This window comes from Mustela nivalis (assembly GCF_964662115.1).
Source record: "Mustela nivalis genome assembly, chromosome: 2".
In the NCBI taxonomy this organism is placed as follows: domain Eukaryota; kingdom Metazoa; phylum Chordata; class Mammalia; order Carnivora; family Mustelidae; genus Mustela; species Mustela nivalis.
In genome coordinates this window covers 177409825-177551382 of record NC_139021.1, presented here as the reverse complement: position 1 = coordinate 177551382, position 141558 = coordinate 177409825, and the positions used below count along the sequence as shown (strand labels likewise).

Below are 141558 nucleotides of genomic sequence, written 5' to 3'. Positions count from 1 at the left end.
GCTGATGGATCGGCTGGAGTCAGTGATTTAATGTCTTCTCCCTCTTATGTCACCTTGGCATTATCAGGGTTCCTCCTGGCTCTGATTTTGTGGCCATGGGTCAAGGGGAAGGGGTTCCCTAGCTTTCGGTCTACTCCACTGCCTCACTAGGCTAAGCACCCTTGCCCTCCCCAGGACCCAACAGGGATTCTGCCTCTGCAAGCCCGGCTGGCCGGGGAGGGACACTATAGTCTGGCCTAGACCTCTGGTTCTGTGCTCCCCCCATCCTGGGCCCCCAGTACACACCTGCATCTTAGCTACCGCCACCTTTCTGCTTTCTCAGCTTGACCAGTGGTCTGATGGACTAGTCACAGCCATGCTATGGCTTCCGGTTTCGTGGAGCCTCTATATTTTAAATGGCACAGCCCAAGGGACAAGGTGGATCTCAAAATAAGGATATTTCTGCATGATGGGTAGGTGGGTTGGGTGGCCTTCTTGTTCAGAGGATTCTTTATGCTTGCCCTCAGACTCACCCTGCGCCACCCGCAGCAGGGCCCTGTCTTCTAGCATCAGCACGGTGGGTGCCTCCCCAATGCTTGTCTGACAAAGGCGCAGGTGAGACACAGCCATGATGATGAGGCTTCGTGCCGGCACTTGCCTACGACTGCTTGTCCTGTACGTGCAGAGATTTGCGTCCATTTGGTTCTGTTTCCACAACAAACACCTGCATGATATTGGGCCTACAATTTGCACCCCCCAGATCCTTCTCGAATAAGTGAATGCAGCAGAGTCCCCTAGCCAGGAATGGCCATTCTCTCCAGGAGGCTGGGTGCTGGACTGAATGGATTCTTAGGGTTCCCTACAGTTCTGGGGATCTATCCCGTGTAGGTTTTTCCCTACAATCAGCAAGAGGCCTCTTCTAGCTGCCAGCAAACCTGACTTCATAATTGCGCGCCATGTTTGGATGCTTTCGGATCCTTGTTCCGTTTACTCCTCACAATCACCTATGAAGCAGGCAGAACTAACCATGTTAAGCCATTCTATAGAGGGGAAACTGAGGCTTGGGGACGTTCAGGGTCTTGCCCAAGGTCACACAAACAGTGAGTGAGCCCAGAAGCCAAGTCCGCAGCCTTCTGCCGGTCTTCCTGTGTTGGGGGCATCTGTGAGCATTGAGGTCATGACTGATGAGGGAGGGTCTTGAGAGGGTCTTACCAACCAAAGCCAGGAAGACCTTTCCACCCAAAGAAGACAAAGATCCTTTGAGATTTACGTGCGTGGCCTCTGGGGCCTTGGAGTTGTTCACTTTCTTAGTGAAGTAAAAATCACACAACATAAAAATAATTGTTCAAAAATGCACACTTTTGTGGCATTTGGTATATTCACAGTGCCCAAGGCTTCGCAGCCACGAATGGGCTGTCTGTCGCTATGGACTTGCCTGTTCTGGGCACACTCAGTGAACCCAGAGGAAACTGTAGAGAGAGCTCGGGGGACAGGGGGGACAGCCCAGGGGAAAGGAGTCAGCAGACCACGCGCTGCGAACCCTGCCTCGCGGTCACTGGCAGCCTCGCGGAGAACTTTCCTTGCTGGGTTGCGTGTCCCACTCCATGCACATGAGGTGTAGGCCCCAGTCTCCTCCTGCCTTGCACACACCAAGCTCCAATCTGCTCCTTTCTGTTACTAGCTGCTCCAGGCCTAGTGTCCACCTTGGGGTTCCCAGCTTGTTTTTCCCTCCACCTGCCACAGGGAACTTTGGGATGTTCATTAGAACCTTCCCCAGGTTCCGACCTCCAAACTCCAGTGGGAGCCACCTGTGGGGCCAGAGGTTCATGAATGAGGACTCATGGGGCAATTACATGAGTTCATTACACACATTTTCTGGCTTCTAAATTTTCAGCAACTCGCTGTGAACACGGTGATCATCAGCATTATTATAATTGAGTACAGCGGAAAAAGCAGTACAAAAATGTGGCTGCTTGGCCCGGCTGCTGGCCGAATTCCCCATTTCCCTGCACGTCTGAGCTGGGAACCGTGGACCGGTCTTCCAGGGAGCTGAGCATCACCGCCTGTGGCTATCAGGAACCAGCGTTCCCTGCCACCTGCCACCCCGTACACAAAGAGAAGCTGGACTCAGCATCCAGGGTGTAGTCCATATTTAACAGGATCCAACGCAGAGACAGCACTTCCTCCTCACCGCTCTCCCCACATCCTGTTTCCAAGTGGCTTTGAGGATAGAGCCAGCTTCGCAAAGGATACCACACAACGATACCAGCAATCAGGAGCTGATTGCTACCTTGGATGCTTTGGCTGAATTGCAACAAGTTTCATAAATGAGCGTTTCTTGAACTTTCGTGTGCTTACCGACCCCCTGCGACCTGCCCAAAACATCAGCAGCGGGCTAGAGCCTGAGATTCTGCATTTCTAACAGTCTCCCATGGGAGCTGGCCTGCTGGTCCCTGGACCACCCCCGGGGGAGAAGGGTCTACACGCTTCATGCCCTTGCCTGGGCTGCGTGTGTGAGGCTCAGCTGTCACGGGAGCTTTTGGAAACCCCCTAACAGGGCTTGTCTGTGGCTCGTGAGCTATGACAGTGGTATTCCTGAATGACATCAGGAGAGGGAGTCCGACAGCTGTGACCAGCCGGGATGCAGGAGGAGCCGTGGTCTGTCATGTTAATGGCCCGTGACCTGGAGCAGAACTGTGGTCTATTCCGTCTGCTGGTTTGAACCTCCAGGCATCTCTCTTGTCCATGGCCACTGCTCAGCTGCAGGGGTGCTCAGTCCGTGGGCCTGGGGCTGGGGTGGGGGGGGCGCCAGGGGGCACATGGGAAGGGCGGGGGTTCGGGCCTCTTCCCCTGCCATGGTTTCTGGTCTCAGTCAAATGTCAACTGTTAGTGTGATTCTGGGTGTCACCTTCTTGCCACATGGGCTGCACCAGGCTGCAGAGGCAGGGATGGGGACTAACTCGCCTCCTGGGGTCACCCAGGCCAGACCCTGAACCACCTGGTCCCCCAGCTACTCCAGCATCTGCTGGAGAAGCGGTCACATTGCCGAGACCGTGGAGTACACAAAGGCATCTGGAAGATTCCACAACCAGAAAAGAATGCCCACTCTAATCCTGAGAGGATGCAGGACATGAGCACCCCACTTCCCGCCGGGCTCCCGTGCCCACTCGGGCTCCCTGTCACTCCACCCCTTGGTACAATCCGTGACCACCAGGCCTTGGGACAGTGTTTTTCTCATAATGTATGGGGCAAGGGTTTCCTCCAGGAAATGGGGTAGAGAGCCAGAAATCATACCTTTCGTTCTTTCCTTTTCTATCTAGGGGAATGAGAATGTTCTTGGAAAAGGAGACCAGTGTGCACCCCCTTTGGGTGCCATAAATTTCAGACACACCTTGCAGGGAGCAATGGGACTGAGCCTCGGCTGGGCAAGTGGGCGGGAAAGAACAGTTTGAAGCAACTTTATTTTCGTTTTTTTTTTTAAGATTTTATTTATTTATTTGACAGACAGAGATCACAAGTAGGCAGAGAGGCAGGCAGAGAGAGAGGAAGAAGCAGGCTCCCCGCTGAGCAGAGAGCCCGATGCAAGGCTCGATCCCAGGACCCTGAGATCATGACCCGAGCCGAAGGCAGAGGCTTTAACCCACTGAGCCACCCAGGTGCCCCTTGAAGCAACTTTAAATGCTCCTCTTCTTCAGATCAGGGCAGAGAGGCCAAGGGATGCTTGGGCAGCTGGGAATGTGGGGATGGGGGAGGGGCAGAGCAGACCTGCTAGGACGTGGTGCTGGTCCCATAGGTGCCTCCTGGTTGGTGGGAAATAGAAAAGGAGACACCAGGGTGCCTGGGTGGCTCAGTCGGTTAAGTGTCCACTCTTGATTTTAGCTCATGTCACGATCCCAGGGTCCTGGGATGGAGCCCCAGGTTGGGGTTCCCTGCTCGGCGGGGAGCCTGCTTCTCCCTCTCCCTCTGTTGCTCCCCCAGCTTGTGCTCTTTCTCAAAAAAAAAAAAAAAAAAAAAGGCAGGCAGCAGAGGGAGAAAATGAGGGGTTTCTTCTCAGAGCAACTGGGGGAAAGGTGGAAAGTGAGAGAAGTCTAGAATAGAAAAAACTATTTGTCACCCAGAATCTGCCTTGGAGTAAGTGCTTCACAGGCCCCTCCACTCCGTTAATCCTCAAAGGATCATGCCAGGGAGATGTTTTTATGCCCATCTTACAGATGCAAAAACCAAGGCTCCTTTAAAGGAGGTTGTCATTTACTGTCACCGTGTGGCCCCCAAAGGGTGGAGCCCCAGGCCTGGATCTGGAAGCAGCTGGCCCAGTGCTCCAGGTGATTCCGAGGCCTCTGTAGCCACAGCCATGTGTCTGGGCTGGGGTGGTGGTCGCCGTTCTTCAGAAGGGACACTTTGCATCTAAAAACTGAGACATAGCATCTACGAAAGCTCAGTGGAGAAAAACAGTGCAAGAGAACCTTCTAGAAGTATTCTGTGGATTCTCCAGGCAAAAAAACTTCTGAGCTTGGACCAAGTGCTGGAAGAACTTGACAATTGCATGGAATTAGCGTCTTGAGAGCATGTGTGTTACCTTCTCGTTGACAGCAGGTGGTGAGTCAAGCTCCCACTGGTTTCCAGCAGAATCAAAACAAGCTGACAGTTTTGTATTTGCTCATGTCTCCATACGGTAAGGCCTTTGTCTTTAAAAGATTTTACTGATTTAGGGCTTCCTGAGATGCCTGTCGTGATCTGTTTCTGTGCAGAACCTGAGTGGGTGCATCAGTACTGAATCAGTGGTGGATGTTTATTGAGTGTTTACTACATGCCAGATATTTAAAAACGCACTTTACAAGTAAGTATTGCCTCCTGAGACCTCACTGCAAGCCTGGATGCAGGTACTGTTAGATGAGGACATTGAGGCCCAGGGAGGTTCGGTGACTTTCCCTTGATCACACAGCCAGAGAATTCTGGAACAAAGATAGGAGACCAGACGTGTTTGTTTGTCTTAAAAAACTGTTTACTTTGGGAAATTTCAAAGTAGAGAGAATTGCATAATGAACTGCCATGTTTCTATCACCTACTTTCAACTTTGATCAACATTCTGCCATCTTGGTTGTTTTTTCTTTTCTTTCCCACATTTGCTGCTACTTTCTGCAATATTTTAATCCCGGATATCATATCATTTCACCTATAAATACCTTAGTGAGTTTATGTCACAGATTAGGACTTTCCCTTTTTCATATAGCCATAATAGCATAATTACTCCCCACATTATTCCTTCCTGTCATCTAACACCTGGTCCGTGATCAGTTCTCCCTGATCATGCCCAACATGTCTTTTTGCAGCTAGTATGTTTGAATCAAGATGCAACCACCCAACATCGCACTTGGGTGATATTTTTCATCTCTTTAGAACAGTTTCCCACTCTTCTCCAGGCCATTTCTGGGTAGAATGGTCTAGATTTTGCTGTTTCTGTCGTGGTGGTGTCATTCAACCTGTTCCGTGGGAGTTAGAATGAGGGGTAGGATTCCATTCAGGCTTAATTCCCTGGAAAGAACCCTTCATGGGTCTCGGTCTTCCTCCCTCATAGGTAGGCTGTCTGGGGACCCCCTTTTTAAGGATGTGAATTGTTCTGTGGATTCAGGTGGTGTCAGCCTGGTCACTTCACGACCCTGCTCCCCGTCGGTCTTTGCAGCCATCATGAGCACCGTCGAGGTCCCCCCGGGACAGCAAAATGGAGATGTGTCTCCTCCTGCCATCCTGATCCGTATCCATTAGCTGAGCTGCTTCTCTGAAGTTTGCCCACGTCGACCACCTGCTAACTCGCGCAGTTGGACTTGAGAGTTTGTGTTCCGAAACTGGGCTTCTTGAACCTTCATGTGCGCCCAGATCAACTGAGAGTCTTGTTAAGTTGCGGATTCTGGCTCACTAGGACAGGGATGGGACCCGAGATTCTGCATTTTTAATAAGCTCCCAAGTGAATGGACGCCCGGTGCTGCTCAGTGAATCACATTTAAGGAGCAAGGCCAATCAATCATCAGTTTTTGCCCCCCAGTTAAATTTTTCTGGCTGCTTCTTTTCTCTACAGAATTATACTTGGCTTACACAGGGACAAGCTATTCCAATGCTAAACTCTGGCTTCACAACTACCCAAGGCTAGTGGTTTTTACAAGAAGGTTTTTGCAAGAAGCTACCGGCATTGAAGATTGGATCTTCTTGTAGGATTGCCACTCCTCTACCTCCCACAGCGACCCCACCAACACTGACAATTGCAGCCACATCTAAAGGATGTTTCAATTATGGGGGTCTCCGTGAGGTCCCTGAGTCATCAGACAAGTTTTGTGTAGTACATTCTGCTTAAGAAGGTAGGGAGGGGGAGGGCCCGTTTGACTCTTGGTCTTGGCTCAGGTCATGGTCCTCAGGGTCGAGAGATGGAGCTCCGAGTCAGGCTTCATGCAGGGCGTGGAGTCTGCTTGAGATTCTCTCCCCTCCCTCTGACTCTCCCCACTCGAGTGCGTGTGTGTATGTGCGCGCGCATGCACTTGCGCGCTCTCTCTCTCTCTCTAAAATGAAAAAAAGGAAGGGAGGCTGGAATTTCTTGCTGAAGACGGTAGAAGGATATTCATCCTCTAATTCTCAACAAAATGAATTAGTAAATAATGACAATAAAAATAAAACCCCAAAAAGCAGAGAGAGAAAAACAAATAGAAAGAAAGAAAAGAAAAAAGCCCTACCAAAAACAAACAAATGAACAAACAAACAAACCAAAAACCCACAAGTAGTAACCAAGCAAGGAATTACCTTTGTCTGGGAAATTCATGACCTTGGAAAGAAACAGTAAATCCCAATGTAGGGCAGCTCCCGAGTCCTAACCTCACTCTCCAAGAAAAGAAAGAATGTTGGTGAAATTCAGCACTTTTACTAATACTCTTCCATTTAGAGAGAAACAGGATCTCTAGCAGAGAATGCAAGAGGAGGCAGCACTGTGAAAAGATCCGTTGAATGTGCAAGGCCCGAAATGTCCTCTTAAAACCTCAGCCAAGGTTTGCCAGTGTTCAGGAAGCCAAAGCCTGTAGAAGTGAGATGCAGCCTTGGCTGGATGAAGTGGCCCTTGATTCATGACATCTAGTGACAGCCCCAAAGAGAGCAGTGCCCAGGCTTCCACGAGAAGGCTGCTGGCCCAGCTCCCTACCCCATGACCTGCTCCTTCCCCATCTCCTTTCCCCAGATTATAAAAGAATGGAGAGCTAGTAAAATCCCCACCAAGCTGTGACCTACAAGACAATGAACTCTCAATAATGCGAAGATCAAGGAAAATTCTTCTACTGTTTTTTTCTTCTTCATTGTCGTCTTCTTCCTTTTTAAAAAATATTTAATTATTTATTTTAGAAACAGAGAAGGGCTCCCGGGTAGCTCAGTGGGTTGGGGCCTCTGCTTTCAGCTCAGGTCATGATCCCAGGGTCCTGGGATCGAGCCCCACATTGGGCTCTCTGCCTGTCAGGGAGCCTGCTTCCTCCTCTCTCTCTCTCTCTCTCTGACTGACTCTCTGCCTACTTGTGATCTCTGTCAAATAAATGGAGAAAATCTTAAAAAAAAAAAATAGAGAGAGAGTGCACACGCTGGGAAGGGGCAGGGGAGAGAGAGAGAGAGGGGCAGCAGACTCCTCACTGAGTGGGGAGCCTGAGGCAAGGGGGGGCTCGATCCCACAATCCTGAGACCATGACCTGAGCTGAAACCAAGAGTCCAACATTCAACCCACTAAGCCACCCAGGTTTCCCTAAAAATTCCTCCACTATTTTAGAGCAAATAGGTGCATAAATGGGCGCCCTCATTCAACTTGAATAAGAAAGACCCGGGATGACAACCCCACAAATACGTCATAGCAACGACAACGTAGGAAAGACAGAGAACCCAGCTGGCAAAAAACCAAATGGACGAGGAGCGGGCCACAGATGAACACGTATTCCAGGAACTACCTGTGGACATGCTGGGTAACAGAATCACTTAGTAATACTGTGAATCCAGTAACACAAGACCTCAAAGGCTAAATGATATAAAATAATTAAATGTGATTTTAAAAGATCTCAGAACAAAAGAAACACACCGAGAAGTTTTTTAAAAAAGAAAAAAAAAAAAAGCCGTATTGATGATATCGCTAATACACTGGAATTCAGGAATAATAGAGATGCTACTGAAAAATCGGATTATGGACAAGGAAGACTTGCTGGAATTGTTCCTGGTATATACTCAGGAAGAGGCAAAGACGAGAGCAGGCTAGAACACCTGCAAGCCACAGAGGACAAAGAGGGCCCGACGTGGTCACGAGCGCTCAGAGTGAGGGACCCGACAAGTGAAAGAGAAGATAGAGAAATTCTCGGAAAGAAAGTACAAACCGTAGAACAAAAGGGCATCGGGAAGAAAATAGCACGCACACACTGACGTTCAGCTGTATCCTGGTGAAGATATTGAACTTGGAGGGTACACAAAGGCTTCTCAGACATTCACAAGAAGCCAACGAGGGGAAAAAGTCAGGTTTCACAGACTCAGTAAGAGAAGACAATAAAGCAATGTCTTGAGTGTTCGGAAGGAAGGAAAGCCAAATCCAAAAATATTAAACCGATGCAAGCTGTCACTCAAGCCAAAGAGCAGCATGGAGACACCCGAGCAGAGCCCGTGCAGGACCTCCAGCTCCTGCCTGCTCCTCTGCAAGGAGCCCCTCCAGCCGAAAACACGAATTCAAGTAAAGAACTTGGAAGTGTCGTGCATGCAACACAAACTAGGAGGGGGCTGGAAATGACTCCAAATTCGTGGTCTCTTTTTTTTTAAGAATAAAAAATCAAGGGGCGCCTGAGTGGCTCAGTTGGTTAAGTGTCTGCCTTCGGCTCAGGTCATATTAATATATCACAATCAGATCATTTAATATCCTATATTATATATAGCATTATAATATATAATATAGCATAAATAGCATCTTAAATATATTATATTAATATATCATAGATCATATATCATACATTACATATGATATATATATAGCAGTATTATATATGTAATACTATAAAATTATTTCTTATCCTTCTGTCTATCCTTACAGAACTTTAGAATGATGTTCACCAAATATTAATGCTGTGATTTCTGGGTGGTTTGATGTGTATCTTTGAAACTTTTATGTTGACTAAACTCTTTCTATAAAGCACACGTGTGACAATTTTCAATGAAATACAGGTATTTAAAAAAAAACTTGTATGAATGCTCTAGTTAATTGGAAATTGGGGAATTATTCCCTTTCTCTTATTTATTTTGCTGCTCATTCATTGTTAACGATGCTGAATGTTTTCCCATATCTTTGTTAGCTCAGGAAGACATTAATCCTCATTGAAATGTTCAATGTTAGATAATATTCCACTTATACGCCTGGATATATAAATGTGTTCTTTCGACTTTTGCAATCTCTAACACATTTCTTCTTTACTGTACATATTATTCCTGGCCTTGTTTATGTTCATGTCTTAATTATTAAAATAATATCTTTTTCTTCATAAAAATACATGATCATTGCAGAAAAATCAAATAATATAAATACAGAGACGGGAGAAGTCACACAATCCCACCTATTCAGAAACAACATCCATTAACACCTTGGAGTACAGATTTCCAGATGCTTTTCTGTATAAATACCAGTTGGGATTTTTTTTTTTAAACAAAAACATCACAATTCCACACTGTTTTGCAATATGCTTTTCTTCACTTAATTTACTGTGAGCATCTTTCCATATCATTAAACTGTCCTGTTTTATTATTTGGCTCCTTATTTTTGGTTAATTCACTCTTGGCTCTTTCGATGGTTTCCTGCCTTTTGCTATTTTAATCCACAACTGCATGGAGGTGTTTTATAAATAGATTTTTGTGCACACCCATGTATCTTTCCATGTACAGTTGCTGGGACAAAAACTAGACACATTTTTAAAAGATGTTTGACATATGTCAAAAACTGTCATCCAGGAAGGCTGACCAAATTTCAGTCCCAAGGGAAGTACACGGGTGCTTTTGTCCCGACAACTTGCTAAAAGGGCATCCTGTTGGTTTCTTAAACTTCCTTACAGGTGAAAAATTGTGCCTGAAAGTTGCTTTAACATGAAATACTTTGATTAGGGGGAAGGTTGATTTTTTAAAATTCTTATCTGTCATTTCTTTTTCTTCTCGAAGAAATGCATCTTCATGTTTTCTGTCATTGGACAAAAATGGGCATCTATTTCTTCTTGTTTTGGAATAGTTGCTTATGTCATAAGGACGTAAGTAACCCTTTATTATATATTTTATAACTCTTTTTCATGGTTTGACATTTAATTTTTATTCTGATCTTTGTGCTGAAGTTTTGTTTATTTCTGTCGCAAAGTTATCAAAATTCTCCTTAACAACACTAGAGGAGCGTATAGCGTAACATACAGAGTTTCCATTTAGCCTCAACGAGAGAAGAAATGCTCAAGCCCTTGACCTTGCAAATGGATTCTCCAGCGCTGCTCTTTCTCCCCAGGTTTCTTTTCCTTCTCCCCTCCACCAAATATTTTATTTATTTATTTGAGAGAGAGAGAGCACAAGCAGGGGGAGAGGGGGAGGGAGAAGCAGACTCCTTACTGTGCTGAGAGCCCAACGTGGGGCTCGATCCCAGGACCCTGGCATCATGAACCTGAGCCAAAGGCAGACGCTTAACCGCCATCCAGGCGTCCCTCTGCTGAGGGTTCCGATCACCCTAGTTCTACCGCAGTTGGCTTTCATTTGTCCCCAGGATGTTGGTGACCTGCCACAGTCCATTTCTCTTTTCTGGGGCACCTGCTACTCACCAGGTCGTGGATGAGAAGATGTGTTTGACAAGGCCGGTGCCTGCACTTTAAGCCGGGCTGGTGGAGCTGCCCCAGGCACCGAAGCAGTCCCCCTGCTTAGCCAGCCCTTCCCCCGGGGGGGGGGGCGGAGGGGGCCTGCTGACATTGCTACATGCAGGGTGTGGAGGTTTGGGCCCCAAGGGGATGTGGTTCTGGGCTGGACCCCCTTCCTGGGACCCTGGAAGGGGGCAGGGCGAGGCTCCTCCAGTCTTGGGGAACATGGGGCGTCCGTAGACAGCCTGGCCACTGACAGGTCTGGGGAAACAGGGTTGTGGGGAGCAAAGTCAGGGTCTGGAAACCAGGGGTGGTCAGAGTGCAGCAGCTGCGAGAAAGGGGCTCTGAAGACCTCAATACCCACAGGCTTTAACGTTTCTTGACTTATGAGCCCCGTGCCCTAGGCTTCAGGCAATCTCCCCGGCTCCCATACATATTCCCCCACCTACTGTGTGGCACGCTTTGCTCTGGGCTAGGTGTTATCTGCCTCCTGGATTGTACCTCCCTGAGGTCCTGTGTCTGCACCCCCTCGAGCGCCCAATACAGAGCTTGGCCGGCACAAGTCTCCCTGCAGAATGGATACCTCATGGGGATGGGTGACCGGCCATGCACCGATTCAGCTGTCAAAACAGAAAGCTTCTCCTCCTCCTCCTCATGATGGAAGCGTTGGTGGCGGTGATACTTAATGAAGCATTTGTTTCCCCAAAGTTGGCGGCAGGCATCGTGCACCAAAGAAATAGGGTTTTCCCAGCCATTCACTTTTGTCTCAAAGACGAGTTTTGCTGTAAACAAGGTTTCTTTGTTACAAAGTATGAAAAACGGATCCAAAGTCGCATTTCTCTGTGGGCTTCCTGAGGACCGAGCTCCAGTCGGGCGCTCACCGCAGGACTTCCTGATCGGTTTCCACAGGAGCAGCCAAGGCCATGGACACAAGGGATGCAACCGTCCGAAGACATGGGAAGCGGGAAAGCCTGTGTCCTGCTCGAGTGGACGCCTGGGGGACACTTTACTCCAAGGATCCAGCCTACAACGTCACAGGGGGAAGGTGGCCCCAAAACCACAGAAGCCAAGCCAAGACCCTGAGAAGAAGCACCATCCAAAAGAAGCACCATGCAAAAGGAAGTGGTGGGACCATCAGAGAGACAACGGCAGAAGATAGCGAGGCTTCTGCTCCTTGCCCGTGGCCTGTTTCCAGCTTTGGGAAGGGAATGGTTGAACAGGAACCTGAACTATTCATTTTCTCGCACATAAGCTCTGCTCGCCCTTCTCGCCAGCTCTGACCTAGAAGTGTGGGGTGTCAGAATATATTCACACCCCAACTCAGACAACCGCGGGGTTCTGAGTCGCTGCACAGGCGTGGTGGGGGGCGGGCTTCCACCCTGCAGGTGCCCGCCCCCCAGCTTCCCTCTCTGGGGTCCCCCAGCAGCAACATCCTAAACAAAAACCCACTGGTGAAGGTTCTGGCTGGTGCAGGAGAAGAAAGGCAGACGGGTGGGTTTGCTGAGAGCCCAGAGCCATAAACCCAAGGTCCCCTCCACCGCCAGAAAGAACAGAGGAGTGCTTGTTATTCTTTAAAATGTGTCTTTCTAAGCATCTGGCAAAGGCACCACATATAAATAAAGTACGTTCCGGCGAAGGGAGGGTTTGAGTGATACAGCTGACGGTTCACCTTCTGTCTCGCGTGTTTGACTTGAACCACAGTGGGAAGGGTGAGTGTGTACTTGACATTTCTTCTTGAGCGTCTAATGTGTTGCCAACCTGTCTCCAGAATGGGACGCTCGTGGAAACCTCTGTGTGTCCACCAGCAACAACGCAGCTTCTGAGTTGCCCAGCGTGGAACCACTTTCGGCAAAAACCCTCAGAGATCCCAATTTTATTTCTTTGTTCCCAACCACACGGGGGTGTAGATTCCCAGCATCCTATTTGAGTTAGGTTACTTTGTCGCTGTGTTTCCACGGGCAGGTCGCTTGGCCTCTCTGTGCCCTAGTTTTAACATTTGCACAGAGCAGAGTGTCAGATTTAACATTTGTGCGAGCCATCTTTAGGCGACAGTTCAGCAAACGGTGGCCCCTGGGTCAAATCTAGCTTTTGTATGGCTGGAGAGATAAAAAAGGTTTTTACATCTTTAGATCATTGAAAAACATCAAAAGGAGAATATTTTGTGCAATGCCACAATTACATGAAATTCACACCATGCTAAGTGAAATAAACCAGAAAGGAAAGGATAAAATACTGATACTGCTTATATGAGGTAAGTTCAAGTTCACAGGGACAGAAAGTAGAATGGTGGGTGCTGGGGGAGGGGAAGAGGGTTGGGGAGAGGAATGGGGAGTTAGTGTTTGGTTTGTACGGAGTTTCAGTTTGGGAAGACGAAAAAGTTCCAGAGATGGGTGGTGGCGGTGTGGTCACTGCCCACTGACCCGTACACTCCAAAATGGTTAACGTGGTCAATTTATGTTACGTGTGCTTTATTACAATAAAACAATGACGTGGGGGGGCGCCTGGGTGGCTCAGTGGGTTAAGCCACTGCCTTCAGCTCAGGTCATGATCTCAGGGTCCTGGGATCGAGTCCTGCATCGGGCTCTCTGCTCAGCAGGGAGCCTGCTTCCCTCTCTCTCTCTGCCTGCCTCTCCAACTACTTGTGATTTCTCTCTGTCAGATGAATAAATAAAATCTTAAAAAAAAATAAAACAATAAAACAATGACGTGGGGCACCTGGGTGGCTCAGTTGCTGAGCGTCTGCCTTTGGCTCAGGTCATGACCCCAGGGTTCTGGGATCGAGCCCTGCATCGGGCTCCCTGCTTGGCGGGAGGCCTGCTTTTCCTTCTCCCATTCCCCCTGCTTGTGCTCCCTCGCTGACTCTGTCTCTCTCTGTCAAATAAGTAAATTTTTAAAAAAAGAAAAGAAAAGAAAAACAATGACGTGAAATTCAAATTTCAGCTTCCATAGGTCAAGTCTGATGGGAATACTGCGCAGCCAGTCACTCACAGATCATTGAAGGCTCCTCGCATTACAACTGTAGACTCCAGTAGTCACAACAGAGACCGTATGGCCCACAAAGCCAACATCATTTCTATCTGGCGTTTTGCAGAGAAGGTTTGCTGAGCCCTCGAGTCGTAAAACACTCCGCTCTTTGCCAGGGGGCACAAGCTGCCATCACAGCACTGAGGCAGACACTGGGACCCCCACGTATTCAGGTGTCTCTGAATTCAAGGCATCCCTCGTGGAGGTGGGGTGGTGGGACAGAAAGACATGGTAACGTGGGGGGCAGTCGTCAAGCTCTGCCACCAGCTATCTGGGTGACTGTGGACAGGTCCTATCCCTCTCTGGGCCACAGTGTACTGAGAGGTGTGGGGGTGCATGCGGACCCCGGAGGGGCAGGTGTATATCTACGACCAGTCAGAGCCTCTTCTGAGCTGCGGGATGTTTGGACTAGGAATGGTACCGCCCCGTGCCTCAGTTACCCCCTCTTCACTGGATTAAAGAGGAAAGTGTGTAGTTTGGGATGGGGAAAAAGTTCTGGACACAGGTGCTGGTGACGGTTGCACAACAATGTGAATGAACTTCATGCCTGTGAACCGCCCACTTAGAACACCTAAGACGATATACTTTATTTGATGGACATTTCATCACGACAATATAAAAAGAGTGGATCGCGCGCAGGGGTTAGCCTTGCACCTGGCATGCAGCAAGCACTTAATAAAGACAAACCATCTATGCGATGAAGGTTTGAAACCAGATGATGGTGAAGAATGATGGTAACACTTGGGATCGGAGGGGTGTGTGCTCTTCGGATCCCAAATTTATTGCCCTCCCGTTAGTTCCTGAAAGCAGACTCTACCTGCTTGGGCCTTCTCCCATGGGGCTTTTGCTCAGTGTCCAGCAGGGACAACTGGGCAGCCGTTAGGATTTTCCTCCCCATTGAAGGGAGCCACCCCCTTAAGGAACATGCTTGCGTTCTTCCTACTCCACGATACCCAGGGGGACAAAACATGACTTCTACCTCCCACGGTCCCACCTGTGCTTCCTTGATGAGACCCAGCAAGTGACTGGCCCTCAGTGGCCCCCATTATGAGCTGAGAACGGGGAATTACCTCGCTTGCTTGCTTCTCGTAAGAAAGCAAATAGTTCTCTTCCGAGATGATTAAGAACATTCCTGCTGCGTAATTAAGTGTCCTAAAACCCACTATGCCAATGCCGTGACTTACTAGTTTTAGCAGGCTTTACCAGCCTCTGCATTGGGTTTCCAAAATAATCGAGTTAGAGTTAAATTAACAAGGAGTGATCAGTTCATTGCTTTGAGAGGCTTGTACCATCACATGGAACGGTCATTTCTAATAGGGCTGGAACAGGCGGGGAGGGCAGGAGAGTTAAATTAAGACTTTTCTTCGAGGTAAAGCTTTATCTCTGGTTTTTAAAACCATCACAGAGAAACGTTCGAGGAGAGAGCCAGCTGAAGCCCAGCAGCCTCTCTGCGTCTTTACCCAGGAAGCCCACATGCCTGGAAGCGGACCCACGAGAAAGGCAGGGGCGGAGCCGAGCGCTTCTCAATTTCAGCAGGCGTGCTACAAATCACAACCTGTGCTTTTGCAAAACGGCAGCTCAAACTTCAGTCTTGAGGTTTGCCACAGTCTGTGACCATCCGTTTAAACAGTCAGGTTGTAACTTAATTCTGTAGATCAGCGTTCCTCAAAAGGAGACGTTTTTAGCTGGGGGGCTCTGCCCAGCCTTTTCCTGGCAGCCTCGCTTGGAAGCCGCGTGTGCCTTTCTGCCTCCTCAGATCTTTAAGGACAAAACTGAATGCTGAGAAACTTTAGTGGATTTAAAAGAAACCCAGTCCCTATGTAGACTCCTGACAGGACCCAGGGCATGCTGGAGATTAAAAACTGTGATGATCACACTGTGTTTGGGCTGTGGGAGGGCGGGTAGAGCGGAACGGGATAGTTTTTTAACCAGGAAAGGCATGTGTAAGTCATAGATCTGAAAGAATTTCTGTAAATGCATTTTTACAAGCAGCATGCTAAATGCACTCGTTTTGGGGGGAAACTTGATGGTAAAGGATTCTCTCCAGATGGTCTTTCTCTCTCTCTCTCTTCATTCTTTTTTCTAAGATTCTATCCATTTATCTTAGAGAGAGATAGAGGAAGTGGGAGGGGAGGGGCTGGGGGAGAAAGACAAGCAGACTCCCCACTAAGTGTGAGCCCAATGAAGTCCCTATCCCAGGACCCTGGGATCATGACCTGAGCCGAATGCAGAGGCTTAACCGACTGAGCCACCCAGGTGCCCCCAGATGGTATTTCCGTTGTTTTTGTTTTGTTTTGTTTTAAGATTTTGTTTATTTATTTGACAGACAGAGATCACAAGTAGGCAGAGAGGCAGTCAGAGGGAGAGGGGGAAGCAGGCTCCCTGCTGAGCAGAGAGCCTGATTCGGGGCTCGATCCCAGGACCCTGGGTTCATGACCTGAGCCGAAGGCAGAGGCTTAACCCACCGAGTCACCCAGGCTTCGCAACAGTGTTGTGCTGACTTGCCCACAATTGCCAGGGGAGGGCAGAGAACTGGGACGATGGGTAGACACGGGGAGGAGGATGTGGGCTAAGAAGAGTCAGGCAGGGTTTGGTGCCATGATTATAGTAGCAGCTTGTAAATGTGTAACAGCTGCTTCCCCGAGAGGGGAAAAAAGCGCCCCGATTTATAGCATTTGCCTATGTCTGTGGTGGAAACACTCCCACCATGGCCATGCTCAAGCTGTCCACGTGACCTCTCCAGACATGCCCTCGGCGGAGGAGCACACCGCGGCTCCCGAGAACCCGAGGAGCCAGCTCCATCCCACCTATGGGATAAAGATGATTCTCCAGGATTCAGGAGAGAGATGGCCGTGGGCGCGAGGGAAGGAGCCCTGGCCGAGGAACGTCCCTGGCTGAGACCTAGGCTCAGTCATTTGGGGGTGGGGAGCTGGCACCTGACACTTTTCACTAGAGACAGGACGTGTCGGCAGGGATGCTTGGGGCCCTTCCTGAGAATTTTCATGTCTTGACAGGGGAAATTTGGACCCCGGTCTGTTTGTATTGCATTGTTGGCCATGATACTGACACGGAGAGCAATGACATTCAGCAACCTCTGTGAGAGGCAGCAAGACCACCCTGGGCCAGGCATAGCCTCTCCCTCTGCAGAGCTCAGACTCCAGAAAGAGATATGTAACATTCCAACGATGCCATGATACGGACAGGTAAGGCAGCAAGGTGAAGGAACAGTGACTTCTGACCAAATGTCTGCATCGTACACCTACGATCACAACCAATCCGTGAGCTCAGAAACACACACACCAAACGAAGATGTGAGATGTTCCTGGAACTGCAGCTGACATCAACATGCCAACTCCCCCTTGAGCTCTTAGGAGCCATGTGCTGACATCCCATACTTCAGTGGAAGAGTCTGGGACGCTGCCTGAGCTTACTGCTGTGTGGCCTTAGGCAAGTTTCTTAACTTCTCTGAGGTTCATGGTCAAGCGTTGCAGAGTGGGACCTTGGGTCACAGGGATGGAGACCAGAGTGGCACTCCGTAGTGCTCCTGTTCTTGAGGGCAAGGAGCTTACACCCGCAGCATGACTCTGAACCCGCATTCTGCTAATGGGCAATGTGGCTTCAGGTTACTCTTTACCTCCGCAGGAATCACTAATTTATGTGTTGAATAAATAGGTTGGATCTTATTATCTCTAAGGATCTCTTTACAAAACAGGGACAAGGGGGTGACCACGTGCGTTCACTTACCCGGAACAGTCCTGATTGACACTTGCTGTTCCAGCATAATTATGAAAGTGCCCTATTTGCTACCCAGTGTCCCTGTTTGGCCCGTAGCATATACGGTCACCTTCTACAGCTGACATTTTTCAAGCACTTACTACTTGTCAGATGATGTGCTCTATAAATTTGATTTCATTTAATGATTTCACTTTCATCTCATCATTTAAATGTATGGATTCACAAGCCTGGAGGGTGTAAGGTCATCCAGACTGACAAACATCACTGAGACACGGACCTGGATCCTTCAGTCTCAAGCCAACGTTTCAGTCCCTTCCAGACACCAAGCTTCACTGCCTCAATGTTGTTCAGTCACTCAACAAATATTTATAGAGTGCCTGTTATTCTATTCTAGTCCTGTGGTTCAGAAGAGGGTTCCAGAAATGAGCTCAAAAGGCTGTGCATGTGAAGTTGGTTATTGCTAATAAGGAAAAGCATCATTAATTAGCCTGTGCCTACGGCACACGCTGCGGGCTTTCACGCACATGTGGTGCATACATGCGGTACATCTAGGCTTCAGGGAATCTTGCAGTAAAAAGAGATTTGCCTTTTTCAACTTGATGCTTTGAGGAGGCCAAACTAATGTGAAACATTAGCTTAAGTAATGCTCCAATTAAGTAGGTGTGTTTGGTGCAAGGCGTGTTTCTGCTTGATAATTGTTCTTTATCGTACACAGATGTGGGTCAGATTCCCAGAGATGCCCAACCCTGACGCCAGAGAAAATCGGGGAGACCCATCGGGGGCTTAAAGAGACAGTAGAGCCTTTTCGAGTAGGACTGGTTTTGCGTGATATTTTTGCAAGGCTTCTCTGTGACTCCCAGTTGCTGTCTTTTTCTCTGACCACCGCAGATGCGTTCATCCGGCGCTAAACCATACAACCGCACGCCCAGGCTGACTCTCAGCTGCTTCCTTCACATCGCCAACTAGGATCCCCATCGGTCTGCTTCAAGGCTGGGTAAACTCCAGGCTTCTAGATCTGACTTCTCATCATACGAATGTCCGTTTCCTCTGGTCGCACCATACACTGCAAGGAAAGCAGGGCTGCCCTGTTAGTATGGTCCACAGGCGGGCCTCCAGGGCCAGGAGGTTCAGTGCTTGCTAGCAAGGTCGCTGGGGCTCGAGTGTCATCCCGCCCAACCTGCTGCTCTGTCTGCAGCACCCAGGGCGCCTGAGGACCGCGTACAGCCCTCAGAGACTCGGTAATGAAAAGACGCAGGTCCAAGCAGAGTGAAATGGCTGGGTGCTGAGATGTGTGTTGGGGGCGGGGGGCTGCTATGGGCAAGCCACTCGGCCAGGGTCTGCAGCGTGTCCCGTGGTCTGTAGTCCTTGGACCAGCAGCATCGGTGTCATCTGGAAGCAGGTGCGACAGGCAGCGTCTCAAGCCCCAGCCCAGAACTACGGTATGAGACTGCATATTTTGGTAGGATCCACAGGTGGTGCTTCGTGGGCAAACTGAAGTTGGAGACCCTCTTTAGACAGTGGCTGCCCACCTGCAGGAGGGTGGGCTCCAGACCACAAGGACGAGACCCCTCGGGCACTCTTGACCTCCAGCCTTTATTTCCTTGTTCCCTCTTAGTGTGATCTGTAATTGTCTTGTTTATTTATTTACTGGGCTATTGTCTGTCCCTTCCAGAATATAAGTTTTATTGAGGGGGGCAGCAAAGACCTCGTCTTATTCCATGCTGAATTCCTGGTGCCTCAGCCAGAGCTCTGCACAAGGCAGGTGTGCAAAAATACATTAGAAGGTTGGTTGGTTGGTTGGTTCGTTGGATGAGAATGAATAGATATGGGGGGGTAAGGAAGGAGAGAGGTGCGTTGGCAGACAAGTGGCCGTCCTTTTCTCAAATCTCCTAACGGCCCCTCTTGTTGCTTGTGAACTGTTTGTCCCTCTTTGTCACAAAGCTGCCCTTAGTAGAAATGGGTGACATTTATAGATTGACTCTAAGAGATACAGAGTTGTCAGTGGGATCCTTTAATGACCTAGCACAGGGGTTGTCCCGTTTATTTTAGCAGGGAAACTCCTTCGAACGTGAAGTCTGATTGCAGAAACCAGACTTAGATGACGTACATAGCCAGCAGCAAAGGGATTCCAGATCCGGGGACCCTGGCATGTCCAGCCGAGGCCTCCCAGGTGCCCTGCACGGGGGCGGGCCTGGGCGCCTCCTCACTTCCATCGCTCTTGTTCTGGCCCTGACCACCTTCAGAATGAACACAGAGCGCCCCTGTTTCTCCTCTTCCACGACGGGGCTTGGTGGTCAGCAGAGTGGTGGACAGCGGAAGGTGCTGCTCAGCCCAGGACAATGGGGGCCGCGGCCGGGACCTCCCTGGAGCCACAACCTTCCCAGGCCTGCACAGCGTGGGCCTTTCCCCTGCTAGACAGGTAACAGCACACAGGTGCCCAGACAGCAGTGTGGTTGGTGACCAGCCTCTGGCCCCAGGGGAAGCTCCTCACCCCCCCCCCTCGCTGCCCGTTGCTCCCCTGTTGGTCAGTGGAAGAGCATGGCTCACCAGCCCTTTCCAACCATGTTTGCAGAGAGAAAAACAAAGCCAGAGAAGGGCAGTGTCTGCATCTGGCCTTCAGTGACCAAGCTGTGATGAGAACTACCGTCCCTGGGACAGTCCCAGTCCGTCCCCCGCTCCCCAGGCTGGGCCTGTCTTTTGGAAAGAAAGAAGGAAAGGAAGGAAGGAAGGAAGAAAGGGAAGAGGAGGAGGAAGGAAGGGGAGGGAAAGCCGGAGGGAGGAAAGCAGGGAATTCTGGGAGCAGACGGCTTGTGTTCCCACCTCCCTGCCCCGGCCCTAAATTCAGGGCCCAAATGTGACGCGATCTGGAGGTGGGGTTTTGGAAGGGAGTTAGGTCATGAGGGTGGAGTCTTTGTGAAGGGGATTCACGCCCATTGAGGCCCGAGAGCTCCCTTCTGCCTCCACCCCTTGAGGACCCAGCTGGAAGATGGTCATTCAGGAACCAGAAGGCGAGCTCTCCCCAGACCTCCAATCTTCCAGCACCTTGATCTTGGCCTTCCCAGCCTCTGGATCCGTGAGAAATCACTATTTGATGTTTAAGGACCCGGTCTAGGTGTCTGTGTTGTAGCAGCCCCAACAGACTCAGACACTGAGTCACCAGAATGATGGGCTGCAGGGCTGAGTGGTGGGGGAGGGGCTGTTCGTCTCCATGGTCAAGTGTCCATTTCCTGGTGTGAACTTCAGACCAGTCTCTGTACGGTATTTGGTGGCCGGGTCATGGCATCACATGCAGGACTCTGCCCGTCGAAACTCGGCAGCAGACACCATTAATTCTCAAATCATTGGTTCATAATGTATTACTTTTTCAAACAGGACCTGGGCTGAGAGCTGCAGAACCCAATCTGTGCGGGCTCTGAACGGAGACGCAGGACCGACGACATGATTCGCATTCGCAGTGAGAAGTGGTTCTACCGCGTTCTTCCGACTTGTGATGACTTATGGAACACCTGGGCTCCCACCTGACCGCAAGCTCCAGGACGACGGGCTCGAGCCGCCCAGCTACTCAGTAAACGGTGACTGAATGACTGAATGTACAAATTAGAGTCATAGAAGTTGTCTGGAGTTTCTTGTTATTCATTGTGTGGCTGTCCATGCGTTTTATCAAATGTTCCAATTACCTCCCAGATACGTCTTGATGTGGAGACCAAACATTTTTTTTTGTTGTTTCATTTTGCTGGATTTTAAATTGGTTTTGGGAACACCTCCAAAAGTAGGAGAATGTGCTGAGACAGCTGACCGGCGACACCATTAGTCACTGCGGAGAGCGAGGACACAGGCGTGCAATGACTGTCCCCACACCCCTGGGCTGCAGTCCGCAGCTCTGTCTTTACGCTCTCTGGAATTGCCTTGTGGATGAGAAATCGCTTTCTGGAAACCTAGTGTGGTTTCCGCATTACGGTTTGGGAGTCCTTTAAATCTATTTCTGCTACCCACACCCGTCCCCCACCGCTTTTCCCAGGAAAGGATTGGATTGGCCTTCTAGGTGTGGGGTGGGGGGGTCCTCGAGGGCCCAATTCAGAGATCACCGCCAAGCTATAGTAGTATCTGTAGTCTGTGTGTGTGAAATCAGGCAGGGATAAGAGTAAGGAGGTTAAAAAAAACCCCAAGACAAACAAGTGTGTGTCTCTTTCCCGACTGTTCTCGATGTGGATTTAAGTGTTCTGCCATGAATTCAGCCCCCAGCTTAAGCTTCAGCAGATTTAGATCCCAGCACGGTCACGTAGAAAACAGCTCCTGGAAAGTGTGTTTGAAGCTTGGGATGGAAAAGTGCGGAGCGTTGGGTGTCTTGTGGTCACCGGCAGACTCAAGTGGGCCAAGTGGACATTTAGGGTCAGTGAGAGCTCCCCGTTTGCATCAGGAATGTCCAAACCAGGGAAGAAGTGGCGAGTCCAGGACAGTGTGGCTTCAAAGCCAAGCCATGCTCCCGGCCATCTCTCGCCCATAGAGGGAAAGGTGGAAAGTTTCCTTGTTTCCATGATTCGTGTCTCCAGCCACACGTCTCCCTGCCGCTTCAATGTCAAGCTGGGACCGCTGTGTGACCGATCCTTCTGCCCGGGCTGCTGTGAGTCCTTAGCCACCAGTGGGGTCTTTAGCACCACAAAGGGGAGCGTCATCCTCCATCCTCCAAGAGTGGTCTCCTGCGGTGGATTAAAGATGGCCGCGAATTTTCTGCTGCTCCTCCTTCCTCCAAGGGCCCCTTCCCACGCCCCTTGGATTTGGGCTGGCCTGACTGGCTTGGATGAAAGGGATGGGAGGGAGCCTCTGGGGCTGGGGTCTCCCAGGTCTGCAGCTTCTGCTCGGAACCCAGCGCTACCCCCGCGAGAAGCTCAAGCCCTGCGGAGGGACTGTAAAGAGGGAAACTGAGGCTCTCTGTTGACGGCCCACCGGAGCTCCCAGATGACAGCTTGCACACATCGCTGACCGTGCGAGTGGTTGAGAGAGTGGGTATTCCTGCCCAGCGAAGCTTCCAGATGAGCGTGCCCCTGGTGACTCCACTGCAGAGCCAAAGACCCCCAGCTGAGCCCAGCCAACCCACACGACTGTGGGGAGAGCGACCGGCTGCTGAGGCAGTCAAACATGCCTCCGAATCATGATAAAAAGGAGGTCCTGGCTCAAGAGCCCCAGGTGGCCTCTCACCTGGCTTCCTTGACCTTGGCAGGTGCTCTGGGCTGAGCCGAGGCTGTGAGCGGCAGGTGCTGAGGATGACCTCCTCGGCTGCTGGAAGAGTCGACTGGCTTGTGGCGAGGGCCTGACTGGATTGCACCTGGAGATGTTCCAGAAGGATCTGCAGCTTGGACTCTCCCTCCCCCACAACCTAACAGGGAGCATTTCCTCTGAGCGGAACTTCCACACGCAGGCCCCTAGGAGGGATCCATAAACTAGGGTTATTAACCAGCTGAGAGGCCAGGAGCTCCGGACCCAGGGCTTTGACGCTAGGAAGATTCAAACATCACCACATTTGTTTATTTTGTTTTACGTTTCTGAGCGAATGTATATTTCTTCATGTTTAGAGATTGGCAGCCCTGGAAAATGAAGTTTATTTATCCACCAGATACACATCATATAAACAGCTGCAAACGGCTTCCCCCTACTCCCCCCGCGGCTGTGGCTCTTGGCTCTGACCTGTGGGACCGCTCTGTGACGGAAAGGTGGTTTCATTTTCTGGCATGCTCTGCCCTTGGCCTGGCCTTGGGGTGGTGCCTGTGGGCAGTGGAGACCCTGCATTCTGGGACCCAGGTAGTGGGGACACTAAGTCTTGGCTGCAGGAGGGGGTGGCTTTCAGAATCCTATCTGGTTGCCTCCAATCATTCCCGGTTTGTGCTTACTTGTTCATTCAACAAACCGATAGCCCTCTTTCCCGAGCCCTGTGCTAGCCCCTGGTAATGCAGGGATGATCAGCCCAGCACCGCCCCTCCCGGGGGGGACCCTTACCCTGAAGGTGAGAGCCTCGAGAAGCAGTGTCTTGGGGGAAACGGTGACTTCCCTCTGGGGCGTCTTTCAACCCCAACGGAGCCTACCCGCCTCTTCTATTTCCCCAGCGGCTACAGCTGTCCCTCGTCCTCCCTGCCCTCTTCCCATCTGTGCTGGGGGATGGGGGGGTGAACTTAAGGACGTTTCCGGAAATGAGGAGAGGTCAGGATGCTAAAGTGTTTGGAAGTCATTCTAGAGGACGCCCGCGGAGGCCCTCGCTCTCCATGAAACTCTGCTTGTGGGACTGCTCTGGCTTTGCACGTGTCCCCATTTATTAAACGTGGAGGCGCTCAGCTTCGGCGTGAGATCCCAGGGCTGCTGATGGGATCCATCAAACCTTTCCTTCACTGCCTGTCGAAGGCGGATGGACGGAAGAAACGCACAAGGGCGGTGGTCAGCCAATACCCAGAGTCTTGTATGTAATGCACATCCCCAAGAATGATGGCTCCTGGAAGGCTCACTTGGCAAGAGTGTTTGGATGTTATTGTTTTTCTTTCTAGGAAGAGCGGTTCACATTTACAAGATGGATGATTATTGGGCCAGGCGCGGCAGAGGGTGCAATTTCTTGCCTGAAAATTACTCGTCTTCTGAACCTTTCAGCCACTGAGTCAGCCCCTTGCTTTGTCTTTGCTTCTTCCTGGCGGGGCTGGGTTCTTCCTATCTGCATTTCCTAACAGGAAGGCTCTTTTTTCCCGGCCAGCTGGGCAGCAGGATTTCCAGGGTGGTACCGCTTCTCCGTTCTCACTCTTTAATCAGTTCAACCTGCCAGTGGGCGCAGCACCTGAGATCTGGCCTTCCAGAGCAGGTGGGACTTGAAGAGTGGCCAAGACGTGCGTTTGGACAGCCCGGGGGTGGAGGGGGGCTCGCAGGCAAAGGGGCAGCCTGAGTTAAGGGCTCTAGGGAAAGCTGAACCTGTGCTGAGACAGGGACAGTCAGGAAGGCAGGACAGAAGGAGGCGCCATTTCTCAGGCTCTTGCCACGCGTGCACCAGCTGGCCCAATGCATGCCCGCCGGGACCCAGACCGCATGACCGTAGAGTTGCCCGGTGCCTCCCCCATTGGTTAAGCACCAGCCAGAGGTCTGGTCCCCATGCTAGGAGCTTTTCTGCCATTACCTTGTGTTTTGGGTTGAATTTTGTCCTTTTGAAGTCCTAACCCCATGATCTATGAATGCGACCTTGTCTGGAAATAGGATCTCTGCCGATGGAATCAAGTTAAGACGAGGTCGTCATGGCGCGTCCCCCTTCAGTGGACTGGTGTCCTCGGAAGAAGAGGAAAATTGGGACCCAGACCTGCAGGGAGAAGGCTGACTCCAGACAGAGGCAGAGCGGCAAGACGGGGACTCGGTGACAGCCAGCCACCGCCAGGAGCAGGAGAAGAGAGGGAGAAGTCTCCCCTAAGAGGGAGCATGGCCCCGCTGACCCCTTGATTTGGGCCTTCTAGACACCAGGACTGTGAGACGAGTCACCTGGCCTGTGGCACTTGATTCCACTAGCCCTAGGAAACCAGTACGCCGGGTGTTACCCTACACCGTTGTCACCCCACTTGTGGTTGGCAAATAATGGCCCCTGTCCCTCGATGTCCATTCTCTACTCTCCAGAAGCTGGTGAAAGGACTTGCACTTGTTGAAACAGGGAGCATACCTGGGTGGACCCGACCTGATCACCTGAGCCCCTGAAAGCAGAGTCGTCCAGCTGGAGCAGAAGAGGTGCCTCAGGGGGGGAAGGCACAGAGACTCGGAGGGCGATGGGGGCTGGAATGAAGCTGCCGGCTCTGAACATGAAGGCCAGGCGCTGAGGGAGGCTCCGGCTGCCGGGCAGGCCAGGAAACAGCAACTGAGTTCTGCAGCCATGAGCAACTGCCTTCTGCCAACAACCAGAACACGCCCGGAACAGGTTCTTCCCCTGGAGTCTCCAGGAAGGAACACAGCTCCGCCGATGCCTTGATTTTGACGGAGTCCCCCCCGACCTCTGGCCTTACAGAACTGTGATCTGAGAAATATGTGTTGTTTCAAGCCACTAAGTTTATGGTTACGTGTTCTGGCAGCCCTAGGACACCCATGCACCATGTATAAACCGGATGGAGCAGAGAGAGGTTAGCCACCTTGCCCAAGTTCAGATGAAGGCTCGGTGGAGAAGTAGGCACGGGGACCCAGCTCTGACTGAAACCAATGTCCACGACTTACCTGTTGGAAGCTGAAGACATTTGAGGCAAAAGTGAATGACGGGTAAAGTGAGGCAGAGAACATCATTGATGTGACATATGGGGGCCGGCAGGGGGTAAGGGTGGGTAGACAGGGGGACTGGTGATCCCCACGCTGATAGGGGGTTGGTACCCACCAGACATGGCTGACACGGACAGGGTCAGGAGAAGGTGCTGGGAACCCCACAGGCTCGAGCAGAGAGCCAGCCCTGACCACCAGAACCAGGTAGAGTGGCAGAGGCTGGTGCTGGCAGGCAGCCAGAAAAATGGGCCAAGTGTGTGAGGGCACATTTGTAGCAGGAGGGTGGTCTGGCTCCATCCCGGACCAAAGTTCTATTTTCCCCATAAACTAACTCCCCATAAGCTAGCTAAGACCAGGTAAGAAACCACAGTGGTGGAAGGCTGTCATCCCGAGATTTGTGGCCACGTCCTCTGGGACCCACACGACCCACAGGAAGGCGGGACCCAGGATGGCCCGTGAAGCACCGTTCTGTGGTGACATGGTCACTGGGTTCTAAGAAATGGATGGTGACCAGGATTTCTCCTGAGGACGGGTGCCAGAGGCTGGCTGCTGAGGACCTGCCAACAGTGGTGAAACTGGCTGGTCCCTTAAATGTCTGGGATCTCACAGAGATTGTCCACTGTGGCAAGACTCTGCCCTGGGGAACTGAACACAGCCACACATTTCGTACTCACATTTGATGACCAAACAAATAGCATCCTCACGTCCCAGTCAACAACCAGATGCTACTTCATTCAAGAGAAAATATGGCGGGTGCCCGGCTGGCTTAGTCAGGAGGGCGTGTGACTTGTAATCTCAGGGTTGTGAGTTTGGGCTCCACGTTGGGTGTAGAGATTACTTAAAAATAAAACCTTAAAAAAGATACCTTTAATTAAAAAAAAAAAAGAGGAAACAGGACATTCTATAGGATTACTATCATTAACACCAAATATACAAATAGCTCTGTCAATTCATAAATGAATCACTTTGAAATAGGCCCACGTCTGCCATACGGTGGCCCCAGAAACCAAGCCCAGGGAAAGCATTACAGAGTTTCTGATCAGGGCTGACCCCCTTCTATTTAATGGAGACTTTTCCAGTGTGAGCCCAGGATGGAAGGAAAAGGCAGGTAATGCCCAGTGCTCTCTGGGAAGAATGCCCACTCCCTTGGACTTGTCCCAACCAGTCACTCAAAAGTTAGTGGCTTTTCCCCAGTATTGGGTTGCCATAGAAAATATAGAACCCAAAGTTCAATCTGAGTTTCAGAAAAACAATAATGTTTTTAAAAGATTTTTTAAATTTTATTTATTTATTTGACTGAGATCACAAGTAGGCAGAGAGGCAGGCAGGGGTGGGGGGGATGGGAGAGCAGGCTCCCTGCTGAGCCTAAGACCCCGAGATCATGACCCAAGCTAAAGGCAGAGACCCAACCCACTGAGCCACCAGCACCCTGAAAAACAATAATTTTTAACGTAAGTATGTCCCATGCAGTATTTGCTCATACAATATTGGGGAATGCTTCTACTAAAAAAAACATTTTTAAAAAAGTGTTTATCTGAAATTCTAATTTAACTGGGTATCCTGCATTTTTATTATTTGGTCCCCCAAACTAGCAGTGTTCTGAAGTGGTATCTTGTCTTATTTGGAGGAGACAAGGTGAACAAATGTCTTGGTTCCCATTTTGAAGCACACAGAGGACTTTTTTTTTTTTTTAAACAAAGGAAATGTCCTTGTCCCCAGAGGATGGGAGAAAACAATGCTTCAGGCGGACCCATGCAGAAGGTGCCCATCACCATGACAAGCTACCTCTGGAATGAACCTGCGTGATTTCGGGAAGACCTTTAGAAGAAAGTGAGCGAATGCTCTGCCCTCAACAGCTCTAGCTTCTGCAGGAATCAAGGCTTTTAGAGGTGAGTCTGCAATATGGTTACACCCAAAATTCACAACCTATGAATAAGGACACAGAGTCAGAAAAGCCAAGAAACTTGCCCAGAGTCACACAGCACAGATAAACAGGGGGAAGTAAGGCCAGGGTTAGGACAGGGCTACAAAGAAGGTTCTGCATGCTTCTAGTCTGGAAACCGGAGTCTCAGCTAACACACACCGACTGGTTGCCACGAACTGAGCACCCCCCTGAAACCTCCCATTCAATCCACACAAACTCAGGTAAGCACGTTAAGCAGGTTTATTACTCCAATGTACAGAGAAACATGTGGTCAGAGGGGCAGACATGAGGCCCTTTGGCAGCCAAACTGGCATACAGATCCCATGTTCCTAGCCACTTCCGGAGAGCAGATGATAAGACCTGTAGACTCACAGGCCAACCCAACAAAGGAGTTAATGTCTAAAAATTGAGACAATTAGGGGCTCCTGGGTGGTTCAGTTGGTTCAGTGGCTGCCTTTTGCTCAGGTCATGATGCTAGGGTCCTGGGACAGAGCCCTGCATTGGGCTCCCAGCTCAGTGGGGAGCCTGCTTCTCTCTCTCCCTCTGCCTCTCCTGCCAGCTTGTGCTCTCAATATCTCTCAAAAAAATAAATATCTTAAAAAAAACAGAGACAGTTACCGTAATCTGGATCGGAAGGCCGTCTCCTCCGGAAGGATTGGAAGAATGGGCTCCATTGGCCTACATTCCCAGTCTTGGGCTGCCCTGCCACTCTGGACCCTCCCCCACCGGGCCCACACCCCCTGCTCACCTATACAGGCAGCATAAGTGAAAAGCACACACTCAGAGATCAGGCTCCCTCCCTCAAGACCCTGTGACCTTGGGCATGCTCTCAGAGTATCCGCTGCCCAGTATCCGCTGTTATGACTGGGGTCATAACAGAATCCACTTCACAGGGCCCTCGTAATCAATACGTGATGATTCATGGAAGGCTCTGCTCACAGTTGTTTGGAATGTAATAGGAATCCAGTAAGTGTCCGCCACCTCGCACCCACTCTGTCCAGAGAGAGCAGTTGCCATGATTCTTGCCAATGGGGACCCACCAAGGCTCTGAGTGACCTGATGGTGGAGGAGGAGGATGGTGGTCCCCTCCTCTGGGCAGAGTGGCTGGCAAGCTGCCCAAGGATCCTGAGTGACCATCCAGATGGAGCCTGGACAGCTTCAATGAAACTGGAGAAAAGACCGAAAAAGATGGGGTACGTGGCTTTCAAAAGACAGCCCAGATCTAGGCTTGGGATGGCCTCCGTGAGAGGAGAGCCGGCAACCCCCGGCCTGGAGGCGGCCGGCCCGGGTGGAGACTGGGGCCTTAAGCTCAAACAGGAGGCCGGTAGTTGAAGCCGGTAAAGGCAGCTCTCTGGATTGAGGATCCAGGGGAGGAGTTGCCGCCCCAAGCTGTGGACAGAGAGGAAGCCGGAGAGAGCTTCAGGCCAGGCCAGGCCAGGCCCCGGGTGGAGACGGGGCAGGATCCCCCCGCCAGCCACGCTTCGGCAAGCTCCAGGATTCCTGCCGCAGACACGCCTCGGCCTTGATCGCTCATCACCTGCAGAGCCCGAACGAGTTCGGGGTGAGGCCTGGTGCAGACGGATCGCCCCTCCTCCGCGCTGGGCCTCCAACCCGCCTCGCGCCCCCAGTCCCCCAGCCCCCTGCCCCCGGCGCCGCCCGCCCCCGCATCCATCCTGCGCCTCTCCGGACGCGCGCTGCCACACGGGGGCGCTGGCACCCGCCGCGCGTACCTGCGCAGGGCCGGAGAACAAAGGGAGCCCTGGGGACCTTGGCCTCCTTCACCTGGAGCCACCTGCGCCCCAGGCTGCGGGCCCGAGCGCCACGCCGGCATCTGGCCCCTGGGAAGGAGTTAAGTTTTGCTCAACGCTGCTCTTAGAAATCTGTTAAAGAAATCGCTCCTCCCTTGATGGCCTTTCTCCCCAGCTTGGGGACAAAATATAAGAGCTCTGGGACTCGAAAAGGGTTACTGGGTTTGTGGTTTTACGATGCGTCCTGCTCTGTATTCTCCGTCTCCTTCCCGGAGTTAACCAGGATCCTGGCAGCATCATTTTTCTCCCATTTGGTTTATTAAAGTGAACTTCTTTTCACGGTTGGACGAAGTAGACACACACTCTGGGGAAGTGTGTAACAACCTCAACAGAAATCAAGGGGAAGCAGGGAGGAACGCCTGGTGGAAACCGGGTCATCGCAACGAAGGGAAACGTGCACCGCCGGCTTCCGCAGGCCTTGCCCTGATGCGGCTTGTATTCTCTAACTTCGAAACATACCTCATCCACTAGGTGCAAAACCCCGTGCTAATGTACCCGGATGCCTTAAATGGGAAACCCCAAAAGAGGCTAAGTTACAATCACCATCAATCAAGTATCTATTGAGGGCCCGTGAGCACAAAGGGCCTGTAGCAAACTGCCAGAGTCTGGCCAGGCAGCGCGCCCGGCCCTCCAACTGCGAGGCGGAGGAGGCAGCTGAGCTTTCTGGGTGTTCTAATGTAGTAGTCCCCGATTAACCCCTCTCCCCCCAAACTGATGCCCACGGTCAGATTCAATGGGGTGTTTTCGAAGTGCATTGCCCTCTTGGTTCAACCAGCCTTTCTCCCTCTGGGTTCCTGGCTCTGAACGCACAGCTCTGAGTTCCTGGGGACTTGAGAGAGGAGGAGTCCTCCCAAAGAGAATCAGAACCCACAGAAAACCCCTGTGGGGGCTCCTTCGAGTGGTCCCCAGAATCAGGACGTGATGCTAAAGACACCATATCACTTGGGTTCAGTCACCAGTAAGATTGCAGTTGTCCCACAAAGACCTTTCCTGGGAATCCCCAGGACTCTTGCCCAGCCGAGGAGTCAAGTCCCCACCCCTAAAGTCCTCTGGTAGCAGGACACCAGCGAGAATCCATGGGAGTTGGAGTGGGGGAGGCAGAAGCAGTTCCTGGGGACTCTCCTGGCTAAGGAGACCTCAGAGGAAAAGAGGAAGACAGGGTACTCTCCAATGTTCCTGTAATCCCAGCAACACTCAATTTGGTGGCCAGAGCCATTAGTGGCTGTTGAGCTTGTGAAATGTGGTTGACACTCCTGAAGGGCTGATGTGTAAGTTTTATTTAGTTTTAATTAACTTAACTTGAAATCCTCACACTGGCTAGTGGCTACCATATCAGACAGTGCAGGTAGAGCTCTAAGCAGGGACGGTGGGCAGGGGCAGCAATGGGACATCATGGTGAATCTCTTTCTAACTGCCCCACCCTGGCGAAAAGCACCTGCATATTTTCCTTCCAGTCTGCTGGGAGCCCATTGCTGTGGGGGTTGAGGGCAGGCCAAGGGTGTTGGGAAGGCGCGGAGCCTTGCAGTCAAGGACTGACATGCCAGAAATTGTTCCTAAGCAGCAATGGGCCAGGGATTAGAGGATTTTCCTGGTAGATACCATTACCAGTAGGCAGGGGTCAACAGCAGGGTTCCTAGACTGTGGTTTTAAAATACTTTAAAGGGTATGCTGATTTCCCCTAACGTGGTTGGGTCAATGACAATTTTTAGTGTCTCTGGAGGCAGCAAATGTTCAGCGATTGGAAAAGCTGGAGATCTTAGACAAATTTATTTTTTGAGGGGAGGCATTATGCAAGAGAAGCAAGGCCAAGTGGGGGGAGGGGTGGGACATGTTCAATGACTGTCCCAGAATCATATGGTTCTTGGCAAAACTGGGTTAAAAACCCAGGCCTTGGATGTCTTGGCCTGATGCTGTTCTACTGCACAACATGGCAGGTCAGATACACCTTGTGACTTTGGGCAGTGCAGACATTACATGTGGCTGGTTTGGCCAACCATCGAACTGACCAATCAATTTTCTTTCACAGATGGACAGGTGCCTGGTAGGATGCAGCCCTGGTAGTGGTGTGGGGGGGGTGGTTAGTGTTGAGCCCAAAGTAAAATTTCCCCAATTATTCCCCCTCCCGCTACTTTTACAGCAATTTTTGCTTGTCTTGAACCAGGATGCTGTCAAGGTTCCTGAACTGCCCATTCATCACCGTTGAGTAACAGACCTAGTTACCCAGTTTTAAATAGCAAGTGTGTGGCAGATTGTTAAGCCTTAATTCCTCAAACGCAATTCTTCAGAATTTTCCATTTCTATTTGTTTCATATTATTGTCGAGAAGAGTCATTTTTATGAACCTCAAACCTTCAAAACCTCCTCTGTTTTGAAGACTGCGAATTCAGCTCGTGAACTGCAGGTGTGTGAAAGAGGTCTAACAGTCTTAGGTACCTGAACTTGAAGGTTTCTTGGAAATGTTAACAGCAACAATGCTTCTTGGAGCACTTGAAGAAGTCAGATGAACCTATGATGTGTGGGTAACTGTTCTCTTGAAATATTAACACTTGGGAAGGCAATGAATTCTACTCACATATTTCAGCTCTGCCCTGAGTTGGACCACCTAGAAGCCATCATGTGGCACGGAGAGATGAAAATGGTTGACTTGCTATAGTGGCTGTGGGAAGGAATCGCAACCCCATCAGGAGACAAGACTTTTGGTTTCCCTCCCCTGAACCAGTGGTGTGACCCTGAGGCCACCACTTCCCCTCTCTGAGCTCCACTTGCCTCCCTTGTCAAATGTGGAGTGTCAACATGATGTTTTAACACATACTTCCTCGCCTCCGGGTCTGGTCTCCTTAGGAAGACCTATGCATGTCACTGAAGCCAGTTGGAGATCCGAGATACCATAAGAGCAGAACGTAGTGGTAATTTTAATTCAGGTGCTTCTCATGTTTATACAAAAATTCTTTCTTGGGGCCGAATTTTTCACCAGTGTTAAAACAGCTTCTGTCTGACCTTCCTCCTGCCTCTCTTGCCACCCCTAGGTGGGGAGCCGTGGGTACCAATAAGCATGAAGTTGCCTTCCATTCGGATAATCATTTGTATGACAGGCAGACATGCTGTGCACGCGGCATTCCGTCTCAGGTGGGCTTTGGGTAGGCGTCACCAGGTCCTTCAACTGGGGCAGAGGGTGGGCATGGGGAATTCAGAAGTCACGGCTACAGACTCTGTGAAAACCAGGCTTTAGGCATATCCGGGTGGGGCCAGTGGGTTCTAGGCTCTTCATTGAAACACTTGAATCCTTTCAATAGACCCAGGGTTAGGAATATTAAGAACAGCTAATAATGATTATAGGAGACACATTGCATTTCCAGAGCCATGAGGAGTATCTGAATAAAAACTGGTTTTGTCACACTTTCATTCATTTCGTCTTGTTAGTGACCCTATTAAAAAACTCCAAGATAGGTACCACGATTGTCCTCATTTTGCCTGAGAAAATGGAAAACTCCGAGGAGTAATGTGCCCAAGGTCACACAGCCATTGAGTGAAGACAGCGGCACCTTGCCTTTTGGAACCAAAGTGCCTTGCCTCAAAGCGAGGTAGGAATTCTGGAAGGACTGTGTCTCCAGGGACTCTTGGCTTTGAGATTCTGTTCTAAGTTTAGAATCATCGCTAATGTTCGATGTGTGGTGCTGGGATTTATAATATCGCTTCAGTGAAATGTGGTAAGTTCCCTGAAGATGGGACCGAGCTGTGAGGGGTCAGGCCCCTCCCCTCATCCCGGGAGTTAACTAGGCTAACCACAGTCCTTGAACTAGTCTATATATTCACCTCTCAAACGCTTCCTTCATGCTCCGGATATTATTGAGATGTAGCCTAAAGAATAAAATTCATACTTTCCCAGTGAGCTCAGGACATTAGAAGGGCTCATTAGCACTTAATGCCAGTGGCCTTTATTCATCTAAGTTTTCTATAGGGTGAAGGAACAACCACGCATTAAAAAACAAATTATTTAAAAAAAAATTCTGAATCTTTAGAGGAGAATGGCCCGTGGCTGCAAGGGCTCCCACCCCTCCGACCGACCGACCATCCCCCCCGCCCCCTGCTCCCCTCCCATAACCGATGGGCTAGCGACACAATTTGTTTCTTGAAAGTCATGGGGCTTCGGAGTTCTGGTGTCCTCATTTTTCTTCCTTCCATTGATGTATCATTACTAGAGTGAAAGAAAGAAGGGCGTCTCGAGGGCTTTTGAAGAAAAAAAAAAAGGTGGCTACTCAAGACATTTTGTAAAGGGGGGAAAATTGTGAAGAAAAGGGACGCCAGTGGGGGGCGGAGGGGTGGTGAATGTGGCCTTGTCTGGCCTTCTTTCAGCAGAAACCTGGTGCTGGCGTTGTAGTTCAGTGCAAACTGTCACCTTTAGTTCTTGCTGGCTTTTCTGCCCTTGGCCCTGAACCTCAACAGATTGGGGCTTATTTACCTATTCACACTCGGCCGGGGAAGCTCATTAATAGGGTTATTAGCAACACCATTCACGGGAGGCCATTGACAAAAGGGGTTCCAGCCACTTGAAGAGGGAAGAGAAAAAAAACTGTCCAGAGATTATTTTCTCATTCAGAAGCCTCACTGGTGTGAAAGCTTTCCTAGACCCTCTGAGATCACTTGAAGCCTAAATATGATGACAGAATTTGTTTTTGTTTAAAAAAAAAAAAAAAATGCCAAACATGCTTTTGCTTCTCTCAAAACTGAAGAAGGTTGCTGCTGTGGGCCTGTGGGCCTTGCTCCCTTAAAAACGGGAAAACTCTTAAGGGAATAAGGGTCTTGTGACGGATGGGTGTCTTTTCATCCCTAGAAAGAATAAATTCTGCAAATTGCATTTGGACATGAAAGTAGGTGTTCTGATTTGTCATTTTCAGCGGAAGTCTGCCTTTTTATTCAGTGTGTGTAAAGCTATTGATGATTGGGGTTAGGGACGATGGCTTCCTGCACCAGCAATTTATGTGAGAACGTGTTCACAGCATTTTGAATGGCTGACGGATATGTTGCAGGACAGGAAGGGAATCCGTCCTGAGACACTTGAGTTTCCCATTGGTGGGGAATATAAAGATGTTAAGTGCCAGGGCCTGAGCTGGCAGACATTCAGCCCCGTCTCTTTTTTGTGACCCCAGGTCTGACAACTTGAATAAGGTATTGGTATGTTCAGAACCATCCGGGTATATGAGCGGATCGGGCTGTGTGGCTGTGTGAGCAGACTGGTAAGATGTCAGTTCATGAAAAGACCTCTGGACCGATCCAGGTGAAAAGACTTGACCAAAAACATACGCCAGCACTTGGACCGATAATTTTGGTTGAGAATCTATTCTTTTTGCTGTCAGATTTCCAAAATAGAATTTCACAGCCATTTGCCTGAAGCATGTCAATGGATTTGATACTTCCAGCATGTAAGTCATTTCATGAAAGTTTTCTGTGATGTATCGTGAAGAAAAATTATTTTCTCATGATGCGTGGCACCTTCAAAAAAATTTTTTTTTTGTAAATGTTATTGAAGTGTGCTACGTCGGTGACCCAGGAGCAACTGCATTTCTCAGTGCTGGAAAAGTCGATTTTCCAGGTCAGTTTTGTACTCACTACTCCATCTATCTTCAGGCCTCAGAAGCATTCTGAAGCACTTTGGGGTTTAATGACCTTTTCTAAAGAAAAATAATTAAGGTTTTTATCTATATTGTCTTGGACTTAAGCACAAAAGCTTAGGAGCTGGATGAGTGGGGAGGAGAGAAAGTGTATTAAAAAATAAATTACCCCATTGCCACAGCCTCCCGAGAAAGGTAAATGGAAAACATGAACTTAAACCAGGTGCAGCCTGGCATTTAGTTGAAGAATCTGATTTTGCGGTTGAAGAATCTGAGATTCAGGAGGAGGAACTGCTTTGCTCAAGGCCACACAGCTATTTATAGCAGAGTCGTCTTTAGAATCTTTCTAATTTCTTTGGATTACTCCAGATATATATTACTAAACAACACTTTTTATTATTTTTTTTTTTCCCCTTTGTCGTTGCTGTTTTTGACTTTCTTGAGGGGAGGCCGGATTCAAAGTCAGGCTGTGCCCATAAGCGGCTGTGTGGCCCTGGGCCAATGACTTAACCTCTCTGCTCCTGTTTCCTTACCAGAAAGTGGGAATAGGACTTTCTGCGGGGCGTTGGGGCCAGGAAAAAAATAACCTGCTCAGCGTGTCCTGCCCAGAGGAGGACCTCCAGAGATGCTGGTTTCTTCCCTCACCGCGGCTGTTTTGCAGGACAGAGAAGTGCAATGTCCTGCAGACCTTCTCATCCACAAGTTTCAGTTGCATTAACCCCCACCCCCCCACCGCCCCGCCGCCCCCACCGCGCAGCCGGCAGGCAGGTCGTCATTTGTTTTCTGCCTTGAACTGAAACAACCAACGCGATCAGCCGGCGCGCCGTCGGTCTGGGTCCCCGGGGAAGGAGGGGGCGGTGGCGCGGGGCGAGGCCGTCGCCGCACCTCTCGCGGCCGGCGGTGGCCGCGGTCTCGGGCGGCTCGCGGGCGTCGGGAGCCGCGCCGAGTCGGGGCGGCCGGGCGCGCGGCGCTGATTGGCAGAGCGGGCGCCGCCGTCCAGGAAACGGCTCGGGTTTCAGCGGGGGCGTGACCCGCGGGGAGGGGGCGGCGGCGGCGGCGGCGGCGGCGGCGGCGGAGAGCGCAGCCGAGAGCCGAGCGGGCGGGCGGCGGGTGCGGAGCGGGCGAGCGAGCGAGCGCGGCCGCCACAAAGCTCGGGCGCCGCGGGGTCTGCGCGCGGCGTAGCTGGCCCGGCGCGGCGACTGCTTCCCGGGCTGGCGGGGCCCGGGCGCCCCGAGGCCGCGGCTTTCCAGGGCGCCCCGAGCGTTCGCAAGTTGCGAGCAAAGTTTGGGGGAGGAGACGCCGAGCCTGAGTCCTTTCTTCCTCTCGCTCCCCAAACCCGAGGGCAGCCGGCGGGCGTCATGCCCGCGCTCCTCCGCAGCCTGGGCTGCGCCTGAAGCCTCGGAGCCTGGGCGCAGGCAGGACCCGAGGACCGCTCGGTTTCGGAGTTTCCCCCGAGTTCGTCGCTTGCTGCATCCCGACTCGCGCCGGGCGCGGGGACAGACCGGCGGCCGAGGAGCGTTGCCATTCAAGGTAATCGCCGCGTCGGGTGCCTCGGGGAGCCTCGCCCGCCGGGGAAGCTGGCGCCGCGGGAGCGCGGGACGCCGGGCGCACCGTCCCCCGAGCGGAGGGCGCGGGGGACTGGCACCGTGGAGCCTGTTCCCCCTCCTCCCTCTTTGGCTGCGTAGGTGATGGGGGAGCCGGGTGCGTGCTGACCGCGGCCCCTCGGGAAGGTCTGCCTCTACGTACACCCCATCCAGATGCTGACATCTGCCTTTGGCGCTGACACCCCCTCCCTGTCAAACTCCGGCGGGCGCCGTTCCACGGGCCGGCGCGATCCTCCGACCCCAGGGCGGTCAGGCGAGTGGCGGGACTAACTCGCTGGTGGTTCGACCCCGCGGGTCCGGGGTTCGGAGGGGCATCGTCGGGGTGCCTCATTCCGGGGTCTGAGGGGCGCTCGCCTGTCCCATCCAGTCCGGGGTGGGCGGATGGAGACCCTTCCCGGGGAGGGAGCCGCTGGATGGGACCGGCGCCCTCTCCATATAGGGCTGGCTATGCTCGGGGGGTGGCACCTTGGGCGGGTAGGCCGCTGGGGTTCCCCGGTTTCAGTAACCGGCGCCCCTCTCCCGCTGCCGCCGTCGGTGCTGGAGGGAGCGCCCCGCGCCTGGGGCTAGGGGGCGAACTGGACCGACTTTTCCTAGCTCGCCGCCTGCTCAGCCGGCAGCAGCTCGGGGGTGTCGAAAGCGCCGGCGAGTTCTAACTTGCGCGCCCATTCTTTCAGCGCCGGGGCCGCGCCGGGGAGTCAGCCGAGGGCCCTGCCAGGCGCCGGCTCCCACCCTCGCGGCCACAGGGCCAGGCTTCGGGGTCCCGGCCGGGCGCGCCGAGTCGCCGCCGCTTCCTTCGAAGCTCGGCTCCCGCCAGACCCTTCTCCGGGCCTGCCTTCCTCCGGCCCAATTCAATAAAACCTGCCCTTAAAAGCAAACCTGCTTTCACACTCGGGGCACCCATTATGTGTTTGGTGTGAAACGCTATCAACATTTAAAACCCCATTGTCCCCCTGGTCCCAAATCCCTGTAAATCTTCCACTGGCCGCGACTCATTTTCATCTGAAAAGCCTGTTTAGTTTGAATAGAAAAGCAATCAGGCGCCCCTCTCCCTCTCCCTGGAATGTCAATTAAAATGCAGATTTCTCTGAGCTCTTTAGCGCCCCAAGAAGGGGGAGAAAAACAGGATATTCCAGGCAAGCAAATGAAAGAAATGCTACAATGGAACAGGGGCTGGTGGTGCTCAGGAGTTCCCCAAAGCTGCGGCAAGTTCTCACTGGCTTGCTAACATTTACCAGGGCATGGATTGTCGTCCTGGATCAGCCTGTATTTTGTGTTTTTTGAGATTTCTGTATGTTGAAGAATCTCTTCTCCAAACCCCCTTCCCTCACCCGCCCAGATTTGACCCCTGATAGCTCCCTCCATTACTCAGCTCAGAAGACAAGGAGAACAGTGGGGAGGCTTTGAGCTCACTGATAGGTCTGCCCCCTGGGGGGACCCAGGCATCCCAACCTTGCCTGGCACTGTTGACTTTCCTGATGTAGAATCCACCAGAAACAAAGCACCCAAGTGCTCAGCATGGGTTAGGCGGCCGAGGACAGATAAGCGCTCAGCGATAGAAGCTCCGTTAAGGTAGGACTGTGTTGGTTTGTCTTCTTGGAGTGTAGGGGGGGTTGGGGAGTATTTTGGTTAATTGAGCTCAGCATGAACCTGGCATAGGGGCCACTCGCCAGCCAGGCCCCCTTGCTTGTCACTTTGCCCGTCTATGGGGGCAGGCTTGTGTCCAGGTGAAAACGGACCAGGGGAGCGGGTGGCCACGGAGAGCCGTCCATCATAGGGAGGGTGACAACTCCTCCCTGGGCCCAGGCTGAGAAGAGAGTTCCCTTTCAAGGGGAAAAATAAACACGCTGGGGCTTTCACTGAGGCTCAGACTCCAGGAAGGATTATGGTATTGAAGGCAGGAAGCCGGGATTGTGGCCGCCAGCAGCCTGCTGGGCCTGTGTTCCCAACACCGAGCCTCGGGACCTAATTATCCTGCCTAGGAGGTCCCTCCACACTTGTGTCCACTCTGGTGAGGAGCTGTGCAGACCTGCTGCCTTAGGCCTCCGCCTTCCAGAGATTCGGGCAGGGGGCGGCCTGGGGCCTCGAGCTGGTAATGGCTAAAATTCGAGTTTCTCCTGCAAGCCGATGGGATGAATGAATGGTGTGAGATTTAGCTGGTTTAGGTCACTGGCCTGTTTTCTCTGCTTGCAGCAAAGGAGGCCCCTCTGCGCCGGGACAGGTGTGTGATGAGGCCAGGGAAGCAGCCCAGGATGAAATCTCCTGCTAGGATTTAAGATTGTTTAATGAAGTTCTATCAGAGGCAGAACATTCCCATGCATTCTGGAAATGCTTAGTAAATCGATGAGAATGCTTGTGTACTTTCCTCCCACACGTGTGTAGAAATAGATACGGAGTTATCTTTTGAGGCTCTTAACTTCAAGAGGAAAGAAAATTGAGGTGGGGGGAACATCCTTCAAGCAAGCCTAAAATAGAGGGTGTGCTCACAGGCACACGCTTTCCTTGCTTTTGCCCTGAATCACACCGTTTCATATGTGCTTTCTTTTGAAGCGGAGGTTTTCTTCTTTCCTTCCCAGGAACTAGTGCAGCATTCTCTTTTCCCATTTTAATCCTTAGTCAAGGCTAGCAGGAACAGTTTTTCTGATGTAGCTTTGGAGAGACTCAGGCAATGTTGAAGTCTTACATGGCAGTATTTGGAAACATCGAGTTGGCATGCCAAAAATCCAGGCTTTGGAGATTTTTATATTAAAGTTCTCACTCACCCTTACACTCCTCCCCTCCCCAAAGTGAGGTTCGTTTGTTTCACCCAATCTGTGATTGTTTCAAATGTTCTCAAGTTTGTATATTTCGGTTGTGCACTTAGTCATGGAGGATAATGAATGCACTTAAAGTTATTTGGAATAATTAAGCTTGGACAATTCTCTTTGCTTTTGGGTCACATGGGTGCCCAGACCAATGAGTGGAGCACCCTCTGTAATTTTTGAAGTCTTAACTAATAGGTTAGCTTATTGGAAGTTATTGGCCCAATCACATACCAGGGCAGTAATTTGCACATCACCTTCGTTCTTAATAAACACCTGCCTTCGCAGCCCCTCCCTTCCATCACGAACCCGTGTGGGCTGAAGACAGTTACCGGGCGCGGGGAGGGGGGGGTGTTGCGCCTAGTGGCAGTGGAGGGGGATTCAGGCTTTGAATGTATTGGCGGCTCCGTTCATTCTCCTGTAAGTGGCTGCTTGGTGAAAGATGGAAATACATTTCCGTATTGGAAAATGAATCCTGACGAGTGTAAACTGGTGGGGGCTTTCTGGTCGCCTTCCTGGGGTTCCCTTTATTTTGCTGGTCTCCTTTCTGGTCCAGTGCTACAGGGAGCCTGGGGCCAGCCACTCTGCTGCAGCCCCCGCAGAAATTCTGCACATAGACACCTCCACCGTCCAGCTGTCTGAAGCCCCGTTGGCCTAAGAGAAGTTAACAAGGCGGGTTCTGCCAACCCGAGCACTGGTTAACTTGCTTTTGTAGTTGCCCTTGAAACTAAGGTCGTGTTGCTTCTGCGTTTTGAGGGCTGCAGAGGTGACAGTGGATGGCAGAAGAGAGTGCGCCTTGCCTAACCCGAGTGGCCGCCGGGAGCTGTGTCCTGGAGCTACTCCTTCATCTCCGTTTTTTAAAAGTCTGCTTTCTTCCGATCAGCCCGACATGGCCCGCGGGGCACCGGTCTGGCGGGAGCACCTGGGACCCTGAGGCGTGCGGCCCAGGCGTTTGCAGATAATGCCGAGGAACTGCTGGCACCCGTCCGAAGAGGCTGAGACACTGTTGTAGCCCACTTGGGTTTGCACCCGTTGGCCCTGGGGAGGATTTCACTGACTCGCCGACTCTGTCTCCCCTAGAGGCTGCAGCAGCTGCGGGAGCGGCGGCCAGACCGGCAGCGGCTGCGGGAGCACCTCGGCTCCGGAGCCCACCGCAGGCTGGAGGCGTTGCTGGCAGTCCATGCTCGCAGGCGACGTGTGCAGATGGGAGTGACGTCCACATGGAGATATGGAAGAGGACGGGGGATTGGCGCCGCCGCAGCCATGGTCAGCTGGGCCCGCTTCGGCTGCCTGGTCGCGGTCACCATGGCAACCGTGTCCCTGGCCCGGCCCTCCTTCAATTTCGTGGAGGATACCACATTAGAGCCGGAAGGTAAGTTGTTTCCTCTCACCCTTCAGGTCACCAAGTTTGTTTGGAGATGTGTCTGGGGAAGTGGCCCTGAGGTCAAGGCCTGCATTGTAAGTGAGTCTTTAAGAGCAAGGCGCATGGGCTCTCTGCTCCCCGGCAGGTCAGAGATTGGCAACTCCCACCTCCCCCAAAGTCAGAGATGGCGGGAGACGCTTCCTTGCTGTGATACTATGGTCAGAAGGGTCCAGTTTGGTGGCTTCTCGGCGTGTGCGTCTGTTTTCCTGCGCGGGCTGAGGGAGGCAGCCGGCCCTTCCCCTTTCTCCCCCGCCCCGGGGAGCTGTGGGAGGGGGACGTCTAGGTGAAGGCCATCTAGAGCCTTCCCGGCAGGAGCAGTCTTACTGGAGGGAGAGTCTCGCTTCGGATGTAAAGAACTGGCTATTTTCTGACAAAAGGAGCCGCAAAGGGAGATTGCCAACATCTGAAATGCTGACATTTTATTTTCATTGTCTAAGGAGAAAAAGAAGCTTCTGGAGCTCACAGAGATGCTTGATGGTTAAGCTTTTTTTTTTTTTTTAAAGCCACTGTAAGTCCTAATACCTCAGCAATACGTCACAGAAGCTGCAAATTCTGTTTGAGGTGAATTTGTAAGTGATGGTACCTGCGTGTCTCCCACATCTGTGACAACTTCCAGGTTGACCAGGCCACACACTGGTGTTTCAGCTTTGGAAATTGAATTCTCAAGGGAGAAAGCCAGTTGCGAACACTAAGTGGGAGCGAATTACTCAGCCGGGCAGGTCTGGAACCTCTTTCCTGGGTCTTTCCGAGACGACAGTAGCCAAGCCCTCACTTGGGGCGGCATTGAAATCTGTCATCAGCCGAGAATATTGGTAGCTGAGTTATTTTTCGAGTGGTAATCCGAGAATAAAATGGCAGATCCCAGCACTCATCGCCACTTAATGAACCTGTTTGCTGAGAGCCCACCTGGTGCTTGCTTCGCTTTGGGGGCCTGCCGGGGTCCTGAGTGGTCTGGGGTCAGTTCAGCTGTTCTGGAAAAGCACCCGGGGCCACAGGCTGGCCGAGGACAGAGAGCCTGGTCAGGACAACACGGGACGGAGGGCTGCATTCCTGCCTGAGGTGACCGCACTGAGAGAGGGGCTCCCAGTGGGACCCTCATGGAAGGATAGGAAAGAGCAACGGCTTTTCTAAAACGGCCCTGATTTTACCCAGAGCAGTCGCGCTCTGGCCAGATGCTGTGTCTCACACAGAGGCCTCGTGAGAACAGGTGCGGTGACGTCACAGTAGCTTCTCGGGGAGAGGAGTCTGGCAAGAGTCTGTGTCTGTGGCACTTATAGGCTCTAGCTACGGTGATGAGGGGACAGCCTCCTTGTGACCTGTGCTGGAACGTAAGCACACGTGTGATTTGCAAAGGCAGTACCTTTCTGCGGGGCTTAAAGGGAGAGAAAAGGGTCCTGCTTTCTGAACGTCAGGGCTGTACTTCTTTAATTTTGCTAATAATTAAAATCGATGTGTTTCCTAATTGCTGGTTTTCCCTTGAGTACGAGGCTCAGCACGCAGCCAGGCAGCTGAGCCAGGATTTCCCACCCGATGTGCCCGGAATGGCCCAGGTTAGGAAGAAACTGTCATTTTTCATTTCGATTCTCAGGGCAGCATATTCTTGGGAGTTTATCTCAGCAGAAAGTGTAAAACGGTCCTGGAGGACTTCTTTTCTCCTCCTTAATTACTGAGGAAAGTTTAAAATATGCAGGAAGAATGAGGTGGGGGAGAGAGGGGCAGAAACCATGGACAGCGATAAAATGCCCCCAAAGGTTCTTTGTGTAAAAATTTGTCGCCAACAATGGGAGTATTGTTGAAAGCAGGTCTTCCCAACCAGGGATCTGGGGCTGTTCTTGGGGGTTGGGGGTGGGGTGGTTCGCCAGTTCCCCCAAATTATAGGAAATAACTTCGCCAAAGATGTTTGATGCATTTTTCTGGGCTCACAGCTTCTGTGAACTTTGTGTCCAGGGTTGTGAGACGTTTTAAATGGAAGGCGCAGACCCGCAGAGGACTGGCTTTGGGAAAGCATGGGAACCCCCGCCCCTCTGTTTTCCTTCCTGCCCTCCCATGGTTTGATAAGGTGACCTTGAAAGGTCTTCATTAACGTTGTGTATATTAACGTCGTCAGGAGGCTTCTGGTTCCTTACGTTAAGAGATCACCAGGACGTTTCAGCATCCCTGAGAGCAGAGTGTGGACAGTGTGTGGCCTGATGTCTGCGGGGGACCCAGGACATGTCAGCCTCCTTGTTGCCTGCGAGATGGGCTCACGTGTCTGCTCTGTCCTGTGTGGGCTGGTCCTGCCAGTTGCCATAATGTCAGGAATCGTGGAGGCTCTTGGGGACAGTTGGGAAGAAAGTCGCTCTGTCATGGAGAAGGCCAGGCAGCCGTGTTTGCTTTCTGGAGCATCTGGGCCGCCCTGGTCTGTCCTGGTCTGTCAGTACCATGTCGGCAACCGATTTGAGTTCTTCCATTGCAGGTAGTTTTGCTTTAGGGTCAGAGGTTATTAGGAAGGTTATCTAATTCTAGATGAAAAAAGAGTTAGCTGGAAGCCAGTCGACTGACTGGGACAGCTCTAGTTTAGGCCATGGAGCCAGTCCCAGCCTGTCCCCTGTGGTTAGTGTGACTATACCTCTGGTTAATATAAGTTTAAGCTTAACCTTTTATTGCACCAGACCCCACCTTGGAAGACTTTCTGGTTTGTTAATTCGGAGGCTGAGATTAGATGAGGTCTGTTAGCCTGGACTGGAGGAAAACGCACCCAGGGAAAAAAGCGAGTGAGTTCCAGCAAGGAGCCTGAGCCCTAAGACGGGAGGATCCTTTGTACGACATGATCCTTTATCATCGTATCCTATCGTCCATCACGGGCCATTTGTCTTCTGGACACGATGAAGTAGAAACAAACAGTAGGGTTGGATCTACTCAACTGGCTTGAGCAGCAAATAATCTCTAGGAGATTTTAGTTAATATCCCTGATTAAAAAAGAATATTTCCAGTGGGTCATTCATTGTTGTGGAGGAATGGCTGAAGGCTATAAATTCAGTTATTGATGCAAGGGGGGGGCAGTCCTCAATGCCAAGTACTGTTCTGTTCATTAATATTCCCATTATTTAAAGTAGAGTCAAGCTTGATTATCCCGGGGAGGAGGTGGCTCTTTCGAGTTCTTGTCACCTACTCTGGTTAATTAAGTCATTGTTGACATTAATGATATCTTTGTTTACACCAGCCCAGTAGGAGCTAAAATAAAAGGGCTTTTCCAACCCCAAACCCCTAATTACTTTCCCACCCTCCAGAAAGTGTGATTCTGGAGATTAACAACCTGGGAAGAATGTAGTTTTTCTTTTCTTTTCTTTTCTTTTTTTTTTTTTTTAAACCAGGTTTTTTGGGCCACCTTCTAAGAGGTGATGCTGTCCTGGACTGATGGGAGTTGGTCCAAAACTCAGTAGCAGAGTGGGCGAGTGTAGGACGCACATGGAGAACTTTCGAAGTTCAGATTTTTCCAGCATGGCTTAAGTTCTTTATTAGAAGTGTTGCAGAGGCCACAACGCCAGCCACACGCATTTAATTGCAAGTTAAAAGAAGAGAAAAAAAAGAATGTGTCCGCATACCAAGAGTGATTGATTTAAAATAATCTTCTGTTTTGTATTATCTGCATCTTTGTTCCTCAATGCAAGTGTTAATATTCAAGAGTCCACTGGACCTGGAGAGTTAGCTCAGGAACAAGGACTTAACTCTGGGTCAGTTAAACCAAATGCAGGCTTATGCAGTTAAACACACAATGAAGTACACACTCTTTATTAGTATATAAAGTATTTCACAATTCAGAGACAGAGAACTATGCTTAATATTACTTCGAGGTGACAATTTGGCAAGCTGAGTTTCTATACTCGCTCACTCTGATCCAGATTCAGTGTGTGTGTGTGTGTGTGTGTGTGTGTGTTCTGCCCGTTTATTCTAACCAGCCAGAACACTTTGAGTACCTACTATGGGATGAACTCCCTGGCGAGAAGCCAGAAGCGTTTCTTTCCAAGTCCTTCTGACCCAGCTGAGGGTGAGAATTCAGATAACCAGAACAATCCAGCAGGTGATGTTTCCAGTATGAGACGGAAGGAGGAGTTACGCATTTACGCAATACCCAGGGTAGCGTTGAGTCAGGAAGAGTCCTGTTCCCTGTTCATATTCTCCATAAAATGTATCCAGTAGCCTTGCAACCTGACATCTTGTTTGGATGTTGACTTATCCAGGGTAATTGTTAAAAGGCTACCACCCCAGGGGCGCCTGGTGGCTCAGTGGGTTAAGCCTCTGCCTTCGGCTCAGGTCATGATCTCAGGGTCCTGGGATCGAGCCCCACATTGGGCTCTCTGCTCGGCGGGGAGCCTGCTTCTCCCCTCTCTCTCTGCCTGCCTCTGTGCCTACTTGTGATCTCTTTTTCTCCGTCAAATAAATAAATAAAATCTTTAAAAAAAAAAAAAAGGCGACCACCCTTTCTCAGCACAGTCTGGCCTGATTTTCCATTTCCATGGAAGCTGCCTGATTTTAGTCTTTCAGGGAGAATGTGGGAAATCAGGTTTTGGCCCCAGGCAGGAAGTAAAACTGGTGTGCTACTTGCCACGGTCCTGACTGGAGTCCTACTATGGTGACTTGGCTCGGTAGGCAACTCCGAAATTCTTTGGGGAAGTGTTTCAGGTGATCCCACAAATGATTCTGATGCAGGGCGTTTTCTGCTGCTGTACAGAAATTCCTGTGATCTTTATTATTTGTTTTCCTTGAGGAGGGTTGACTTTAGCCTTAGGTTTTTCTTTTCTTCTTCTTCTTCTTTTTTTTTTAATGATTTTATTTATTTGTCAGAGAGAGAGAGTGAACAGAAGTGGGAGGCGGGTAGCAGCAGGTAGAGGGAGAAGCAGGCTCCCCGCTGAGCAGGGAGCCCGATGTGGGACTCCATCCCAGGACCCTGGGATCATGCCCTGAGCGTCCCATGGCTCTGTATTCTTTTTTATCCATTTGCAGTGTCCACTCACTGAGGTTTAGCAGTGGCTGTGTTTTTTTCAGCTTTAATGGCATGGCTTGAAGCTGCTCATCATGCCTTTGCCTCAAGGCCTCTGACCTGTCCTCTCAGTGAGTTTCTTTTAACTGATGGTGACTATGTTAGAGGCTGTATGTGGCTGAACAGTGAGCCTGACGTAGGGGCTGAAACTTTGGCCTTAGCTGAAGGGGGTGAGGGGAGTCTTGGTAATCATCGTCATATCCAAGATGAGTAAATGCCTAAGAACACAGCCTGGACTTGTTAGAGGCTCTTGGACTTGAGATTTTAGTATTTTTATTTATCTTATTATTTTCCTATGTAAGTTCTGTTCCCGTCGTGGGGCTTGGACTCATGACGCTGAGATCAAGAGTCACATGCTCTACAGACTGAGCCCACTAAGGGCCCCGGACATGAGATTTTAAAGCTCGGTAAAACTCATGTTCCATTTTGGGGCAACTCTTTTTTATCTTTCTGTGGAGGCTTGAGGCTTTCTGGCTGCTGTAGAGTCTCCACAAAATGGCCTCTTCCTTCTGCTTACCCAGGTAACCTGGAGTGACCCAGCTGGTTTAGCTCTGGCCTTCTTGAATTAGGGAATGTGTAAAGAAGGAGGTAGGGAAGGGAGCCTGAGGCCAGGCTCTTTAATGAGTCTGGTTGAACAAGCTGTTGGCCTCTTTGCTATAATGATCCTGTGTGTCTTGGAGATGCCTTCTGGAATGAACAAAGGTTACACTTTTCCCAAGTGTTTTTTTTTTTTTTTTTTTCTTTCCTTTTCTTTACCCCTTCCTTGCTCTGATTTGTGACTACCTCCCACTTTTTAAAAAATGTTTTATTTATTTATTTGATAGAGAGAGAGATCACAGGTAGGCAGAGAGGCAGGCAGAGAGAGAGAGGCTGGGGAAGTAGGCTCCCTGCTGAGCAAAGAGCCCAATGTGGGCCCCGATCCCAGGACCCTGAGACCATGACCTGAGCAGAAAGCAGAGACCTAACCCATTGAGCCACTCAGGTGCCCCCATGACTACCCCTTTTAACAGGACATGATAGAGAACCCAAAATGGGTTTCACTGGGCTTCATTTATGTAACTTCAAGCTTTTACCTCTTCTATATTCGTGCAAAAGGGTATTTAATTCTCAGGACAGACTGGCTGCCCTTGGAGAGAGTATGTTATGTAAAATGGGCATGCTGTAGGTTTTCGGTGATTATGGTTTTGGGAAACTTGCACCATGACGGAGTTGTAAGATGTTGGGTGTGAACTGTTGTCATTTATTCCACTTTGGAATACATAAGTAATTACACCCCATTCTGGATTTTTGCCACTTCATGGGAATATTGTAAATTTCAGATTCTTTTTGTACTGAGTCAGGGACCTAGGCTGTGACATATTCTTTCCTTTAACCCCTTGTTCAGCTAAAGAATGGTAAATTCTAAGTCCTGTACGAATGGAATACATATATGAAATTTCAGGTTACAGTGAATATGTTTTATGAGGAGGTCAAACAACCAACGTATAGGAAAGTTCTGATATATTCAGGAATGAGGACAAGGTACATATTTATTTGTTTGACTTATGTATCACATTCCCTGGAAAGAAGGAAACTCAGGCCTGACCTCTGACGCCGAGAAGCCCTATATGAATTGTCATATTTATTTTCTAACACCAGAACTCCTGCTTTGTGGTACTAGGGTCTCTCTTTTCCACATGACTGTTCACTGTTAAGGATTTCCATACATGACCAGGTGTCCTGCTTTAAGAATATGTAGACATCATGAAGGCCGTCTTGGCCTGTTGGGTGCAGAGCAGGGTGGAGAGGGGCCTTAGAGTGAAAATAAGGGTCATTGCAGCTCCTAAAGTTTTGGATTTAGCCATTTTTGAAAACCCTGAAGCTTCAGATTCTCAGTTGATGGTGAGATTGCCTCATAGGAGTGTGGCTGGCAGTGTTTTAAGGGCCTCCTCTTTGTTCGCCAAAGCTTCCTGGGTTTCCGCCAAAACGTGTTGCATTCTTAGCTGACGGGAGGTAGGTGTACAATTGAATTTGGATCCTAAATGTTCTTAATGTTTCAAAGTTAATATCACTCAAATCTTTAAAGACCAAAAAGCCCCTCTAAAATTAACTTAAAATTTTCATCTATTTTTTTCCCCCCATAGAAACGAATAAAATACTGAATGGCCCGTGTTGTGTTTTCTGGAGACAGAAGGAACTTAGCCTTGGGAGTTCGGCAAGTCAGGCTTGAATCACTCTCCTCTACCTTCTGGTGCTGTGACCTTGGATAAGATAGATAATCTCTCTGAGCCTCCCTTTATCTAAAACGGGGCTGATAATATCTCCAGGAAAGGGGGTAATATGAAGATTAAATGCAAATGGAGGTAGAGCCCTTACTGGAGTTCTTGGCCTAGGAGAGGTGCTCAGTAAATGCTACTTTTCTCTCTACCCATCCCTACTTCTTGTCTATGTAAAAATCTGATAAAGGATTTTTAAACATTTTTCAATTTTTTATTTTTTAAAGTTAGGCCAGTGGAAGTGGAGGGAGAGAACCTTTTTTTTTTTTTTTTAAGATTTTATTTATTTATTTGACAGAGAGAGATCACAAGTAGGCAGAGAGGCAGGCAGAGAGAGAGAGAGAGGAGGAAGCAGGCTCCCTGCTGAGCAGAGAGCCCGATGCGGGACTCGAACCCAGGACCCTGAGATCATGACCTGAGCCGAAGGCAGCGGCTTAACCCACTGAGCCACCCAGGCGCCCCTGGAGGGAGAGAATCTTAAGCAAGCTCCTTGCCCAGCACGGAGCCGGATGATTTGGGGATTGATCTCATGACCCTGAAATCAGGACCTGAGCCGAGACCAAGAGTCAGACGGTTAACATCTGACTGAGCCACCCAGGCAACTCGGTAGAGGATTTAAAAACCAATATTTCAGGTATATTTACCCTACCACGTATAACGATAAATCTTCTGATGAGAGGCATTTACGTTAATTAAAATAGAATGGGTGCTCTAAGCTATCCGACCCTTTTTATTTTTGTACGGTCTTTCCAAGTCTGGACTTCAGGAGTGTGCTCTGATCGCCTTGCTGGTTGTAGTCCAGATGGTTCAGGGTTGACCTGTTTTTCCCCATTGAAGAAATGGGTGGCAGCTCTGCAGTCATGGTGGGACACACACTTCGTGGAGAGCCGTATATTTGGGCAAGGAAAGAGTTTTTCTTTTTCTTGTTGGAGGCTTTCAAAGGGTTGTCATCAGGCCCTGTGAAGAATGGTGGAGACTGGGGGTGGAGGTTGGGAGCGGGGTTGGGGTGTAGCAGGCTCTGCTTCTGTCCGGGCCATAGTATGTTACGGACATCCCGGCCAAGTTTGCCCAGTCATTTCCCCTGGGCAGCCTGCTGGGCTTTCCTTGGGGCCCAAGTAGTTAGGCTTCCAGAATTTAGGGAAGGGAGGGAAATTGTGAGGGGACACACATGACTGAGGGCAAGGTGCTGAGCAGTCCTTAGCATGTTATACCCTTGTGGGGTCACTTGATAGGACCATTGGAAGTGAGAGGGGGAGGGGTCAAGATGGATGGATGGGGTCATATTCTTTAGCCCATTCCTTGAGAGGATGTGGACGAAGATGGTACCAGGAGCTCATTACCATTTACTAAGTGCCTGCCCTGTGTTAGATACGGTGCTACAACATACCTTGACCTGTATTATCTCTGTCTAATCTTCCCCCCCCCCATTAATTGAGATACGATAGGCATAGAGCATTGTGTAAGTGTAGGGTATATAGCACGATGATTTGACTTATTTATATTATGAAATGATTATCGTAGTAACTTTAATATCCATTATCTCCTATAGATGCAAATATAAATATAAATATATGTATGGGTTTCCTTGTGATGAGAGCTCTTAGGATCTATTCCCTCAACAACTGTCACGTACACGACACCGCGGTAGTAATTGTAGCCCTCCTACTGTGAGTTACATGCCTAGTCCTTGTTTATGTACAAATGGAAGTTTGTCCCTTAGGACCACCTTCCTCTGGTTCCGCTCTCCTGCCATCTCTAATCTTAAGGACCCAGCTGATCCCAGGTGTTCCGCGTTGTCCCATTTTATGGAGGAGACTCTTGGCTGAGGCTCTTGGAGATGAAATGTTTCATCCAAGTTAGCATTCCTCCAGTTTAGCGTTGGCCCAGGCGTTTGGGTGAATTTATTGGTATGACAAAGATGTATCAGTTGATTCCTTCTCTTTCCTGAGTGGGAGGGTATTTTGTGGAATACTGTGCCGGCCCCTCGTTCTTTCCTAAATCTGTCATTGGACTCTTAAACATGTAAGGATGCTGCTGGGTGATTCTCTCTTCCCCACATAGCCACACCTATTTTCCTAAAGCTGCATGAAGAGAAGTCATGGGCAATAAAACCACTCCAAGAATGACCCCTTTGTGTTTCTTCTAGAATGGCCTTTGGCAGTATGTAGCGTATTAGTAAGGAGCTAACCCTTCTGCTCATTAGGGAGATGCTGTGAGTCCCAGTGAGCGACCCAGGCTCAGTCACCCAGCAGGTGTCTAGGCAGGTAGGGATGGCTGGCCTGGTATTTGCCCATTTTCTGGCAGTTTGCTCTGGCACCACGAAATGTTTGCCCTGTTGGTTGTCACTCTGATAGCATGTCAGGCTTTCCCTCAGCATGTCTGATTTTCCGAGGGGTCAAGACCCACCCGCACAGACCAGTGTGCCTGGGGCTCCTGCCGCCTGTGGTCATGGCAATGACAGATGCCATAGAAATGAAAGATACCTGGCCCTTATGATGTCAGAGACCAGAGAAGAAAAAAAAAATAGTGGGGAAGGAAAAAAATTAAAGAATGAAAGGTCAGGGGTGCCGGAGTGCCTCAGTGGGTTAAAGCCTCTGCCTTCGGCTCAGGTCATGATCCCAGGTACTGGGATCAAGCCTCACATCGGGCTCTCTGCTCGGCGGGGAGCCTGCTTCCTCCTCTCTTTCTGCCTCTGCCTGCCTCTCTGCCTACTTGTGATCTCTGTCAAATAAATAAATAAAAAATCTCAGAAAAAAAAAAAAAGTACTTTCTGAGCGGAGCTGCTGGTCCTGGAGTTCTGAATCAGGGCTGGTTTAGTCTTTCGGGCTCTGCACGGAACTTGGATGGCGACTGCAGAACGCACGCCTAGGGGTCGCGGGCGTTGAGAAGGGGGCGCTCGGTGCCGGAAGGTAGGTGTTGGCCCGAGGAGACCCTGCACTTTCCCTCTAAGCCTGGAGGCCCTGGTGGGGTGACCACTTGCAGAGCTCGGCAGAGACAGACAGTTGTCTGCACGCTCTCCACATTGCAGCGCAATCGACTTTTGACTTTGTCCCCCCAGATATGGTTTTTGAAACCCTACTATGTCCTAGGCTCTGTGAGGATAGCGTTTCAAGCCAGAATCAGCCTCAAGTGCTGTTGAGTGGGCAGCCACTGGCCTTTGTCACAGAGCTATGGAAGGGAGGCACCCGTCCCCTTGCAGTGTGCAGGTGCTCTGAAGAAGCCTCGCAGGGAGGTGGGGGCCCAGGGTGCTGCACTGACAGGGGCCGGGGGCCTGTGTGAGGCTAGAGAAGTAGGCTGGGAGGCCTGTGGGCCATGCTGAGGATTTTTCTGGCTACTCCCAATGAGGCAGCTTCCCAGGCCGCGCGTCGAAGGGAGGTGGGCAGCCACCCACCGCATCGGCCCTAGTGGGTACCCGCCAGATGTGCTGGCCAGGTGGCTTCCTGTGCCCCTTGGGAACTGTCCAGGGCTTGGTCCCTCTGCTGGCCTCTGTCCATGTTCGCTTGTCACCCAGAGGTGCCCGCCCGTAAAGGCGTGGCCTGTGGATGGGTGGGCAGGGAGAGCTCTCTGCTCTCTTTTCCATACCTGTAGTTGTTTATCAGGCCACTGGGGAGGCGGGGGTACCTGGCCTGGGTAGTGAACACCAATGGTGGGGCCTCCCCCGAAGACCTGGGAGTTCACATAAGACTCCCTCCTTTTCTTGGAGCGGGGTGGGGCACAGTCTTGTGTTCCAAAGGACAGATATGCCCTCCACAGCAAGCCAGGATGCTTGGGGGCCCAGCACAGCCCTTTCCAAGAGGAGATGTTCTGGTGGGTTTTGCAAGGGGCTTTGTCTAGAGAAGCAGGATCTCTTGAGTTTGTTTTCGGGAAGGTTTTTTATCTATGCAAAGACGTGGCTTAGGGCCTAGGAGAAAGGTTAGGGTCTAACCCTGCTGGCACCTTTCTTAATTTGGAATTTCCTGAATGGCTGTGGTTTCAGTCCTGGGGCACAGAATCGCCCAAGGGAGAATTTCCTTTTCTCTCTAAATCACTGGAGAAAAGTGACCCCTCCCCCTCCCCCTCCCCGGCCTGGACCTTCCTTTCACGGTCCTGCCTTTCTTGGCTTGAGGGGCAAAGCCGGCTGGGGACGTGCCCCACCCACCACAGAGGCTCCCCCCCCCCCCCTTAAGGAAACCTCTCCAAGAGGTCATTCCTACCCAGCTGCTTGCTAAAGACCCCTCAGGCTATGAATCTGTGCCTTCAGCCTGAGCGTGATTTCTGCCCCGGCCGGGCCTGAACTTGCTGTGTTGCTAGATCAAACCCATTCAAATGAGGAGGGCCATCTGTTTCCCAGTATCCAGCTGCTGTCCCTTCACTTGTAAATGGCCGAGATGCTGCTGGGTTGGGGCGGGGGACCAGTCCTGGGACACAGCTGCAGACTCTGAACAAGTGTTGGAGCTGGGGTCCTGCTGAGAGGAGAGAGGTCCAGCCCTTTAAGTCAACTTGCCATTGGTGCGGCAAAGGGCCCCGAGCTGAAGTGCAGGCCGGCGGCTTGCCCTTGAGGAGTCACTCTTAGCCCGCCCTCTTTCCCTTTTCTTTTGTCCCTGGGGGCACTATTTCACTGGTTCTGAAAGTTCTTACTGCAGGATGGGCTGGGGGAAAATGTCACGGAGGATCTGGATGTGATCTGACCTTTCAGGGACTTGTCAGGCAGATGTACCCACTTGAGTATGTCCCTGTCCGGGGGTGGTGATCTGGTCCCGGAGCAGCGGTAACACTAAGTATGGAAAGGTGACTTGCGGCCCCTGAAAACGTGCTTCTGGCCTGTAGTTGGAAGGCCGACTGTGGGACGTGGTCTCTGGAAAGCAGGCCAGTTTCCCCCTTGCTGTAGCTTGGCCCCTCAAGCTTGGGGGATGTGCAGGGCATGGGTTGGGCCCCGTGCCCCAGGGGTTTGGTGTTCAGGGTTACTTCTGGCATGCTGTGGGATTGTGGTAAGACATCCTGTCAAAAGAACTCTGCTGGGGTTTCTGTGCCCTGCATATAAATATCAGGGACCCCTGATTGGTGGGATGAATGAACAGTAGATGCTATCTTAATAAGCCACAGGCCTCTTCCCTCACTGAAGTCATCAAACAGGTGTCATCGGTGTTGGTAACAACACTCTCAGGACGTTTAGTTCCATTTACAAACATTCCAGAGATCCCCACTTAGGTAACTTACACAGATGCAATGTGACAGATCTGCGCATTTGTAAGAAAACCCTGTCTTAAAGTCAGAGGAATGCAAATCAAGGTTCCCATGTGGTTGGGGAAAAAGAAAATCTGCTGCTCAGGTAGGATCAAGCTACAGCCCACAGGTAGGAGCCCAGGTCCGTCCTGGCTGGAGCTGCGGTAAGGGGCGCTTTTTCTCAGATGTGCCCCCCACTTCAGGGCTTACAAAGGCCTTCCTAGGCAGCGTCCTGGTTTGTCCTCATGGTGACCTTGATCAGCAGCAGGCTAGCCCGGAGGTGTTTTTCCTGTTCTATAAACCAGGACTCAGGCTCCACAATGGGATGGGGCTGCCCACGTCAGTGTGGGTTCATCACAGCAAAACCGGGTCTCAGACTCTTACCCTTGGACACTGGTGCTGAAGTTCTTCCAGTGTGGGCTCTGGACCAGCAGCATGACCATGATCTGGGAGCTTGTGGGAAATTCAGATTCTCAGACCCCACTCCCTGAGGAGCTGTGTTTTAATAAACTGTCCAGGTGGTCTTTATGCAAAATAAAGTCTGAGAAGTGCCGTGCTGATCCCCTCTTAAGGAAGGTCCGTGGGAGAGGGCGGGTGGGTGAGGGAGTGGACTGTACCCGGCTGTGTACGTACTAGGTGCACAGACAGAGGCTGTAGTGCCTTGGAGATGAGAGCAGTGTGGGCTGTGTTGATGGGAATCAGGAATTTCCACAGAGATGATATCTGAGCTGGGCTTTGAAGCCTGAGTAGGAGTTTGCCAGGCAGAGCAGTGGAACAGGGTTTCCAGGTAGCGGAATGAGTGCCCATGAGAACAGACAAGTCTCGGGTGTGAGGGAGAAGGTGGAAAGTGTTCTGGGGCCAGGAACAACCAAGGCCTTAATGTGGGTGTTCTCTGGGGTTTTCTCTGTCAGAGTGGGGAGTGGTCTTTGCTTTTTTTTTTTAAGTCAGGGTCAGATTTGCTTTTCAGAAGCTTGCTCTGGTGGTCTGTGGTGGATAATCATAGGGCGGGCTGTGGCGGTGGGTTGGGGCCCTCGTAGAGGTCTTCTTGAGAAAAGGCTTGCCATGAACCTGCCCGTGAGGTCTTGCCCTTGCTCTTTTCAGAGCCGTTTCAGAGGGAATTGGCCGCGGTGCAGGTGCGGGGCCCCATCGGATGGGAGGCAGGAGGGAGAAGCCGGGCTTCAGGGCGGACTTGGAGCTGAGTCACGTTGTAGGGTGATTCTATTCAGCAAGGAAGGGCACGTGCTGGTTTTGGGTGGCACATCTGTAGCAGGGCAGCTGGAAATGGGAGCCCGAGAGCAGGGAGTTGAGCGGCGTTGACCTGGAGCGGGTGGGAAGAGCTGCCGAGATGGAGGGGAACAGAGGGCAGGGCAGGGAGCCCCGGAGCCGGGGTGGGATTTGGCACCTATTCGTAGACACGGGGTGTGTGGAAGGAGGAAGAGGTCCCAGGAAGCCAGGAACACCACGGGGCTCTGTGGTTAGGAACTCACACATGCGCACGAGCAGAAAACAGAATGACACTGTAGGGACGCCTGGGTGGCTCAGTGGGTTAAAGCCTCTGCCTTTGGCTCAGGTCATGATCCCAGGGTCCTGGGATCGAGCCCCGCATCGGGCTCTCTGCTCAGGGGGGAGCCTGCCCCCCCCCCGCCCCCCGCCTGTCTCTCTGCCTGCTTGTGATCTCTATCATATAAATAAATAAAATCTTAAAAAAAGAAAAAAAGAATGCCACTATAGACAAATAACACTAAACCACATGTTAGGGCGCCCGGAATATAGTAGGAGGCTCCCCTCTGCTGCGTTACGTCCCCAGCCTTCCATGCGGAGAACACCGGGTTAGGTGGCTTTCCTTGCTCTTGTGCTTTGTCCGCTGCCGCCGAGGAGCCGAGTTTCGGCTGGAAGGTCTGCCTTTCTACTGGCGCATCCATTCGTGTTTCTGCGGAGGGCCGGCCTGAGCTTGATGCTTTCCGCCCGCTCTCCGTTTTATTCTGTTCCTGGTTTGCAGGAGAAGAGACAGGAAGTGATGACAAAAGCTGAGAGGTTTGTTTCCGGGCGCACAGGTTTTAAGTGGCAGACTGGGTCTTGGGTCTGTTCTCAGTGTGTTCGCGTCTCCGGCGTGTCCTTTTCCGAAGAGTCACTGGGGCGGGGACCGAGATGGGATCAGAGCCTGAATGCCAGGACACCAGGAAGGGCCTCGGGGACCAGCTGTGGGAGCCCAAGGAGCATCTGATTAGGAAGGTGGCTTCACCCCTTTATACGAGGAAGAGGGCTGTGCCATAGTCAGGACTGGGAGGTGCTGAAAACATTTTGGGGGCTGATGGGGTTTTCAGAACCAGATGATGTGTTGATTTTAGAGGCGATGCCCCTGCAAGGCCACTCCTGATCTTAAAGATTGTGTCGATAAACGTCCGGCAAATCCTGAGGATTCCTTCCTTCCTTTACCTCCTCGTGAAGCTCTGTGCCCCGGCCCCCAGTTCCCTTCCTGATACAGTGAGTGCGAAGCCTTCCCGTGGGGAGAGAGTTCCCAGGAGTCTGGGTCAGCCGGCAGGGACACCAGCAGTATGTCTAAGGAAGCCCTGCAGATCTTGAGAAGTGCCCCTTCCTCTTGTGTCTGGCAAACGTGCTTCCAGAAGGCAGGGGGCTCTGGCGGCCAAGAGAATGGACTCCTCGTTGTATACTAGACCGGGGCTGTGGGCTACTGCGACAGAACTTGTGGGTCTGGTTTCTGCTTCGGATAATTTAATGGCTTGCTTGGGATATGCTTTTTGAGCAGAGGGGGCTGAGTTTGGAGGTTCTCACTCAAGCAGAGCTCCCAGGGAGTTGAGGCAGAGGGGCCTGTTTGGTGCCTGTGTCCTGGGGGTCCGGTGGAAATTCTGCGGTCCTGAACGTGAGGGTTTGATGCAGGTGTCGTGACCAGGGAGTAAAACCCTCCTTTTGGTGTCCCCTTCCCTTTTGGAGAACGTGATGGGTAATATCCCGGAACGTCAGGATCAAAAGGAGGAGGAGATACAGTAAGACAGGGAGCGAATATTTCCACCTTCGGTCCAAATCTTGGGGGATAGTAATGACCCCTCAGATGGGCCTTCCTTGGCACTTGGCGGTTTCTCCAGTTTGATTTTCTCAGGGGCAACAGCATCATTTCTTTTCAAACTTGGAAAGCTGTTCACCATGGTTCTCAGCGATAGACCGAAATTATATGAGGGGTGTGCCTAAATATATAATTTTTAATGGTTACCATATTGGGACCATATGCCATTATCCCATCCGATCATGAAGCATGTGAGCCAGTCCAGAATTTCTGGAACAGGCGAGCTACTGTGGCAGAGGTAGCTATTAGCCGTTGTTACGGGCCCCGTGGAACCGACAAGGGGAGTTTTAAGCGCTGACGTGTGTCTATAAGACACCCCGACAAAGATTTCTCTTTCCGACCCTCTCTGGTCGGAAAGAGAAATCTGCAGCCTTTCAGCCTGGTTACGTATCTGCGTTCCGCAGCTTTGACTTCTGTGTGTCCCCCGTTTTCCTGTTGGCAGCATCTCTCGAGGGAGGGAGCTTGCGTCTTTGTGCTGTGCGGCCCATTTGCCTCTCCCTCCTGCCTCTTAAAGAACAAGTAGTGCCCATGCCTTATAAGGTCTCCGTTTGATGTCAGGCTTTTCGTCTTCTGCAAGTCTGATCTTGTAGAGGGGAAGCTTGGAGGATGGCTCAGCCGAAACAGCCAGGTCTGCCGCCGCCGCCGCCTTCCCCGGCTGTGTGTCTGCAGAGCTCCCGTAGTAGGGCCCACGGGGGCCGTCGTTTCTGATGTCACTGGGGGGTGGGGACCCTGGTGCCTTTATGTCTTCCCGGTGGTGAGTGTCGGTGCCAGGCGGGCCGATCTGGTGCCGTCAGCCTCTGTCGTTACAGGAAAGTGGGCCATGATGCCCAGGTCTCCACTGTCCCGACTCCCTCCGGTCCTGCTTGTGAAAATGCTTCAGGAGTCCTGTGTGAGACGAGGGGGCTTAGTAGTCCATTCCTGTGGACAGAAAATTGGGTACCGGCCAGTTAAAACTTCGTACCCAGACCACGGTGTGGCGGCTTCAGGCCGTCTCCAAGACCAGGAGGGCCAGTGGAGGCTTACCAGAACGGACAGGATCAGCCGCCACTTACTTCCATGTGTGGCCCGCGCTGTGACGCTGCAGTGTTCTGTGGCTGCTTCTGTCCCGACGCTGGCAGCCGCACGGCGGTGATGTTTATTTCTCTTGTATGGGGCGGTGCCGTATCTGGGAGGGCACCAGGAAACCCAGGCTGTTTTACTACTCCTGCCCCCGGGGCTGGTGCGACAGTTCCCGTGGGAGCCCCGAGCTGTGCCGAGGGGCGCGGGTTTGTCCCCGCGCCCTGCCGCCCGCCGGGCCTCCGCTCCAGGTCCACACCCGGGGGTCGAGAGTGGGGGATCTGTTTCCCCAGTTCTTGCTCTTTCTACCTTTTTAAAACCCTTTCTGGAGGAATATGTTTGGGGCTTGGGTGCCCCCGGGTATCTGAGAGGGAGGAGCGCGGGGGGCTGCCTTCCGGGGGCCACCCCACCGCATCCTCGAAGCCGGGGTTCCTGTTTCTTAGCCGTGATCACCTCGGCTCATGAAAAGCCACCGTCCCGAGGAAACCCCAGCGGAGGCGGACTCTGTGCCGTGTGACGTCGTCGCCCTGCTGGCATAAGCCGCTTTGTTCGCCCGGAACAGTTTAAATCTGTCGTCCGCGCTCCGCAAGCGATTGGACGGGGCGAGACGCGGGCTTCCCATCTGTTCTCTGTTTGCACTTGGGCGCCATTTCAAAAACCACACGGGAGAGTTTATAGGCAAACGTTATAAAAAGTGACAGTCTGAATTGCTGCTATGGCTGGTTTGGCAACATACAGCGTTACCTGAAATAGCTTACTGTTCCAAACGCCCGCCCCGCTTCGGTTGTCCCAGGCGGTCCTGCTGGTGACACTGGCGAGGGACCAGGAACAGGCGCGGTGAAGGCGTGTAAGTCATGGCCCTTTGCTGACTTTAGCGGGATGCCCCCCCCCCCCAGCCCTCCCCAGGCCGCTGGGCACAGTCAGCCAGGATTTGCTTCCCTCGGCTTGTTTACCCAGAGGTCAACACTGGTCTGCGGCCAGTGACATCAGTGCAGTATCACTCCGATGGTTCATGACCCCTGCCTCAGTTTCCTTCTCTGCCCCGATGAGGCCCCTCCGCTCCCCAGGGGTGAGGGCGCGAGGCCTTCCTGAGGGCAGTGGGGGGTGGCCCACGGCGGGGATCGCATAGACGGCATTTGGGGAACACCGCTGCAGGCGTGCCCGCTCTTCCAGTTCCTAACTTCCCAGTGGTCACTTTATAGAGAAGCCGTGAGACCTCCTGCCGCTGGCACTTCTCAGGGTTTGGAACTTCTGGGGAGAAAGTTGAAATTCACGTGCCCACTGTGTGCGGGCGGGTCATAGAAAGCAGCACGGAGAGCCCTCCCCGGACGTCACCTCGCCCGCCTACCTGCTTAGCGGTTTTAGGTCACAGCGACAGTGCCCAACGCTAGTGTGTGTGTCTGCTCGCTTTCTCACTTCTTTGTGAACTTACATTATGAAAGACAGGCGGGGACATTCTGTGTCTGTCTGGGGACATCCCTGAAAGAGTATTTGGTGTGCAGCACAGTGGCTTCTGGAGCCTACCCCCGTTGTGATTCGGCGGGGTCAGATGAGGAACAGCGTTGGACTGTGCGTTCCACGGGGATGTCAGCCCCTGCTCTGCACAAGAAAGGTCAAAAGTAAGCTGTGGCACCCGAAAAACAAAACAAAACAAAACAAAACCCCAAATCCAGGAAATGTTAATATGACTATAAAAGGTATTGTTTAAATCTCCCCTGGGGAATACTTTGCCCTGTGTGGACGGTCATGTGTTAGAGAGTGGACCGAGCCACGGTTGGAGTCCGGGACGGCCCTGGCTGTGTCCGTGGAAGTGGACCGACCTCAGAGAGGCTGCTGGAGCATCACCGCCGCGTCGTCACTGGTGTCCGAGGACTGGGGTGAGAGAGATACCTGTGCAGGTGTGGGCAGAGCACTCGGGGAGCGTTTTTGCCTGGCATGGGCAAGAAAGCCACCTGTAGGATTCAGGCACAGAAGAGAAACCAGCCCGGATTGGCCTCTTGGGGATGGGTGGGGACAGAGTGGCCCCCATGGAGCCAGCTGTTGGGGTTCCAGACAAAGCACCCATGTCCTTGGCACCTTGTCCCGAGGTGTCCGATGCCCGAACCCACAGGTGGGCAGGGTTGCTCCTGGGAGCAGTGGACCGGTACGGCATCCCTTCTCTCCCCTGCTCACCCCCCATCTCAGTCCTTCTGGCGTGCACCCCGGTCTTGCTGGGCCTCACACAGCCCGGGTGAGCTTTGTGTGAACGGATCGCTCCGGTGAGGGAGGAGCACGTGCTTTCTGAATGTCCCACGCGGTAGTCACGGTCAGACTCATGGTCAGTGAGGTGGCTTCATCTGATGGATGGACATCATTATTGGTATCTTTGGGGGAGTTATTTTACTATCTTGGAGCTTATCACCTAACTGGGACACTGGGTGACAGTTTTGACCTGGTTTCAATGGGAAGAAAAACCACTTTTAGTGTAAGTCCTCTTCTGTGGAGATGGGAGCCCGTCTGTAAAACCGTCCTGGGTCCTGCGGAGATCCGCCAATCCAGGATGCCAGAGCATCCTCTGGCAGGAGCGGAAGGAAGGCAGCAGCAGTGCCTGTCAGGGGCCCAGCGAGTTACAGGCGGGAGGATGAGGTTCCTGCTGGTCGGCTCCCTGGGCCCTCCCAGGGGACACTGTGTTATCTGGGCCTTCTCGCTCGTCAGTGGATGAGGGGCCGGGGATGCGGAGGTAAGCAGGAATGGAGTGGACTTGGGCCTCGGCTCCATCCTCTTCTCGGGCAGGATGGTCCCCATTTATCAAGCAGCCCCTGTGTGTCCAGCCCCAAACAGGACACGGTCCCTGCCCTTGAGGCCTCCTGTGCCCTGTCCCTCCTACGACCGGAAGGATACTTGTGTCTTTGGTCACGTGGTCCATGCCCCTGTGGTTTTGGTGAGCCTTAGTGGTTTCCATATTTCAGGTGAGGCAAAGGATTCTCAGTGAAAATGCTTTCCTTTAAAAACAGGGAAATCCTGGCTCTACCTTGGTCAGGGGAGAGATTTTTCTGTATCATAAATGCAAGTATCTTGCTTACCTTTTTTTTTTTTTTTTTTTTAAAGCAGTGTGCGTGCATCTCCCTGCCTGCCTGTATTAGGGACATCATTCTGACCTGAGGGGCAGGGTAGAGGCAGGCTGGCTGCATGGGTCCCGTCTCTCCTGAAGAGAGAGGGGAACATCGTGGTTTGGGTCCAGCTCCCCCTCGTCCGTCGTCTCTGGATGACCAGCTCTGACTCAGAGGAATATGCTTAGTGATGTGCGCATGAGGCCATGTGGGCCTTACAGATACTGATCATTTCATGACCCAGGCTGATCCCGTGTAAATTCACTCTAACGTTGCGGGTGCTTTTCAGTAATTATTGGTCGGTTATAAGAAACCAAAGGGCATCTGATCCTTGCTCTGACCAGCTGTGGAAGGGGTGGGCCAGCCGTCCTTTGGGACACTGTGGGCCCTGAGGGGCTCCAGGCTGCTGCAAGTGGGGCAGAGGCTGAGATTTGTGGCCAAACCAAAATAGTTTTTCTCCTCCTCTCCGCTCTCCTCTCGCCTACATTTTTCCTCCTTTCCCTTTTCTGCCCAGGCTTCAGAGTTCAAGGTCTCTCTCTTTGTCCTGCAGTTCAGTTGCATTAGGACTTGACCAGCCTCAGGAAGTGTGGCCTGAGGACGTCCCAGCTACGTTCCTAGCGGCATTTTTCAAAAGCCACTTTGCCCTTCACTCCCTAGGGAAGCCTTCCTCGAACAGCCCATTCAACGGGGCTTGGCAAACGTTTTGTAAAGGGCAAGGCTTTGCAGGACGGAGGGCATCTGTTGGGACTCGTCCGCTCTGCCATTGTAACAACTGCGGCCCCAGACAATACTTCAGGAACGAGCGTGGCCGCGAGCCAGCAAAACTCTGTTTACAATAACGGGCGATGGCTGGCTTTGGCCTGGGGGCCGCAGTCTACCAGCTCCCGCTCTGGGACGAGTCCTCCCTCCCGTCTGTGCTGGTGCTGCTGTCTTGCTGGCTTGGGCTTCCTGGCCCTTGAGACCACCTCCCGTACTTTCTATTTTTGGCCGATTTTCTCTTTATTGCCGGTCGCCTCCGCTGTAATTAAGGTCCCACCCGTGTTGCAAAGGATTTTTTTTGCGCCTCCTTGCTTCCCAAGCATCCAGGCTAAAGTGTGGCCTGTGGTACGTGTTCAGCAGGTGTTGAATGAGGAAAACAGATTTACTTGGGAGATGTAATGTGCCTGCGAGTTGGGGTTTTCTGCCCTTGCTGCCGGCTAGGTTTGTCCATGGTAAACCTGACTTATTTTCTTCTATTTTGTTGCGGCTGTCCCTTTATGCCCACATCCTCTTCGGCGTCTGGGCCCGTCTCGGCACGTGTGCTTTTGGAGGTGCCCCTTTGGGGAGCCCTGGGCCTCCCATGTTGGCTGTTGATGGAGGTGCTGTGGAGAATTTCTAGAAGCAGAGGCACGCGGTCTTCCCTCTTCCTTCAACAATGGAACTAAGGCACGAAGCGACTTTATTCCCTTGTTACGTGGGAGTTTGGTCCCGACTTTGCTCAGAAGGGCAAAACAGCTGCCTCGTGATGCCCAGATTTGGAGCCATCCCAGAGCTGGGAGGTTTGGGTTCCTGGGCCTGGGACTCTGGGTACCATTCACAGTTCCCATTGTGAGGGATGAAAGCCCATTCATGGGTCCGCGTGGGTCCCAGCCAGCAGCTCCGGCCTGTGGCTCCATCTCCCCTCTCCTTGCGCACGTTGTACCGTCCCCTCTTGCCCTGCACATCTGGTGCCGGCAGTCCTGGTCAGCACGGGCCCCTTCCATGTGTCTGCCTGGAGGCAGGGCGGGACCCTCAGGCAGGACCTGAGGCCTCCGTCTAGACCTGGCTGTCTCCCCAGAAGACAGGACACGGCCATGGCATCCGTGGTGCTTCCCCAGAAGTGGGCGAAGCAGGCAGGTGAACAAGGAGGGGAGACCCGCATCACCCCAGGCCTGGGGGACGGATGACAAGCTCACACCCAGCAGGATGATTTGGGCCGTGAAGCATGAATTGGGTAAATGGGGAGGGGAGGGAGGAAGGACCCCTAAAGGGACATAAAGTTAGAGGCCTGAGGGGGCTGGAACCCAGGATGTGTCGGGGGAGCTGGTGGGTGGGGAGGGACGGGTCCTGCAGTGTCCGAGGCTCGAGGCTCGGGTGCGCAACGCTCAGTAGGTTTGTTTCCAGATCGATTTGAGTGCGATATGGAGGCCGCCTCTCGGACGTCGGGGAGGCATTTTGATCTTTTCGGTGTGAAGAAAAACAGCATGTTCCAGCTTATCCAGCACAGAGTTAGGTCTCCAGACCAGCAAAGCAATCTGAGCCTGAGAGTTTTGTAGAAGGACTCCCTTGTCTCCCTTGAGTTTGAAGGCTATTTCATTGTAAGCAGCTCAGCTTTGTGACAACAGAGTCTAGCAAAAATAAATACAGGGGTGTGTGTGTGTGTGTGTGTGTATGTGTGAGTGTGTGTGTACTTGTGTATGTGTGTGTAGGTATAGACACACAGCTGTGCAGTTGCCCTGAATGAAAAAAATGATAAAACACACATCCCTACGAATGAAAAAATGCCACAGGAATAGAATTACCAGGTGTGACAGTTGCAGGCAGACTTGGGATTGGCAATCGACTGAAAAGTTTTCTTATGATATCGTTCCATGCTGGGTTTCGGGGGTGTGTTTACAGCCGTCCAGCTCGCACAGACCCAGCAGGGCCGCTTCTGCTGGGCGCTTCCTGTGGTCCCCGTCTCGGACCCTCAGTCTGCTCTGTGCACCAGGCTGTCTCCTGGGTTCCCGGGCGTGGGCAGAGGTGAATGCCTGCCCGGGCCATTTGCAAACCAACAACGGCCTCTCCTGGGAATAAACGGGCCGCCACTGACCTTTGTTGGACGTTCACTCCTTTTCCTCCTTCCCATCTGTCTCCGTCTTCTCTCTCCTACCTTTCTGCAGAGCCGCCAACCAAATACCAAATCTCCCAACCTGAAGTTTACGTGGCCGCGCCCGGGGAGTCGCTAGAGTTGCGCTGTCCGTTGAGAGATGCCGCCACGATCAGTTGGACTAAGGATGGGGTACACTTGGGGCCCAACAATAGGACAGTGCTTACTGGGGAATACTTGCAGATAAAAGGTGCCACGCCTAGAGACTCCGGCCTCTATGCATGCACGGCGGCTAGGCCGGTAGACAGCGAGGCTGTCTACTTCATGGTGAATGTCACAGGTGAGTTGGCCCGTGGGCCCTCCGCTCTCTCTCTTTTGTAGCTGTTTTGTGGGTCAAATCGTATTGGATGAGCGAAGTCATAGCGGGAGCCGCTAATTGGATGCCACGCACAGAACTTTATAGTTTGCTGTTGATCTGTTTCTGAAGTGCTTCCACGGGACCAGCTCGACCACAGAGGCTGGTCGTTAAAAATGACGGGATTCTCGTGTGCAAAGAAATATTTCCCTTTTAAGACAGTCCGCTCTTGTATAAGTAAAAATGCATCTTCAACTCCCATTCCCCGCCTACCCCACCCCCCACCCCTGTCATGCGACTGGCATCCTTGGCATGTAGAACCCAAGATTGAAATTTGATGGGGGAAGATTTCTGATTCCTTTTATTAAAATGTGAGTTTCTCTCCTTCTTGATTTTTCCTCCATGCAGTTAAGGGGAACCGCATGGTCCCCCTGTGTGGCCGAGTTTAAAGGTTTGCTTTGAGAAGTCAGTGGATGGATGGAAGGCCACACAGGGGCTAAGTTGGGCTAGGGACTAAAGTCAGATTCCCTTCTTGAAGGGGATCCTGAGAACTGAAAGGTGGTGTTGGGAAGACTCTTTGGACGCATCACAACACAATCAGTCAATCTGTTAGGGACCTGAATGCTGTTTGAAGCTTAAAAATCTAGCTTCGATATATATCCAGCTTGACAGCATGTTTAAATAACGTGAAAGCAGAAAGCTTTGCGAATCATAATGCAGATCAACTGTCATCACGGAGAGAACATTTAAGCCATTAAAACCATCTTCGCTAAGCACGGTCTCGGACTCTTGCGTGGGCTCCCGGGTTGAGGAAGGCCCTCTCTAGAAGGACCGAGTTGTACGTGATTACAGCCTTTTGCTTCGCACAAACACAACCATGGCTATATTCTTTTGAATACAGATGCCATCTCGTCTGGAGATGACGAGGACGACACAGACGGCTCCGAGGATTTTGTCAGTGAGAACAGTAACAACAAGAGTAAGTAGTGGCCGCCTCAGAAGGTTCCGGAGTGAGCAGAGCCTGGTGGGAAATGCGGACTCTAACCTGTCATCTCGTCCGTTCTTCCGGATGCTGTGTCTGTCCTGCAGCCTCGCCTTTCCTCTGCTGTGTCTGCTCTCCCGACTTTCGAATTCTGAGAATAAACCGTTGCTCCTGTACACCCTTCTCTACCGTTTGTCCTTTCTTACTGTGTCAGAAAGCCGCTCTCTCTGGAAAGCCGTCACGATTTTCCTTTCCTTGAGTTTCTTTTTCTCTTTGGTTTCTCACCATTTGGGGACATCACCCGAGTAGAACCGAATACCATCTTCTGGTGTCCTGGGACCGTGCAGGGCTTCACTCGGGGGTTCTCCGCTGGGGGGCTTCTCCTCCTCCTCCCTTCCCTGGGGACATTGGGCAGTGTTTGGTTGTCCCAACAGGGGGAGGAGGGATGCCAGTGCATCCAGTGGATGGAAGCCAGGGGGCTTCTGCAGTGTCCTGGACCGCCCGTGACCAAGAGGGATCTGGTCCAGGAGATCAGAGGTTGGGAAACCAGGGCCTTTTTAAACATTACTGCGTGCCGAGCAGAAGTAAGGGGAGTAGTGTGCCTTACTCTGCAGACCGATAGAGAAGGGGACCGGCACGTGCCGTTTGCTTTGTGAAGACAGTTAATGCTAGCAGTGACACGTGGGTGGCCTTGGTGTAGAAGCACGTGGCCTCTCTACCTCTGTCCCTCGGGCAAGTAATTTACCTCTGTGCCTCAGTTTCTTCAACTGTAAAACGGGAATAGACCCAGTGTCCATTGGGGTTAATGAGGATTTTGTTTGTATTTGAGTTTGTATTTGTACAGCGCTCAGAAGAGTGTCTGCGTTTGTTCAAGAAAGAAGGTAAAATAGAGCCTTTGTTGTCTTTCTGATAACACGGCTTGCGTGTTCCCAGAGTGATTTTAGACGGGTCCCCGGCATTCTTCCCTCGGGTGTTACATTCTACATTTTTCCAAAAGGATTTTCGTCAGTTTCATAAATTTAAAACAAGTCCTAAATAATACGACACTTATTAAAAGAGGCCCAGGGCTGTTTCAGGGAAGATGAGAAAATTGAAACTGTCAGGGACCCGGAAGAATGTGTTAAGTGGGGAATTGCACTTGTCCCTGAGTCTCCTAGCAGCTTAGGCAAAAAGGAAAATATTTTGGTTTATAGTTTTCCCTGTTTCGGAAAAAGGCTTAGGGCCTGGACCACTAACATCAGCGTCATCTCTAACAACTTACCAGAAATGAAAATGGCAAGGCCCCACCCCAGAGGCACTGAATTAGAAACTCCTGGAGTGATTCTCCTGTCCTGTGAAGAATGATAAGCTCTGACTTAGGGATTCTTACATGTCGATGTGCCTTGAGCAGGAGTTTGCCGTTAGAGCTCTTGTTTATAAAACAGTGGGTGAGTGAAACTGTCTTCTGCTGTGATTTGTACCAACCCTTTAACAAAGTTATTATTACCATTTAATAATAAAACTCTGGTGCATCAGAAGACATTACTCATTCCCTGTTATTAGTTCTTTGGCTCTATAGGGGAGGATACAAAAGACCCTGCTTTGGAGGTCCTGCTTTGGGCAGACTCTGTGCTGGTTGCTGGCTCGGGCAGAGCATCCCCCCCTCAGCCCCCACCGCATCCCACAAGGTAGAGAAAGGTATTATTCCTGTGTTATTGATTGGAAGTTAACGATTCAGCGAGCAAAAGGCAAAACTGCCATTTACTTGTAGATCAGTTGCATGTCGAGTCACAGTGCCCCTCTCCCAGTCCCCAGGGTGATGAAGGGGGCGCGGTGTTGTTTATAGCCCCAAGTGGGGCCCACTCTTGGGATATCGGCCCCGGCGGCAGCTGGGTTATGTTAGCATGATTGCCCGCTGCACTGTCCCGCTGAACCAAGTCTGATGGCAGGTTACCTGCAATCCTTGGGACGCGGTACAATGTAACAGCAAGGTATAGGTTACGTAACAAGTAGACCGACTGAACCGACCCTCTTTCTGACGATTGGGAAGGATTACCTGCCTCGGAGCTCCAGGCTTTCCTCCTGAACACTAGTCCCAACTGCCCGGTGCCTGTGCAGACGGGCCAGAGAGTGGAACGCACTGAAGGGACGCCATGCCTTCACCCTGGGACCAGGCTTCTTTGTAATTAGCTCTCGAATGACACCAAGTCTGCCCCGCGATGGGTGCTGTGCAGTGATTAAGGGCCGGTGTTAGCTGTACCAGGGTCGGGAGCTGCCTGTGTTTGGTGCCTGTGAAACATTAGATGCGATTTAAAGTGATAGCAGTTCTTAGCTGGCTACTTGGCCTCTGCCATCTGTTAGTGTGATTAGGCTGGTCTGATTCACAGGCGCAGCCTGGGGCAGCGGAGATTAAGCAGCTGTGGCCTGTGTGGACAGAGGAATGCCATGGCCAGGGTAATTGGCAAGGCGGGGAAGGGGATGTTGCCATTAAAACAATTTTTTGCCACCTCCAGTGTCAAATGCCTGACCTGATTAATAGGGAAAATTGTCGAAGCACCGAATTCCATGCATTTTCAGCCACCTGGAAAACACCCGTGTGTCCAAACTGATTCCTCTGGTGCCTTTTGATTGTCTGGAAATGCCACTGGGGTGTGTTTGAAAGTTCCTCTTCAGTGAAGTTAACAAATGATGTTCCAGGGACCCTGGGCTGGCAGTCACATTTCTGGGCTTATCTCAGAGATTTTTTTCCTCTCCCATTTTTGGGGTTGGTAGTTGTTCTGCAGTCGATGGCTTGAAAAATATATTGCAGGTCATTCCCTCTGCTGGTATGCTAGATTTTGTTTATCTAATTTGGGTGGTTAGCTGTAAGAAGGCGAGCTTATCTGCCTGGTGGAGTTCTTAACTTTTGTATGGAGTACAAAAAGCATGGTAGTCAGGGACAGTGGCAAAGATAAGCTCAAAATTAAGGCAGGATTGTTGAATTTTGGCCATGCAAGTAGGTCTGATTTTTTTATAGGGATATTTTGCAATATTTAGGTTGACCTTAATTCTCACAGCATTGTACAAGACCCAGCTCAGCTCAAAAGTGGGCTTCCCTATAGAGATTTCCTTGCTTACACAAGCAGACCGAGTGGCTTGATCTTGAAAGTTCATGTGTCCTGTTTTCTGGCATCATGGGCAGCATCGCATCGTGTCTCAGACCCGCCTTTCCTGCTAGACCACTTTGGGAGGCAAGGACTCGCCTGGATGTTCAGGGAATAGTTTGTGAAATTACAGTCCTCACATACGTCTTTTACGGGTTACAAGTGGTAATGCTCAGGTCTGGTCTGTGCCTTAAGAGGACAAGCTGGTGTTTCCCAAAGTATATCCCTTTGGAACCCTAGTCCAGAATAATTCTGTGCTAAGAAGGAGTTGGATTTTGAAATGAATTTGAAAAATACCTCCTCCTATGACCCTTTCTCAGAGACTTACAGTGTCCATCCGTAAGCATAATACAAACTCTGCAGCATTCAGTGATAAAACATCTGTTTAATTTTGGCTTTTCCCAGGGTTTTCCAAACTCACTGACCATACGACCCTTTTTAAAATCCAGCATTTATTCGCATCCTGTTGCCCACGCTTTGAAAATCCCTGCAATGGGCTGATCTGGCTGACCTGAATTTTCTCTTGCCTTTTAAGTCAAGTCCTTCCATCGCAGATGGGAAGGGCATTCTCAGGTCATATTTTAGCAGCTGACTAGCTGATGACCTCACACTTTACCATCCCTAGACGTTTCCCCGAGCGGAGCAATCCTGTGATGTCATTACAAGCTTGGCTGCCAGGAAATAACGCTGCTTACGTATGCCCTGTAGTGAAACAGATTTTCTCGCTCTGAAAGTTGTAATTTCAAATGCTGATTTTTGAAATGGATCCAGGTTGAGGGTTTTGAAAGGTTCAGAGTTTCTACTTCAGCAGGGAAAGCATAACTTAATTAGTCCTTGCCTCCCCTAGGTGCAGGTATCTTAACGGGCTATCTGGCAGCTAATAAGTAGACGTGCATGTCCATTTTTTTTCCTCGAGTGATTTTTATTACCTCAAGCGGGTGTTTAAGTGATTAATGTTTCTGAAGAGCTAGAGACTTAGTTCTCGGGAAGATCAGAATTGACAAAGTTCAGGTTAACTGCTGAACTAGAGAGAAGTGATAGCGAGGCATCTCGATCAAGATTTTTGCTCCTGGAGTGGTTTTTTTCTCTTGAGTGCAGAGAGACACAAGGCAATGTTCTTTCTTTCTTTTTTAAAGACTTTATTTATTTATTTGACAGACAGAGATCACAAGTAGGTAGAGAGGCAGGTGGGGGGAGAAGCAGGCTCCCCACTGAGCAGAGAGCCGGATGGGGGACTCAATCCCAGGACCCTGAGATCATGACCTGAGCCGAAGGCAGAGGCTTTAACCCAGTGAGCCACCCAGGCACCCTGACAAGGCAGTTTCCTATTTCGGTTTCATTCCTGTTGAGAGCTGCAGGTTCTCAGACTCTGTGTCAGGGAGAAAGGCAATGTTTTTGGAACCGGCCGGGGAAAATGAAGGAACTCGGCCTGAGATTCCATACTCCTTTCGTGCTTAACCTGCTGATAATTAACAGTTCACCGTCACCTTTGCTCTGAGTTTTTTGCTTGGTAGAGATTATATCTAAGTTGGTAAATGTTGTGTTGCAGTTTCCAGGAATTGAAAATAATAGTAATAATAATAATAATAATACCCAGAGCACACAGCCTTCCTGAATTTTTTGACATTCTTTCATAATGAAAACCTCACCCTAAATTGGTTTGGGTGTTTTATCACAAAAACCAGGGATGGTGTTCTGTTTCGGAAGGTTGGGTTGAATTATCTCTTGCTTGGCCTCCCCTGTGGTCATCCAGCACAGCCAGTAAGTGGAGGGTTTTCTTTTGAAGGCAGATCCTAGAACTCCCATGGGGCAGCTGGTCTCCCAGTAGACTCAGGCATTTCAAAGGAGGGTCACTTGCCTGGCGAGTTCTAATGTGTTTCTTATCAAATGTGTCACTGGTCAGCAAGTTGTTGTTTTTAATGAGATTCTCCAATAAAGCCTGCAGACCCCATAACCACACGCTCACTTATGTCTCTGTATTTTGTTGTATTTGTTTTCTTCGAGTTTATTCAAAACTGAAAACAGATGAACCCCAGTCTCCTGGAGGACGGGGTTGGCGCTCAGAGACCTCCTCCCACCCCCACCCTGGTCAGGGTCAAAGCATTCAAATGTCCTGATTAGTGATATTTTTAAAGGCCCTAATTATAGACTTAAGACAGAGGCCTTAGTGGGGCTTTAGGGAGTTTGTGAGACTTAATCTAGGAGCTGAAACAGGCTGTGTTTTTTTATTTTTGCATCAATAAAAATACAGTTGGCAGTCATCAGCATCCACAGCTCACATAAATCTTGAACTTTTGACTTAATTACCATGGGAGAGTTCAAAGGGCAGCCTGGAGGGGTTGAAAGAGCTTTGTCCATGGAGCTGGAGGCCTGGGTCTTGCCTCAGCCCGGCCTTGGCCATGCAACCTAGATCGGATCACTTGACCTTTCTGGGTGACATTGATCAGACCTGCCGTTGGACCAGACGGTCACTGAGGCCTCTTGGTACAGTGGTAATATGATTCCATGTTTTTCCTTTAAACTGCGGGACTGTGTTCTCTTTTTGATTTCCGAAAGAAAGGAGACCATAAACTGTAGATGTCCATGTTGGCATACATTCTGGGGCATGTGAGGGCTTCTTGGGGAGCAGCCCATGTTTTCAATGGCACGGTCACAAGAAACCCTCTAATCCTACCGTGTGTTGACACGATTGATATCTGCCTGGAATACCTGCACAGAATGTTAGGACGGGGAGGGACCTTACCAGAACATTCAGTTCAGCTCCTTCATTTTGTAGCTCAAGCTTTTAGCAGTTGTCCATCTTGTACATTTACCCATCTGTCTGTCAGTCCCTCCGTCTGTCCATCCATCCATCCGTCCATCTGTCCATTCAATAAACCCTTGAGTGCCTACTCCATGCGCTGAAGACGACTCAGGCTGCACCCTCCAGGTGCTGTACTGTGGCTGGTCAGCAGACCCTGAAGGGGATACATTTCAGTATGGAGCCATTCCGGTGACAGAACCACGTAAATGACAGAGAAGAGGCCCCGCGAAGGATATGATGGATCTTCAGTGCGGGATGGAGGTGGTGGGTGGAAGGAACGTTGAAGGAAGTTTCTGCGGGATTCTACATCTCTGTTTAACCAGCACATCTTAAGAGGATACTGCCCTATTAAAGTAAAATTCGAGTAGCATTTTCACTAATATACAATAACTGTTTCTGGGTGGAAAATAATATCGAGTATAGGTATCATATTCCTTGATGGAATGCCAAGCCTTGATTCCTTTACTTAGTTTTTTCCATGGGTTTCACTCTTCCTTTAAGCTCATTGTTCGTATTTCTTTCATGACTAAGAGAGCATCATTCTTTTGCTACATGTTACATCAGAAGATCTGAGAATGTCAGAGCAGAAGGGACCCACCTGTCCTATAGGTCAACTTATTCACCTCTGACTTAGTAGAATTTGTTTCTCTGTGCCGTCCGAGATTTGTATCACCATTCCTTTTCTATGGATTGACTTTAAACTCACTCCTACACAAGTTTCATCTTTTATAAGGCGATGTTTGCATTGAACACCTACTACATGCAAGGGCCATCTCGCTTTTGTAAACTGTTAATTCGTTCGGTGAGTTCCTTCTGCAAATGAGAGTTAACATGGTTCACCAGCCATGGTTTGAAAAAAGGAGCCTGGTCCTGGTCTCTCACCAGCTGCATTGTTGTTCTTAGGGTGTGTGTGTGTTGGGGAGTGGGGTGGGAGGAGATGGCTAGCATTCCCACGTATCCAGACTGCAAAAATGGCAGGAAACACCGAGTACAAAGTTCACGGAGGACACGAGGCCGCTGATGAAGAAAGCGCAGTGAGGCCTAATTCTACAGTCTCAGTATTTTTCTAGACCTTCCACGTTCTTCAGTCTTCACATAAAACTAGTTTATTTCAGGAGGAACCATTATAAAATAATAACTCCTCCCCTCCAACATCATGCTCATTAAAAAAGTTTTTTTAATGTGTGAGCTCAAAATCTTAGAAGAAAGCCTTGTCACAGAAGCGTGTTGTCCTGTGTGATGTGAGTGGGACTGGGCAGAATGTTGGGGTGGCCCAGCACTGCCCCCACAGAGAACCCGGAAAACTTGGCTCGACAGCTTTTCCGTCAAGTCACGGTTTTCAGGCATTTGCCGATGGAGCCCGAGACGTGTAGGTGATGGGTTTTGACTTGGTTGATTAGATTTTACAGTGCCCCGCCCACCTGGCATCTCTGTGACTTCAGGTGACAAGCCGGCTGCCCCTACCCTGCTTCGTGGCCCTGCGTTTCTATTGCACGAGCAGATTTTATAGGTGCAGTTTTAACGATTGAAATTTTACCCCAGGGAAGTGGCTTCTTGCCAGAAATTCCAGCAAAATTCTTTGCACTCTTGTCCTTAAATTGTTCCTTAGGTGCCAAGACAAAGGTGCTGGCTGCCAGGGTGCTGTTGCCACAGGCCAGGCCCGTACGGGCTCATGTGGTCTGGGGCGATCCCTATGTGAGTTCTTGCCTCCCGGACAGCTTTGCTCCGTGAGAGGGGAACACAGCAACATTCCCAGGTCCTTCCACTAAATCCTACTTTTTAGCATTTTAGGGAACATAAAAATCCTGCCTCATAGAATTGAAACACATATCTGTTGGTTCCTTTTATATGGAAAAAAATAAAAAGACATTCCAGAGGACCAGCTCAGCCCTAATTGATGCTATCTCAAAGAGTTACTACATTAATATTTAGCTAATTCATATGAATAGGCCATTGTGTTTACTTAAACAAATGACACGAGTATGGACACCTGACAGCATGAGGTATGCTTTTCATTTCGGTCAGATTTATAAAAGTCTTTGTGTAGTGACAAAGCTCATTATTTATTTTGTGCTCTTAATGGTTTCTTTTTAGTGGCTGTGGCTGTGGATGGATTTTTCTAAGTAGAAGCTTTTAAAATGAAAGATTATTGAAATTGTTCCAGTAGATGCCAGGCCCTGGGAGTCTTGTGATGAATAGCAATCAAGTAGTCCCTGGTGAGCCCTCAAAAGAATGGGTGTGTTTATGGGCATTTGACACCCAAAGCCAAATGGCTACCGAGTTGCCTACTTATTGCAGATACAACTGGTTTCAAGAGGAAAGTGCGCAGCCCCGTTGTTCTTCCCTTGGCTCTCCCCCTGCCCCTGCTCTGGCCTTTCTTTCTCTGGCACACGGGACCGACCACCTCGGCTCTGCCTTGCCTGCACGGTCTTGGCATCGTGTAGACACCATCCACATCGACGCTGATGCTTAGATAAACAAGGATAAAGAAGATTCGGCATGCCCTTGTTAAGAAATCTCAGCTCCACCTTTTATAGTCAGGTTTTAAGAGCAAGGGTGAGGCAAACAGGGGTAGGTGTTTTGAATGCACTGTTTCCCATTCCTCATTCTGCCATGGGAGTCTGGCTGTTAAGGGCAGGGGATTGTGACCCCCTCCCGGGAGCAGGCTGTGCCATCCACAGAATAGAGGAGACTTCTAAATCCGCATCAGAGACAAAACCCCTGCCTGGACGTGTTTGTTTCTGGTTTGTGAAATGTGTGTGCTGCTGCTCAGGCTAACCCTCATCAGCAGTAAACACGTTATGAATCAGGCTTCCAGCATTTCACTGTTCTAGAATGTTCTAGAATGTACAAGGCCCCCTGTTGATGGATGCTTTAGGGAGATTTCGGCTACCAGTTTGCTAAGACAGAAACACACACGTGAGAAGTTGAATAGCTGTACGAGATTTCAGTGGGCCGTCATCGAGAAGACAGCACGCCTCTGGCAAGGGCTAGGGCTGTCCTGGACTCCGGTCTTGAACATCGGAGTCGTTGAAAGTATGGATTTTGACCCCTTGGAGAAGCTGGTTCTTACCAGCCTTGGAGAGTAGGGGCAAAGACAGTGGGCTCTGGAATCAGAGTGCCTTGGCTCAAACCTGCCTGTACCTCTTCCTAACTTTGTACCTGCTCTGTGCCTCAGTTTCCCTGTCTGTGCACAAGGATTATAATAATGCCTTCTTATCAGATTCGTGTCAGGATTAATATGCTAAACATGTAAGAGTTTTTAGAGCTCTGTTTGGCAAATAAGCCCTCAGTCAGCAGTGCTGACTGTTGGCAGGCATGAAGAATTTACGATGGTATTCTGGGTCAATGCTGCGGTTCTTACTTAGATAAAATGTCCTTCGTTTGGGAATTTAAAAAGTTATCTTGTGAGTTTAAAGAATCACTTGTATCCATAACTTTGCAGGTCATTTAGAGGGCTCACCTTCATAGAACATGAAATCGATAGCCTTCTGTTAAGATTTTCCTGTTTAGAGATGGCGGTAGAATTATGGCATTCACAACCACTGAAAAATCATTGCTCATTTAAAAAAAATTAAAACGTAATTAGTGATAGGGCTTTTTGGTTTGTCATATAAAGTCCTGGGAAATTAATGATACCTTCCTGAACGATTTCTATTCTTAGAATGGTAAATTCTATTATTGATTGTCCCTTACAGCTTCCGTGGCTGAGTTGGCTTCGAGCACACCTTGTGTGTGTATGCGATCACTTGCTAGGTGTGGTGATTTAAAAGGATACATTTTGGAGGACTCAGCTGTTGTTAGTTACCTATGTGTTGACACTGTCCATGTAAAGTCGCATTTGAAAACATGATTCGCTGTGAATTTATACTCTGGGACTGGGAACAAGGGGGAGAAGTTACCTCAGATACTTTTCCCCTGTTAAGAGACACAAACTACCAAGCAGTCTCTCTCCAGGGACTTCTGCTAGGCCATCTGCTAGACTTCAGAAAATTTTTTTCCTAATGTAAATATTACCAGGAGATTTTTGAGCATGTCAGCTCGCTCACATACAAAGTAACATTGTCTTCCCTGTTAGGGAAATGAAGCTCTCCTTCTCTGTACATCGTAATCTTGTTTTCTACCCCAGGAGCTCCGTACTGGACCAACACAGAAAAGATGGAAAAGCGACTTCATGCTGTCCCTGCGGCCAATACCGTCAAGTTCCGCTGTCCAGCTGGGGGGAATCCAACACCAGCGATGCGGTGGTTGAAGAACGGAAAGGAGTTTAAGCAGGAACATCGCATCGGAGGCTATAAGGTAGAATTTCAAAATGCTCTGTTTCTTAAGTTTTTATGAATCTCTATCTCTCTCTTTTTTTTTTAAGATTTTATTTATTTATTTGACACAGAGAGAGAGACCGCGGGAGAGGGAACCCAAACAGGGGGAGTGGGAGAGGGAGAAGCAGGCTCCCCGCCGAACAGGGAGCCCAGTGCGGGGCTCGATCCCAGGACCCATGTGGATCATGACCTGAGCCGAAGGCAGACGCTTAACTGACTGAGCCACCCCGGTGCCCCTCACGGTGGATATTTTAAAACCGTTTTCCTGGACTCGAGTGTACTTTAAAAGCATAGTCCCGTTTGCATTGTTCTTTATGCGAGAAGAGTTTAATAATGGAAGAGTAGGAAGTTGGGTCCGTAAAACTGAAGGTGAAGCAGAATCGGAGAAGCGTGAGTATACTTGCCCCGTTTGAGTGGGATGTGTGAGTATGGATGGACTTGGCCTAGACCCTGAGTATGAAATAGTGCGTATGCGGACAGGATGCTTCCGTGGTGACAGGATCTCTTTCCTCTGTCTGCCAGGCTCTGGAGAGCCCATCACAGAAACTGTAGTCTCCTCACACCGGGGGAGGTGGACCTTGACAGCCACCTTCCTAAAGAGGCTTGGAAATGCCTGTTCAAGCTCTTGTTCATCCAGTCAGTGATGGGGATGACATCCTTGGGGGCAGGCCCATCTGAGGTGCTGGGCAGAGCACAACCCCAGCTCACCTCATGGGGGTTCCTCGTGCGGTAGGGAAGGTAGACCAGAAAGCCGTGATCTGAGTAGGCCGAAGTCAGAAGAGCATGTTGTCCTGTGGGTGTGCGGGGAGAGAGGGTGTTGGCTCTTCCGGAGGCGACGGATATCAGAGGTCAAGAAGGGATCCTGGGCTGAGTTTGAAGGAAGGATGTCTCAGGAAGATAAATGGAGTCTCTACATCATTTACCCTGGAAAGGGAGGCCTTGAGGAACGTAGCATGTGAGGAAGGCATAAGGAATTTGACTGTGACATTCTTTGATGCGTATGGAAAACATGAGTCGGTGTATTAGTTACCTATTACTGTGTAACAAATTCCCCCAAGGCACAGTCGCTTTAAACAACATTTATTATCTCACAGTTTCCAGGTGTGGCTTAGTTGGGCCTTCCACGGGGAGGTCTCTCATAGTACTAAGATTTCAGTTTTGTCTGGAGTCTCATTTGTGGGGTCGGTTGGGGGGAAGGACCTGCTCCCGGTCTCATGCCCGTGGTTGTCGGACTCACTTCTTTGTAGGCTGTTGGGCTGAGGGCTTCAGTTCCTCGCTGGCTGTGGGCTGGAGGCTATCCTCAGTTGCTTGTCCCATGGGCCTCTTTATGTGGTAGCTGTCACCCCTCTGGGAGGGGAGACCAGAAGAGGTAGCACTTAAAGAAGGCAGGAGTCCCAGCCTTTGGTAACCTAATGGAAGTGACCTCCAAGCACTTTGGCTGTTTTCTGTTATTCAGCAGATCATTAGGGAGGAGATGAATTCCCCAAGGTCACGGAGACCTGGGATCAGCCGGAGCCGGCTGAGCAGCCTGCAGGGGGGCGCTCTCGCGCGGACCCTGGGTTCCAAAGAACCAGGTCAAAGAGGTGGACTTTCCTGCTATAGATGTGTCCACAGCACTGATGACACGTGAGAGGGCGTGTGAGCCCTCACCTCAGCGCTGCTGTGGTTCAGGGGCCTCCTCTCCACCAAAACGTACCCTAGAGCCCTTTTCTGAAATACTCTACCCAGTTCTCATCTTTATTATTATTATTATTATTTTTTAAAGATTTTATTTAGTTATTTGACAGACAGAGATCACAAGTAGGCAGACAGGCAGGCAGAGAAAGGAGGAAGCAGGCTCCCCACTAAGTAGAGAGCCTGATGTGGGGCTCGATCCCAGGACTCTGGGATCACGACCTGGGCCGAAGGCAGAGGCTTTAACCCACTGAGCCACCCAGATGCCCCCAGTTCTCATCTTTAAAAGGGTTGTTTTCTTCTTCTAAAATGGCTGACTTGGGGCGCCTGGGTGGCTCAGTGGGTTAATCCTCTGCCTTCGGCTCGGGTCATGATCTTGGGGTCCTGGGATCAAGCCCCACATCGGGCTCTCTCTGCTCGGCAGGGGCCTGCTTCCTCCTCTCTGCCTCCTCTCTGCCTATGTCTCTGCCTACTTGTGATCTCTTTCTGTCAAATAAATAAATTAAAAAAAAAATGGCTGACTTCTGTTTTACCATTTAAAAACATTCAGAAGCCAAAACCCAGAGGGCAACGGGGAAAGCCTAGGAGTAAATTTCTAAGCGCAGACATGGGGCAGTTGGCGTGTGTGACAGGTGTGAGGTACGTTTGCTGCCAGGTGGGTGCCTCGGAAGCTGTGGAAAGAGACACACGTGGCCCTTCTTCCACGACTCCTTGTTGGTGGGAGCAGGAGGCAGGAGGCTGCTTTGTCTCTTTGCTCTGAGATTGGTGCTTAACCCAGGTTAAGGAGGTCGGCTGGCTTTCTTTGTAAAAGACGGTAAGACCCGAGATTTACAGGTGGTTGCTGCTTGGAAAGGAGGACTTAAAACCACTCCAGTTGTGGCCCTGGGGATGGTTCTAACCACCAGATGCTTCTCGGGAACATAATCGATGTCTTTCCGATGATTTCATTTCAATACAACCGGAGTGTCAGAGCGGTGGTCAGAATCCTGGCCGTTAACAAGTTTCCTCACTTAAGTCAGCCTTGGAAAAAAGTAGAAAGAATTGATGAGCCTCCAGAAACTCCTGGTCTTAAAATAAATAGGACCAACATCATTATTATGGGTAAGGAGCTTTTTGCAAATCTGAATTAGTGATTATAAATGCGCTTAAAGACTAAGGGCGCCTGATGAGGAAATGCTGCTTGATTTTCAGCAGGTGCAGTTCAGTGTAAATTACCGAGGGCCGCATTCTGCTAGCTGGAGAGCGCCCCGGTTCCAAAAGCAAAGTGGGGGACCTTGTGTAGGGGATCTTTCTTTTGCCTGTGCGCGCGGAGGCACAGATGACCAAAGGATTTTTGTTGTTTTGCGTTGGAACCATTTCTGGAGTGAAAGAGAATGGGAATTTGAGTGCAGGGGAACGAAAATATGAAGTATATTTTGCTATAGGCGTGCCTGGCTGGGCGTGTCGGCACGGCCTGTAACTCTTGATCTTGGGGGTGTGAGTTCTAGTCCCATACTGAGTGTAGAGATTAATGAAAAAAGAGGATCTGAAAAAAAGATAAAGTGAATTTTGCTATTAAAAAAAGGGCAAAGAAGGGAGAGTATTGTACCTTTGGGACGCGGTTTGCTAGCTGATGGTGATGAGTGCGTGTTTCTGGTCCTGTTGGGACTGTCTCCGGAGAAGAGTCCGTGGCCGTGCCTGGGCATCCTGGGGTGTGGCAGGGGTGTCACTCTGTCAAAAACGAAGGTGGTCCACCTGGATTTAGTAAGGAGTTTTCACAGCAGTTGTGGTGCTGGACATTGATTTGGGGGAGACCATTTTAGCTCAGGAATTCCTTCCAGCCAGCCCCAGGGGCTTCTGGGACTTGAAAGGGAAAGAGATCTCTCATTTCCTGGGAAGACATAGTTACCTACAGCATAAGCCTTGCTAATTATGTGTGAGGCTCACCCCAGGCCCCAGGTCATGAAGTCCTGGGGGGGTCACAGATCCCGACAGCCCCACGTCTACCACGAGTCCAAGCACTCTGGCTCTTGCAGGCCTTCTCAGGGCCCTGAACAGGGCAGAGTCAGGAGCATGGTTGCTACGGATGGGTTTTCTTTCTTACCTGCAGAGACTTTTAAAAGAATTCTTCAACATTTGGCATGAGGGAACCCTCCACCCCCCAAAGCAGAGATCCGCGTGGGATAGCCTGATGTCCAAATGTCCCTCTCCCCGACTCCCATCCCTTTGCTACTTTATTTAACGAAGAAGCAAAGTGTCAAGTTTTCCAAGATGTATTTTTCCAGAAAGCAAGACTTGAAAGTTTCCGCAAACAAATGTCTGTTATTTCTGTGATTTTTTTTTTCCCCCTTCATAAATCTCATTCCATAAACCATGGTTGCTCTGTCTGCCTCGCTCAGCTGTCAGTCTAGCTCTTTCTACCTGTTTATGGATCAGGCATTTTGGCCCTTGTCCACTGTGTTCTAGCTTGTTTTGAAATGGTGGCCAGTGAAGGGAGAGGAAAAAAACCCAAAACAAAATCAAAGAGACTTATGAAATGGGACAGAAAGCTCATTTTAATTAAAATGACCAACAAAGCCCTTCGGTATTCTGTGGGTCAGTCTTACCAAAGAACTCATGCTGAGCCTTCCTTAGGTGATTTAAGAGTCATGTTACTGTTTTTCTTAGTATGTGGGCACAGGCTGGGTGGATGTTATTATTTATGGTGATAAAGGTTGACTTGAAGCGTAACTGCATCTCCCTAATTGTCCTCACGCCTGGGGTTTTTCATCAGTCTTGCCTGTGGGCAAGTTGTTGAAACTCTTCTTTTAGGTCATCTGTCCTTAAAATGGAATTTGGGTGTATAGTCTTGAACATCTGATTCCTTCCAAAAACAATAGCACAGATTTTTTTTTTTTTTTTTTAAGAATGAGGTTACCTATAAGGCTAGATATTTCAAAGGGCTCTGAACAGTAATTACAATTTAATGCAGAAAAGCAAGAAGATTGAGGTAATTAGTAGACCACCTCAGTTCCTGACTCATTCCTAGGTAATGACTCAGGCATAGAGGGGAAGAGTATTCTTAAAAACTGCCTTTCATGCCACTTAATAACTGCCTAAGAACCAAGAGAGATCACAGGATCCAGCCCTCCCTCAATCTGGGCCTGGGACTGGCACAAGAGGGTGTGGCTTCAGGCCTCCTGAGGGTGAGAACGCCCGCGGACCCCAGGCAGGGTGAAGTGTCTCCGGATCTGGACTGTCCATTTCCTTGTATGTTTCAGGTCCAAGAAAACCTGAGGAAAAATCTGTTTTCTCATAATCCCGGCTAAACTGGTGGTTTTGCTGGGTAGGTTCACTTTCCAGGTTGCTTAGCTGTCCTGTTAGCGATGTTTGATTAAAATGTTATGCCTAATCCCAAAGTACGTTTCTTGGGAAAAATCACGACTAATGTCCTTATGTTTATATTTATATTTGGTTGAGCTCTTTCTCAGCCCAGGCATTGCAGCGTTCAGCCCAGATCAGGCCATCTGGGATGAGGAAGCAGGTGTAGGTCAGCCAACCTGTGTCGTGACTGCGCTGGGCACCTCCCGCCCGCCATGACGCCGAGTCCCCTGCACCACCTGAAGAGGGGGATGCTGTTATTTTGCCCCCTTTACAGATGACACTTGTCATGGGGCTTCTTGGTGTCGAAGCTGCCGTATTTGAACCTAGGTAGTTTTCGTCCAAGGTTCATGCTCTTCCTAAACTGCTTTCTTCAAAGGGGGTTCCATGTCTATAAAAAACACTGTGATGACTTGGAAACATGGAGGTAGTAGAGGCATCCCAGGAAGAGGTAAGTATCAGTTGGCCCAGGGTATACTGTTGAGAACAAAGTTGGCCATATGATCCATGACCAGTGTGGGATTTTTCAAATTGTGGTAAAATATACAGAATATAACATATGTCATTTATTTTGCCTCCCCCCAAACAGAAACTGTGTATCTGTTAAGCAATAATTTTCCTGTCCTCTTCCCCCTCCTCCCACGCCCTGGTAACCTCCAGTCTTTCTATTTCTGAATTTGCCTGTTGCAGGCATTTCGTGTAAGTGGAATCACAGGATAATTGTCCTTCTACCTGGGTTCAGGTGTGCTGTAGCAAGAATCAGACCTTTATGGCTTTTTAGGGCTGGATACTATTACATTATGTGGATCGGGCCCATTTTGTGTAGCTGCTCATCTGTCGATGGGCCCTTGGGATGTTTCCACCTTTTGGCTCTTGTGCATGAAACAGCTTTGAACATGCATGAGCAAGTATTTAAGTCCTTGCTTGCGGCTCCTTAGGGCATATACCTGGCAGTGCGATTGCTGGGTCATCTGATGGTTCTTCATTCGGCTTTTTGCGGAAGGTCATGAGATTTTTAAAAAAGAGTGAAATTCAGAAGGCAGTGATCCTGCCGGCAGTCTGCCCCCAGAGCACCTTTCTGAGCCCCTTCGGGCATCTGAGGACGGCTTTCCATGTTGTAACCCTCTCCTCCCTGCTCTGGGAGATCCACGCATCATTCACGGAGTGGAGGAAAGAGTTGTAGTTGTGCGCTAGGTGGGATCAGAGCTCGCCTTGCCCTGTTCTCTGGACACCTCCTGCAAAGCAAACTTCAGGAGTTTAAGCATTAATCAGGCATTTGCCTCCACATCTGTGTGGTGATAAGCAGCAGTGAGTGCCACAGCCCTCGACAAGGGTGCGCTCTCTGTGTGCACACCTCCAGGGGTCTGGCTTAGAGACCCCAGGAACCTGCTGCAGAGTGGGGTCTGGAATGGGATTGTAATGGGATTGTGTGTCCCAGTGGCAGCTGGGTTATGGCGTGTTGTAGGTCACGGGCTGCCTTTATGAAGGCCAGGGTTCGATGGGGTTGCTGCCTTTGTCCATAAACTAGGCCTGACACGGGTGAAAGGAAGTGCTGGGGTACTTGCCATCACACGGACACAGTATTCATTGCCTTGGCATCGAGCAAAACTTTCCATCCAGCTTCTGGATGTTTATTCTGCTTGTTATCGAACACCTAGGTGTTTGGAAATGTCCAGAATTTTTTTTTTTTTTTTTTTTTCTTTCTGCAATGTGGAAACCAAACATCCAGGTGACAGCCTGGGTCTTTGGCCTTTCACCTTTCCCCTGGGTGTTTTGGTATCCTAACAAACGAAATCTGCATTCCCAGTTGTCACCTGAAGATAGCTGAGGGTTTCCACATGCCTCTCGGAAGACTAAGGTAGCAGAGGAATTCTGAGAAAACCTGTCTGGGCCACCTTTGGTCTTTGTGACCAGGGGTGTGGAATGTTTGTGGAATCCACCTTTTTTGTAGTAAGAGTAAAAGAGTCGAGGCCATTAACTTCAACCTGCTTTGTTTCAGTATTGAAATGTTATTTTTACAAGTCTTCAGTGAACATAGTTTTGAAGCCTCGTGCTCTCTAATTCTGTTCCTTGGCAGATGAAAAAAATCATGATGAATTCCGCAAAGATTTGGCCACAGGCAGGAATGAGGAGAAAGGATGATGCGTGTGTCTGCTGGTGCAGAATTTCTGTTCTCCCCGGCCCTGTCGCTCAGTCTGCCAGAGGCTTACAGTCCCCGTGGTTTTGCCACAGAGCCGCTCCCGCTGAAGGGGGAGGCAGGGGGAGTAGGTTTTACTTCAGTTTTTGGGTGCCATGTCTGTGATTTCGGGTTAAATTTGAAAAGTGAAAATGAGAAAAAAGACAGCAACATGCATAACCCCAGTACCTAATTATATATAGTGGACTGCTAACAATTTAGTACAGTTTTGTTCTGATTTTAGTTATGTTTATATATTCGTGCTTACAGATTCAGGGTGATGCCATAGGCACCTGCAGGGCTGTGTGTGCGCGCGCGTGCGTGCGTTTGTATTTCTATACAATGGAATCCTGAATATAAATATTTTTATCTCACCTACTCCCCCCCCATTTATCAGTAACTATTCATAGTATCTTACCAGGTCTGAACGTAAGAATACCTCTTTCTTTTTAATGACTGTGTGTTATTTTGTTGGAATGAATTAACCGTCTGTTAGTTCATATAGGACAAAGTATATTTTAGTGATGATTTTATCCCCAGTGGATTGATTTTTGCCGTTACAAACGGTGCTGGAAACCTCAGTCTTTCTTGTTCATGTGCCTTGAAGTCATCCTGCTGTTTTCTGTGTAGGTCTCATTGCTAGCGGTGGAATTAACTGGGTAAAAAGAAAAAAAAAACGGATTGCTGATTTTAATAGGCCCTGCCAAATTATTGCACAGAAAGGCTTCTCTCTATGTTCCTGTTCTCAGTTTGAGCCTCTCTTGCCCTCCACCCTCGCTAAGTACTCAGTGACGTGGCTCTTCCTAATTTTTGTTAATCAGCAGGTGAATAACAGGGTCTCATTATTGTTTTAATTTGCATTTCCCTGATTGTTAATGAGGTTAAGTATCTTTTCATATGTTTATTGGGTATTTACATTCCCTCTTCTGTGAAAGCAAAGATGTGCATTTGCTCTAACTGGCAGAAGAATGATAGCACGAAAAAGATGAGGAATATAAAAAAAAAACCAACCCACAAAGAGGACATCTGACATTTTTGTGGGAAGGGCAGTGTCTTTAGGTTGACCCTGTATCGGGGTATGGTAGAGGAGTGCTTAGAAAAGAAACACAAAAGTCTTTGTGTCTTTGCCCCCTCATCTTGATAGAGTCACTGTTTGTCCTCTCTTAGCTTGTCATTAAGCAACCACTAATTAATGGTAGGATATCCCCTAGGAGAGTGTCAAACGTTCCCACTGTTGGCAGCTTCTAAGGGCGTCCGTTTGGAAAGTGCCACAGCTCATAAAATTTGGGATTGGTGGTATGTCAAGGAATCAAATACTGGAGCAGTGGTGTAAGAAAATAAATATTAACAGCACGGCATGGGGTGGTATTGACTGAGTACCAAGGTCTCGGGCAGGGCAGAAGCACCTTGTTTGGTAAGTGGGTTTCTCATTGTGAAAGCATTTTATAAATGTTAACTTATTAATATTTGTAGTGCATCTCCAGGAAGGAAACATTTCGGGGAGCACACGCTGTCGACGAGGGGTTGTACATGGAATGCCATCGCCCCGATGAGAGCCCGGGTCCGACCATATGCCCCGGGGTTAAACACGGCAGTGGTATGCCGGGCTGCCCATGCCAAGATTTAATGTCTTGGGCAGAGGCAGACGATGCCCTCCCTGTGCAGTTCAGGTTCAGCTCCGTTTGGAATGTACCATGTGCCAAATCTGGATCCAGGCGCAAGAAAGACATTGACAGTTTGGACGAGGTCCAGAGACAGGCACTAGTCATGATTAAGGGCTTATGGGCATGACATTTGAGCAGGGGCTCAAAGAACTGAATATTTACAGCAGGGCTGAATGCTGGATTACGTGGCTTGGTGACGTTAGGCCCTGTGGCTTCATCCCCAAGTCACCCTCTGTGTGATTAGTCCTTCAGAGCCCAGGAAAGTCCCATTTCTGATACCGCCGAGAGCTTGGGGAGAGGGAGGGTCTCTGCGTGGGCCCATCTGAAGGAGTTGGTCTCTGAGTCGCCCATGCTCTACAACACATGGCTCCACGGTGACACCCGGGGGGGCCAGGATTTCAGTAGAGAATTAGCAACCGCTTCTTCTTGGTGTTCCCTCTACACATTGCACTGAAGGCTTATCCCTCCTGAGAGGAGACCTCCCCTCTTGCTTGGGTTCTCCTAGAAGCCTCCAGCCCAGCCAAGAGCAGGAGGGAGGTCTTGGTTACCAGTGGAGGGGACACACTCTCTCCACTGGGGTCTGATGCCTTCAGGTTCATTTTACCACCAGACTCTTCGCCTGTGACACTGAGAATGAGTGTTCTCTCATCAGCTCCGTGACAGGAGGTGGAAGCAGTCCAGGGTTGTGGAGGGGAGCAGTGAGAGGACAGCAGCTTGAGCAAAGGGCCTGTCTGCCCACAACTCACTCTCCCTTCCCTGATCGTCCTTGGTGAAGAAGAGTCCAGCCCTTACCCCCGGGATCCTTACCCCCGGGATCCTTCATGGGACTGTGCGTGATGAGCAGTGGTCTCGTTTTTGAGCCAGCATCGGTCACTGCTGTCTGTGACAGCGGCTCACACTCAGCCTGTGACACGACATACGTTGGGGGTAATGGGCTCCGATAACCTCTTACCTCTGTGGGTGCTGCTTTTCGAAGTGGACAGCTGCTCTGCCCTCCCGTTTTTATAATGGAGGGTTCATGAGATGAGTTTCTTTATTCTCTAGTTCCTTGACTCACTCGTGTGCTCACAGAGGCTCGGCTGGTATTATCGGTTTTTATGTGATTAAGGCAGAAAACACTTGCAGTGCTCAGGGAGGGAATCATTCAGAAGGTCAGTTGAAATTCCCGAAATCATAGTTAAGACCGGTAGGGCCCAGGCTTTTAATTTATTTTTTTTATTTTCTCCTCGCCATGTCTTTAGAGTGCCTTGTCCAAAATACTTTTACAGCATGATTTGGATTTGGAGAGAAAGGGTAGAGCCTTGCGCCTGCAAGAGAAGATCTGCATTTTGGTCTTAGTGAGGAAAAGTCATGCTTGCTTGAAAGTTTGAGTCGGTGGAAATATTTTAAAAGCAAGGTGGGAATGTCAGAGTCTAGCTTGTTTGCTTGTTGACAGAACTGGGGGTGGCAGTCCCAATACCTTATTGTCACATGTGCTGCTTATCTTTGAAAAAGTCTCAAGGAGTCTGTAAGCAGATGGATATGCAGCTTAGGTTTCCTGAGGATTCATTGCTCCCATATTTGGAATTCTGAGTGTGTCTCTCAGGAATATGTAGCATCTATTCGACCACTGCCAGAGATGGGAGGGGCAGACCTGTGTTCCCAGTTGAAACTTCTGGAGGCTTCCAGACAGCCTCTGAGGGCCGTGGGAAAAGAAACTGGAAGGTTCCAGAACAATACAGAATATAGCTTGTGGGCTTCTTGAGAGATTCACCTTAGCTAAGGCCGGATGGAGTGCTCAGATCAGTGACTGGCATACCGTAAGTGCTCATTGGAGCTGGCCCTAAGTGGTCCATGGGTGCCCTGGGGCCTGAAGGTTCCTAGTGGATGAGCAACCTTTCAGCCTCTCTGCTCTGGGGCACTGGTAGGGTCGCAGGCTGAAGGGCAGGCTCTCCCGGCCATTTGGCAGCTCCTGGAGGAACCGTCAAACCATGACAGCGAGAGACCCAGTCCGCACACTTGCATATCTGAACGTGTCTGTATCCCCTTGTGAGACATTCACCTTGATGACAATATTGTTTTCGCTTGTCTCTATTCTGAATCCTTTGTATGAGGGAAATGTAAAATTCAGTATTATTTCTCTACTTTCCTTGTCTCCCCCAACTGCTTTTTAGATCAAGAAAGCAAAGTATCTAGTATTCTGTGCTAAGCATGTTAAATAAGCACCTTTACTTTGATCTTTTCAGGTGCGAAACCAGCACTGGAGCCTTATTATGGAGAGTGTGGTCCCGTCCGACAAAGGAAATTACACCTGTGTGGTAGAGAATGAGTATGGCTCCATCAATCACACGTACCACCTCGATGTTGTTGGTGAGTTTGCTTCTCCCAAAGGGGCGGCTGTACGCCAGCTTGACTCCTGTGACATCGTGAAAGTGAGTCTTGTTTCTTTCCCATGGTTTAAGGAGAGTTGGTCCATTTCCTTCTTCCTCAACACACGCTGTCATTAGAGAAGGATTCTTTTGTCAGTTGACAGTGTTCTGTTTCCCAAGGAGCCATGCTTTATGTATTTTGTGTGATCCTTTTGGTTCCCTCGCATCTTGTGGAAAATGCACATAGTGTGAAAGGTGCTGACATTCTGGAAGCTGAAAATGGATGAACATAGAGAATGAAAATAACATTCTGGAGAATGGTGTGTTCAGGGAAGGGGCACAGATATGCTCTAAGAGAACTTTTAAACATTTCTTTATTTGTTTTAGAGGGAGAACAAGAGCAAGTGCAGGGGGTAGGGAGGGGCAGAGGGAGAGGGAGAGGGAGAATCTTGAGCAGACTCCACACTGAGTGTGGAGCCCGACATGGGGCTCGATCCCGCGACCCTGAGATCGTGACCTGAGCTGAAATCAAGAGTCGGATGTTTAACTGAGCCACCCAGGAGCCCATAGACCTTTGCTCTTAAAAGAGAGGAAGCACAATCAAAAGAAGGGCTATTGTATTGTATTGTACTGTATTGTGTATTGTGTATTGAATTGCCTGCGAAAGAGTAAAGGAAAAGGTATCAGTATGACTGAGCTGCTACCTGGCTGGGGCAGGTCAGGGTCAAGGCGCCCAAGTGAAAGTCATTCGAGATTGTAGGCTCAGCGTTTGTTCCTAGAAATGATTCCTTCTGTGGAAAGGGAACTGTATATATGGGCTTCTATATATCTAAGTGCTCAGATAGACAGGGCGTTTTAATTAAATATCTTAAGATGAAGTAGCCTGATGTGCTGGAACTCAGATTTTTTCCCATCTTGCCTGTTGTGATGGGTTGTGTTGTAACTGATAAGGAAAGAGGGTTTCTCTGTCCCGTGGGAGGATTGGAGATGCCGAGGTTGGGTCTCTCTGAGCAGGGACGGTGGCCTAAGATCTTTGGATCCTTTGTATGATCCATCTTTTTTCTGTCTTGTCGTCTACCTGGACTCTCAGGCTCACCGCCTGACCTTGAGTTCTGACTGAGGGTCAGCTAACCAGTTCACCCTTCTCTTGCGGATTGCCAGCTTCAGCTAAGGGACTCAACTCCAGGCTCTCCTTGATGGATTTTGCCTTAAGGTGACCCTGTGTAACTCCACAGACCATGCCTACCCTTCATGTCTATGAACAGCGGCTTTCCTCCATTTTTCCTGTGCATGTGTCCCTAGTATTATTTCATGTGTGGACATTTCTTCTCCTTCAAGAAGCTATAAACTCTCTGAAGAGAGGCTCCATAGTGATTTGAATTGCCCAAAGAACCATGCAAACACCTTCCAAATCTTGATTAACCAAATTACATAGATTTTGGTTAATTGAAGTTTGAGACTAACTGCAAATTGAACAAAACCATTTTGATTTTTTATCAAGTTGCCTTAAATTAAATCCATAAGAAGATCAGTTTTCAAAAGCATGGGGTAGTATTTATTTCTGAGCATGTGTTAAAATGCAGTGAAAAAAGTATTTGTGATGCTTTATCTTTGTTATAACAACGCCAAATTTGGTAGCTTTTACATAATGTAGATCCCATGGACATTCCTAAAAGACTGAGTTTCTTTGCTCACAAGGATATCGGGGAAAGTTTCTTAGTGGGAATCACTACGCACAGATATTTTACAGATCAAACCGAAAGAAGTAACACAAACATGAGAAGAGAATGGTGAACATTTATTTTGGCATTGATGGGCCATAAATAGGTTGATTAAGCACACAACATGGGTTTACATTGGGCCTCACATCACCTGAATTTGACATGAGAGCGTTTCTATTTAAGGAAAGAAAGATTTGGGGCTAGAAATTCTTCAATACTTAATTTTGAAACAAAGTAATTGATTGTGTGAATAAGATAATCATGTAGCTGTCCCCAGGGATTCTGGCTTTGCATGGGTCCCCGATGGCTTGCTGGGATTGGCTGGGGATCCATCCAGGAATCGAGTCAGCTGGGCCACCTCAGCTCCTAGCAGATTTTGGGTTGAGTTGTTATGTAAAACATTCAAAGCCCCTCACCCCACCTCTCCTTTGAGCTTTCTGGCAGCTCATCTCTGTGAAGCCCTCTGCCGTCTCTCTTACAGTGTAGGGCTGGATTTGAATTGGGCTGCTGAATAATGGAATTGTGCTGTCTAATGTTAATCCCCTGGCAATCAGTCTTGTTGAAAAGAGCGTATGATTCAGTGGTGTAATGTAGAGGGAGCATAGAGCGTATGGAGTAATGCAGAGAAAGGCCTGATTATGTCACAAATTTGGGAGATTGCCCAGCCAGACGTGGGCCAATAATGACACAATGCTGGTTGGGAATATCCATTAAAGCTCAACCCCTAATAATTTTCCAAGCCTTGAACCTTCTTTATAAATAGAAGCCAAAAGTCAGTGGAGTATAAGACATTTTCAGGAAAGATGGAGGTGTGAAATACTGTCATCTTTGCTCAAAACCCCGGTAATTGCTTTGAGAAGCACTAATAAAATAAGAATTGAGTCGGCTCGAGAGTCTCATGCAGACTTACGGGGTTGGCAGGCGGGCGTTCTGAACATCTCAGCAAGTGGCAGCAGTGGATTCAGGCTTGAACACCGATTTTCTGGTGGCCCACAGTCCGAGCGTAATACACCGCCCCGTGATAACAGGCTTCCCAGCTACGACTGCATCTCCCAGAACATCGGAGACTTCCCCCGTGAAAGTGAAGTCCTGTCCTTGCTCAAGTTCCTCGAGAGTTTATTTTTGTTGCTATGATACATAGGTTTGGGGTTCAGATACTGCGAAGCATCAAAATGGGCAAGATCTTTTTATTGAAATTCTTCCTTGGGAAGGCATTCCCATAAGCACTTTAATGTAAAAGCCGTGTAATTTAAGTGACATTCTTGTGTTCTGGAATTAAACAGCCAGCCATTGTTGTGTGCGAGGGAAATGCTCTGGTGTACGGCAGCCCTTTTAGGAGCCTCGCTTGATCCTCATTAAAATTGACACCATTACTTTTCAGCCATTTACTGGCGAGGGAAAATTAGCGCGAAGCTCCACGTCCCAGTAATTGTGACTCTCCTAAACCAGGCTCCCCTCAGAGGGCTGGCTTTGGGAGGTGGCGAGTCTTGGCCCTTGTTCATCGGTGAAATGAGGCCAAAGCCCTGGGTTCTGATGGTTCTGCCGCCAAGAAGCCACAACCTGGGACACATCCCGTGACCTTGGGTTTCCCGAGCGAATGGCGACAAGTCCCTTCGCCTTTCCTGAGCCCTTCTGGCCTCACCGGGGGAGTTGGAATGTTGGTATTTAGCTCATTGCTATGATGGTGGGGTCTGTCTCCTAAGGGCTGCTGTGACAAGTGAGGGCAAACTGGGATGGGCTAAGACAACGGAGGTTGATTCTGTCTCCGTTCTAGAAGCCAGATGTTTGAAGTCAGGGTGTCAGCGGGGTTGGTTCCTTCTGCAGACTCTGACGGGGCGTCTGGTTCACGCTTTTCTCCCCAGCTGCTGCTGGCCGTCCTCGGCTTGTGGACATGTCACTTCCGTCTCAGCCTCTGACATCCCACGGCTTTCCTCTCTGCGTCTCAGATCTCCTCTGTGTGTCTCCTACAGGGACATGTGTCCACTGGATGGAGGGTGTGCCCTCCATCCAGGATGGTCTCATCTCAAGATCCTTAATTAGAAAGACCTCGTTTCCAAATAGAGTCACATGCGCAGGTTCCAGGGGTGAGAACATGGACTTACCTTTTTTTGGTGGTGGTGGGGGGCTACAGTTCAACCCACTACAGTTGTTATGAGGAATCTGTTTGGGTTAACAGATTAAAAAAAAACAAAAACAAAAACCCAAAACACCAAATTGGCATCAGGTGGCCAGCAATAAATGCTGGTTTTCTTTTCTTTTCTTTTTTTTTTTTTAAAGATTTTATTTATTTATTTGACAGACAAAGATCACAAGTAGGCAGAGAGGCAGGCAGAGAGAGAGGAGGAAGCAGGCTCCCCGCTGAGCGAAGAGCCTGATATGGGGCTCGATCCCAGGACCCTGAGATCATGACCTGAGCCGAAGGCAGAGGCTTTAACCCACTGAGCCACCCAGGCGCCCCAAATGCTGGTTTTCTCCCTTCAAACCTGGACTCTCTGGAGAGTTAGAAGGCATTTTATTTGTTTTTATAGATATTTTTAAAAGATTATATTTAGTTGAGAGAGAGAGGGAGGACATGAGAGAGAATAGAGGGAGAGGGAGAAGCAGATTGAGTGGGGAGCCTGATGCCGGGTTCGATCCCAGGTCCCCAGGGTCATTACCTGACCCAAAGGCAAATGCTTGACCGACTGAGCTACCCAGGTGCCCCTAGAAGGCATTTTTAATAGCTTTTATTAGACTCCATCAGAAGTTTTATTAAGTAAACTGAATGCCATAATGGGACCAATGGAAGGGGCCAGGGCTGCCGTTCACGTCCTGTTGGGTTTGCCCCTTCGGTTAATCCAGTTGTCAGGGCCGTCCCAGGACCGACCCAGTCACAGAAGAGGATCGTGGCGTGTTTGCGAGCCTCGGGTTCCTGAGGCTGGCCTCCACCCTCACCCCTCACACACTGATAGTTGAGGAACATCAGGTTTGGGTGTTGGGGGCTGGTAAGGGATTTATTTGCCAAGGACTTAAAAAACCTCCAGAGCCCGGGGCTCCATCTGGATGTTCTGGAAACCACGATTAATGCTCTGTCCAGCACTGCACGTGTAGGTCTCGGTTTTAGGTGTCCCGTGGTGTGGAGCAGCAGGGACCGCTGCAAAACTCTGAAAACCCCCACCCTGTGTTCCAAACAACAAAGTGAGCGAGAGAAAGGGAGAGAAAGAGAGAGAGAGAGAAAGTGTTTAATGGACCAGTTTGTCCTCCTCACTCACAGAGACCCTTTGGCTTTGATTTATGAGCTTTTTCTCCCTTTGGGTGTCCCAATTCGGGAATCCCAGAGACCATGATATAAGGTTTGAGCTTTTCACCTGGTGGTGGGTATTTGCAGGGCAGGGTGCAGGGGAGGTTGGAAGGGGTGCCTCTGAATTTACTGGGCCGGCCATGCCTTGTCCTTTATCGATCTGACTTTCTAGAGATTTGTCTTCCCCCAGGACAAGAGGTGTAGGTGCCAGACGGGGTCTCAGTGGTTGGGAGCCAGTCAGCGGGCACATATGCCTCTGGCTGGGTGGGGGTCGCTCAGGCTCCTCACCAGCCCTGACTTGCTCAGCGGCAGAGCGCAGGGGTGCTGTCGACGAGTCCTTGACATAAATCTCCTCTAAGTGGGCTCCGGACATGATGGGACGGAGCCTGAAAGCACGAAGGAATCTGTCCTGGCGCTCACCCCCCCTCCGGTGTGTGTTCAGGAGGAACGAAGCGTCTTTTATTCCAGCACTGACGGACCCATAAGCCTGGCTGCGGGGTTGACACCTGGCACCCATCCCCAGTGGGAGAAGGAGAAATTGCGTAAATTGTTTACTGCTTGGGGTAGCCTCTGTCCCGGGAAGATAAAGCCTCCAGTGTGGTTCCTGAGCAGAAGGGGGACTTGGAAAAAAGTACTATTTAGGTAAATGAAGAAATGGTGGCCTCATTAATTAACTGGTTGGTTTCTTACTGAAACTGTCAAAAATTGGGATCGTTCCTGATCGTTCTCCTCAGGGAAGAGCCCTCTCTGTCCTTGTGTCTATCCTCCTGGGGCTTCTAGACAAATCTTTTGTTTCTCTGCCTGGTGAGGGGTGGCTGTTGCAGTAGGTAACGTTGAACTACAGGAAACCGTGCGTCCACAGATTTTAACGCCCTGAACGCTGGACTCTCCCGTGCAGCAGTGGCTGTGCTGTGCATTTCCCTGGCCTCCACCAGCCTCAGCCTCACAGAGCCCCTGGCAGGTCTAAACTGGAGTCATCTTGACCTAGAGGCTTCCTGGCCAGGCCTCCTCTGATTTTCCATCTTCATCTTCTTGCTGCCAGCTAATTCTTTCCTTTTCTTGGTCTGGGTTTAAGACTCGGTGTGTTTCCCCTGATGTGGGTCCCACGTGCCAGCTCTGCGGTGGTAAAATCCCGCCCGGGGGAGATAGGAAGTCCCTTGTTGACAGCGGGTTGGGGTGCCACGCTCGGTCATAGATCACAGCCAGTGCCTTCGTAAGTAGGCTTGTGTAGTTACCGTAGGATCCTGGAGCGTGGGCAGGGTGGAGTAGGACGCGAAGTCCTGCTGCTGCTCTCTGCTGTGGCTCCTGGAGCCATTTCCCCATTTTCTTCCCAACCGATCTACTGTGTCCGCCCTCATGGGACTCCACGCCTTCTGGAAGCGACTCTGGAGGTTCGTGTGGGAATTACGTGGTGGAGGGGTTCACGTTCCATTTCCAGCTTGGGCAGTGCTGTGGCCTTGGAAGGCGCGGAACCTCTGAGCCTCAAGTCCCTCGTCTGTAAAGCGGGGGGCAGTGACCTTGTCCCGTTGTCCGGATGCAGGGAGAGGTGAGGTGGTGGGAGTCGGTGCTTCTAAATAATAGCACCATGTGCTTGAGGCTTAGTTACTCAAATGAGGTGGTCCCCAGCTCTTCTTGGATGGCCAGGCTGATCCACGTGCACTCGGCACAACCCTGGGTAAAGGAGTGGCCTGTCCTCTTTCCTCCAGGACAGAGATTTCAAAACTTCCCTTTGAGCTACTGTTTAAATGAGCTTTGGGTTATTGCAGAGCAGATTTTTATACCTGTTTCACAACAGGGATTCCAGGGGGTGAAAGCCAGTCAGTAGGTAGCCCCAGCACCCCAAAGGTACTGACCCAAAAATAGGTGCTCTCCTGCAGGACCAGGACCAGCCAGAAGACCCTCCTTCAGGTCCGTGGGCAGGTGGTCTCTCGTGTGCTGGCTCCTGAGGCTGGAGCAGGCACAGGCCAGTGTGGATGGGGCACGTTAGGACTTCGCAGCGTCAGCGTTCTTGCCGTGTTCTCTGCAAGCCATCAGTTGCCCTCTGCCTCACAGCTGAGGAAGGAAGCCTTATTGATTGCTTTCCATTCTGGCAGGGGTCCTGGCCGAGGTGGCTGGGGAGAAAGCTAGGCTAATACCTGATCTCTTGTCTCATCTTTGGCATTGAGTCTATGGTGTGGGCAAAGAGGATGTAGAAGTGTCAAAGATGAGTTACGGTCTTACGGCTTTTTGTACGAAGACGGTCTCTTCCCCACACGTGGTGGTGGGATAGGTCGGGGCAGGGGGTAGGGAGAAAGCTGCTGCTGTCCGAGCGCGGGCGAGTGGTCTTGGCATGAGGATCTAAGTGCACTGCTGGCAATTGCAGTGCCCAGGAATGGGCTAGAACTTCATAACGGCTCCGTCAGTGCTTGCTGAACTGGAAAAATAGAGGAAAAGCAGTTTAATGCATGACTTTCTTTTCTTTTTTAAAGATTTTATTTATTTATTTGAGAGAGCAAGAGAGAGAGAGAGAGAGAGAGAGAGTGCACATGAGCAGGGGGAGGGGGAGGGGCAGAGGGAGAGGGAGAAGCAGACTCCACACCGAGCAGGGAACCCGACATGGGGCTTGGTCCCAGGACCACGGAATCATGGCCTGAACCAAAGGCAAGCGCTTCACCGACTGAGCCACCCAGGCATCCCTGACCTGGGACTTTATATTTGGAGTTTGTGGTTCTTAACATGGCAAATTCTGAAGCGACTGCTTTTCAGAGTTGCCCAATGTCAGTCCCCTTTATAACCAGAAGATCTTGGTTGGGAAGTATTAGGTCAGCTGTTATTAAAACATCAATACAGAAATGCTGTGAGCTTTCTTCCCGTTTCAAATGATACCTTCACCAGAGCCTTTATGCCTTTGTGGGTGATGCCGCCCTTAGAATGGGGGTAGCACCCAGTTGACTGAGAGATCCTGTCGGACTTCTCACATCACAGCACAGAAGACCCCAAAGCTGCCACAGTGAGATGATGATAGATAGGGATGGAGATTTCTGGATCTTGATAGAACGACTTTTTCTTTCTTTCTCCCAGAGCCTCCCCCTCAGAGGGTTCTCTCACCCGAGGATTCCTCTGGGAATTCTTTCCATCACAAAGGAGTGTACAAAGTAACAGATCTGACTATGTGCCGGACCTGTTTCCCGTCACGTCAGCTGGAAAGTGGTATTTCGCAAGACAGGTGTTGGATATTATTCTAGAAGGATCATTTGGCTGTGGCGCTTTCTTTGACAAAGAAAGTTCCTTTTATTTATTTGAAAGAGTGAGAGAGAGTAAGAGAGAGAAAGAGAGCATGAGCAGGGGGAGTGAGAGAAGCAGACTCTCTTGCTGAGCAAGGTGCCCAACACGGGGCTTGACCCCAGGACCCTGGGATCATAACCCGAGCCAAAGGCAGACACGTAACTGACTGAGCCACCCAGGCACCCCAAGAAAGTCCTCATTTTATTGGGTTCAGTGTGCACTCAGGACTGGGGCTGATGTCCTTTGCATTTCGCATTTGGCCAATAGAAACAAAACCACTCTGGGTGTGAAACCATCAGTGAATGTTCGGGGGTGTTGCGGGGGGAGGGTGGCGCTGGTCTGCAGGCTGGCTTGAGGCTTCCCAGCCGGCTCAGACAGTGAGAAATGGGGCCTCTTGTGAGCTGGGTGACTCTCGGGACTCTTCTCTGTAGGCGACGCTGACAGCAAGGGGTATCGAGAAGCAGTTCTGTGTTCAGTTCTGAGTTTGCCTCTAAGAAAACATATGAGGTTTTATCATTTAACTTCTCGTGTTGTTTGCACCAAAGGGAGGCATTTCTTGTTTGCTCAGATGGGCTGAAAGCTTTTCCTTCTGCTTGAATCACCCCAGGAGCAAAATACAGCATCGAAGATTTTTGGCGTGGTCGATTTTTCTAGACTTCCTCTAGGGCGAAGGCCTTTCCATGGTGGAAGTTGATTAACCTGTGAACATTATTTTCGTAGACCTCTTCCCACATCGGTACGTGTTGTCTATTTCCTTCTTATTCGTGACCCCTATGCTCTTCCGGATCTCAGATAGCTTATTTAATCATTTCCCTCTGGGTGGGTGTTTAGGCAGTTTCAAAAGAGGCAAGCTTTGTGCACACTGTAGTTGGCTGCTTGGGCGACTCTTTTTCTGGGCTGGATTTCTAGAGCAGGACTCACTGATGTCAGTGAAACATCTCCAACCTAAAGAGCTCCGTTTTGAGTACTGCCGTCTCTGGGGACTCCCCAGTGATGTGATTTTTAGCTTCTCTGCAGGTCATTTGAGAGAAGTCATTCTGATCTGGAGTTCAGCAGGAAGGTATGTTTCATTCCGGGACTTTGGAAAAACATCTCCAGCATGTTCTTCCCATGGAGGGAACCCAGCTATGCAGACACCAGCTGATAATCTTACATTCCTGAGAGATGTCACACCCCCTGTGGCAAGTAGCGGGGTGCTGAGGCTCTGGGACGTGGCTCCCAGCGTGACCGCTCTCAGCTGTGTTTACCCCAGCACCACTGGAGCGAGCGCGTGGAGACTGACGTATGAGTTTTACATCAGCGTGAAAACCAAGCACAAGACAGGGAGGGCCCCTGTGCGGAGTCTTTGTGTCAGAACAGAGAAAAGCTCTCAGTAAACTGGGCAAGGTAAATACACTTAACTAATTGAGAAGGCAGGTTTTCCGTGACCCTAGAAATAGATCTTGTTCGCTCTGAGATAGAGTCACCTTTGCCATGTCTCCTTTAAAAAAAAAAAAAATGGCGGCAAAGCATATATAACAGAATGTCCCATTTTGGTCAATTTCGAATGTGCAGTTTAATGGCATGAAATAGACATTTACACGGTTCTGCAACGATCACCACCATCTATGCCCAGAACTTTGTTTCCTCCCGAAGCCACGTCTCTCTTTAACCAGAGGATAGGCCTTTTTGACCCTCTCTTGGACGTAACTTCGTGGTCACCTAAGAGTCTTCAGTTCTGGTTTAACTTTTAAAGGCACAGAGCTCAGGTTATCGTAAACATTTGGGGGTGTGAATAACACACAGCTCTGCTCTGGTAATTTGCCCAAGAAGACCTAAATTGACACCCAGCTGGTAGAAGCCACTCAGCCCCCAGCCACATAATACAGTCAATGACATTAATTAGGGAAGGCACTTTGCCTCCACCTGCTTTGGTCTTCCCAGGCCGCCTGACCACGGCCAGCACTTCGCCCCGTTCTCCACCTCATCGAGCAAGCACAAAGGAATTAGTGGTGTTTTGCTTCTAGCATTTCACATGGTGCAGCCTCCCTAAGTCACTGAGGGTCTTTGACGCTGGAGGGAAGACACTGTGGCTCTCCCCAGACAGGCCTGGTCTGCAGACATTTTTGCTCTCTCTGTAGGAAAATTGTGTATGTTTTAGAGGAAGCTGGACCCCCACCCTGCCCAGTTCTGCAAGGCTTTCAGGATCGGATGTTTGGGCAGGGGGACAATGAGGCTCAGCTTAGCTCGGGACAGAGAGGCAGAGCAACACACCAGTGACCTTCTACAAAAAGGCATTTTTCCTTTTTTTTAAGTTATCCCAGGTGCTCAGTACCCCAGGACACTCCGTCTGTTCTAGAGATGACAAGTCGGAATGCCCGGTCCTGGTACTCAGACTCTTAATAAAAGAGATCAGTCCTACAGACCCTTTTTAGTTCTGACCTTCTTTTGTGCCCATCCCTAGAGGCTGGAGAAAACGTAGGGAAAACAAAACTCAGAGCCCAACTCGATCTCTCTCGTGTGTGTGGAGTGTGTCAGGTAGAGGCTTGACAAGGCAATGAACTCGTTCTACTAATTGTAATTAGCGCGAGGTCTCCGGCAGGTTATTGGGCTCCTCGGACTTCAGAGGGCTTTGATCGCCTCTTGCTAACTGGGTTAGTGCGTTTTTTTATGCAGCAAAAGCAACTACTACCTGCTCTTTAGAAAATCATTCGAGGTTGGGCTTTAGAGAAAGAATTCTCCATTGTTTTCACTTGTCCTCCAAATCGCGTAGAACGTTCTTTCCCTATTCAGCACCTTGGAGTTGCTAAGAAACTACCATTTTAGAGGAAGGGTAATTAAATTTTGATTTCAATTTAAGGGCAGCGCAGGCAAGGTTCTCTATGCTCCTTACGTGAATGGGTGCCCCAGAGCAGGAGACCTGCTGTTTCCAGATCAATACTGGCCACTTGGCGTGATTCGAGTCTCTGGGTGTTTTGCTGCCCAGAGAACAGATTTGAAATGGTTCTTTGTGACAAGCGCTGCTGAACTTTTGGGGGAGAAATACTCAGGAGACTAGTGTGTGCTGGGAAACCTGCAACTCTGGGCTTGATTAATTTATAGGTGTAATTTAAGAACCTGGTCTCCTTCTGATCCCCGGGATGCGTGTTTACTGAGCCTGTAGGCATGAGGCCTGTCTGCTCTGTGGACATTTTTTATGGCCTTTGCTATGTCAGAGCTGAAGTTGTAGATCTCTTATGAGCCAAGCATATTATTATGTCCAGAGGAGGACTGGCATGTTATAAAGTTTCAGTGGTCAATTAACAAAGATTTATTCTTTGTCACTCAGGTATTTTCTCTTTCTCAATAATTACCTCTTGGAATGAAGCAGGCTGTTTTCCGCCTGCTTTTTCTGGTTGTGGCCCCCAGTGTCAGAGCAGGACCCGAGAGGGTCAGTCTCGAAATTCAGACTCGGAGCAGCTGGGCCTTCCACTTGGGGAGCATGGACTGGCTTGGAGCTCCTGACCAAAGGGAGTGAGAGCGAGTGAACCCACGGGGGAGAGAACGTATTTTTTAAAGCACTTCAGTCTGTGTTTACTACGCATCGGTTTGGCGGAGCCTCATTCCAGCCGGGCAGCCAACTGGCCCACCGGCAGCAGCCGCACACCCTGGGCTTCGTTCCCTCCTGTCTCAAGCTGGAATTCGCACAGGGGCCCGAGAGCCGCTCCTTTAAAGGTGCGCGACCGGGTTCGGGTCCGTACCCTGTCCGCGTGCCACCCGCTGCACTCAGGATGTATCTTTTAAAAATCCCAGGAAGGACGCAGGGGTTGAGCTGCTTGTCAGCCTTTCTGTTTTTCCTTCTATTTATGTCACTGCCCCTGGAAAGAGAAAAGTCTGTTTTCTGTAAGATCTGAGAGTTAAACACGCAGTAAGAGAACCTTGCCTAAAACCGTCAAACCTTCCTGGTAGAGGCTGTCATTTTTTATCACATAGAGAGATGGACCAGCTCTGAGTGTTAGTGTGTAACCCAGAGAGAATTCATTGACTTCGTCTTTTCGTAGGAGTCTGTTGCCCCAGGCGTTGGAAACCTGAGGGGTTTGCTGTGCCCGGGGCCTTGTGAGGTTCTGGGGAGAGCATGTTAGCCTTTGTGGGGGGATGGTTTTTGTGCCCACCATCACTGCCCTGTTCCGGGGCGCTGGCCATGGAAGTCCCCTCTCTGCAGGAGCTACTGCCCGCACCCTGCTCTCCCCCCCACCCCCCGCCGTGTTTCAGAAGCCGGAACTTCTGTCATCCCCTTGCTGCTGATCACTGCTCTTTCGGGTCTAACAGACACCAGAAAAGAGTGATCGCTGAAGGTTTTGAGAAGAGGCACAGCCCTCTGCAGATCCTGGCATCCTGGGACCTCTTCCAAGATGTTTGGGGCCTGGTCTCAGACTTGTTTAAGGGCAGAGAATAAGGTTGCAAAGGAAATCAAAGCCTGATGTGGAGAAACGAAACATGAGGCCTACTGACTTTTTAAAAACATTTTAAATAACATTCTCTAAGGTTTCATTTTATACCGAAGGCAGCTGTAATAAGTTTTGGAAGACGGTGTAAGGTTTCGATTACAGAGCGATCCCGACTTGCAGTTTCTGTACCAAAAGTGAGAAAGGGCGGAGGGACGCCGGGCTGCTTGAGAAGTTATTTTGTATAAGGTGAGAAAATGTGAAAGGATACATTCAGGACTGCAAGCGGCAACTTTGGGTGCCTTGTAATTTGCAAACGCAATAACATTAAACCATTGCAAGGACCCCCCCGCCCCCCCCGGGTGGAAATAGTCCGGATAGCAATGGAATAACTTAATAAGTGGAACGCGGCAGCGCGCTGACCACAAGTGAACAAGGCTGCGGCTCTGCGTGGGCCCTGCCAGTGCTGTCCCAGGGACTGCATTCCCTGCTGAAGGCTGGCGCAGGCCAGAGATGCCGGCCTTATGAAAGCACTCATTGTTCCCAGGACATCGTTATTTGGTATTACAAGCACAGTGTTTGCTTGTGAAACGATTTATTGGAAACAAGTATGTTTAAGAAGGAGAACTTGGTTTGAAATTCAGTTGATCTGGCTTATGACATTTAAGGTTTTATAGGGCCTTTGTTTCTAAGAATAAATATTTAGGTCCATTGTAAATATTTATCTCGAAACACACAAACACGGGCACACAAAACTGGAAAACTGAGCCAGGGAACGAAAGGGTACCCAAAATGCACTTCTCTGCGGGAAAGGGCAAACTACCTCAATATGAGGTATGTGTGAAGGAGGGGGTTTTGTGAGCTTGGCTGGCAGTGTCTAGCCCAGAGGACAGATTCCCCTCTCACGAGGCGTCATGGGAGGAGGCCTGGTGAGGACAGAGTGTGTGTGTGTGTGTATACACTTGACTCTGTTCTCCTCTTGTGGCTGGGGCTCGCTGGGATTAAACCAACCTTGCCCCTGCTGGCTCCAAGCCGGGTGCCACATGACCGGGAGGCTTGCCGTGGCCCATTGCAGAGATGGCATGTCCGCCAAAGGGTGAGGCTTCCGGTCATGTTTCTGGTCATCCATGGTCGTGAAAATATCATAGCTTTGAGATTTTCTGCCCACAAAAGTAGGCTTTCTGGGTTCTTTGTTCAGCCTCCAGGGTAATGTCCCGCAAATGAATGACTTTTTTGGAGGCTCTGAAATCCTTATCTTTTTAATCTGAAAGTGTAGATGTCTCTGAAGTGATGGGAGATACTGGAATGAAATGTGCTAAGAGTAACCCACTGGCATTTCTTTCTTTTCTTTTCCTTTTTTAAAAAAGTTTTTAAAGACCAACAGGCTTGTGCAGTAAAATCAATTTACATGTGGTTTGGTTTGTGTCCAACAAATTCCACCAAATACTATTTTAAGGCCCCAATATAGAAGGGTTTCAATATCTATCATTGTAATTTGCTGTTTCCAGTCCAGCACACGGGGACACTCAGGTACAGGGTGGAGGCATCTTTGGTGTGTTGGGTTGGCTGGGATATCTTCCTTCCCGCGGCCATTTCTTAAGCCGGGGGTGAAAGGCAGAGGCCTCTGCAGTGCAGGGAGACAGATAGGCTGGCTTGCAGGTAAGGTAAGATAGGCTTACGTGCAGGTAAGGTGGGGTGGGACGATGTGTGTGTGGACGGCTGGATGGGCGATTGGGTATGTGTTGCCCTTGACCAAACTGCCTTGTAGGGAGCTGGCCATCGGCTTGTGATTCTAGAGCTTTTGTGGACGGGATCACGCAGTGGGCTGCTCGGTTACCAGTTTTTTAAGGACACTTGTGTGCAGTTTCTCATGGACCTTGAACTACAGGATTTCTCTAGAGATCCCCTTGAAACTGGCGAAGGACTTTTGCAGAACTTTTTGCTTCGGCAAGGCATGTGAGGGTGGGAAGTGATGGCTACCATGCCCTCTGTGGGGCTTCCTTAAACGTGGCCTAGAACGTCACCAGGATTGGGGGACTGGGGTCTGTCTGTGTTTCTTTTGGTGCCACATCTGAATGAGGAACGTCTCCTTGTGCACCTAGCATTGAGCAGACGGTAACACTCAGTATATATCAAGAAAATGAAGGGGTGAATGGGGACTAAAAGCGGTGAAGTCCACAGTCAAGAGATGAAACCCATTGTTCATCCAGTCTGTTTATCACCTTGAATTCGTGCTTTTTGTTTCTCTTTCCAAACAAGAAATGGAGGTCTTCTCAGAGCACCTTAGTGATGTTTTGGGAGACACTGAGTCCAGGAGCCATTTTGGTGTTCTAGGTGACCTTGGGCTTGTCCCTTGCCCGTGACCTTAATCTTATGGTCAAAGTGAGTCTCCGCTATTATCCCAAGGGGGACAAGTGAAAAGGCCCCCGTCCCCCTGCTGTTTTTTCCCATTGTCAAAGTAAAACCTTTCCCCTTGTTTGGTGAGCGGCCACAGACAACCCATACCTTGACATATCAGAAGATCTTCTGTGTGTTTTCTAAGTAAGTATTCTTTTTACAAGGGTCGCGCTCTAGCAGTCTCCTTTGAAGTCGGTTTTGTTATACATTGGGCCGCGGTGATATTTCAAAGGAGTCAGCCAGCAGACTTGAGGCCTCTTAGGCTTGTGTTCACGAACACCTACCTTCTGGACAACACAACTTATTTATTCGTCTCCCTCCCCGCTCCCCAGAGCGATCGCCACACCGGCCCATCCTCCAAGCTGGACTGCCGGCCAATGCCTCCACCGTGGTGGGAGGTGACGTCGAGTTCGTCTGCAAAGTGTACAGCGACGCGCAGCCCCACATTCAGTGGATCAAACACGTAGAAAAGAACGGCAGCAAATACGGGCCCGACGGGCTGCCTTACCTCAAGGTGCTGAAGGTGAGGACTTTCTGGATCTCAAGGGACCCGCGGGGGTCTCCGTCGTGGACGTCGGGGGCAGTTTCCTGTTGGATCTGGGAGAGGACCAGTCTCCCATTTGACCAGCCAGGGGAGAGTGTGTTAGGGGATTAGCAGATTATTAGACTTGCTAGTAAAATTGCAGAAGGGAACTGGGGGCAGGGTGGGGTGGGGAGGAAGGGCTATTCGAGTGGGAGCTGGAATAATTCAGCTATTTATCAGCCCCGAGATCTCCGACGGGGCATTGAGGCTTAGCTGCATGTCCATAAAAGTGGGGGTCGCAATGCCGCTGCCTCTCGCAGAGTCCACGGGATGGTGTGCGTTGAGAGAGCTCTGTAAACTCGAGGCGAGGTACCAGCACTTACCATGATGCTGATGTCTCCGTCTCTTAATATGACATGAGGATCGAATTGACATAGCCATCTGTCCAAAGCAATTCACGTTTTATTTTCAGAAGAGGGCTTTTAGCCTTGGAAGCTCGTTCACCTGCGGCTTAGACAATAAACTTTATTTTTATTTTTTTAAAGATTTTATTTATTTACTTGACAGACAGAGATCACAAGTAGGCAGAGAGGCAGGCAGAGAGAGAGAGAGGGAGAAGCAGGCTTCCTGCTGAGCAGAGAGCCCGATGTGGGGCTCGATCCCAGGACCCTGGAATCATGACCTGAGCCGAAGGTAGAGGCTTTAACCCACTGAGCCACCCAGTTGCCCCGACAGTCAACTTTAGAAAATGGTTTTGCACCAGTGAAATGTTGAACAAGGAAACTTGCTCCTTGCCTTTCGCATTTGGCTCCTTGAAAGTCCCCAGTGAAGCCAGCATCAGCCTCTTTAATGTTTAGGTCTGTCTTGTTCTCCAGGACAGTGATGGCAGGCGGCAGCTAAGTCTACAGCCTTTTCTTAGCCACCACCTACCATGTCTCCTGCATGTAGGTGCTCAAAGAGATCGTCCTTAGAAAAGGACAGTCTTCCCGTAGAACCATAGGTAGCCCCACTCAGAACTCTCAACCGGTGAGCTACTCTCCCCAGCTGAGAATCCCAGTGATCAAAAGAGCTGGAAGAAGCTGAGCAGCCCGGGGAGCCGCGGGTCGGTTCTGCTTGGTCTTGATCACACGTCCCTCCCTCCCTCTCCACGGTCGAAGCCCGCGACTCAGCTCGTTAAGGCAGCCGCTTAGACCTCATGGAAATTGTTTTTTGTGCGAGTTGTTTTGGTGGTGTATTGGTGGTGGGACCCTAGACAGCACAAAGTCCTTCCTGGTTGGCCGTTATATTGTTCTCCTGTGTCTGTTCCAGCACTCGGGGATTAATAGTTCCAATGCAGAAGTGCTGGCTCTGTTCAATGTGACGGAGGCGGATGCTGGGGAGTATATATGTAAGGTCTCCAATTATATAGGGCAGGCCAACCAGTCCGCCTGGCTCACTGTCCTGCCAAAACAGCAAGGTAACAATGTTTTGTGTTTTTTTTGTTTTTTTGTTTTTTGTTTTTAAAAGAAGTCTGGATGTAGAAGCTGAAAAGACTTGGTGCTTTGGGAAACTGCAGGCAGCTTCTAGGATGACTCTGTGGCCTTGGTATATTCATAATCATCTTTCTTCGGTGATGCAGCTGGCAGGATGCCAGCAGCCATGGAAAAATGCCCACGATGCTCAAAGTGCTTGCTCTCCTCTCTTCTAAAGATCACCCTCCACCCCCTCCCCCAACCCAGATTTGAAGTCGTTCCTTCTGGCTTGTCTTGTCCGGGCTGCACATTCCCCATCATGACTGTCCACCGTCAGCATTTTAAACACACGCAGGCATGCCTGTTGAATTTGGGACATTGGCGTATCAGCAGAATTCCTACCTCCTTCTGCCCCAAATGGGTAGAGAAGTGTTGGCACGCAATAATTTTTCCAACAGAATATCACTCCCTTGGTTACCCGTAATGGGTGCTTAGGAGACCCTGTCCTTGACCTTGCTGTCCCAATTGGGAGCATAATCCACCTCATGGGTGTGGACGCTGTTGAAGGCAGCCGCTGCCCTTCTCGGTTTGTCACAACTCACACTCAAATGTCTATATTGAAGGAAAAAAAAACCCTGCAGTGTCTTTGCTACCAAGATTGTACTTTCTTCTGGGTTTTTTTTTTTTTTTTTTTTACCCAATGTGAGTCAAAGTGGTGACACGTGAAAATCAGACACAATAGCCCACCCTGGTTGGTGCCCCCAGGGCTGGAAGGACGTGCCAGGTGTCCACTTGGGCGCATCTCCAGGGTTTTGCTCCCTAATGCAATAAATTTAAGACCGCACCATCTCTTCCTCAAGGTGGGAGTCTGCAGCCAACAGGACCAGAACCCAGCTGGGACTTTTGGGGTGTTCATGCTTTTGGAAAACCATCCCTCAATCCAAAGCAACACAAAGGCCAAGAGAAGGGATCTCTGTGGGTTGATTTTTCCATGCGTCTGATTGCATGCATGTCTAGGTGGTGAAGCCGGTGTGGTGACGGGCCCGTGGCGGCGAGCTGCTCAGTGTCGCTCAGTGTCTCTCGGTTGTGGGCTTTGTGGATGGGCTGCGATCGGAATCTTCTGCCGGCCAGCACCTGCCGGAGCCCCCTGGTGCAATGCCTCACGGTTCCACGGCCCCCTCCACGGCCATCCCTGTGTTGTCTACCCTTTTCTCTTGCCTCCCTGTTTTCTAGGCCGCCGGTGTTAATACCACGGACAAAGAGATTGAGGTTCTCTATATCCGGAATGTAACTTTTGAGGATGCTGGGGAGTATACGTGCTTGGCGGGTAATTCTATTGGGATATCCTTTCACTCTGCATGGTTGACCGTTCTGCCAGGTACATACTGCTCTTTCTCTCCATGGTTTTTTCCCTTTTCTGGGTTGATTGCTATAAAATTAACACAGCTTCTGTTCTCAGAAACAGCCTCTTTAATGCCGGCATAAAGATTTTGCAAAATGTTGAAAATTATCCCCCGGGGATAAGAATGTTGCCTTTGGAAATTCACTTACAATGAGATCCCACACTCTCATTTATGATCAAGTGAAATTTCATCCTTAAAACCCAAAGGGATCTTAACATTTTCAGTGAGTCAATGTATAAATTCACCCATCCGCAGTTCTCTGAAAGAAGACATGGCAATTACTTTGTAAAATTCAAAGTAATTTTTTCTCATTTCAAATTCCATTTCACTAAAATCCCATATGTACTTTGATCACGTGGTTCCACTCTCTCTTTTCAATGGTACGTGACTAGAGGGATTTACGTTGGGGTGCCTGGGGAGAAGCACCCTGGCATGTAGGACGTACAGAAGCAGTGTGTTACCTACCTTGGGAATCGGTGGCTTGCTGCATGTTGCAATGAAATGGACCCTCCGTTTGCTTTTCCTGCAAAGCATGCTCGCGCCGACGTGGGCTTGATGTGATTTCCGCCCTTCAGAGAAATCAACATCAGCGAAGCCCTGTTGCTACATGCTGCTGTGGTCTGGGTCTTCGACCAGCATCTCTGTCCTAGTTGAACCTCTCCTGATAACCACGGTCTACTTTGATGCATCTGTCTCTGTCATTTCCTTTGTGAAGCTGCCTAGACTGGTTTGCTAGCTCATGATGTTCCACTCCAGTTCCTAATGCCTTATTTCTAGAGTAAAGTGCCTACCTGCATGCTTGTTTTTATATCTAGTAAAAAGAAATTGATCATTTCATTTTGTGCTGTGCTGCTGGGAGTTTTGACTATCTTGCAAGTATTTTTTTCTGATTAAAATGGATAAGCTTTAAGTAATACCATTGCATCCATTTTGCCTTTTGTTTTGAGTCTGCTCTGTGAATATTTGCTTTGAAACAATGAGATGCCTTTTACTTTGAGCTTGCTTTTACTTGTAGTACTGCATTCTACAGGGGCCTAATTGGCCCTTCTTAACGATTTGCCTGACAGTACTAGCACATTAACTAAGGATGCAGTCCGAGAAAAATACCGTTTGGAAATACACTGCTTGTAGCTCCATGACCACTGAGGACGGAGGAGGGAGCAGATAGTATTTTAAGTCGATCTAAGAACGTGTTACCTTAAGTAATTCCATGGATATGCACACGTCATACCGTTTCCCGTTTCTATTTTTTCTTTTAGAGAAAAGTTGTAGTGACCTCAATATAACCAGAAAACACAAATCTTAAATGGTAATTGAAATTGATTAAGGGATATTAGAAACATTCCATGGTATGGATGGAATGATTCTGTATCAAAGGCGATTCGGTCTTTAAATTCAGTGCTTTCCTTTGTTCAGTTAAATAATATGCTGGACTGTGGTAAGAAATTGGAAACCTTTCTGGACTAGCTTACTAGATGAATATTTATTTCATTTCATATGGAAGTGTGTTCATCGGGGGGAAGTCACCCCGTCCCATCTTCCTTTGGAAGGACTTACCCAAATAAGAGGGACGTTCCATCTGGTCACATGCGAAAGTGGGCGTTGTTTATATTTAGGAATTTTTAATTTGGTTTGCATCAGAGATCCCCTCGGAAGACAGCTTTTTTCTTTTTCTTTCTTTCTTTCTTTATTTCTTTTTTTTTTTTTTTAACAAGTGTGGATAGCTGTCCTATTCTGTCCACATGTGTGACAGAATGTGGCCCCGTAGCCTGCCCTTCGTGGCTTGGAGCCAGCCAGTCTGTGACAATCACTGGATTGTAGAGGCCCGTTGCGGCTAGAGATAGTGGCTGCTCGGGCCCTGGTGGTCCATTGGGCAGCCCTTGGTCACTCACCCTCATTTGGGAGCGGTGCAGGGCAGGCCCATGCCCGTGCCATTCTGCAGCACGGAGGCAATGGGAAGCCTGTCGTTGGGAATGGTCATCACCATGTGTTTCGTTTAGCTGTCCGGGATGCGTCATCAACCCCGTGTCCTAACTCTGTGGCCTGCTTATCTGTTCCTCCCCTGTGGTGTCCACTCCAGCTCCTGTAAGAGAGAAGGAGATCACGGCTTCCCCAGACTACCTGGAGATAGCCATTTACTGCATAGGGGTCTTCCTAATTGCCTGTATGGTGGTGACGGTCATCTTGTGCCGAATGAAGACCACGACCAAGAAGCCAGACTTCGGCAGCCAGCCAGCTGTGCACAAGCTGACGAAGCGGATTCCCCTGCGGAGACAGGTAACAGAAAGTAGATAAAGAGTTTAAAGAAATTTACTCCTCCCTGCATGCCCCAGCCAGCGCCCTGCTCTCTTTCTGGGCTACGATATCATCTACTTCTGCGAGCTTCAGTGCACCACATACCTCTCAGTGGCTCTCCAGTTAGTGTTTGGGGCTCAGAGAGTCAAATTCTGGTGCAGCGATGGGGTCTGCTGGGTCAAGTTCCAAGGGCAAGAAAGTAGGTCGGTGTGAGACTCTGGGAGCTAACTGGCAGGACTGGAAATAACACAGGGAGGCCATGCCCTTGTGTGTTCGAGGCTCAAGTGTAACCGTCTTTTTGAATCATAGGCCACTTTTGTCCCCTGTGATCTAATGCTGTTTTTGAGACAGGCTTATGCCACTAGTTGGAAAGGGAGGGACTCTAGTTCTCTTTGACTTATTATTATTTTTTTTAATCAAGGTCAGAAACTTATGCCCTGGAGATGAAACTGAACTTACTGCTTGATTTAAACCAGACTATGATGTCTCTAGTAACTGGGTTTTGGCTCGACCTCTCTGATTCTTAAAATAGACGTGTACACATATATTATGTGTTATTGTTAATCGTTCGCAAGTGCGGCTGTGGATTTGGTGGTAGAAAGATTTTTATACTGAATGAGCAACAGATTGTTCTTAACCCTGTGTCTGGCCTTTGGTGGTTACTTTTCACTCGTGTGTCCCTCCTGATGGGTGTCGTCTTGCTGTGGAGAGGCAGGGCAAGATAGAGCCTCTGCTGCCTCTGCTGTAACCCACAGCTGCAAAGCTGAGTGGGGCAGGATGTGCTTTGACTCCTTCCTCTGTTCCTGAACATGCAAGGGGAAAGGCAGATGTGAATGACAAGGGTTTACAAGTCAATATTGGGAACTTTGTTCTGATCAAGGAATTTCTTTGGCAGCAGCAAGTGAAATGCCTAACGCATGGCTCTGTGGCAGGGTGTGCGTTAGTGGAATGTACGGGGGCCTCTGTTAAAATTGCAGATTCCCTGGTCTTCACCCCAGAGGCGTGTCATCCAGCAGATGTAGACTGGGGCCAGGAATCTGTATTTTAAATGGATCCTTAGGTGATTCTGAAATGCACTCCGAGAAACTCTGGGTGAATCCCAGCCCGGCCCCTGCCGCCACCCCCTCCCACCCCCCCGGGACTTCAGGTGGCGATGACATTTTCTGGGACAGGCATTAGCACGGATTAGGAACCGGTCGGCCAGCCGCAGCTTTGGCATGGCTCTGGCTGTTCCCAACCCGGCTCCACACTCCTGGCTGAATGGGTCCCTGTTGACTTCTCTGGAGCCATGAATCAAGCAGCTCTTTATTCTTCTTAGAGGCTGAGCGTGGCATTCGGAGTGTGTGTCAAGTGCTGGTGGTTGCCCAGACTGTTAAGAGCAAGGGAAGTAAAGGTGCCCATTGGGTGACTCCTGCCACCAAGATTGCTATTGTTATTAAAATGACACCACCATCATTCTTGGGGCCTTCCAGAGCAGCAATGATGGGGCCGCTTGCCTGACTTTGGGAGAATCCAGTCTGAAGGTGATTCTCAACATGGCCAGGTGGTGCCTTCAGTGACCTTAAGGGGCTATGGCCACCCCTCTCCCTCCCTCCTCCTTTCCAGTCACCTCTGGGCCATTCTTCCAGCCACCATCTTGAGAACCTGACCTCAGGGAGTTGCAAAAGGGAGTGGTGTTCCCATCTCTATTATTAATTTTTTTTCTAATAGGGGAAAAATGCTACCTTCTGGAGGAAACCTGCAATTTGGTGTAGCTAGAACATTGGCCCGTAATGATGTCATCATCTTTTTCTGCCACTGCGACAGTGCTCTTCTCTTTACTTAAATATAAAAGACCCAGTTGCCCTTAAAATCTCCTTGACTCAGCCCTAGTCATTGTATTTCCGCTGCTCTTTGGCTGACTGGCCTTTTTGCTTTGTCTGCACTTTGGCTCGTCATTCTTTCTGCACTCGCCCCTGCGTAGCCAAAGGGAACATTAGCTTTTCTCTTTTTCTTCTCCTTCTTCTTCCTTTATTTATCATAGTTTTCTGAGTGCTTGATCTAACCCAGGTTCCATGCAAGATAAGACCTGTCACCCTTCCAGTGTTATTTGGCCATCATCGTTTAGGATGTAGCTGTCTTGGGTTGTAGCAGCGTCAAGGAGAATAAGAGAAGCAGAGGAAGGTAGGCAAATAGCCATGCCCTGGAGAGGGGGAGGGGAACCAGCAGATCTCGGGGAGATTAATTGATTTGGGGGAGTGTTGATTATTCATTTGGGGGAAGGCTGACACCCCTCACCAACTCTTATGTGTTAAAATGGGTGTGGGATTCTTGACAATGAGCACGGCCCCTTTGGTGGGGAAGGAGATGCCTATCAGGTATCTGGATAAAAGAGGGTTATTGGGCTGTAGCTGGAATGAAAACCCCATAAAGGCTGGCAGATATGTTGATGACAGCGAAAATACCACAGGGATGCCAAGCATGCCTTTACCTGGCGACAGGTGAGCCTGTAATCAGATGTCTTGAGGATGGGTTCTTTCTAGTTACTTGCAAGGCCACTTTTCAGGCTGTATCTGCCCAAGCTCCTCTACCACACAGGGAACACTGAGTGTCTTCATGGTGGAGTCCGAGTGTTATCTTCTTGGCCCTGACCCTCGCCCCTCCCCCAACACACATACACACAACGTCTCCCTCAGCTCAGTCCATCATTGTTCTCTGTTTAGAACAAGAGGAGTGGTGTTCTTATTTTTCCTTCTCTCTCTCTCTCTCTCTCTCTTTTTTTAAATCCCTCTGTGAGTTTTTCCTTCGTGACATTTACTCATTGGTCCTGGACTTAACTGTTATAAGACCGACATTTCAGTTTGTTATTTTATTTGAGTCAAAAATACTTTTTCCTCGGGTAGCTCAGAAGAAATTCCTTGTGTTCCTGTCCCAGTAAGCAGGAGTTTTTTGAGGTTCTTCATGCATTTTGAAGCTTGAGGAAAGGGGGGAACTTTCTGGTTGTGGGGGAGGTGGGTGGCACACAGCATCTCCCCGTGTCCCTCGACCGGGGTTCACCCTGCTTTCAGCGCTGGGGCTCGGACGCCGTGCCCAGCCCCTGGCTCGCCCGTTCTCGCTCTTCTGGAATCGGCATGATCAAGGTGGAGGCCAGCCCGGAGAGTGTGTCCTCGTGCGCTTGTCAGTGCTAGTGCAGGTATCGGGGGCTGCCCGTGGACGGCTGTAGTCATTAGGAGGCAGCCTCTGCATGGCCACGCGTGCAAGAGAGGGCTCCGCGTTCCCTGGACGCACGCATTACTTGGGCATCGCTGGAGGGGGCTGCGAGGAAATTGTGGAGGTTTCTTTAGGAAACATGAGCTACTTTGCTGAGTTTGGTCAATCCGGTTTTCAGTGAGTACCTTGACTTTCTTCTCTGGAGCCAGAAGTCTCCAGAGGGCAGGATGGAGATTTCCCTTTTGCCATAAACAGGTAAACCCATCTCCTAGGTGGGGAGGGACACACGTGCGTGCAGCGCACACTCGCACTCCTACTGGCCTCTGAGAAGGGCCTATGGGGTACTTTTTGTGAGACTTTAGTTTTGCCATCTTGGTTGCTGATACAGGTGGATCAGGGGCATCTTTTGTAACAGTATCTTTGAGGTGAGTGGCATAATCCCAGAGACCTCCTGAACGGGACGGAAGATGTGGGGGTCGGGGAGGCCTGGCTGGGTAGCAGGGGATTCAGGAGCCAGTTCTTGGGGCTGCGCACTAATGGGTATTAAATGCACTGAGCCCCGTGAAGGCAGGTTGCACTCTTAGAAGCTCATTCATTGTCTAGCAGCCAGATACCATGATCTTGGCATATTCTCCATGGTTTGGTCAGTCATGGGGTCTAATGAGACCTCCCTGGTTCCAGAACACACGTGGGTAATGAGATTGGCCATGGGTGGCTCCCTGCACTCTGCCCTTCCATGTGGGTGCCCCCATTGGGCTGCTCTCCCCCTCTCAGCCTTCCAGAGACAGGGCGGCGTGAGATCTGGTTTGGATTTTGGCTCCTGGGATCTTCTAGAAGAACCAGCCCATCCAGGACTCGGGAGCCATTGCCCCGATGGGTTGAATCATGGAGTCCAGGGAGCAGCGTGGGGGAGGCAGAGACCTGGTGAAGGAGACGAGTGACAAAAACACCTCGTCTGATGACTTAAATTTTGTTATGGGGGGAAACAGAATCCAAACCCCGAATCCCCTTGAACCTTTAACCCAGCCACCTGGTTTGAGGTGGTGAAAGCATTTTGTTTGGACATTGGGGAACGGCGGGCAGGGCTTAGAGCAAAAAGTATGTTAACTTGAAGCCTTCTGTTCTGGCTTGGGACCGTGGACCCACAGCTTCAGAGTCAGGAATTAGCGTGCACATTCGTCACCGCCGCCACCCCCCCCCTTCCTCCTTTGCTTCTGCCTGCCTGGTTCTCTGTGCGGTCCCCTGCCTTGGTTCTCATCTAGTCTAATCTCGTGTGCAGAGAGAACACGATTTCTTGGTGGCCCTTTAAAAAGAAAAAAAAGGATCACTTCCTTTCTTAATCTCCCCTATAGACTGTAGAAATATACAAAAGGTACATTTTGTTAAAAGCCTGATTTATGGCACGTGTTAAAGAGATTCCGGAAAGTGGGGAGTTGCGTAGAGACTGAAAATACATGCTAGAACGTGCCTGTGGGGACTGAGGATGGTGAAGGAGGTTTATTTTAGGGTGTTTCCATTTATGGCTTGTCTGTCACTTAATGGTCGCCACCCATGGAATATTTTCAAATTAGATAGGCTATCCAATGAGGGGAGATCATGGTTTTGTGCAAAAAAAGAGCAGTTTATAATTGAATAGTGCTGCGTTAGGAGATTCACAGGTGGGCAGTGGGAATGACTTGAGGGGTGTGTTTGGAAGGAGAGAAGCGCCAGCGAGATGCTGTGTTTCGTGGAAGCATTGACAAGCCAGCGGGGGAGTGCGCCAAGCCCCAGAAGCGTGTCCGCTCACGGCAGAAACGGAGTGAGGACAAAGCCAGCCATAGGTACAGTCCCAGAGGGGATTTTCAAATCTTAGTAAAAATGCATGGAGGTAAAAGTAAGATAACACCTCGACGGACAGAGTGACCAAATTCTAGTTTCTCATATCGCTGGCACTTTCTTACCCTTTTCCCCTCCGCTTGGTGCTTTGTACAGAAGTATTTTCCAGATTTATACATTGAATTTAACCTCCACCCTTGATCTGGACAGAACTTTCCTAAGTAATCCTTTTTGTAAACACGATTTTCAGGTTTTTAGTAGTCACGATAACAACCAAGTTTGCCAAGGGTTTCCGTTTTGAAAACTTTCACAGGAAAACCTCGTTGAGATTGTTTGGAGGAAGATGCCTACGTATGTGAACTTCTGCTGTGGGTTTGGGGGCGAAGGTTGCTCTGGGGTCATAGGTGAGCCGCAGAGCAGTCAGTGTCTGACGGAGCGTTAGGTTTTTCTGCTCTTAAGCCCCCTCTGAGCCGTATTTGTCACGAGGATGTTTTTATGCTCCAGCTTTCCTCCTGCTCTGGGACCGACCCCTGACTCCCGGATCCTTTGTTTCTTGGGTTTGCTTTTTCCCTGCTGGAGCCCCAGCCCACCCTGGCTGTGAGCAGAGGGTCTCATCTTCCAGGCCAGTAAGGCAGTCAGCGCTTAATGCCACTGGGTTTCGTTCTTCACAGGGCACACAGGACACTAACATCTCCCACTCGAAACCACCAAAGGCTCCAGATCTTCTGGGTTCCCCAGAGGAAGGTGCCGGTCATAAGCTCCCTTAGATCTGGGCAGCTCAGGATTCTGCAAAGGTGCTAGGAAAAACTGCTGTGGTCTTGGCAAATATTAACTGAGCTTTTAGCAAGCGCCAGGCTCAGCACTAAATGTCTTATGGGTGTGACTTCATGGTGCCCCTGTGGGGTGGGAGCTCCCCTGGTTTCCTTCTAACAGGTAGGAGAGTCTAGTTTGGGGTGGGTTCTCACAGTTGGCCAGCATGGGAATTGGCACATGGCCCCCACCTGATTGGGCCCCCATGTCGTAGATAGTTAGCAGGGGAAGGGGACCAGCTAGGGTGGGCTGCTTGGCCAGGGCTGGTCAGTGGGGTGCTCACGTGGGAGGGTGCAGAGACATTGCAGCACCCAGCACAGGGAAAGGAGAAGGGCAGTGTTCTCGTCATTTCCACCTCGTGTTGGAAATCAAGTCATTGTGTTTCAAACGTGTTTTTCTTGTTACAGAAAGTGCTATTTCTAAAACATCAGAGAAATACATAGGCAAGGTAATAAAATTCAAATGGCTTAAAAGTTCTGAGGTAGAACAAGTTCTGCCCCATCCCTCAGCTGTTTGAGTCTCTCTCTGAAGGGGGCCGCTCTGAAATCTATATCCTTCCTGAACGTTTGGAAGTAATGCTGTGTTCTCACACCCACAAGGGAAGAAATTCTGGAGGACCTCTTCACTCAGAACCACATCCCCCTGTTATTTCCCCATTGGGTTTCCCCTCCTCTCTACCGATGCCGGCACACCAGGCACCGATGGTGGAATTCTGGAAATCCCTGCAGGGCCGTTGGCAACAGTCTACCTGGCTGGCCTTGCAGAGAGCGTCATGATGGCCGAAACGGTTGGGCCGCGGCCTTGTGAGGCCTGCATCATCTCCTCGTGAGGCTGACTCTTACTAGTGTGGTTGGTATTCGTTGCTTGTGACCTTTAAGTACAAGTTCCCGTTGTAGTAAATGGTGATTTTTTTTCCTCTTCATGGGGAAGAACTTTCCAGAAAACCCCAGCCTCTTGGTATCCATAGCACATGGCCTTGAGTCAGCGTAGTGCACTGAGTGGGGCCCCCCACACTGGAGGGGTGTTCCAGGGTGGGGTCGCTGCCTCGGCCCCGGCATTAGTGGGGGGCAGGGGTGGATTCTGGGGGAGTCGCCACGGTTACGACTGTGCTTTCTTCCTTGCTTCTGCCGTTCGAGTGTGTGGACACTTGGTGTGAGGTCGCAGCCTTTTGGAGCCTAGTCTATTCATGGGGTTCTCTCAACTCCAAAATTAATGATTCTTCAACTCCTTTTGAAAGAAGAAAAATATTTACGCGCTCACAAGAACGCAGCTCGTACTGTCTGCATAGTAAAATTTAGGAGGGAGTCCCCTGTCAAAAGATTGCTTAGAAGGGTCAGAAATGTTCTCTTGTATGTTTTATTTTTATTTTTTCAAGATTAATATATTTAGGGGTGCCTGGGTGGCTCAGTGGGTTAAGCCTCTGCCTTCGGCTCAGGTCATGATCTCAGGGTCCTGAGATCGAGCCCCGCATCGGGCTCACTGCTCAGCAGGGAGCCTGCTTCCCCTCTCTCTCTGCCTGCCTCTCTGCCTACTTGTGCTTTCTGCCTGTCAAATAAATAAATAAAGTCTTAAAAAAAAAGATTAATATATTTACAGGGTGAGTGAGTGGGGGGACAGAGAGAGGGAGAATCCTCAAGCAGACTGTGTTGAGTGGAGAACCCAGCATGGGGCTCGACCCCACAGCCCTGGGATTGTGACCTGAGCTGAAATCAGGAGTCTGATGCTCAACCGACTGAGTCACCCAGGTGCCCGTTCTCTTGTACATTTTAAAAGATAATAGAAATTCTGGCTTAAAAATCCCATGCAACTTGATTTTAATACTGAAACCAACTTCCTGTTCCTAAAAATGATTTCCCTCTCCCAGTCCATTCTTGGGTGTCTCTAGGGATTCCGTCTGCACTAAGGGCAGTTTGGGCTTACCAAGAAGAGAATAAAGGTTTTCCAAATAGGACGTGCTCCAGGAAGTACAGATCTTCTGGTTCCCAGTGGGGATGGTTCAGGTTCTACTTTGTGAACACTCATCCCAAGTAAGTTTGCTCACCTGCATTCCGTCTTTGGCATCTTAATTTGAAAATTACGCATCAGCACAGCTGGGGCGTGCAGTTGACCTGGACAGTCATGCAGGGGATAGAACCGGGTGGGGGGGACGGCGGGCTGCTTTGTTGGACCATGTTAAACCTCATGGTCTGACTTTCTTGACCCCAGGGTTGGCTCGTTCATGGTTTAGAATAAGGTGGTGGTCAAGCAGCCCACGATTGTATCAGGACAGTTCAGTAACTGTCAAAACTGGTCTTCAGATGGGCTCTGCACATGTTTTTCTTTACAGAAACCAGCACAGGGAGGATGCTATGTTTAAGAAGTAACCCTTTAATCAGACGCAGCCCGAAAAGGATGATGGTGAATGACAAAACTCGGGGAAACCCTTGCCTACCTCAGGTGGGAGAGGAGCTTTGCCATGTGATTATGAATCGAGGACGTAGTTTTTTTTTCTCTTTGACTCTTCATCCCTTGTGTTCAATCCACTCGTTTCTGAAAGCGAAGTTGACAAGAGTCTTGATTTTCACCGAATGGTCGGTGTCAGCAGAGAACGGCCCCAGGGCCTGGGCTTCAGGTTTCCTGGCATTACGGCACTGGGAGTGAATAGAACGCCCTTCACCTTCAAATCCTAGAGCTAGCTCCTGGAGACATCCGGCTTTTCTTTCCAAAAGGCAGATGAAATATCGAAGAGCGGATTTTCTAAGACGGTTCCATGGAGTTGCATAGGCAGAGAATTGATTCATGGTCTGAGCTGGTCCGCAGGGAGATTGATCGTGCGGGGCTCTGGGACAGATCTAGACCAAAAGGCAATTGTGAAGCCCGTGGGGTGGTTGCCCTGTGCTCAGGTGCTTATTTGGAGGAATTAGGTCAGAAAGCTGACTTAGATGTTGCTCAGGTACCACCTAAAAATGTTTGCAAATCTGGTCTTAGGAACCTCGGATGTGGGTGAAATCTGGTATTGCAGAGATGGGAGCACAGAGGAGCTGGAATCCAGTGGTTTGGGGCTTAAATTCTTGACTTTAGCCAGTGCTCCCACTTGTCTTCCTTTCTACGGATTGAACATCTGGCTGGGCTCTGGCCGGCTGCCAGGCCTCCCAGGTAGAGCCAGGATTACATCTGGGGCTTTGCATTTTGTATCCAGGTTTCTGCCGAGTCCAGCTCCTCCATGAACTCCAACACCCCACTGGTGAGGATAACCACACGCCTGTCCTCGACGGCAGACACCCCCATGCTGGCAGGGGTCTCCGAGTATGAATTGCCAGAAGATCCAAAGTGGGAGTTCCCAAGAGATAAGTGAGTATTTCTATTGGCTGCCGCCCCGAATGGAATCGTAGGTACAAATGGGGACGCTGCATTGACACGTTCTTTTCCTGATCTTAACTGCAAAGGTCATGTGTGACGGTGTCGGTAGGAACGAGTGAGATTGTAATTCTAAATAACCAACTTCTGAAAAAGAAAAGAATGGATTTTATCTCTCTCTTTCTATTTCACTGGTTCTTTTAAAACAGGTGCTAGGCATGGCTGGGCCCCAACCAAGATAATACTTTCTTAGCACTTCTTTTACTTTTGGGAGATAATTCAAACCCAGTCACATGGACTACACGTAAGGCCGTATCCCATTTGTAAAACAGATACGGTGTTCCAACTTCTGGTTATTAGAACATGACTCTTCTATAGTTCATTTCTTTGGGGGAAATTAGGTATAAGACATCAATTTTCTGAAGAACCTTCAGTCCATGTTGCTCCTTTTAAGTGTTGTTAATGTGATACGTGGTTGTGAAGGTTTGACTATGGTACCTGATGTCACATTTCCTCTGGTCCGTAGTATTTTCTCTATCGGATGATGTGGAGGTGTTCCAATCCGATGTTTAGTCAGAGCACGGCCACCTGGGCTTTGTTGAAGGCATTACTGGGGAGTCTTTATGTCTTGATTTGGCGTCAGGCCTGTGTATTTGGGCTGTCTTGGGTGGCATTTGAACCCTTGCTCAGCTAGCCAGTGGCTGGGCAAACTTGACTCTCTGAACTTCATGTTTATAAAAGGATGACCATGGTATAGACTTCACAGGACTGAGTACGGTTCTGGGCTCATGAGTTTCCCCGTCTTGCTCTCTTCTTCGTGTAGTAAGCTAGGGGCTCTGAACCACAGACCCCAACAATATGGCGGTGTTAGGTAAAGAGTGTGGGAGGCAGACCCTGTGCTCCCAGCCCTCTGTCTTCTGGGCGGGACCAGCTTCTAGACCTACCTTCTACAGTACTGTCTGATGGTCCTTCAAGGCCCTCTGCTCACTTCTGGGTACCACTTGTAGTCCCTCTAGTCTGAACCGTGGTACTAGTGGAAGGTGGAAATCTCCATCTACATCATGTCAACTGGGACAAGCTCTTGCCTTGCTTCTATAGAGCTCCTACTCACCATTGGTCTTGACATTGGCAGTATCTCCCTGAGATTAGGTCAGAGAGGTGTTTAATTACAACAGAAGAAACTCATCCACCAATGTAGAGGTACCAAGATAAGCTTTTCCAGAGCCTGGGTCTGACGAGCTCTGTTTGGAAAGAGAGGGAGCTTATAGGGCACTGTGATTTTGATTACCACAACTCCACGCCACTTTTGCTTCCCAGGAGTCAATCTGGACATACTAATGTGCATCATAAGCTAGAATCAAATAACTGCCCAGGTCTCACTCTGTCAGGAGGGTTAATGGAGGTCATTTCCAGTGTGTTCGTGTGTTGAAGTGGAGAGACCATTCACTTGGTTTTTGAACAATAACTAGGAGACATCAGAGAGAAACACAAAGAATGGTGTCCTTACCTGGGGAGTGTGGAAAGAGAACAGGGCTGTTTCTCACGAAGTCACCTCGCTCCCTCCTTTGGGCGTACAAGCAGGAGGGCTCATGCGCACGTTCCTGTGCGTAGCGGACTGACCTGGGTGGCTGTGATCGCACGTTAAGAAATGACGGCTCCCGGGTTCGGGCCACAGTGCTTGCCGCCCGTGACGCCGTCAACAGTGGACGTCTGTGTGTGCCTAACCGTCCACTCCCACCTGGGTGGGGGGGGGGGCGTCCTGAGTGTGGAAAATGTGAGTGCTAAGCGTTTCAGAACAGAGTTGAGCACAAATGTAGGTGGGGCAGATTTCCAGTGAATGAAGGCTATTTAGAAGCGGTTTATTAGATTGGAGACAGAGGTGGCACAAAGAAAGGATTGTTGCACTTGTACTAACAGGGCAGTGGGACATAAATTAGCCATTTTTCCAATGCAAATGTTTATTTTCTGCCAAGATATTAAATTTAATTTTAGTTCAGGAGAGAAACAGAATGACCTCAGCCTAGTGTACGCTGCCCTCAGTCTTTGCTTAGCTTTTGTAAACCATTGTGTACTTAACCGTAAATACAGTATATTTACTAAGAGCTGCTAAATACTTTGCTTTTTTGTGCTTAAGTGAAACACACACACACACTCATAAGCATTCCAAGGATTTCGCCGTTATGTCGGCTTTTAGAGTGTCCAAAGACAATATGTGGCCATTAGTTGGACAGGCACCGAGCTTCTGAGCTTAGAAATTAGAAAAATCGTTTATCGTGTTCACTCTGGATTTTCTTCATTAACAATTTGGGTAGTCAAGGATTTCTAAACTGTTAGGTCAAGAAAGATTTCCCTCAATTTCTAGAAATGTCTTTGTCCTTTAGGGAAAAATTAGAGATTCCTTGAAATGCATTTAAGATTCATATCATGTAACTTGGCCAGGAATGTGACCGTAAAATCCACTGGTATTTGAATAATAGTGATTTTAAAGACATCACTTCACAGAGACTAAAAAAGAAGAACAGCTTTAACAGTTTTTCTTTAAGACATTTTAAATTACGAATATTCAGTTGGCCCGAGATCAGAAGCTCCTCCTTGTTAGCACTTAGGAACGCTGACCGCCTCACTAGCAAGGATACCTTCCACAAAGAAAATAAATTGTGAACACAAATGTGAAACTTAATAGCTGTCCCGCCCGTAATTGACATTCTCTACAACGTCACTAAGAAAATACTCAAGCGCGTGTATACTCCGGCCTCATTAGTTCCATATGATAAATGCTCCATGCTTTTGCAAGCCGCTGAAAGATTTTTATATTTCGTTCTGGAATTTCCCCTTCACCAGATGCTCTGCGCTAATCCCCTATTTACACATTTAGGCTGACGCTGGGCAAACCTCTAGGGGAAGGTTGCTTTGGGCAAGTGGTCATGGCTGAGGCGGTGGGAATTGACAAAGAGAAGCCCAAGGAAGCAGTCACTGTGGCCGTGAAGATGTTGAAAGGTACGTGGGGAGGGGGACGGGCGGGGGGTTGGGGAGAAGCCTTATCAAGAATGTTCCTTTTGTGGCATGTGAACTCTATCATGGCAGGGGGTCAGAGAGCACATAGTTGACCCAGGGGTTGAGAAGTTTTCAGTATAAATCAGCGTCCTGGACAGACGATTTATCTTGAGCTGCGTGCACTTCCAAGAAAGAAAAGCCAGTTTTGTTAGAAAGGGGCGGCTTCCCGTCCCCGATTGTTCTTGGTCAGCTCCTTGTGGAGGACCGTGATTTTTTTTTTTTTTTATTCCCACTATATCTGTATGTGCTTAGAAAAATCAACTCACGTGTGATTGGTTCCTTTAGATGAGTCTGGGGATGCGGAATTTAACTTGCAAACGAAGGAAGGTTGGCCTCTGGGAGGGAGTGAGGAGGCGTAGGGAGAGGAGGACCTACCTCTTTTGTAAGAGGAACAACGCAGAAAAGACACTGGTCTGGGAGAAGCCCTTGGAGAGCTGAAAGGGAAGGAGCGGGATTGGTGGCCCGGCAGAACCTTCTGGAACATGTGAACAGTTACTGTGTGATGTGGATGTCCCATGGCGTTCGTGGGATGACCGCCCGGCCCTGCTTCATGCTCACGGCCAAGGAGCTTACAGCACCTCCAACTGTCAGCTCCGTGGTATTCTCTTAGGACAGGAGTTCCAGGGAATGGTTCTGTTAAAAACCCTATTGTTGGGGGCTGAGAAAGGACGGAGCTTTTCCCGTGTGTCCAGGCAGAGATGCCTGATCTTGGATGTGGGTGCCTGTCCCAGCCTGGATGCTCGCGGAGTTAGGCTTTTTCTTTCTTTTGTGGGCTGTCTGTGATGGTCATCCTGTCCTTCCCCAAGAGGGGAGGTAGCAGGGTGGAAATGGTATTAAAAAAAAAAACACAACTTTTTTTTTTTAAGCTGTTGATCTGAATGGCTCCTTGGGAAGCCTGGGTGTTTTGAGCCCTTCCACTTTGGGATTTGATATGAGGGAGGCCGGTGCTCAGCAGCCCCACGTGCCTCAGCTTAGCTGCACCAGCAGAGGTGGCCCTCTGGCTTTTGTCCTGCATGGCTGGGGTCCGCCCCTGTGCCCTCGCCCCCCTGTGTGGCAGGTGTAGGTAGCCGTGTGCCCCCAACAGCCAGCCTCAGCAGCCCCTGACCACCGACCATGGCCAACGTGGGGAAGGCCTAGGCTTCCAGTCTCTCTTGGCTGAACTTTTGTTTGGTTTTTGGAGCTCAGAATTAGAGATCTGAGCGTTTGTTTCTCTGGATATAATCAGGCTGGCCTTCCCTTTAAGGGTGGAGGCGGGCATTGGCCCCAGAGCCCTGTGGGGAGCCTGGGGACTCTTAAAGGCAGTGGGTGGCTCTCATCAGGACAGCCCTCCCGTGCTCCAACCCAGTGCGTTGCTCATTCATTTGTGAAGTTAAAAAACCTTTGGCCACGTGGCTCCTATGCAATTCTTTCTCTCTCTCTCTCTCTCTCTCTTTTTTTTTTTTTAAGTAAATGCAGAGTTTTTCATATCAAATGAACTCGAAGGGAGGCCCATGGGGAAGAGTCTTGCCACTCTCCAGAAGCTATGAGCCCATGAACATGGGACCGAAGCTGTTTTTCTTGAAATTGGGGAGCAGAGGTTTATAAAACTTCTATTTTTTTTTTGGTTGGGACTCAGAGACCCCTTTGGAAGGCATGAAACTTTGCCTGCTTAAAATGCGCGCGCACACACACACACACACACACACACACTTTTGTAAACACTTCCAAGGTGCCCTCTGCACCTGTCTGTGACTTCTGAAGGGCCTGGATCAGTGGCATTTGGTCTGGAGAAAGTCTGTTGATTTGGGGAGCCCCATTCCCCTCGCCCTCCTCCTCTTTCTGTCGGCCTCCCAGTTGCTTTCGGGCACCTTGAAGTTCGATACGGTGTTTTGGAGGCACCATAGATCTGCCAGAAGGTGGACTTGCTTCAGGATAAAGTGAAACACCCCCACACTCGGGAGAGTTGCTAGAAAAGAATTGATCTTAGCATCAGAGGCCTATATTCTCATCCTGACTTTTGACCCCACTGACCCCAAATTAGCTGTTGGACACGGATCAGGGCAGTTCCCTGTCTGGGCCTTTGCCCCTTTACCAATAAAATGAGGGAGATGATTTAGAAAGTGTTTTCTGGTCCTAAAATTCAATTTCACGCTGTTTCCACTAAGTTTCTGGCAACTAGCCGCAGCTGTCGATGGGTTAGAGGAAACTACTAACTGGGTTTTAATTTACCTAATGTTTGTAGATGATGCCACAGAGAAAGATCTTTCTGATCTAGTGTCAGAGATGGAGATGATGAAGATGATCGGAAAACACAAAAATATCATAAATCTCCTTGGAGCCTGTACTCAGGATGGTGAGTAGGAGGAAAAAATGCTTTCATCCAAATAATTTGAGCTTCAGTGTTAACATCATTTTAGAAACGGTTGGACTTTTGGATCTTGCTGCTAGGCACCTCAAGGGCATGTTTAAAGTTCTCTTTCAAATCCCCTTAGGAAGATGTTCCTGGCCGTGAACACAAAGGGGACTTTGTGACCGTACAGGGGGACTGGGGAAAGGTAGGCGTTGAGAGGCTTTGAATGGGAGGGCCTTCTAGAGTCCTGCTGGTTTTAGGGCATAACCTAGAGGGTGTTTAGAAATGACAGTCTCCTTATGTTTTTATTCTGTAGTGCTAAGAGGGATTTTTCAAAATAAGACCCTATGGGGGGCGTCTAGGGGGCTCAGTGGGTTAACAGTCTGCCTTCGGCTCAGGTCATGATCCTGGGGTCCTGGGATCGAGCCCCATATTGGGTTCCCTGCTCAGGGGGGAGTCTGTCTGTCCCTCCCTCTCTGCCTCTCCTCCTGCTGATACTGTGTCTCCCTTTCTTTCAAATAAACAAAATCTTAGGAGGAAAAAAAAAAGAAAAAAGACCCAGTGTTATGGTTAGCAAATCCCTTAAAATGGGGATTGAAGAAGTCCTGTCTTGCTGTGGGCCTCGCTGGCTGAGCTCCCAGTAGTGCGGGACAGGGACCGAGTGGGATGAAGGGACACATTACCTTCCTTAGAGGAGAGAGGGCTCTGCCTTCCCTCACCGGAGAGCTGACACTTTGGAAATCAGGTTGACGATAATTTGTAAACTTGAAGATGGCTATCTGTGCCTCAGCCTTTTCTCTTCTAGGTCTATACCAGGAGTTGGGAGACTTTCTGGGAAGGGTGATTGTAGATATTTTTCGGTTTTGTGGCCGTTAGGATCTTTGTGGCAACTCCTCACCTTTACCAGTGCAGCGAGCAAGCAGCCACAGACAGTACAGAAATGAATGGGCCTGGCTGTGTGCCAGTACGCTTCAATCACAGAAAGAGGCCGTGGGCAGGATTCGGCCTGCGGGCTGTAGTTTGCCGGCCTCTGGTCCATGCCTCGGAGAGAGGGCGGCACGTGTGTGTCGGGAAGCAGACACAGAAAGGCGTGCTGTGTGTTATAGCCGGAACCTGGAAGCAATGTCAGTGCCCACAAATGTAGGAAAATAGTGTTTGTGTGATGGAATGTAGATAGGAATAGAAAAGGAATGATCTAGATTTATTTTTATCAGCCTGATTGGGTTCCATGCGGATAAAGGTGTAAGGGAAAAATGTTAGCTGTAGCTCTATTATATATACACGATTAAAAATAATAACATTGTTTCTTGATCCGTATCTGTATGTCAGATGGTTAAAGTGAACTGGAAGAGGCAAATTTATGATAAGCGTTGCTCTGCAGGAGGGCGCAGGTGCGCGGGGGGGGGGGGGGTGGCAGGGAAGGATGATCCCTGTGTCTCTGTCTCTTCTACTCGGACTTCTGAGGCTGTCTTGACCCAAGTCTCAGTGATCTCTGGGGGAAGATGTGATTGCAGGTGTTGTGCTTTTGTGTGTGCTTTTCTGTATGATTCAATTAAAAAAAAAAAAAAAAAGTGCTGGGTTATCCGAAACAAAACTGGGCTGAGCTTCCCAAGGCGGGTCTGGGTGCGTCGTCTCAGCGAGCTTGCCCTGTCCGTCCGCAGGGCCTCTCTACGTCATCGTCGAGTATGCCTCGAAAGGCAACCTCCGGGAATACCTCCGAGCCCGCAGGCCGCCCGGGATGGAGTACTCCTATGACATCAACCGCGTTCCCGAGGAGCAGATGACCTTCAAGGACTTGGTGTCCTGCACCTACCAGCTGGCGAGGGGCATGGAGTACTTGGCTTCCCAGAAAGTGAGTCTTTCACATTCTCCTCAGTTGGGTGGATTCCAGTGAGAAAGGTCTGTGAAGAAAACAGGCGATTTGGACGTGCTCATTTGCTGAATCAAGCCCTTGCATGTCTTGTACAACCTGGAAAATATTTATCGCGTTATTCACGTTGGGGTTTGGTGAGCTCTTTAAAAGCCAAAGCAGCCTCAGACGTGACATGGCAGAGATGAGCAAAAAAGATGTCTCTTCCCCTGGGATTCTGCTCTCCGCACAGAACAGCTAGGTTAGGGGGCGCTGCCTTTAATTCTGATGAGTTTTTGGGGCTTTATTTGTTTTGGGATGAGTTTTTGGACATAGACTTTGGGTGTCGTGTTTATAGTTTTAAGCTTGGAAGGGCCTTGAATATTCTACGACTAAAGATCACACAAGGGGACATTTTAGGAACACGGGGTTCTGGGTGTCATCTGAGTTTATTTTGTCTCATTTAGCGGGGTGACCCTCTGGTTCGAAATTGGCCAGGTCCCCTGAGGTGAACCGTCTGCATTCCAAGCATGCCACTTGGCAGTGGAACTTTAAACATCTGAGTTATTCTGGAAGCAGTTAGACAGGTGCCCCGATGTCCTCTGGGGCATTTTGGATGACCCAGGACCCCCTGCCTTAGCTCACACTTTGGCAGGGAGGGAGGGTTGCAGAACTTGCCCCTTGGGCACAAGTGGGGTTCCTTCCTACCTGTGGTGGGGCTTGATGCTGCTTTTTGGGTCCCCAAAGAAGTGAGGTTCTCTTGTGGGCGTGGACCCCTTGTCATTGGGGACCTGGGCTCGGTCATGGCTCTGCCCAGTCACAGCAGTGAGGGATGCGGCCACAGGGAGAAGGGAGGGGCGGCTGTCCCTCAGCCGCTGCTTCTGTGGCTGTGTTGGAACGTGGCCAGAGCTCCCACATGTTCTGTTTTTTTGGTTTGTTTTTTATTTTCTTTTTTGTTTGTGTTTTATTTTCGAGGGAGTCCAGAGTTGGAGACTTCCTCAGATTTCTTTTTTTTTCTGGGTAAAGCTCTTAACCTGTAGTAGATTTTAGGGAACTGTTCTGTGCCCGTGATTGTGCATGTGTGTGGGAATACAGGCCCCACTGAAAAGTCTTCAACATGAGGAAATGGGTCATATTCAGAACAGGGGACATTTGACAAGACATCACTTCCACATGTCCAAGTCGTGAGAGACAAAAACCACTGTGAAGGAAGTTCAGATTAAGGGAGGCTTAAGGGACAGGATTACCGTGTGTGCATGTGTGACCCTGGACTGGGCCTTGGGCAGGGTAGGAAAGGGGAGCAGCTTATATAGAGAACATTTAGGAACAGTGGAAACCTGAATTGGGTCTACATTGTATAATACGATCGGATTGATATGCAATCTGGGGGTGGTGAGAGTGGTCCTGGATTAAGGTGGGAGATATTGTTGACGTGTTAGGGTGTGAGGTGTGCAGTCACTTTTAAATGGTTCAGGCGTACAAAGCTGTGTGTTGGGGGGACATTGTGAAGGGAGAGAGCCGGCGTGACAAGCCATCCCCGCACACATGGACCATCATTGTCCTCTTCCACCTTGGCTGTAGCTTTCGAATGTTCCTCACTAAACCCTGGGGAGCGTGACCCCCCAGGTCTGGGGGCCGGGCCACTCTGTACCCTTCCCCGCCTGGGGTGGGGGAAGCAGTTCTTGGATATAGCGTGGCTCTGCTATTAATACAAAGGCAGTAGGAAGGCTGGCTCGGTCATTTTATTATCCCTCAAGCGAACATTCCCGAGCACTCCTGACTCCTGCCTCGCGCCCTAGGTCAGGCTCCTGTAGTGGGTGGCCGCTATGGGTGGAGTCCTTGGACCTCTTGCTGCAGGAACCTCGGGCGACAGCAGGAGAAATCAACGATAAGTGTGGGAAGACAAATAAGGATGGGAAAGGTTGAGAGGTGTGCCGTGTAGGCGGCCGATTGTGGGAGGTCAGTGGGGGGTTGGTGGGGGAAGGTGGCTGGGGAGCGCCCCCGGGGGGGACAGCCGGGAGCCAGGAGCCGAGTGTGAGAGGTGGCTGGAGACAGGCAGGCCCAGCTCATCCCTGGCCTCACGGCCCTGGGCCAGGCCTCCAGACTGCACCCTAGGCAGGGGTGACGGGGGCGGGTCTGTGCTCTGAGGATGGCTCGCTGGGACGCTGCTCACAACGGATGGGTCGCAAGCTTGGTGCTGGTGTGTTGGGCTCGAGTTTCTTGGCTCCTGCAGGTACAGGAGAAGAAGGTGGATTTTGGATAGCTGTTGCTCTTGGGATACTTCGTGATTTCCAGCCTGAGAGATCAGACGGTAGGACCAGGAGGAGGAAGACTCCGAGGCGAGAGGTCGGGAAAGACGGCGGGCAGAGATCCTGGTGGGCCCTTGGGCAGGTGCTCTGAACACCAGGGAGAGCCAGTCAAGGGCTGGTGCCGGGAGGAAGCTGCGGGCTGAAGCTCAGCCCTGGGGCCTGGGCTGAGACCTTGGGAGCCAGCAGAGGAAGTGTGGTTCCCAGGCATGGGCGGTCCTCTAGCCCCGGAGAGTTAGAGCAGAGGGCGAGTAGAAAGAGCTCTCAGTTTCTCGAGCTTGGCTCAAAGCACCTGATGGCAGTGGAGGCCGAGGGGACACAGAGGGGTGGGAGGAAAGGCAGGATATGGTTCACGGAGGCCACAGGACGGGTTTCTGGAAGGCAGGGTGTTGTTCCGCCCAGAACGGGGCAAAACAGTGTGTCTTCTTGCACCTGGCTGGTAGAGCCCGTGTGCTCCCCTCATTGCTCCCCAGCCCTGAGGACTCTGAGATCCTTCCTCTTTGGAACTGTTGAATATAGGGAAGAAGGGATTTTGTGAAAGGGGGCAGTTCTCATTATTAATCAGTACCCGGTTTTGAGAGCTCAGCATCTGCTAGGCACAGGACGAGCATTTTCCGAACAGTATCCTCCATAACCCCAGAACATGTCTGAAATAGGGGCAATTTTAGGGGAAGGATTCTGAGGACTGTTCGGAGATGCCAGGACCCCTTCGAAACCAGGTGTGCCTAAGTCATTGTCCTTATTTCCAAGATGGGGACTCCTAGGTCCACAGAGCAGAGAAAAGTCACTGGTCCTGGGCTTGGCCCTTTGGCCAAGTACCCACCATGCCCCCCAGCCTCCCTCGCTGCTCTCTGGTAATCCCTGCCTCACTCTGGTTGGTGGGGGGGGTGTGTGGATGGGACTGATAAGACGCCCTGTGTCAGGGCTTTGCTCGCAGACACAGAATGGGCTAGAAGGGATGGAGTTGTGTGTCATTAGGGCCTTGAAGGGTTCCAAAGCCCTTCGTAGAAGATTGCCTGTAGTTAAGGACCTAGAGCCGGTGGTAAGCCAGCGGTAGCTGAAGATCTTAAGAATGGTCCCCTCGAGTGGAGACTGCCTGCAAAGATGGAGGCTTACTCCTGGCGGTGGAGGGTGAAGAAGCAGGGAAGGGGCCAGATTCCGGTCTGCGCGTCCGCACGCCTCCTAGCCTCCAGCCAGGACCTTGCTGGAGGCCCGCTGAAGGAACTGTTGAGTGAGCTCTCTGGCTCATTACTGATGGAATGCAATAATGAATTCGGCTCAGTAAACATTTACTGGGTCAGGCTCCGCGGTCGGTGCTGGGAATGTAGACATGAACATGCAGGGTCTGTCCTTGAGCCGTTAAAGTACGCGCACGCGTGTGCATGTGTGCGCGTGTGTTGGTGGCGAGCTAGGGGTGGGCAAGTAAAGAGACCGCCAGGAGTATACAGACTACAGCAAGGTAATGTGGAGTATTTGAACATTGTACAAATTATGAAAGCTTTGCTTTCTAGTTCAAAGCACACTAATTTTGCTTTTTACCAAATCCCAAAGCCAGTTTGACTTGCTTCAAAGTGTTAAACCTGAGTGGGTGGTGTTTTTGTTACTACAAGCAGGGCCAGCTTCCCCATCTGTAAAATGGGTACAATCATACCCATCTCATGGGGAGCCCTGGGAATTTAAGTCAGTCAGCCGTGCAGTGGCCCCCGTCACACTGTCTGGGCCCCAGGGATGTTAGTCTTCCTTCCCTTCGTGACCTGTGGCTCTCCGCTTCCTTAGGAAATGGATGCCAAATGGTCTGAGGGCCTTAGTTACGTAAATGGTCAGCTCTGGCCTGGAAAACAGCTCCGATTTCTGCAGATGATGGGAATTTGGCTTAATGTTAATTATTTTCTTTTTCTTGTATGTTGGTTCCAAGTCTCTTACCGTCCAGCCCAGAGGGTGGGCGTTGGTATCTGCTAGCACCGTGGGATGTGGGACTTCGGTGCTCGATCCTGCCTCTCGCCAAGACAATGATGGAGGTCACTGTTGTGGTGTCTCTTGAGTTGAGCCCTCATGTGTGGTGGGAGCCCAGCGTGTGGGAATCCAGAGTCTTCTGACCACACAGCTTGCCAAATGCACAGAGCTCATGTCGGCCGGGAGCACGCCGCCGGGAGAGTTTGGCCGAGGGCTTGGAAGTTCAATCTGAGGAGGCCTCCAAACTAGAACATGGCTCCCGCCCCGGCCGGATCCCCAGGCGGCTTCTGGGAGCGCTCACGTTCCCTGCTTCTGTTCTGGCCAGGCTCAGGCACACTTACTTGCCGGCTTTTCCTGCTCTCTCTTTCCCGGTCTTCACCCATCCAGGGGACCACAGAAGCATCTAAAATCAAGGAATTGTTGGGCGGTGGGTAGGAAAAAGTAATTCCTAATTTATTCTTCAGTGAGAGTGTGGCTTGTTCCTTTTTATTGGCCATTTCTTGGCATCCCTAACGACAAGCAGCCCCGTCTGACCCTTGTCAAGTGGCTGGGTAAAACCTTCCTTCATCCACTAGTTAACTTTGCCAGGAGCCCTTGTCCAAACATTTGGTAGAACTTTTGTTCATTTCCTTAGACTTCGCCTTTTCCAAAAATAGGGGATGGTGATGGGCGAGTCTCCTTACCATGTGCCATGATGAAGCTTTGTGATACTGAAGTGTAACACTTTACCAAAGCCTGTCATTTGCAGAAAGGAGACATGGAAGTTATCATGACCAGACCTTTCTGAGACCGAAGAATAGGTATCAGAACTGTGAATTAGCTGCCCTATAGGGAGCATGTCTGCATTCTTCCCCCCTTTCCCTAGCCACACCCCCCACCCCAGGTGTTTCGCAGACCTAGGTGGCGCCCGGTGTCCTCCCGACCTGGGCGTGGACAGACAGGCTTGGGTCATGATACAAGCCTGAAAAGGACATGGTGGGTTCTTTGAGAACCACAGCTTGTGGCGAGCATAGCAGGGGCGGCCAGACTGGGTCTGGAAGCGTGGAGACCAGTCCGTCAGGCCGGCCGTGTGGCTCTCCGTGGGGCTGGGGGTGGGCAGTGGTGATGTCCTGGGCTACGTGTGGCTAGAAGTGGGGACAGAGCGGGGTGGACAGACTGCAGAGGCCTGTGGGAGTCTGCGTCTGCAGAGCGGGGGAGGGGTGTGCTGAGAATTCTGGTGTGTACCTCTTGGACTGAGAGAGACCCAAGATGAGAATGAGGGGAAGCAGAGGCCTTGAATTTGAGGTGCTGACACAGGATGTCACAGTGGAAATGTCCCGTAGCCTGTGGAAGACGACAGTTAGGGTCCCAGGAGAAAGGTTAGGAGAGAGGTAGGAATTTGCAGATCTTTTGTGTGTATCTAAGACTAGAAGCCCTGGGGATATGTAGAAGTATACAAAATTAATGGGCTATTTCTTCCATTTTAAGGGACAGGGGAAGAGAGGAGCTAGACTGGGAGAGGGTGAACCAAGAGAAGGGATGGCATAGAACTCAAGGTAGGGGGTGGGGACTGTTTTTTAAAAGGAGCGCAAATGCTTTTAAAAGGAGCGTCCAGAGTTGCAGAAAGAAACACCGAGCGGTTAGAAGAGCTCACTTGGGTCTGACTGGAGGTTCCCCATAAACTTTTGGGAGGAGCAGGGATGGAAAGAGAGTGTTTGCAGACCTACCAGGAGGTAAAGACGATGTGGTATTGGAATTTAAACAGCTCTTCTGAAAGTCTGGCTGTAAAGGCTGTGTAAGGCTGAGTAAGTGTAGAGATAAAAGGTTTTTAGAATAATCTAGTACAGATCTCCTGGGAAGGGTGACAGTGTTGTTGGTCCTTTGCAAGTAAAAGAGAATCGGCAGCTTGGTGTATCTTAGCTCTTCGAAATTATTGGGGCCTTGGTTTTTTAAGTTACCTTTTATTAGAAAAGAAATACCATTTTTTGACCCAAGATGTATTTTTCTGTCTGCATTGTAAGAAGTGACAATGATTTCTCTTTATTCTTGAAATAGTTTGAAACGAGTTCTTTCTTGATTTCAGTGTATTCATCGGGATTTAGCAGCCAGAAATGTTTTGGTAACAGAAAACAATGTCATGAAAATAGCAGACTTTGGACTGGCCAGAGATATCAACAATATAGACTATTACAAAAAGACCACAAACGTAAGTCTACGGTGGTTCTGTGGTGGAAGGGAGGGGGCTGGTGGTGGCACGGAATGTTCCAGATGAGAGATAATAGGCCTTCATTCCTCTGCCCTTTATCCCTGTTCCTGGGCCACACTCTTGACAAACTTCTCAATAAGCACATTTCAGCTGCCTTTAAGATACTTGGAGTAAATGTGAAACAGCCTTGTCCACAGAACCATCATCAGGCTCTTTGTCAAGAACTTCCCCAGCCAAAACTAGAGCTTGGGAGTTTCTGGATTGATTTTTGCCCAGGAGATGGTCAGACTGTGTCTCTGTGTGAGATCAAGCATCGTGAGAGTCCAGAGAAATGGCATTTTACTTGTGTGCCCAGATCTGTGCATTTTGCACACACGGGCCCCGCGGGGACCAACTTCTGCTCTGGGAACGCACCCGTCACAATCAGTGTCGGCTCTCAGATAGGACACAGCCTGCTGAGCGAGCAAAAGTAAACTGGTTGTAATCTAGCAGTTTTTACCTTTTTTTTTTTTTTACCCACACCCGCAGGGGCGACTTCCAGTCAAGTGGATGGCCCCAGAAGCCCTTTTTGACCGCGTGTACACCCACCAGAGTGACGTGTAAGTAACTCCCTTCTCCCCAGCTTCTTTGCCAGGTTGGGTTACAAAAATACTGTATTCACCCTTCTTCATTCTTTGGCGCCTGCCGTATTTCACACATCGATGGAAGGTGCAGGAGCCAGCCTCAGAAAGGGCGGATTTTCTGGTAGGCTGGTCACCAGTGCGCTGTTGCTAATCTGCCCAGCTTCAAAGTGCACAGGGTCCGGGTGTGTGTGTGTGTGTGTGTGTGTGTGTAACTTTGAACCTCCTCCTGCCAGGGCGGAAGTGCTCCCCCCCTCCCCCCAACTTACTCACGGATCTACGACTACAGAGCTGCTGTGTCATTTGCCAGGCCCACAGCGTGTTCTTTGCTCCCTGAAAGAAGGAATTCTGAAACTTTTTTTTACTGAGGCCGGTGTGTCCTACTCCCCCACCGACCCTGCATCCTGGGCTCGTCCTTGTAGGGAGAGGCCAAGTGGGGCGGGTGATTTCCACGGGGCCCACTTGTTCTGTTTGTCCTCGGAAAAAATCTGACCTCGTCCTGCCATCCTTGATGAGATTAGAGAAATAGAGTGAAAACTGCAAAACGTTTCCATTATGATACACTTAAAAATACCATCAGGGTCAGGCTTCAACTGATATTTCAGAATTTCAGGTTTGGAAATTAGGTTGGAAGAAGTTATCCTGGTGGGAAACCAGGGGGAAGGTACAGAGCATCTCTCTGTACAGTTTTTTCCAAGTTCCTGCGAGTCTATAATTAGCCCAAAATAAAAAGTTTAAAAAAAAAATCAGTTGAGCTATTTTTATTTATGGGACCAAGAGGCTCCCTGGGGTAGGCCTGGCGTCGCTGCTGGTCCCCTTTGGCAGTCCTAGAAGAAAGGCTTTCTGAAACCCGTTTTTGTAGGGAGTCAGCTGCCTGCATTTTGCTCCCACTTTTGCTCTAGACAACACTGGGGAGAGTTTCATTGCTCACCCCAAACCTGAAGGGAGCCAGGAAGGGTGTGTGTTCTGAGCCTCGGGGACGTAGGTAAATGCAGGAGTCTTGGCTTGATGATCTCCGGAATGGCGAGCATCCTGAATGAGGCGCAGGAAGGCCAACTGGGCCTCCACGAGGTCAGGTACCCAGGGTGCCCTGTGAGACGCTTTCAGTTTCTGTTGTAGGAAACCCTCCGGGCTCTGGGATTCCTTCATTGTCACCCCAGCCCGGTGCCTGCTCCCTTCCTGACCTTCGTGGTGAAACCTTTGTGCTCTCAGATGCTCCACCTGCCACAGCGGGCAGCTGTTTACCTCACAGGAGGGCTTGCTGGCCTTATTCCGTCAGCAGCCCCTACTGGTGGGTCCCAGCCCCCCCGGGGGGGAGGGTGGGTGTCAGGCGCAGAGGCTGATGGAAAAGCTGGACGAGAGCATGAAGAATTTTGCAGCTTAGGAGCTGAGATCCTCCCATGGCTAACGCTGCATGTAAGAAGGTCAGAATAAAAGAGCAACCGCCCCAGATCTCCACTAACAAAAACCAGAAAAATGGAGGGATGGTTTCCCAGCCCTACTCTGTTGTCTGTTGCCGGAAAATTCCAAGGGAACGTCCCTCACGTCCTCATTTGGGAAGGATGCTCCTTCAGGGCAGGGAGGGGCCTGTGGGATGAACTGGAGGAGGGTTCGGGCCATTCGTCTCTGAACAGGAGAAGTGAATGGGCGCTGACGTTATCCACTGGGTACGTTTGGGTTTGGGGGATTCAGGTGGGTCGGTAACACTGTTTTCTCTCTTCCTTGCAGTTGGTCCTTCGGGGTGTTAATGTGGGAGATCTTCACGTTGGGGGGCTCCCCCTACCCAGGGATCCCGGTGGAGGAACTTTTTAAGCTGCTGAAGGACGGACACAGGATGGACAAGCCGGCAAACTGCACCAGCGACCTGTAAGGACCCTGTTCTCTCCTGACACCGAGCGGACGCGTGATACCATTCACTCTCTCCCAACTTATTTCGGGTTTCCTAAGGCCCCTGGTTTTCCGTACAGGCTCTAGGAAGAATTCCTGCTGAAGTTTTCTGGGCTTAATCCCAGGACTGGGGAGGATGGCTACACCCATGGCCCTAACTGTCCAAAAGAGAAAACGTCCTTCCGAGGTGTATGGAGTGACCTCTAAGTCAGGGCTTTGGGCTTCCCGGCTGAGGGCGTCTGACTTTCTTAGAGAGCGAGCCTCGGTGGTCTTCCTGGGCCACTGGGCCGTGCTTTGCTCTTGTCTCTTCTCAGAGGGTCAGGGAGATGGAACTGGCCTTCTCTCATACGCAGGCTAGAAAGCACAGCCTTTCCTCATGACCTGTGTCTGTCCCCGATGCAGCCAATGGTGTGGGCGACTGCTGAGAATGGCTCTTATGGATTGAAGTTGACCACATTTCTTCAGAGCACACCGGTGTCTGGTTACCTCTGTTCTACCCATAGTCTAGCACAGAGAATGAAGAACGTGTCCAGGTGCCATCCTTGGAGTCCCCGATCTGACTATAAAACCATGAGCTGGTTCCGAGAAAAGCCTGGCCCACACTTCAAGTGGAATTACGTTGTGTTTGTGACATGCATCTTGTGCAGTAGAATCAGTGCTTTGAAAGGGAGTCTCTCTTCCCAACCCCCCTAGGATTAACTAAGAAGAGTGATTGTCCCGGAGACTGTGGTCTATTGTGTATCGTTTCATGGGGATTTTATATCCATAATCCCATGAGTGCTTTTCACTGTACAGTGGACATCTGATGAATGGCCACATTTTTATAGTATATTATATAAAGGTATTTATTGTGCTGCCTGTCATTCCTATTGCTTTTTCTAATATAGAGGTTCTGTCGAAACCCATGATCAAGATAAGGCCTGGGACCCTAGGCCTGTCCAAGAGTTAATCAGGAAGTTAATGTGCAGCCCTGGGTTGGCAGCTTAATTCATGAAAACCTTACGTTAAAGTTGTGGTTTTCAAACTTCATTTTTTTAAAACTGAGGAAGCTTTGTCCTCTGTAATCATTAAAATAAAACCTGAAGTGTCCGGGAGAAGAATGTGTAGCAGCTTTGGTCTGGAGCAGCGGCTGGGGGGCAGGGCGCAGGGTGTGCCGGGAAGAGACTGGAGAGCCCGTGGGTCCTGGAAGGCTTTTCCCCGCAGCGTCTGAAAGTGCCCGAAAGGTGTGATAACCACCGTGCTGTGTCACTGTCACAGGAACGCACAAGTCCGCCCCAAAGATGTCTCTCCTGAGGGCATAGACACTATCCTAAAACATTTGGGGTGTAAAGTGATGTGTTTGTAGCTCAAAGTGCCTTCTAAGACAAATTAAGCAGTGAATTTTTTTGGAAAGCAGATAACTGCTTTCTAATTTGGAAAGTTCTGATAGATCTTCATAGTTCAGGACGCATCTCCCTAGCGACGGTTAACACTGGCTGGTCGCCGTGCACCTCGTCCTTAACAGAGTTAACTCACCAGGAAATCTGTTTCCCAGGTACATGATGATGAGGGACTGTTGGCATGCGGTGCCCTCCCAGAGGCCAACGTTCAAACAGTTGGTAGAAGACTTGGATCGGATTCTCACTCTCACAACCAACGAGGTAAGAACCCGTTCCGGGAGCCTGGGGTCCTTTCTTGGGAGGCCCGTGGGGCTTTTCCAATTCAACCTCCCCCGTCGGAGTCTGTGGTATGGGTGATTGTTTTCCCACAGGGGTCAGGCAGAGTTAAAATGTGTGTTCCTCCTAAATCCTGGTTTCTCTCAGGACTGTGATTCGAGAGTTCTGACTCAGGAAACCAGACCGAGGGCCCTAGTTGAGGCTGCCGCTCTCTGTGGCCTTCGGGTGGTGGGTCCAGGCTGTGGTAGGCTGGACAGTGAGGAGACGAAAGAAGTGTCCCAACAGCAGCATTTGGGTTTGTGTGTCAGGAGCTTGGGTTTCGGTGCCCTAGAAATGAACGTAGGAGCTGCTGACCTGGTGGTCAGCACCGGAAGCAGTGACGTCCTGCCATTCTAGCTTCCCGCGCACGGCGCAGTCCGCCGTGACCATCTGGTAGTGGCGTGGGGCATGTGGTCTCCACCCGTGTGCATGTGAATGTATACACAGTTTCATATAATGAGGGGCTTGTGATTTTTTTAAAGATTTATTTATTTGAGAAAGAGCGAGAGAGTGAACAGGGGAGGGGCAGAGGAAGAGGGAGAGAGAGAGAATCTCCAGCAGACTCCCTGCCAAGCCCAGAGCCTGACGTGGGGCTCGATCTCATGACCCTGAGATCCTGGACTGAGCCAAAATCAAGAGTCAGATGCTTAACTGACTCAGTCAGCCAGGTGCCCCTGGGATTTATGATTTTTAAGTGAAAACTTGTACCCTTTTGTTAAAATATTTATCTGGAAAATATTTATAATCTCTACCAATGAAGCAAACACTCGTCTGTCCCTGACTGTCAGAATCCAGTCACGGTAGTGCTCGGCATGCGGACAGAGTGGTCTCTAGGGTTGTGGAGAGTGTCTGATCTGAGCAGGGAAGATGATAAACCCACCAAGGTCAGAAGAATCCCACGAAAAATGGTTAATGAATCAATTTGTGATATTTAATGAGGATACAGCAGTCTTCCTTCAAACGGGAAAAAAGTCCCAAAACCCATTTCTCTTGACAACAACAAAAAGAGGTTAAAATTGTTTGAATAAAAATATACACTTAATGTATTTTTGAATACATTTAATAGTTTTAGAATGATTTTTTAAAAATCAGATGTTGTGATATGAAGCCTTAAGCCAGCAACATTATCTTGTGCGTCTAACTGTAGCTGATAAAAAGGGGAGATTGCATTTAAATGAATACAGCTGACCTTCAGAAGTTGAAAGGAAAGGAACAGTTCAAGGGGAAAAAAAGCAACTTTCTTCTCCTGCCAAAATTGTTGTTTCTAGTGTAAGTTCCTTTAACCCTAGACTTGGAATCCACTGATACCCCTCTCTTTCCTCTATCAGATCTGAACATTTATGGCTGCATTTAGAAACTGGGAAAGCACTGATATTCCATTTTAATGGTCCTAAGTCCAGGCGTGATGCTCTGTATTTAAATATTTATATTTAAAGTGGGCCCATTCATACTGAAATTTACATCTAGCATCCTAAAATAAAAAAGCAGAATGCCATATTGTCTAACGGATATAAAAATCGAAGTTTCTTTCCTTCTGAAAATCATTACCATATGCTTGAGAAAAATGGTTCCATTTAGGACAAAATTTCATTTTTATCATTGTAAGCAAAAAGTTCTCTTTTGATGTGGTGGGCGTGTTTGTTTCCAGTTGTGCGGTTAATGCTGATGTTGTTGGAACTGACACATTCCCCATTCTGGGATGGGGACTCTTTCCCTTGCCAGCCCTGGTGATGAATTATAGTGGGGTATTTTTTGGGGGGTGGGGAGGAGGGATCTTTTAAAATGTAGAGTCGCCAACATTCTGCGGCTTCTTCTCTGATAACACCAGGGCCGGTTGTGCTGTGGTCTGCGCTTTCTGCCTCCTCTCTCAGCAAAACCACACATCCTGGAATGTGACTGGCTTCAGGGTGTGGGAGCAGAACCACCCCAGCGTGTGAGCCCAGTGGAGGCAACAAAACCCAGAAGTTCCTCGGTTTAGAAATCTCTCCATAGTTTCTGAGCAAGGGTCTGCGAATCTGTTCAGTAAAGGGCCAGATAATGAACGTTTCTTTATGTCTGTGAGCCCAACTGTTCAGTTCAGCCGTCAAGGCAAGAAAGCAGTTACGGACAACACGTCAATGAGCGTGTTTGTGTTCGGAGTAAAACTTGATGGACCCCAGCATTTAAATTCTATATGGATTTTATGTCCTTTGATGTCATTTTAATGCCACGAGATATTATTCTTCCTTGGATTTTGTTCCCCCCCTCCAACCTTTGAAAAATGTTAAGAACATTTTAGCTCATGTTTCAAAACAGGTTTTTAGCTCTCAGACCATACAAGACCTGGCATGGGCTCTCACCCTGCCATAAGTTGGAGGAAATGTTATCCTGGGTCATCCAGTGGGCTCTCTTCTCAGCAACCCCAGCAGAGGCTGGAGGGAGCAGAAGAGCCCCTTTCGAATTTCAAACTTTTCTTTAACAGTCCATTATGGATTTAACATACACGAGAACATCCGAGCCTTTTCTGAACCTGTTTACGTTTTCAAACTCAGAGAGCTTCTGAGAGTAATGAATTCCATCTGTGAAATGACTCGCTGAATGGAGACAGAGTCCCCCTAAATTATCCTAGAAACTGCAATAGTAAAGCGTAATTCCTAAAATAAATATTCACAGTCTCCACTATTTTAAGGGGTCCCCGGAAACCATAACACATTGCGTTTTTTTCATTTTTTGTGGGGCCTCAGATTTCAACTGTGTGCTCGCTCGCTCTCTCTCTCTCTCTCGACGAGGCACGTAGCAAGCCACTTGTTGGGATCTGTGCAAGTGGACTGGAGGGCCCAGAATTTTCCCATTCCCTCCTTGCCACTCGTTTCTTGATGATGGATTGTAAGAGTTCAAGGCGGCCTCGGGTCAATCAAGTGGGGGAGGGGTCTTGAGGAGGTCTTTGTGGGAGCGGCGGGGAGGGGGGACTGGGTCCCCGAATCCTCCAGGGGTGCCCCGTCCCGTCTCTGCTCCGGTAGAGCATCTCAAGAGCCTGCATTTGAAATAAAAGTCTTCTCTTCCCTTCTTTCAGGAATACTTGGACCTCAGTCAGCCTCTCGAACCGTATTCACCTAGTTATCCTGACCCGAGATGAAATAAAACGTCTTCTCTTCCCTTCTTTCAGGAGTACTTGGACCTCAGTCAGCCTCTCGAACAGTATTCACCTAGTTACCCTGACACAAGGAGTTCTTGTTCTTCGGGAGATGATTCTGTTTTCTCTCCGGACCCCATGCCTTACGAGCCCTGCCTTCCTCAGTATCCACACGTAAACGGCAGTGTTAAAACATGAATGAGCTTGTCCTCTGTCCTTCTGTCCGTCCACACGGGATGGCGCCAGGAGCCTAGCCACACTGAGCAGGGAGGCCATGCCTCCAGGAGCCGCTTGGCTCCGCTTGTATATATGGATCAGAGGAGTAAATAATTGGAAAAGTAATCGGCACACGTGTAAAGAATTTATACAGTTGGAAACTTGTAATCTTCAGCAGGAGAAGAAGAATGTTTCTGGGGCTGTGGACTGCCGTGCGCCGCCACATGCCCGTGACCCACTGTCGGTCCTGGCTGTGGGCCCTCCGAACTCAAGGCAGACTTACGTTCTGCCTTCCTTGTGAATTTTGTAATAATTGGAGAAAATATATGTCAGCACACACTTACAGAGCACAATGGCAGTATATAGGTGCTGGAAGTATGTAAATATATTCAAATTATGTATAAATATATATTATATATTTACAAGGAATTATTTTTTGTATTGATTTTAAAATGGATGTCCCAATGCACCTAGAAAATTGGTCTCTCTTTTTTTAATAGCTCTTTGCTAAATGCTGTTCTTACACAGAATTTCTTAATTTTCACCGAGCAGAGGTGGAAGAATACTTTTGCTTTCAGGGAAAATGGTATAACATTAATTTATTAATGAATTGGTAATATACAAAACAATTAATCATTTATAGTTTTGTGTTTTGTTTTGTTTTGTTGTTTGGTAATTTAAGTGGCATTTCTATGCAGGCAGCACATCGGACTAGTGGATCTATGGCTTGGACTTAACTAGTTATCAGATTCTTTGAAAAGAGAAATATTTACAGAGTATGACTAATTTGGGGAAGGTGAAGTTTTGATTTATCTGTTTAAACTCTGCTGTCAAATGATTGTTCTTACACCTCCAAACCGCCGATAGGAAACAAACCCGTTAGGAGGAGAGTGTTTTTGTTTGCTGTGCAGCTCTGTCATTGGGCCCCTGGAACATTCAACTACACTTCCCGAGACAAATGGTACCAACGTTCTCTTAAAAAGATGCCTTAATCCATTCCTCGAGGATGGACCTTAGTTGACGACTGTACTCCTCTGCGGCAGCTGGCCTTCTGCCCTGAGTTGTACGTTAATCAGATTAGCCTGTATTCTCTTCAGTGGATTTTGATAATGGCTTCCAGATTCCCTGGTGTTAGAGAAGCCTTTTAGAATCTTCACGTCCCATCGTAGAAATTGAAACACTGAGCTGTTCTGCTGATAGTTTTGGAGATACTTCCATCTTTTTAAGGGATTGCTTCTGCCTAAGTCTGGCAGGACCTCACCAAAAGATCAGGCCCCATACCAACGTCATACACAATGTTGCCGTGTTGTGCGTTCTATATGAAAGTATCATGTTTTGCTTTGGAAACAAACACCTACTCACTTTGCTATAGCCATGCAACATGAGTGCAGATTACACTGATTCTACTTGTTACAAAATTGGAGAAAGTATTTAATAAAACCTGTTAATTTTTATACTGACAATAAAAATGTTTCTACAGATATTAATGTTAACAAGACAAAATAAATGTCACGCAACTTATTTTTTTAAGACTCGTGTCTCACCAAATGGTTTCCTGTGCTCGGAGGTGTTGACTCAGTGCTGTTTGGTGTGATCGCATGAAAAGCGCAGCTGGGAAGGTTCGTGGTTGGCTACAAACCGGTGACTTGCGACAGGAGCTGGCCAGGACCAGCGGTACCGGGGACAGGTGCATTGGGTGAAAATCAGGGGAGTTGGTTTAAGCTCTGGCTCAGTTGCTTCCTGAGGCCCCGAAGGTGTCGTCGTATCTTTCTGGGCTTTAACTTCTAGAAAAGCAAACAAGGGATGGTGCAGGCGAAGCTTTGCAAATGGGGAGGTGTCCTGCTCGTGGCAGGTGCTGTGAGAGGAGAGGTTCAGGCGATCTGGATCCTGGGGAGGAATCCTTGAAGCCTCCGAGGCTGGCTTCCTCCTGATGTACAGGGAGCAGAACTGGCTTCAACCTTTCAAGAGAGCTTGAACAAATGTTAAAATACTTTGACCTATTTCCAGGCCACCACGACTCTGAAGAGGGAAATGGTGTTTTGCCTGCTAACAAGGTGAATTTATGATTCAAGGTCCCATTATGTCTGCTCGCCAGCCTGCCTGTTGGGAAAGGGAGACAGAAATAGCCCAGATTCATGCAGATTTCAGCCCTGCTCTCAGAACCGTATGGTTGAAAAAGGGCCATGCTAAGGCTGTTCACTGGGTTTGAGGCCAGTGGTAGTGGAGCGAGGGTCTGGCCAGTCATCTGGAGGCTGGCCCACTGTCCTGGGGTTCTGTGTCGATCTGCTGTTTACCCATCATCTATTATCGGTGGAACCCAGTTATGTGAGCCCAGAATTCTGGAGCCCAGAATGTGACTTTAGAAATAATTGAAAGCAGCTTTGACAAGCAGAATGCCGATTCTGCGGCACACTGATCATCTTCCCTGGTGGGAGAACTTGGTGCCGGTGCCGTGTTTGAAGCCAGGCCCCGCCTCTGTGCACCGACTCTGGGAAGACCACTGGTGCGCATTTTATGCTTTGGAGACTGAAGGGGTAGTTTTATGGCTTTCTAGGAGACTGTGTAGACTAGAGCCCTGTACTGGCTGTTGGCCCCTTGGATTTTTTGGATTACTTTGGAAGACTTTACATCCAGGAGAAGAAGTCCGTAGGGTGCATGAAAAGAATGAGAAATACTTTTATTTTTTTTTTGAGCCCTGCCCCCACATAAATAGATGGAAGTAGGGTGTGGTAGGATCCTGGAACTTTTGGCTTTCCAGTTCTCCCACCACCAGACCTAAGGAAACTAGTTAGACCACGGTGTGATTGGCAACGTAATGGGAGTGAGTTCATTTACAAAGAACCAAAAGTGTCCGGCATCTCGCTGAGAAATAAGTAGGGCCTACTCTGTCTCCAGCTGGAAAGGGGTAGTCGAGAGGCTCACAGAGGCTGGTGATGGGCTCGGGCGGGCTGGGGAGGACAGAGGAGCAGGGCAGAGAAGTGGGGCCTTCCAGAGAGTTCTATGGATTCCTTTGGGACGGAGTACCTTTCTCCACTGCTCAGCCTCTCAATGCCTCTTTACCTCAGGAAGCTTCCCTTCACTGGATCTTGGGGAAAGGTCCTTGATCGCACATACAGAGAAGTAAACCATGCAGTTACAGTCAAACACCTGGCAGACCTGAATGGCCACGGAATGAGGACCCAACCGCCCATCTGGAAACGGGAAGCAGGTCCGCTAGCTTGTACTGTACAGTTGAGGCTCCAGAAGGGCAGAGAACAGAGGTCTCCGCTCTTCCAGATCAGGAACTGGAGGTTCTCGGAGGGTCACATGGCTGTAGATGGTCTAAAGAAGGCTGCAGCCTTAGACAGGAGAGGACTGTGGGTTGAGACAGATTTGGATTGGTTCATTTCTTAACGTTGGACAAGTCATGGATTCTGTCTGGACTGTCCCTTCCTCAGCTGCAAAACTAGTTCTCACCAGCCTTGTGATCTTAACAGTGAGGTCTATGAGTAGGACCTTAGCTCAGCTCTGGCATAGCATCCTTAATAAATAGTGTTCTAAGGATTTGTTTTTGGACACTTGTGATTTTTTTTTAAAGTATATTCACAAGGTTATGGAACCATTGCCACCATGTAATTCCAGAACATTTTCATAACTCCAAAAGGAAGCCCTGTACCAATTAGCAATCACTTCCCATTTTCCTTTTCCCCTCAAGCCCTGAGAACCATCGATCTGCTTCCTGTCTATGGATTTGCCCTTTCTAGCCATTTTATAGAAATGGAATGGTGCTATGCATGGTCTTTTGTGTTTGGCCATGCTTTCACTTAGCATAATGTCTTCGAGATTCACCCATTTAATAGTATCTCTCAGTACTTGATTCCTCTTTTTAAAAGAAGATCTTACTTGTTTATTTGAGAGAGAGTGAGCAGGAGGTGGGGACGTGGAGGCAGAGGAAGAGGGAGATTGTTTCTCTTGGGTGCAGGCCTGGCGGGGGAATTGCTGGGACATATGGTAACTGTGTTCAGCCTTTCAAGGAACTGCCACATGGTTTCCAAAGTGGTTGCCCTGGTGTATATTTTCACTAGCACTGTAGGTTGCAATTTCTACATATCCTTGCGGACCTTTGTTATTGTCCGTATTTTTTTATGATAGCCTTCCT

The 141558-nt window shown here is 49.8% G+C and overlaps 1 protein-coding gene and 1 long non-coding RNA gene across 4 annotated transcripts; both read left to right on the top strand.

Annotated features, from left to right (window-relative positions):
- The first annotated feature begins 18363 nt into the window (after positions 1-18363).
- LOC309860423 lies at positions 18364-21302 on the top strand. Its single transcript, XR_014309360.1, has 2 exons — positions 18364-19036; positions 20970-21302. It is a non-coding gene; the product is annotated as an uncharacterized lncRNA (long non-coding RNA).
- Positions 21303-36588: 15286 nt separating this feature from the next.
- Positions 36589-138950, top strand: FGFR2 (fibroblast growth factor receptor 2). Of its 3 annotated transcripts, none has more exons than XM_082722679.1 (18): positions 36589-36720; positions 40673-40964; positions 63620-63886; positions 64803-64880; positions 74938-75107; positions 86206-86329; positions 101726-101916; positions 104601-104745; positions 106851-107047; positions 116058-116209; positions 119091-119212; positions 121491-121601; positions 123260-123450; positions 129769-129891; positions 130420-130490; positions 132240-132377; positions 133933-134038; positions 137238-138950. In XM_082722679.1, the coding sequence occupies exons 2-18, from the start codon at positions 40796-40798 to the stop codon at positions 137400-137402; spliced, it is 2520 nt and encodes an 839-aa protein (XP_082578805.1). In that variant the 5' UTR covers positions 36589-36720; positions 40673-40795; the 3' UTR covers positions 137403-138950. The 3 variants fall into 3 exon arrangements, with proteins under 3 accessions (XP_082578805.1, XP_082578804.1, XP_082578806.1); XM_082722678.1 differs by lacking the exon at positions 104601-104745 and adding an exon at positions 103225-103372; XM_082722680.1 differs by lacking the exons at positions 63620-63886; positions 64803-64880.
- The last annotated feature ends 2608 nt before the right edge of the window (positions 138951-141558 follow it).

What these genes read in the sequence shown, in the direction of transcription:
- FGFR2 (XM_082722678.1), top strand. Translation starts at nt 40,796, where the DNA reads ATGGGAGTGACGTCCACATGGAGATATGGAAGAGGACGGGGGATTGGC. An exon ending in TGGGAGTTCCCAAGAGATAA is followed by an intron (nt 116,210 to 119,090) that starts GTGAGTATTTCT and finishes TTACACATTTAG; the next exon opens with GCTGACGCTGGGCAAACCTC. An exon ending in ATTACAAAAAGACCACAAAC is followed by an intron (nt 129,892 to 130,419) that starts GTAAGTCTACGG and finishes CCACACCCGCAG; the next exon opens with GGGCGACTTCCAGTCAAGTG.